Raw genomic sequence first — 144,179 nt, 5'->3', positions numbered from 1 at the left:
GGAATCACTATGACACTCATAGGGTAGCCAATGCCTCGTCACCAGCATAATCACATCAGCAACTTCAAGAAACCCCTGGCAAAAGTTACAATGACTCTTAAGATACACAACTAGTGGCGTAGCTATCAGGCAGACTGGAAAGAGTATCTAAAAAGTGTGTATTTGGGTGAAGAACTGGCAGGAATCTCTATGACCCTCTTGAGGTAGCCAATGCTTCGTCACCAGCAGAATCAAATCAGCAACTTCTAGAAACCCATTTCAAAAGTAACGATGTTTCTCTTTAGATACACAACTAGTGGCGTATTGCTTCAGGCACACTGGAAACTGTATCTAAAAAATGTGTATTTGGGTGAGCAACTGGCACGAAACACTGTGACTCTCTTAGGGTAGCCAATATCTCGTCACCAGTATAATCACATCTTCAAAGTCAAGAAACCGCTGGCAAGAGTAACGATGTTTCTCTTAAGATACACAACTAGTGGCGTATCGCTTCAGGTAGACTGGCCGCAGTATCTCAAAATGTGTATTTCGGTGAGCAACTGGCAGGAAGCACTATGACTCTCTTAAGGTAGCCAATGCCTCGTCACCAACATAATCCCATCACCAACTTCAAGAAACCGCTTGCAAAGGTAACGAAGCTTTTCATAATATACACAGCTAGTGGGGTGTCACTTGAGGCAGACTGGCCAAAGTATCAAAAAAATGTGTATTTGGGTGAGCAACTAGCAGGAATCACTATGACACTCATAGGGTAGCCTATGCCTCGTCACCAGCATAATCACGTCAGCAACTTCAAGAAACCCCTGGCAAAAGTTACAATGACTCTTAAGATACACAACTAGTGGCGTAGCTATCAGGCAGACTGGAAAGAGTATCTAAAAAATGTGTATTTGGATGAGCAACTGGCAGGAAACACTGTGACTCTCTTAGGGTAGCCAATATCTCGTCACCAGTATAATCCCATCTTCAAAGTCAAGAAACCGCTGGCAAGAGTAACGATGTTTCTCTTAAGATACACAACTAGCGGCGTATCGCTTCAGGCACACTGGAAACAGTATCTAAAAAATGTGTATTTGGGTGAGCAACTGGCACGAAACACTGTGACTCTCTTAGGGTAACCAATATCTCGTCACCAGTATAATCACATCTTCAAAGTCAAGAAACCGCTGGCAAGAGTAACGATGTTTCTCTTAAGATACACAACTAGTGGCGTATCGCTTCAGGTAGACTGGCCACAGTATCTCAAAATGTGTATTTGGGTGAGCAACTGGCAGAAAGCACTATGACTCTCTTAAGGTAGCCAATGCCTCGTCACCAACATAATCACATCAAAAACTTCAAGAAACTGCTTGCAAAGGTAACGAAGCTTCTCATAAGATACACAGCTAGTGGGGTGTCACTTGAGGCAGACTGGCCAAAGTATCAAAAAATGTGTATTTGGGTGAGCAACTAGCAGGAATCACTATGACACTCATATGGTAGCCAATGCCTCGTCACCAGCATAATCACATCAGCAACTTCAAGAAACCCCTGGCAAAAGTTACAATGACTCTTAAGATACACAACTAGTGGCGTAGCTATCAGGCAGACTGGAAAGAGTATCTAAAAAATGTGTATTTGGATGAGCAACTGGCAGGAAACACTGTGACTCTCTTAGGGTAGCCAATATCTCGTCACCAGTATAATCACATCTTCAAAGTCAAGAAACCGCTGGCAAAGGTAACGATGTTTCTCTTAAGATACACAACTAGCGGCGTATCGCTTCAGGCACAATGGCCACAGTATCTCAAAATGTGTATTTGGGTGAGCAACTGGCAGGAAGCACTATGACTCTCTTAAGGTAGCCAATGCCTCGTCACCAACATAATCCAATCACCAACTTCAAGAAACCGCTTGCAAATGTAACGAAGCTTCTCATAAGATACACAGCTAGTGGGGTGTCACTTGAGGCAGACTGGCCAAAGTATCAAAAAAATGTGTATTTGGGTGAGCAACTAGCAGGAATCACTATGACACTCATAGGGTAGCCAATGCCTCGTCACCAGCATAATCACATCAGCAACTTCAAGAAACCCCTGGCAAAAGTTACAATGACTCTTAAGATACACAACTAGTGGCGTAGCTATCAGGCAGACTGGAAAGAGTATCTATAAAGTGTGTATTTGGGTGAAGAACTGGCAGGAATCTCTATGACCCTCTTGAGGTAGCCAATGCTTCGTCACCAGCAGAATCAAATCAGCAACTTCTAGAAACCCCTTTCAAAAGTAACGATGTTTCTCTTAAGATACACAACTAGTGGCGTATTGCTTCAGGCACACTGGAAACTGTATCTAAAAAATGTGTATTTGGGTGAGCAACTGGCACGAAACACTAGGACTCTCTTAGGGTAGCCAATATCTCGTCACCAGTATAATCACATCTTCAAAGTCAAGAAACCGCTGGCAAGAGTAACGATGTTTCTCTTAAGATACACAACTAGTGGCGTATCGCTTCAGGTAGACTGGCCACAGTATCTCAAAATGTGTATTTCGGTGAGCAACTGGCAGGAAGCACTATGACTCTCTTAAGGTAGCCAATGCCTCGTCACCAACATAATCCCATCACCAACTTCAAGAAACCGCTTGCAAAGGTAACGAAGCTTTTCATAATATACACAGCTAGTGGGGTGTCACTTGAGGCAGACTGGCCAAAGTATCAAAAAAATGTGTATTTGGGTGAGCAACTAGCAGGAATCACTATGACACTCATAGGGTAGCCTATGCCTCGTCACCAGCATAATCACATCAGCAATTTCAAGAAACCCCTGGCAAAAGTTACAATGATTCTTAAGATACACAACTAGTGGCGCAGCTATCAGGCAGACTGGAAAGAGTATCTAAAAAATGTGTATTTGGATGAGCAACTGGCAGGAAACACTGTGACTCTCTTAGGGTAGCCAATATCTCGTCACCAGTATAATCCCATCTTCAAAGTCAAGAAACCGCTGGCACGAGTAACGATGTTTCTCTTAAGATACACAACTAGCGGCGTATCGCTTCAGGCACACTGGAAACAGTATCTAAAAAATGCGTATTTGGGTGAGCAACTGGCACGAAACACTGTGACTCTCTTAGGGTAACCAATATCTCGTCACCAGAATAATCACATCTTCAAAGTCAAGAAACCGCTGGCAAGAGTAACGATGTTTCTCTTAAGATACACAACTAGTGGCGTATCGCTTCAGGCAGACGCCACAGTTTCTCAAAATGTGTATTTGGGTGAGCAACTGGCAGGAAGCACTATGACTCTCTTAAGGTAGCCAATGCCTCGTCACCAACATAATCCAATCACCAACTTCAAGAAACCGCTTGCAAATGTAACGAAGCTTCTCATAAGATACACAGCTAGTGGGGTGTCACTTGAGGCAGACTGGCCAAAGTATCAAAAAAATGTGTATTTGGGTGAGCAACTAGCAGGAATCACTATGACACTCATAGGGTAGCCAATGCCTCGTCACCAGCATAATCACATCAGCAACTTCAAGAAACCCCTGGCAAAAGTTACAATTACTCTTAAGATACACAACTAGTGGCGTAGCTATCAGGCAGACTGGAAAGAGTATCTAAAAAGTGTGTATTTGGGTGAAGAACTGGCAGGAATCTCTATGACCCTCTTTAGGTAGCCAATGCTTCGTCACCAGCAGAATCAAATCAGCAATTTCTAGAAACCCCTTTCAAGAGTAACGATGTTTCTCTTAAGATACACAAGTAGTGGCGTATTGCTTCAGGCACACTGGAAACTGTATCTAAAAAATGTGTATTTGGGTGAGCAACTGGCACGAAACACTGTGACTCTCTTAGGGTAGCCAATATCTCGTCACCTGTATAATCACATCTTCAAAGTCAAGAAACCGCTGGCAAGAGTAACGATGTTTCTCTTAAGATACACAACTAGTGGCGTATCGCTTCAGGTAGACTGGCCACAGTATCTCAAAATGTGTATTTGTGTGAGCAACTGGCAGGAAGCACCATGACTCTCTTAAGGTAGCCAATGCCTCGTCACCAACATAATCCCATCACCAACTTCAAGAAACCGCTTGCAAAGGTAACGAAGCTTCTCATAAGATACACAGCTAGTGGGGTGTCACTTGAGGCAGACTGGCCAAAGTATCAAAAAAATTTGTATTTGGGTGAGCAACTAGCAGGAATCACTATGACACTCATAGGGTAGCCAATGCCTCGTCACCAGCATAATCACATCAGCAACTTCAAGAAACCCCTGGCAAAAGTTACAATGACTCTTAAGATACACAACTAGTGGCGTAGCTATCAGGCAGACTGGAAAGAGTATCTAAAAAATGTGTATTTGTGTGAAGAACTGGCAGGAATCTCTATGACTCTCTTGAGGTAGCCAATGCCTCGTCACCAGCAGAATCAAATCAGCAACTTCTAGAAACCCCTGGCAAAAGTAACGATGTTTCTCCTAAGATACACAACTAGTGGCGTATCGCTTCAGGCACACTGGAAACAGTATCTAAAAAATGTGTATTTGGGTGAGCAACTGGCACGAAACACTGTGACTCTCTTAGGGTAACCAATATCTCGTCACCAGTATAATCACATCTTCAAAGTCAAGAAACCGCTGGCAAGAGTAACGATGTTTCTCTTGAGATACACAACTAGTGGCGAATCGCTTCAGGCAGACTGGCCACAGTATCTCAAAATGTGTATTTGGGTGAGCAACTGGCAGAAAGCACTATGACTCTCTTAAGGTAGCCAATGCCTCATCACCAACGTAATCATATCACCAACTTCAAGAAACCGCTTGCAAAGGTAACGAAGCTTCTCATAAGATACACAGCTAGTGTGGTGTCACTTGAGGCTGACTGGCCAAAGTATCAAAAAAATGTGTATTTGGGTGAGCAACTAGCAGGAATCACTATGACACTCATAGGGTTTCCAATGCCTCGTCACCAGCATAATCACATCAGCAACTTCAAGAAACCCCTGGCAAAAGTTACAATGACTCTTAAGATACACAACTAGTGGCGTAGCTATCAGGCAGACTGGAAAGAGTATCTAAAAAATGTGTATTTGGATGAGCAACTGGCAGGAAACACTGTGACTCTCTTAGGGTAGCCAATATCTCGTCACCAGTATAATCCCATCTTCAAAGTCAAGAAACCGCTGGCAAGAGTAACGATGTTTCTCTTAAGATACACAACTAGCGGCGTATCGCTTCAGGCACACTGGAAACAGTATCTAAAAAATGTGTATTTGGGTGAGCAACTGGCACGAAACACTGTGACTCTCTTAGGGTAACCAATATCTCGTCACCAGAATAATCACATGTTCAAAGTCAAGAAACCGCTGCAAGAGTAACGATGTTTCTCTTAAGATACACAACTAGTGGCGTATCGCTTCAGGCAGACTGGCCACAGTATCTCAAAATGTGTATTTGGTTGAGCAACTGGCAGGAAGCACTATGACTCTCTTAAGGTAGGCAATGCCTCGTCACCAACATAATCCAATCACCAACTTCAAGAAACCGCTTGCAAATGTAACGAAGCTTCTCATAAGATACACAGCTAGTGGGGTGTCACTTGAGGCAGACTGGCCAAAGTATCAAAAAAATGTGTATTTGGGTGAGCAACTAGCAGGAATCGCTATGACACTCATAGGGTAGCCAATGCCTCGTCACCAGCATAATCACATCAGCAACTTCAAGAAACCCCTGGCAAAAGTTACAATGACTCTTAAGATACAAAACTAGTGGCGTAGCTATCAGGCAGACTGGAATGAGTATCTAAAAAGTGTGTATTTGGGTGAAGAACTGGCAGGAATCTCTATGACCCTCTTGAGGTAGCCAATGCTTCGTCACCAGCAGAATCAAATCAGCAACTTCTAGAAACCCCTTTCAAAAGTAACGATGTTTCTCTTAAGATACACAACTAGTGGCGTATTGCTTCAGGCACACTGGAAACTGTATCTAAAAAATGTGTATTTGGGTGAGCAACTGGCACGAAACACTGTGACTCTCTTAGGGTAGCCAATATCTCGTCACCAGTATAATCACATCTTCAAAGTCAAGAAACCGCTGGCAAGAGTAACGATGTTTCTCTTAAGATACACAACTAGTGGCGTATCGCTTCAGGTAGACTGGCCACAGTATCACAAAATGTGTATTTCGGTGAGCAACTGGCAGGAAGCACTATGACTCTCTTAAGGTTGCCAATGCCGCGTCACCAACATAATCCCATCACCAACTTCAAGAAACCGCTTGCAAAGGTAACGAAGCTTCTCATAATATACACAGCTAGTGGATTGTCACTTGAGGCAGACTGGCCAAAGTATCAAAAAAATGTGTATTTGGGTGAGCAACTAGCAGGAATCACTATGACACTCATAGGGTAGCCAATGCCTCGTCACCAGCATAATCACATCAGCAACTTCAAGAAACCCCTGGCAAAAGTTACAATGACTCTTAAGATACGCAACTAGTGGCGTAGCTATCAGGCAGACTGGAAAGAGTGATGTGTCGGCAGCTGGGCCAACACCTTGTAGAATGAAGTGGCTGAAAGTGCACGCTAAACTAACGCAGACGGGCGTGAAGTACTGGAACATGAGACTTATTAATGAATAAGAAGAAAAGTACGTAGCTGGAATAATATACTTAACTTTATTCTCTTGTTGGAATACATCTCTTGAATAGTAGTAAGCTATAAGCACCGATACAAATGGCGCCTTGCTAGGTAGTAGCTATGGCATAAGCTGAAGGCTATTCTATCAGTCTCTCGGCAATTGAGAGGAAGACTTGGTAGGTCTGGTCGCAAGCTATGTCGTCCGTACAACTGGGGCGAGGTCTAGTCCGTGTCTTGTGACCTGCCATGTGGTGGCGCTAGGTTTGCGATTACACAGTGGCGACACGCGGGTTCGACATGTACTACAGGACCGCGGCCGATTTAAGTTACCACCTAGCAAGTGTGGTGTCTAGCGGTGACACCACATTCCTCCCCCGCAAATCGGCGAACGGTCGTGAGATAAGGCTTCCGCCCGCCGTGGGGAGGACCCCATGTTGACGTATGCGATGAGGTGGGGAGCCTAACAACAGGCGAGGCTGTGCCACCCGCACCCGGCCATTCGGTCCGAGGGGAGCTAGGAAACGCCTGCAAACCTAGTCCAGGGTGCACGTCAACATGAGGTGTATGCGCACGTAATGAGACAGAAGGGTCGACCTCCATGTGGTCGGAGCACCCGACGGGCGAAGACGACATCTGGTCCGGAGCGGGCAAGAGGTCCATGGCGGAGGACGGCTGGTCACGGGAAGCGAGCGGCGGCGCGTGACCCAGGGAGGCGCCAGGCGGTTGCAGCGACGCGTCCACTGCGGGCGGCGCCGGCGGCGGCTGCGGCGGCGGCGCGACGCCATGGGGCAAAATGGAAGGCAGCGTCGGCAACACCTGGGGATGAGGCGAGCCAGTAGATGGGTCCCCAAGGCGCTGACCTGACGGCTCCGTCGCTGAAAGCAGACGGGGAGCGGCAGAACCCAGGCGACGACTGAGGCGCAGCTGATTGAGATGCCGACGCACCTCACCAGAGGCCCCCAAAACCAAATACATCGCGCGGCCGAGGCAGCGAAGAATGCGCCCTGCAAGCCAACGCCGTGAACCGCGATAATTGCGATAATAGACAACGTCGCCAAGAGCAAAAGCAGGAGCCTGCCGCTGCACAGGAACCTGATGCGGCGGATGTAGCAAAGACATCAGGGTGCGATGAGATCGACCATGGAGCAATTCAGCCGGCGAGCGACCATCGCGGGGCTGAGAGCGATACGAAGACAAAAAGAGCAACAAAGCGTCCTCCCGAGAATGCGATTCTTTCAATTTCAACATCTGTGACTTGAAAGTCCGGACCAATCGTTCAGCGGCACCGTTTGACTGAGGCGAAAACGGCGCGGACGTCAGATGTTGAATACCATTGGCCTTGCAGAATGACTGAAATTCCGCGGACAGGAATTGTGGGCCATTGTCGGAAACAATAGTCTGCGGAAGACCTTCAATGCAAAAGATAGCAGACAAGGCTTGGATCGTGGCAGAAGACGTCGTGGAATACATCCGGACTACAAAAGGAAAATTACTGAAAGCTTCGACCACAACCAACCATCGAGCATTCCAGAATGGACCAGCAAAATCGATGTGCAAACGTTGCCAAGGGGAAGTGGCTTTCGGCCATGCAAAGAATTTCCGCGGCGGTGCGGATTATTGTTCTGCACACGCCACGCAAGAGGAGCACATATTCGTAATCGCAGCATCGATTCCGAACCAAGTACAGTGCTGACGAGCAAGCTGTTTCGTTCGCACTATACCCCAATGTCCTTGGTGAAGAAGCTTTAAGACAGAGGACTGCAACGAACGTGGGACCACGACTCGGGATTGATCATTATCAGAACGCAACAACAAAACACCACGTCGTACAAAAAGTCTCTCCTTGAGAGCAAAAAAACGGCGAACCAAAGGATCCTCGATCCGTGACTTTGACAAGGGCCATTGCGTAGCAACAAAACGCAAAACAGTAGCAAGGACAGGGTCAGCAGCTGTGGCTGTAGCTACACGACGAAAATCAATCGGAAACGATGCGACCACGTCATCGGCTTCCGAATCAATGAACATGCAAGCAAGTTCGGAAGAATCGAATGCTTTATCCTCAGCAACAGGCAAACGGGACAACGCATCAGCGTTTCCGTGCTTAGCAGTGGACCGATACAAAATATCGTAGCGGTACTGCGAGAGAAAAAGTGACCAGCGAATGAATTTCTGCGCTGTACGTGGAGGTACAGGCTTGTGCGGATGAAAAAGCGATGTCAACGGTTTGTGGTCTGTGATGATGGTAAAGTGACGACCATACAAGAAGTCATGGAACTTGGTAACACCAAACACGAGAGCTAAAGCTTCTTTCTCTATCTGTGAATAATTTCTTTGCGCAGATGAGAGCAATTTGGACGCAAAGGCAATAGGGCGATCATGCGAGCCATCTTTGTGCGCAAGCACAGCACCGATCCCGAAATCCGATGCATCAACCATCAACAAAAGGGGTTTTCGGGGATCGAATGGCGTAAGGCAAGTATTTGAAAGTAACGCCGATTTCAACTGGCGAAAGGCGCGTTCGCATTCCGTCGTCCAGACGAACGGAACACCTTTACGGCGTAAGCGATGAAGCGGAGCTGAAATGGAAGAAGCATTGCGCACAAACTTTGAATAATAAGTAATTTTACCCAGCACACTCTGTAGCTGTTTTAAGTTCTGCGGAGCAGGTAAGTCCTGTATGGCACGGAGGTGCTCTGGACTCGGATGTATACCTTGGGCATTTATGACATGCCCCAGGTAGGGTAAGTCCCGAGCAAAAAACACACATTTGTCCTTTCTCAAGCGAAGACCATTCTGACGCAATACCTGAAATAATGTTCGGAGATTTTGCAAATGTTCGGCTTCTGTCTGTCCGGAGATCACAATATCGTCCAGATAGTTCGCAGCAGTAGGGACCGACGCACAAATAGTTTGTAAATATTGCTGAAACAATGCAGGGGCGGATGCACACCCGAATGGCAGTCTTTTGAAGCGATACAAGCCAAGATGCGTGTTTACCACCAAGACGCGCTGGGAGTCTTCGTCCACAGGTATCTGCAAGTACGCATCTGCTAGGTCCAATTTTGAAAAATATTTTCCCGGGCACAGTTTGTCAAAAAGATCTTCCGGGCGGGGCAAAGGAAAAGTTGCAGTCACAAGTTGTGGATTCACAGTTGCCTTGAAGTCCACACAAAGTCTCAGTTTACCGGAAGGTTTTGGCAAAATGACTAAGGGTGAGGCCCAGAGAGAAGCCTGACACGTTCAAGTACACCTTGAGATTCTAAATCGTGCAATGTTCTTGCGACCTCATCACGCAATGCGTGGGGAACATTGCGCGCTCTGAAAAATTTCGGTTGCGCGTTGTCTTTCAATTCCAAATGTGCTTCATAGTTCTTAGCGCAACCAAGGCCCGGTGCAAAAATGTCTGCAAATTCTTCACAAAGACTAGAAACACTGGCGGAAGGCACAGTCTGATTCACTGATAGGACCTGATTTACTATAGACAAATTAAACAATTGAAACAAATCTAAACCAAACAAGTTCACTGCACTAGAAGAACGAAGAACGTAAAATGACACAAGTTTCGTTTGTCCCTTGTATGCGGCAAGAAGGCTGCACTGTCCTAACACAGGGATCTGTTGTCCTGAGTAACTAGTTAACATTTGCGGCACGCAACGGCGGGGCGCCCAGTTGTTTGTACGTGTCGTGATTGAGCAATGAAACTGCAGCTCCGGTATCGAGCTGGAAGGGTATCACTTTGCCTTCAAAGTCTAAGTCCACAAAAAGTTTATTGTCCTGTTGACGACAAGAGCGACTGTCACGTGCAATTGGAACTGATACAGGTACAGAAGCACTTGCGACTTTACGTGATTTTCGGCGACGTCGACGCACATTTGTGGTGGGACGAACACAGTCACTGTTAGCTAAAGTGTCACTGGACGGGTGGGAATGAACTACATTAATGTCCATGGGTGAAGGTCCACGAGCCAGATTGTCCTGGGTTCGATTCCGGCGCGAAGCAAAAGGCCTGGAATTTTTGTGATTGTCTGATCTAAGCTTTTTCTGGCAAACACTTTGAACATGTCCTTTCTTTCGACAGTAAAAGCAAATAGCTTGGCGTGACGGGCAATTTTCACGCGAATGTCGAGTTGCACACCGCGGGCATGATTTCACTGCAGTTGCTTGCTTACGCGGCGCACGTGTTTGCAAGGTAGGCTGCCGCTGCTGTGCGGACGGGCGCGAGGCCCGTTTAGCGTCCCGTGCAGCGGGCCCGGCGGGCCGATTAATGTGACACACGGCTGGCGAAGTTTCAAAAGAGGCCTGAGCAAAGTCAAGTGTGTCTTGCCTATCCAATATGTCTATCACTTGTTGAAGGGAGGGATTTACGAGTTTCAAAATCTGTTCCCGTATTCGAACATCAGACACGTTCTGTGCTATTGCATCACGCACCATAGTATCTGAATAAGGGAGGCCACAGTCACATTCAAAGGCACACTCCCTAGTAAGTCCTTGCAAAGTTGCAACCCACTCCCTATTAGTCTGACCGGCCGTACGTTTTGTGCGAAAGAACGTATACCGTTTTGCAACTACATTTACTGTTTCTTTGAAATAGGCATCTAAAGCAGACAAAATTTCTTCGTAGGACAGAGTTGCTACGTCGCGTCGGGGAAACAATTTCACTATCACACGCTAGGTAGACACACCTACACAAGAAAGCAAAAACGGCTGCCGCTCATTACCTTGAATTCTGTATGCTGCTACGTGAAAGTCGAACTGGCGAGACCACTCTTGCCAGGTCTCGTCGGCCGCCACGTATGGCCGAAAGGGAGGTGCAACAGCGTTTTGTGGCAGCGGTAGCGAAGAAACGGCGGCTGCCGCATCGTTTTGCAGCGCACGTTGACCCTGGACGAGCTGTCCAAGGGCTTCCAATAACGCCTGCGTCTGCTGATTCTGCAAGCGAATAAATTCGGACAGTACATCTGGAGATTGTGGCGAAGCCATGACACAAGCAAATCAGAGCAAAGTACAATCAATGTATGCAACGTGGGCGCGGCACCACTCCTCGGCGCCAATTTATGTTGTGTCTAGCTCCTACAGCATAGACACAATGAGGTAGCTAGGTGCACGCAAAACTAACGCAGACGGGCTTGAAGTTCGGGAACATGAGACTTATTAATGAATAAGAAGAAAAGTACGTAGATGTTACTTAACTTTTATTCTCTTGTTGGAATACATCTCTTGAATAGTAGTAAGCTATAAGCACTGATACAAATGGCGCCTTGCTAGGTAGTAGCTATGGACTAAGCTGAAGGCTATTCTATCTGTCTCTCGGCAATTGAGAGGAAAGCTTCGTACGTCTGGTCGCAAGCTATGTCGTCCGTACAACTGGGGTGAGGTCTAGTCCGTGTCTTGTGACCTGCCATGTGGTGGCGCTAGGTTTGCGATTACACTGTGGCGACACGCGGGTCCGACATGTACTACAGGACCGCGGCCGATTTAAGTTACCACCTAGCAAGTGTGGTGTCTAGCGGTGACACCACAGAAACAGTATCTCAAAACGTGTATTTGGGTGAGCAACTGGCAGGAAGCACTATGACTCTCTTAAGGTAGCCAATGCCTCGTCACCAACATAATCCCATCACCAACTTCAAGAAACCGCTTGCAAAGGTAACGAAGCTTCTCATAAGATACACATCTAGTGGGGTGTCACTTGAGGCAGACTGGCCAAAGTATCAAAAAATGTGTATTTGGGTGAGCAACTAGCAGGAATCACTATGACACTCATAGGGTAGCCAATGCCTCGTCACCAGCATAATCACATCAGCAACTTCAAGAAACCCCTGGCAAAAGTTACAATGACTTTTAAGATACACAACTAGTGGCGTAGCTATCAGGCAGACTGGAAAGAGTATCTAAAAAATGTGTATTTGGGTGAAGAACTGGCAGGAATCTCTATGACTCTCTTGAGGTAGCCAATGCCTCGTCACCAGCAGAATCAAATCAGCAACTTCTAGAAACCCCTTTCAAAAGTAACGATGTTTCTCTTAAGATACACAACTAGTTGCGTATCGCTTCAGGCACACTGGAAACAGTATCTAAAAAATGTGTATTTGGGTGAGCAACTGGCACGAAACACTGTGACTCTCTTAGGGTAACCAATATCTCGTCATCAGTATAATCACATCTTCTAAGTCAAGAAACCGCTGGCAAGAGTAACGATGTTTCTCTTAAGATACACAACTAGTGAGGTATCGCTTCAGGCAGACTGGCCACAGTATCTCAAAATGTGTATTTGGGTGAGCAACTGGCAGGAAGCACTATGACTCTCTTAAGGTAGCCAATGCCTCGTCACCAACATAATCCCATCACCAACTTCAAGAAACCGCTTGCAAATGTAACGAAGCTTCTCATAAGATACACAGCTAGTGGGGTGTCACTTGAGGCAGACTGGCCAAAGTATCAAAAAAATTTGTATTTGGGTGAGCAACTAGCAGGAATCACTATGACACTCATAGGGTAGCCAATGCCTCGTCACCAGCATAATCACATCAGCAACTTCAAGAAACCCCTGGCAAAAGTTACAATGACTCTTAAGATACACAACTAGTGGCGTAGCTATCAGGCAGACTGGAAAGAGTATCTAAAAAATGTGTATTTGGGTGAAGAACTGGCAGGAATCTCTATGACTCTCTTGAGGTAGCCAATGCTTCGTCACCAGCAGAATCAAATCAGCAACTTCTAGAAACCCCTTTCAAAAGTAACGATGTTTCTCTTAAGATACACAACTAGTGGCGTATCGCTTCAGGCACACTGGAAACAGTATCTAAAAAATGTGTATTTGGGTGAGCAACTGGCACGAAACACTGTGACTCTCTTAGGGTAGCCAATATCTCGTCACCAGTATAATCACAGCTTCAAAGTCAAGAAACCGCTGGCAAGAGTAACGATGTTTCTCTTAAGATACACAACTAGTGGCGTAGCTATCAGGCAGACTGGAAAGAGTATCTAAAAAATGTGTATTTGGATGAGCAACTGGCAGGAAACACTGTGACTCTCTTAGGGTAGCCAATATCTCGTCACCAGTATAACCACATCTTCAAAGTCAAGAAACCGCTGGCAAGGGTAACGATGTTTCTCTTAAGATACACAACTAGTGGCGTATCGCTTCGGGCACACTGGAAACAGTATCTAAAAAATGTGTATTTGGGTGAGCAACTGGCACGAAACACTGTGACTCTCTTAGGGTAACCAATATCTCGTCACCAGTATAATCACATCTTCAAAGTCAAGAAACCGCTGGCAAGAGTAACGATGTTTCTCTTAAGATACACAACTAGTGGCGTATCGCTTCAGGCAGACGCCACAGTATCTCAAAATGTGTATTTGGGTGAGCAACTGGCAGGAAGCACTATGACTCTCTTAAGGTAGCCAATGCCTCGTCACCAACATAATCCCATCACCAACTTCAAGAAACCGCTCGCAAAGGTAACGAAGCTTCTCATAAGATACGCAGCTAGTGGGGTGTCACTTGTGGCAGACTGGCCAAAGTATCAAAAAAATGTGTATTTGGGTGAGCAACTAGCAGGAATCACTATGGCACTCATAGGGTAGGGTAGCCAATGCCTCGTCACCAGCATAATCACATCAGCAACTTCAAGAAACCCCTGGCAAAAGTTACAATGACTCTTAAGATACACAACTAGTGGCGTAGCTATCAGGCAGACTGGAAAGAGTATCTAAAAAATGTGTATTTGGGTGAAGAACTGGCAGGAATCTCTATGACTCTCTTGAGGTAGCCAATGCCTCGTCACCAGCAGAATCAAATCAGCAACTTCTAGATACCCCTGGCAAAAGTAACGATGTTTCTCTTAAGATACACAACTAGTAGCGTATCGCTTCAGGCACACTGGAAACAGTATCTAAAAAATGTGTATTTGGGTGAGCAACTGGCACGAAACACTGTGACTCTCTTAGGGTAACCAATATCTCGTCACCAGAATAATCACATCTTCAAAGTCAAGAAACCGCTGGCAAGAGTAACGATGTTTCTCTTAAGATACACAACTAGTGGCGTATCGCTTCAGGCAGACTGGCCACAGTATCTCAAAATGTGTATTTGGGTGAGCAACTAGCAGGAAGCACTATGACTCTCTTAAGGTAGGCAATGCCTCGTCACCAACATAATCCAATCACCAACTTCAAGAAACCGCTTGCAAATGTAACGAAGCTTCTCATAAGATACACAGCTAGTGGGGTGTCACTTGAGGCAGACTGGCCAAAGTATCAAAAAAATGTGTATTTGGGTGAGCAACTAGCAGGAATCACTATGACACTCATAGGGTAGCCAATGCCTCGTCACCAGCATAATCACATCAGCAACTTCAAGAAACCCCTGGCAAAAGTTACAATGACTCTTAAGATACACAACTAGTGGCGTAGCTATCAGGCAGACTGGAAAGAGTATCTAAAAAATGTGTATTTGGATGAGCAACTGGCAGGAAACACTGTGACTCTCTTAGGGTAGCCAATATCTCGTCCCCAGTACAATCCCATCTTCAAAGTCAAGAAACCGCTGGCAAGAGTAACGATGTTTATCTTAAGATACACAACTAGCGGCGTATCGCTTCAGGCACACTGGAAACAGTATCTAAAAAATGTGTATTTGGGTGAGCAACTGGCACGAAACACTGTGACTCTCTTAGGGTAACCAATATCTCGTCACCAGAATAATCACATCCTCAAAGTCAAGAAACCGCTGGCAAGAGTAACGATGTTTCTCTTAAGATACACAACTAGTGGCGTATCGCTTCAGGCAGACTGGCCACAGTATCTCAAAATGTGTATTTGGGTGAGCAACTAGCAGCAAGCACTATGACTCTCTTAAGGTAGGCAATGCCTCGTCACCAACATAATCCAATCACCAACTTCAAGAAACCGCTTGCAAATGTAACGAAGCTTCTCATAAGATACACAGCTAGTGGGGTGTCACTTGAGGCAGACTGGCCAAAGTATCAAAAAAATGTGTATTTGGGTGAGCAACTAGCAGGAATCACTATGACACTCATAGGGTAGCCAATGCCTCGTCACCAGCATAATCACATCAGCAACTTCAAGAAACCCCTGGCAAAAGTTACAATAACTCTTAAGATACACAACTAGTGGCGTAGCTATCAGGCAGACTGGAAAGAGTATCTAAAAAGTGTGTATTTGGGTGAAGAACTGGCAGGAATCTCTATGACCCTCTTGAGGTAGCCAATGCTTCGTCACCAGCAGAATCACATCAGCAACTTCAAGAAACCCCTGGCAAAAGTTACCATGACTCTTAAGATACACAACTAGTGGCGTAGCTATCAGGCAGACTGGAAAGAGTATCTAAAAAATGTGTATTTGGGTGAGCAACTAGCAGGAATCACTATGACACTCATAGGGTAGGGTAGCCAATGCCTCGTCACCAGCAGAATCAAATCAGCAACTTCTAGAAACCCCTTTCAAAAGTAACGATGTTTCTCTTAAGATACACAACTAGTGGCGTATCGCTTCAGGCACACTGGAAACAGTATCTAAAAAATGTGTATTTGGGTGAGCAACTGGCACGAAACGCTGTGACTCTCTTAGGGTAACCAATATCTCGTCACCAGTATAATCACATCTTCAAAGTCAAGAAACCGCTGGCAAGAGTAACGATGTTTCTCTTGAGATACACAACTAGTGGCGTATCGCTTCAGGCAGACTGGCCACAGTATCTCAAAATGTGTATTTGGGTGAGCAACTGGCAGGAAGCACTATGACTCTCTTCAGGTAGCCAATGCCTCGTCACCAACATAATCCCATCACCAACTTCAAGAAACCGCTTGCAAATGTAACGAAGCTTCTCATAAGACAGCTAGTGGGGTGTCACTTGAGGCAGACTGGCCAAAGTATCAAAAAAATGTGTATTTGGGTGAGCAACTAGCAGGAATCACTATGACACTCATAGGGTAGCCAATGCCTCGTCACCAGCATAATCACATTAGCAACTTCAAGAAACCCCTGGCAAAAGTTACAATGACTCTTAAGATACACAACCAGTGGCGTAGCTATCAGGCAGACTGGAAAGAGTATCTAAAAAATGTGTATTTGGATGAGCAACTGGCAGGAAACACTGTGACTCTCTTAGGGTAGCTAATATCTCGTCACCAGTATAATCCCATCTTCAAAGTCAAGAAACCGCTGGCAAGAGTAACGATGTTTCTCTTAAGATACACAACTAGTGGCGTATCGCTTCAGGCAGACTGGCCACAGTATCTCAAAATGTGTATTTGGGTGGGCAACTGGCAGGAAACACTATGACTCTCTTAAGGTAGACAATGCCTCGTCACCAACATAATCCCATTACCAACTTCAGGAAACCGCTTGCAAAGGTAACGAAGCTTCTCATAAGATACACAGCTAGTGGGGTGTCACTTGAGGCAGACTGGCCAAAGTATCAAAAAATGTGTATTTGGGTGAGCAACTAGCAGGAATCACTATGACACTCATAGGGTAGGGTAGCCAATGCCTCGTCACCAGCATAATCACATCAGCAACTTCAAGAAACCCCTGGCAAAAGTTACAATGACTCTTAAGATACACAACTAGTGGCGTAGCTATCAGGCAGACTGGAAAGAGTATCTAAAAAATGTGTATTTGGGTGAAGAACTGGCAGGAATCTCTATGACTCTCTTGAGGTAGCCAGTGCTTCGTCACCAGCAGAATCAAATCAGCAACTTCTAGAAACCCCTTTCAAAAGTAACGATGTTTCTCTTAAGATACACAACTAGTTGCGTATCGCTTCAGGCACACTGGAAACAGTATCTAAAAAATGTGTATTTGGGTGAGCAACTGGCACGAAACACTGTGACTCTCTTAGGGTAACCAATATCTCGTCACCAGTATAATCACATCTTCAAAGTCAAGAAACCGCTGGCAAGAGTAACGATGTTTCTCTTAAGATACACAACTAGTGGCGTATCGCTTCAGGCAGACTGGCCACAGTATCTCAAAATGTGTATTTGGGTGAGCAACTGGCAGGAAGCACTATGACTCTCTTAAGGTAGCCAATGCCTCATCACCAACATAATCCCATCACCAACTTCAGGAAACCGCTTGCAAAGGTAACGAAGCTTCTCATAAGATACACAGCTAGTGGGGTGTCACTTGAGGCAGACTGGCCAAAGTATCAAAAAAATGTGTATTTGGGTGAGCAACTAGCAGGAATCACTTTGACACTGATAGGGTAGCCAATGCCTCGTCACCAGCATAATCACATCAGCAACTTCAAGAAACCCCTGGCAAAAGTTACAATGACTCTTAAGATACACAACTAGTGGCGTAGCTATCAGGCAGACTGGAAAATGTATCTAAAAAATGTGTATTTGAATGAGCAACTGGCAGGAAACACTGTGACTCTCTTAGGGTAGCCAATATCTCGTCACCAGTATAATCCCATCTTCAAAGTCAAGAAACCGCTGGCAAGAGTAACGATGTTTCTCTTAAGTTACACAACTAGTGGCGTATCGCTTCAGGCACACTGGAAACAGTATCTAAAAAATGAGTATTTGGGTGAGCAACTGGCACGAAACACTGTGACTCTCTTAGGGTAACCAATATCTCGTCACCAGTATAATCACATCTTCAAAGTCAAGAAACCGCTGGCAAGAGTAACGATGTTTCTCTTAAGATACACAACTAGTGGCGTATCGCTTCAGGCAGACTGGCCACAGTATCTCAAAATGTGTATTTGGGTGAGCAACTGGCAGGAAGCACTATGACTCTCTTAAGGTAGCCAATGCCTTGTCACCAACATAATCCAATCACCAACTTCAAGAAACCGCTTGCAAATGTAACGAAGCTTCTCATAAGATACACAGCTAGTGGGGTGTCACTTGAGGCAGACTGGCCAAAGTATCAAAAAAATGTGTATTTGGGTGAGCAACTAGCAGGAATCACTATGACACTGATAGGGTAGCCAATGCCTCGTCACCAGCATAATCACATCAGCAACTTCAAGAAACCCCTGGCAAAAGTTACAATGACTCTTAAGATACACAACTAGTGGCGTAGCTATCAGGCAGACTGGAAAGAGTATCTAAAAAATGTGTATTTGGGTGAAGAACTGGCAGGAATCTCTATGCCCCTCTTGAGGTAGCCAATGCTTCGTCACCAGCAGAATCAAATCAGCAACTTCTAGAAACCCCTTTCAAAAGTAACGTTGTTTCTCTTAAGATACACAACTAGTGGCGTATCGCTTCAGGCACACTGAAAACAGTATCTAAAAAATGTGTATTTGTGTGAGCAACTGGCACGAAACACTGTGACTCTCTTAGGGTAGGCAATATCTCGTCACCAGTATAATCACAGCTTCAAAGTCAAGAATCCGCTGGCAAGAGTAACGATGTTTCTCTTAAGATACACAACTAGTGGCATATCGCTTCAGGCAGACTGGCCACAGTATCTCAAAGTGTGTATTTGGGTGAGCAACTGGCAGGAAGCACTATGACTCTCTTAAGGTAGCCAATGCCTCGTCACCAACATAATCCCATCACCAACTACAAGAAACCGCTTGCAAAGGTAACGAAGCTTCTCATAAGATACACAGCTAGTGGGGTGTCACTTGAGGCAGACTGGCAAAAGTATCAAAAAAATGTGTATTTGGGTGAGCAACTAGCAGGAATCACTTTGACACTGATAGGGTAGCCAATGCCTCGTCACCAGCATAATCACATCAGCAACTTCAAGAAACCCCTGGCAAAAGTTACAATGACTCTTAAGATACACAACTAGTGGCGTAGCTATCAGGCAGACTGGAAAGAGTATCTAAAAAATGTGTATTTGGGTGAGCAACTTGCAGGAAACACTGTGACTCTCTTAGGGTAGCCAATATCTCGTCACCAGTATAATCCCATCTTCAAAGTCAAGAAACCGCTGGCAAGAGTAACGATGTTTCTCTTAAGATACACAACTAGTGGCGTATCGCTTCAGGCACACTGGAAACAGTATCTAAAAAATGAGTATTTGGGTGAGCAACTGGCACGAAACACTGTGACTCTCTTAGGGTAACCAATATCTCGTCACAAGTATAATCACATCTTCAAAGTCAAGAAACCGCTGGCAAGAGTAACGATGTTTCTCTTAAGATACACAACTAGTGGCGTATCGCTTCAGGCAGACTGGCCACAGTATCTCAAAATGTGTATTTGGGTGAGCAACTGGCAGGAAGCACTATGACTCTCTTAAGGTAGCCAATGCCTCGTCACCAACATAATCCCATTACCAACTTCAGGAAACCGCTTGCAAAGGTAACGAAGCTTCTCATAAGATACACAGCTAGTGGGGTGTCACTTGAGGCAGACTGGCCAAAGTATCAAAAAAATGTGTATTTGGGTGAGCAACTAGCAGGAATCACTATGACACTCATAGGGTAGCCAATGCCTCGTCACCAGCATAATCACATCAGCAACTTCAAGAAACCCCGGGCAAAAGTTACAATGACTCTTAAGATACACAACTAGTGGCGTAGCTATCAGGCAGACTGGGAAGAGTATCTAAACAATGTGTATTTGGGTGAAGAACTGGCAGGGATCTCTATGACTCTTTTGAGGTAGCCAATGCTTCGTCACCAGCAGAATCAAATCAGCAACTTCTAGAAACCCCTTTCAAAAGTAACGATGTTTCTCTTAAGATACACAACTAGTGGCGTATCGCTTCAGGCACACTGGAAACAGTATCTAAAAAATGTGTATTTGGGTGAGCAACTGGCACGAAACACTGTGACTCTCTTAGGGTAACCAATATCTCGTCACCAGTATAATCACATCTTCAAAGTCAAGAAACCGCTGGCAAGAGTAACGATGTTTCTCTTAAGGTACACAACTAGTGGCGTATCGCTTCAGGCAGACTGGCCACAGTATCTCAAAATGTGTATTTGGGTGAGCAACTGGCAGAAAGCACTATGACTGTCTTAAGGTAGCCAATGCCTCGTCACCAACATAATCACATCACCAACTTCAAGAAACCCGTTGCAAAGGTAACGAAGCTTCTCATAAGATACATAGCTAGTGGGGTGTCACTTAAGGCAGACTGGCCAAAGTATCAAAAAAATGTGTATTTGGGTGAGCAACTAGCAGGAATCCTTTTGACACTCATAGGGTAGCCAATGCCTCGTCACCAGCATAATCACATCAGCAACTTCAAGAAACCCCTGGCAAAAGTTACAATGACTCTTAAGATACACAACTAGTGGCGTAGCTATCAGGCAGACTGGAAAGAGTATCTAAAAAATGTGTATTTGGATGAGCAACTGGCAGGAAACACTGTGACTCTCTTAGGGTAGCCAATATCTCGTCACCAGTATAATCCCATTTTCAAAGTCAAGAAACCGCTGGCAAGAGTAACGATGTTTCTCTTAAGATACACAACTAGTGGCGTATCGCTTCAGGCACACTGGAAACAGTATCTAAAAAATGTGTATTTGGGTGAGCAACTGGCACGAAACACTGTGACTCTCTTAGGGTAACCAATATCTCGTCACCAGTATAATCACATCTTCAAAGTCAAGAAACCGCTTTCAAGAGTAACGATGTTTCTCTTAAGATACACATCTAGTGGCGTATCGTTTCAGGCAGACGCCACAGTATCTGAAAATGTGTATTTGGGTGAGCAACTGGCAGGAAGCACTATGACTCTCTTAAGGTAGCCAATGCCTCGTCACCAACATAATCCCATCACCAACTTCAAGAAACCGCTTGCAAAGGTAACGAATCTTCTCATAAGATACACAGCTAGTGGGGTGTCACTTGAGGCAGACTGGCCAAAGTATCAAAAAAATGTGTATTTGGGTGAGCAACTAGCAGGAATCACTATGACACTCATAGGGTAGCCAATGCTTCGTCACCAGCATAATCACATCAGCAACTTCAAGAAACCCCTGGCAAAAGTTACAATGACTCTTAAGATACACAACTAGTGGCGTAGCTATCAGGCAGACTGGAAAGAGTATCTAAAAAATGTGTATTTGGGTGAAGAACTGGCAGGAATCTCTATGACTCTCTTGAGGTAGCCAATTCCTCGTCACCAGCAGAATCAAATCAGCAACTTCTAGAAACCCCTTTCAAAGGTAACGGTGTTTCTCTTAAGATACACAACTAGTGGCGTATCGCTTCAGGCACACTGGAAACAGTATCTAAAAAATGTGTATTTGGTGAGCAACTTGCAGGAAACACTGTGACTCTCTTAGGGTAGCCAATATCTCGTCACCAGTATAATCCCATCTTCAAAGTCAAGAAACCGCTGGCAAGAGTAACGATGTTTCTCTTAAGATACACAACTAGTGGCGTATCGCTTCAGGCACACTGGAAACAGTATCTAAAAAATGAGTATTTGGGTGAGCAACTGGCACGAAACACTGTGACTCTCTTCGGGTAACCAATATCTCGTCACAAGTATAATCACATCTTCAAAGTCAAGAAACCGCTGGCAAGAGTAACGATGTTTCTCTTAAGATACACAACTAGTGGCGTATCGCTTCAGGCAGACTGGCCACAGTATCTCAAAATGTGTATTTGGGTGAGCAACTGGCAGGAAGCACTATGACTCTCTTAAGGTAGCCAATGCCTCGTCACCAACATAAACCCATTACCAACTTCAGGAAACCGCTTGCAAAGGTAACGAAGCTTCTCATAAGATACACAGCTAGTGGGGTGTCACTTGAGGCAGACTGGCCAAAGTATCAAAAAAATGTGTATTTGGGTGAGCAACTAGCAGGAATCACTATGACACTCATAGGGTAGCCAATGCCTCGTCACCAGCATAATCACATCAGCAACTTCAAGAAACCCCGGGCAAAAGTTACAATGACTCTTAAGATACACAACTAGTGGCGTAGCTATCAGGCAGACTGGGAAGCGTATCTAAAAAATGTGTATTTGGGTGAAGAACTGGCAGGGATCTCTATGACCCTTTTGAGGTAGCCAATGCTTCGTCACCAGCAGAATAAAATCAGCAACTTCTAGAAACCCCTTTCAAAAGTAACGATGTTTCTCTTAAGATACACAACTAGTGGCGTATCGCTTCAGGCACACTGGAAACAGTATCTAAAAAATGTGTATTTGGGTGAGCAACTGGCACGAAACACTGTGACTCTCTTAGGGTAACCAATATCTCGTCACCAGTATAATCACATCTTCAAAGTCAAGAAACCGCTTTCAAGAGTAACGATGTTTCTCTTAAGATACACAACTAGTGGCGTATCGTTTCAGGCAGACTGGCCACAGTATCTGAAAATGTGTATTTGGGTGAGCAACTGGCAGGAAGCACTATGACTCTCTTAAGGTAGCCAATGCCTCGTCACCAACATAATCCCATCACCAACTTCAAGAAACCGCTTGCAAAGGTAACGAATCTTCTCATAAGATACACAGCTAGTGGGGTGTCACTTGAGGCAGACTGGCCAAAGTATCAAAAAAATGTGTATTTGGGTGAGCAACTAGCAGGAATCACTATGACACTCATAGGGTAGCCAATGCCTCGTCACCAGCATAATCACATCAGCAACTTCAAGAAACCCCTGGCAAAAGTTACAATGACTCTTAAGATACACAACTAGTGGCGTAGCTATCAGGCAGACTGGAAAGAGTATCTAAAAAATGTGTATTTGGGTGAAGAACTGGCAGGAATCTCTATGACTCTCTTGAGGTAGCCAATTCCTCGTCACCAGCAGAATCAAATCAGCAACTTCTAGAAACCCCTTTCAAAAGTAACGGTGTTTCTCTTAAGATACACAACTAGTGGCGTATCGCTTCAGGCACACTGGAAACAATATCTAAAAAATGTGTATTTGGGTGAGCAACTGGCACGAAACACTGTGACTCTCTTAGGGTAACCAATATCTCGTCACCAGTATAATCACATCTTCAAAGTCAAGAAACCGCTGGCAAGAGTAACGATGTTTCTCTTAAGATACACAACTAGTGGCGTATCGCTTCAGGCAGACTGGCCACAGTATCTCAAAGTGTGTATTTGGGTGAGCAACTGGCAGGAAGCACTATGACTCTCTTAAGGTAGCCAATGCCTCGTCACCAACATAATCCCATCACCAACTACAAGAAACCGCTTGCAAAGGTAACGAAGCTTCTCATAAGATACACAGCTAGTGGGGTGTCACTTGAGGCAGACTGGCAAAAGTATCAAAAAAATGTGTATTTGGGTGAGCAACTAGCAGGAATCACTTTGACACTGATAGGGTAGCCAATGCCTCGTCACCAGCATAATCACATCAGCAACTTCAAGAAACCCCTGGCAAAAGTTACAATGACTCTTAAGATACACAACTAGTGGCGTAGCTATCAGGCAGACTGGAAAGAGTATCTAAAAAATGTGTATTTGGGTGAGCAACTTGCAGGAAACACTGTGACTCTCTTAGGGTAGCCAATATCTCGTCACTAGTATAATCCCATCTTCAAAGTCAAGAAACCGCTGGCAAGAGTAACGATGTTTCTCTTAAGATACACAACTAGTGGCGTATCGCTTCAGGCACACTGGAAACAGTATCTAAAAAATGTGTATTTGGGTGAGCAACTGGCACGAAACACTGTGACTCTCTTAGGGTAACCAATATCTCGTCACAAGTATAATCACATCTTCAAAGTCAAGAAACCGCTGGCAAGAGTAACGATGTTTCTCTTAAGATACACAACTAGTGGCGTATCGCTTCAGGCAGACTGGCCACAGTATCTCAAAATGTGTATTTGGGTGAGCAACTGGCAGGAAGCACTATGACACTCTTAAGGTAGCCAATGCCTCGTCACCAACATAATCCCATTACCAACTTCAGGAAACCGCTTGCAAAGGTAACGAAGCTTCTCATAAGATACACAGCTAGTGGGGTGTCACTTGAGGCAGACTGGCCAAAGTATCAAAAAAATGTGTATTTGGGTGAGCAACTAGCAGGAATCACTATGACACTCATAGGGTAGCCAATGCCTCGTCACCAGCATAATCACATCAGCAACTTCAAGAAACCCCTGGCAAAAGTTACAATGACTCTTAAGATACACAACTAGTGGCGTAGCTATCAGGTAGACTGGGAAGAGTATCTAAAAAATGTGTATTTGGGTGAAGAACTGGCAGGGATCTCTATGACTCTTTTGAGGTAGCCAATGCTTCGTCACCAGCAGAATCAAATCAGCAACTTCTAGAAACCCCTTTCAAAAGTAACGATGTTTCTCTTAAGATACACAACTAGTGGCGTATCGCTTCAGGCACACTGGAAACAGTAACTAAAAAATGTGTATTTGGGTGAGCAACTGGCAGAAAGCACTATGACTGTCTTAAGGTAGCCAATGCCTCGTCACCAACATAATCACATCACCAACTTCAAGAAACCGCTTGCAAAGGTAACGAAGCTTCTCATAAGATACATAGCTAGTGGGGTGTCACTTGAGGCAGACTGGCCAAAGTATCAAAAAAATGTGTATTTGGGTGAGCAACTAGCAGGAATCACTTTGACACTCATAGGGTAGCTAATGCCTCGTCACCAGCATAATCACATCAGCAACTTCAAGAAACCCCTGGCAAAAGTTACAATGACTCTTAAGATACACAACTAGTGGCGTAGCTATCAGGCAGACTGGAAAGAGTATCTAAAAAATGTGTATTTGGATGAGCAACTGGCAGGAAACACTGTGACTCTCTTAGGGTAGCCAATATCTCGTCACCAGTATAATCCCATTTTCAAAGTCAAGAAACCGCTGGCAAGAGTAACGATGTTTCTCTTAAGATACACAACTAGTGGCGTATCGCTTCAGGCACACTGGAAACAGTATCTAAAAAATGTGTATTTGGGTGAGCAACTGGCACGAAACACTGTGACTCTCTTAGGGTAACCAATATCTCGTCACCAGTATAATCACATCTTCAAAGTCAAGAAACCGCTTTCAAGAGTAACGATGTTTCTCTTAAGATACACAACTAGTGGCGTATCGCTTCAGGCAGACTGGCCACAGTATCTGAAAATGTGTATTTAAGTGAGCAACTGGCAGGAAGCACTATGACTCTCTTAAGGTAGCCAATGCCTCGTCACCAACATAATCCCATCACCAACTTCAAGAAACCGCTTGCAAAGGTAACGAATCTTCTCATAAGATACACAGCTAGTGGGGTGTCACTTGAGGCAGACTGGCCAAAGTATCAAAAAAATGTGTATTTGGGTGAGCAACTAGCAGGAATCACTATGACACTCATAGGGTAGCCAATGCCTCGTCACCAGCATAATCACATCAGCAACTTCAAGAAACCCCTGGCAAAAGTTACAATGACTCTTAAGATACACAACTAGTGGCGTAGCTATCAGGCAGACTGGAAAGAGTATCTAAAAAATGTGTATTTGGGTGAAGAACTGGCAGGAATCTCTATGACTCTCTTGAGGTAGCCAATTCCTCGTCACCAGCAGAATCAAATCAGCAACTTCTAGAAACCCCTTTCAAAAGTAACGGTGTTTCTCTTAAGATACACAACTAGTGGCGTATCGCTTCAGGCACACTGGAAACAGTATCTAAAAAATGTGTATTTGGGTGAGCAACTGGCACGAAACACTGTGACTCTCTTAGGGTAACCAATATCTCGTCACCAGTATAATCACATCTTCAAAGTCAAGAAACCGCTGGCAAGAGTAACGCTGTTTCTCTTAAGATACACAACTAGTGGCGTATCGCTTCAGGCAGACTGGCCACAGTATCTCAAAGTGTGTATTTGGGTGAGCAACTGGCAGGAAGCACTATGACTCTCTTAAGGTAGCCAATGCCTCGTCACCAACATAATCCCATCACCAACTACAAGAAACCGCTTGCAAAGGTAACGAAGCTTCTCATAAGATACACAGCTAGTGGGGTGTCACTTGAGGCAGACTGGCAAAAGTATCAAAAAAATGTGTATTTGGGTGAGCAACTAGCAGGAATCACTTTGACACTGATAGGGTAGCCAATGCCTCGTCACCAGCATAATCACATCAGCAACTTCAAGAAAACCCTGGCAAAAGTTACAATGACTCTTAAGATACACAACTAGTGGCGTAGCTATCAGGCAGACTGGAAAGAGTATCTAAAAAATGTGTATTTGGGTGAGCAACTTGCAGGAAACACTGTGACTCTCTTAGGGTAGCCAATATCTCGTCACCAGTATAATCCCATTTTCAAAGTCAAGAAACCGGTGGCAAGAGTAACGATGTTTCTCTTAAGATACACAACTAGTGGCGTATCGCTTCAGGCACACTGGAAACAGTATCTAAAAAATGTGTATTTGGGTGAGCAACTGGCACGAAACACTGTGACTCTCTTAGGGTAACCAATATCTCGTCACCAGTATAATCACATCTTCAAAGTCAAGAAACCGCTTTCAAGAGTAACGATGTTTCTCTTAAGATACACAACTAGTGGCGTATCGTTTCAGGCAGACTGGCCACAGTATCTGAAAATGTGTATTTGGGTGAGCAACTGGCAGGAAGCACTATGACTCTCTTAAGGTAGCCAATGCCTCGTCACCAACATAATCCCATCACCAACTTCAAGAAACCGCTTGCAAAGGTAACGAATCTTCTCATAAGATACACAGCTAGTGGGGTGTCACTTGAGGCAGACTGGCCAAAGTATCAAAAAAATGTGTATTTGGGTGAGCAACTAGCAGGAATCACTATGACACTCATAGGGTAGCCAATGCCTCGTCACCAGCATAATCACATCAGCAACTTCAAGAAACCCCTGGCAAAAGTTACAATGACTCTTAAGATACACAACTAGTGGCGTAGCTATCAGGCAGACTGGAAAGAGTATCTAAAAAATGTGTATTTGGGTGAAGAACTGGCAGGAATCTCTATGACTCTCTTGAGGTAGCCAATTCCTCGTCACCAGCAGAATCAAATCAGCAACTTCTAGAAACCCCTTTCAAAAGTAACGGTGTTTCTCTTAAGATACACAACTAGTGGCGTATCGCTTCAGGCACACTGGAAACAGTATCTAAAAAATGTGTATTTGGGTGAGCAACTGGCACGAAACACTGTGACTCTCTTAGGGTAACCAATATCTCGTCACCAGTATAATCACATCTTCAAAGTCAAGAAACCGCTGGCAAGAGTAACGATGTTTCTCTTAAGATACACAACTAGTGGCGTATCGCTTCAGGCAGACTGGCCACAGTATCTCAAAGTGTGTATTTGGGTGAGCAACTGGCAGGAAGCGCTATGACTCTCTTAAGGTAGCCAATGCCTCGTCACCAACATAATCCCATCACCAACTACAAGAAACCGCTTGCAAAGGTAACGAAGCTTCTCATAAGATACACAGCTAGTGGGGTGTCACTTGAGGCAGACTGGCAAAAGTATCAAAAAAATGTGTATTTGGGTGAGCAACTAGCAGGAATCACTTTGACACTGATAGGGTAGCCAATGCCTCGTCACCAGCATAATCACATCAGCAACTTCAAGAAACCCCTGGCAAAAGTTACAATGACTCTTAAGATACACAACTAGTGGCGTAGCTATCAGGCAGACTGGAAAGAGTATCTAAAAAATGTGTATTTGGGTGAGCAACTTGCAGGAAACACTGTGACTCTCTTAGGGTAGCCAATATCTCGTCACCAGTATAATCCCATCTTCAAAGTCAAGAAACCGCTGGCAAGAGTAACGATGTTTCTCTTAAGATACACAACTAGTGGCGTATCGCTTCAGGCACACTGGAAACAGTATCTAAAAAATGAGTATTTGGGTGAGCAACTGGCACGAAACACTGTGACTCTCTTAGGGTAACCAATATCTCGTCACAAGTATAATCACATCTTCAAAGTCAAGAAACCGCTGGCAAGAGTAACGATGTTTCTCTTAAGATACACAACTAGTGGCGTATCGCTTCAGGCAGACTGGCCACAGTATCTCAAAATGTGTATTTGGGTGAGCAACTGGCAGGAAGCACTATGACACTCTTAAGGTAGCCAATGCCTCGTCACCAACATAATCCCATTACCAACTTCAGGAAACCGCTTGCAAAGGTAACGAAGCTTCTCATAAGATACACAGCTAGTGGGGTGTCACTTGAGGCAGACTGGCCAAAGTATCAAAAAAATGTGTATTTGGGTGAGCAACTAGCAGGAATCACTATGACACTCATAGGGTAGCCAATGCCTCGTCACCAGCATAATCACATCAGCAACTTCAAGAAACCCCTGGCAAAAGTTACAATGACTCTTAAGATACACAACTAGTGGCGTAGCTATCAGGCAGACTGGGAAGAGTATCTAAAAAATGTGTATTTGGGTGAAGAACTGGCAGGGATCTCTATGACTCTTTTGAGGTAGCCAATGCTTCGTCACCAGCAGAATCAAATCAGCAACTTCTAGAAACCCCTTTCAAAAGTAACGATGTTTCTCTTAAGATACACAACTAGTGGCGTATCGCTTCAGGCACACTGGAAACAGTAACTAAAAAATGTGTATTTGGGTGAGCAACTGGCACGAAACACTGTGACTCTCTTAGGGTAACCAATATCTCGTCACCAGTATAATCACATCTTCAAAGTCAAGAAACCGCTGGCAAGAGTAACGATGTTTCTCTTAAGATACACAACTAGTGGCGTATCGCTTCAGGCAGACTGGCCACAGTATCTCAAAATGTGTATTTGGGTGAGCAACTGGCAGAAAGCACTATGACTGTCTTAAGGTAGCCAATGCCTCGTCACCAACATAATCACATCACCAACTTCAAGAAACCGCTTGCAAAGGTAACGAAGCTTCTCATAAGATACATAGCTAGTGGGGTGTCACTTGAGGCAGACTGGCCAAAGTATCAAAAAAATGTGTATTTGGGTGAGCAACTAGCAGGAATCACTTTGACACTCATAGGGTAGCCAATGCCTCGTCACCAGCATAATCACATCAGCAACTTCAAGAAACCCCTGGCAAAAGTTACAATGACTCTTAAGATACACAACTAGTGGCGTAGCTATCAGGCAGACTGGAAAGAGTATCTAAAAAATGTGTATTTGGATGAGCAACTGGCAGGAAACACTGTGACTCTCTTAGGGTAGCCAATATCTCGTCACCAGTATAATCCCATTTTCAAAGTCAAGAAACCGCTGGCAAGAGTAACGATGTTTCTCTTAAGATACACAACTAGTGGCGTATCGCTTCAGGCACACTGGAAACAGTATCTAAAAAATGTGTATTTGGGTGAGCAACTGGCACGAAACACTGTGACTCTCTTAGGGTAACCAATATCTCGTCACCAGTATAATCACATCTTCAAAGTCAAGAAACCGCTTTCAAGAGTAACGATGTTTCTCTTAAGATACACAACTAGTGGCGTATCGCTTCAGGCAGACTGGCAACAGTATCTGAAAATGTGTATTTAAGTGAGCAACTGGCAGGAAGCACTATGACTCTCTTAAGGTAGCCAATGCCTCGTCACCAACATAATCCCATCACCAACTTCAAGAAACCACTTGCAAAGGTAACGAAGCTTCTCATAAGATACACAGCTAGTGGGGTGTCACTTGAGGCAGACTGGCCAAAGTATCAAAAAAATGTGTATTTGGGCGAGCAACTAGCAGGAATCACTATGACACTCATAGGGTAGCCAATGCCTCGTCACCAGCATAATCACATCAGCAACTTCAAGAAACCCCTGGCAAAAGTTACAATGACTCTTAAGATACACAACTAGTGGCGTAGCTATCAGGCAGACTGGGAAGAGTATCTAAAAAATGTGTATTTGGGTGAAGAACTGGCAGGGATCTCTATGACTCTTTTGAGGTAGCCAATGCTTCGTCACCAGCAGAATCAAATCAGCAACTTCTAGAAACCCCTTTCAAAAGTAACGATGTTTCTCTTAAGATACACAACTAGTGGCGTATCGCTTCAGGCACACTGGAAACAGTATCTAAAAAATGTGTATTTGGGTGAGCAACTGGCACGAAACACTGTGACTCTCTTAGGGTAACCAATATCTCGTCACCAGTATAATCACATCTTCAAAGTCAAGAAACCGCTGGCAAGAGTAACGATGTTTCTCTTAAGATACACAACTAGTGGCGTATCGCTTCAGGCAGACTGGCCACAGTATCTCAAAATGTGTATTTGGGTGAGCAACTGGCAGAAAGCACTATGACTGTCTTAAGGTAGCCAATGCCTCGTCACCAACATAATCACATCACCAACTTCAAGAAACCGCTTGCAAAGGTAACGAAGCTTCTCATAAGATACATAGCTAGTGGGGTGTCACTTGAGGCAGACTGGCCAAAGTATCAAAAAAATGTGTATTTGGGTGAGCAACTAGCAGGAATCACTTTGACACTCATAGGGTAGCCAATGCCTCGTCACCAGCATAATCACATCAGCAACTTCAAGAAACCCCTGGCAAAAGTTACAATGACTCTTAAGATACACAACTAGTGGCGTAGCTATCAGGCAGACTGGAAAGAGTATCTAAAAAATGTGTATTTGGATGAGCAACTGGCAGGAAACACTGTGACTCTCTTAGGGTAGCCAATATCTCGTCACCAGTATAATCCCATTTTCAAAGTCAAGAAACCGCTGGCAAGAGTAACGATGTTTCTCTTAAGATACACAACTAGTGGCGTATCGCTTCAGGCACACTGGAAACAGTATCTAAAAAATGTGTATTTGGGTGAGCAACTGGCACGAAACACTGTGACTCTCTTAGGGTAACCAATATCTCGTCACCAGTATAATCACATCTTCAAAGTCAAGAAACCGCTGGCAAGAGTAACGATGTTTCTCTTAAGATACACAACTAGTGGCGTATCGCTTCAGGCACACTGAAAAACAGTATCTAAAAAATGTGTATTTGGGTGAGTAACTGGCAGGAAGCACTGTGACTCTCTTAGGGTAGGCAATATCTCGTCACCAGTATAATCACAGCTTCAAAGTCAAGAAACCGCTGGCAAGAGTAACGATGTTTCTCTTAAGATACACAACTAGTGGCATATCGCTTCAGGCAGACTGGCCACAGTATCTCAAAATGTGTATTTGGGTGAGCAACTGGCAGGAAGCACTATGACTCTCTTAAGGTAGCCAATGCCTCGTTACCAACATAATCCCATCACCAACTTCAAGAAACCGCTTGCAAAGGTAACGAAGCTTCTCATAAGATACACAGCTAGTGGGGTGTCACTTGAGGCAGACTGGCCAAAGTATCAAAAAAATGTGTATTTGGGTGAGCAACTAGCAGGAATCACTATGACACTCATAGGGTAGCCAATGCCTCGTCACAAGCATAATCACATCAGCAACTTCAAGAAACCCCTGGCAAAAGTTACAATGACTCTTAAGATACACAACTAGTGGCGTAGCTATCAGGCAGACTGGAAAGAGTATCTAAAAAATGTGTATTTGGTTGAAGAACTGGCAGGAATCTCTATGACTCTCTTGAGGTAGCCAATTCCTCGTCACCAGCAGAATCAAATCAGCAACCTCTAGAAACCCCTTTCAAAAGTAACGGTGTTTCTCTTAAGATACACAACTAGTGGCGTATCGCTTCTGGCACACTGGAAACAGTATCTAAAAAATGTGTATTTGGGTGAGCAACTGGCACGAAACACTGTGACTCTCTTAGGGTAACCAATATCTCGTCACCAGTATAATCACATCTTCAAAGTCAAGAAACCGCTGGCAAGAGTAACGATGTTTCTCTTAAGATACACAACTAGTGGCGTATCGCTTCAGGCACACTGAAAACAGTATCTCAAAATGTGTATTTGGGTGAGCAACTGGCAGAAAGCACTATGACTGTCTTAAGGTAGCCAATGCCTCGTCACCAACATAATCACATCACCAACTTCAAGAAACCGCTTGCAAAGGTAACGAAGCTTCTCATAAGATACACAGCTAGTGGGGTGTCACTTGAGGCAGACTGGCCAAAGTATCAAAAAAATGTGTATTTGGGTGAGCAACTAGCAGGAATCACTTTGACACTCATAGGGTAGCCAATGCCTCGTCACCAGCATAATCACATCAGCAACTTCAAGAAACCCCTGGCAAAAGTTACAATGACTCTTAAGATACACAACTAGTGGCGTAGCTATCAGGCAGACTGGAAAGAGTATCTAAAAAATGTGTATTTGGATGAGCAACTGGCAGGAAACACTATGACTCTCTTAGGGTAGCCAATATCTCGTCACCAGTATAATCCCATTTTCAAAGTCAAGAAACCGCTGGCAAGAGTAACGATGTTTCTCTTAAGATACACAACTAGTGGCGTATCGCCTCAGGCACACTAGAAACAGTATCTAAAAAATGTGCATTTTGGGTGAGCAACTGGCACGAAACACTGTGACTCTCTTAGGGTAACCAATATCTCGTCACCAGTATAATCACATCTTCAAAGTCAAGAAACCGCTGGCAAGAGTAACGATGTTTCTCTTAAGATACACAACTAGTGGCGTATCGCTTCAGGCACACTGAAAACAGTATCTAAAAAATGTGTATTTGGGTGAGTAACTGGCAGGAAGCACTGTGACTCTCTTAGGGTAGGCAATATCTCGTCACCAGTATAATCACAGCTTCAAAGTCAAGAAACCGCTGGCAAGAGTAACGATGTTTCTCTTAAGATACACAACTAGTGGCGTATCGCTTCAGGCAGACTAGCCACAGTATCTCAAAATGTGTATTTGGGTGAGCAACTGGCAGAAAGCACTATGACTGTCTTAAGGTAGCCAATGCCTCGTCACCAACATAATCACATCACCAACTTCAAGAAACCGCTTGCAAAGGTAACGAAGCTTCTCATAAGATACATAGCTAGTGGGGTGTCACTTGAGGCAGACTGGCCAAAGTATCAAAAAAATGTGTATTTGGGTGAGCAACTAGCAGGAATCACTATGACACTCATAGGGTAGCCAATGCCTCGTCACCAGCATAATCACATCAGCAACTTCAAGAAACCCCTGGCAAAAGTTACAATGACTCTTAAGATACACAACTAGTGGCGTAGCTATCAGGCAGACTGGGAAGAGTATCTAAAAAATGTGTATTTGGGTGAAGAACTGGCAGGGATCTCTATGACTCTTTTGAGGTAGCCAATGCTTCGTCACCAGCAGAATCAAATCAGCAACTTCTAGAAACCCCTTTCAAAAGTAACGATGTTTCTCTTAAGATACACAACTAGTGGCGTATCGCTTCAGGCACACTGGAAACAGTATCTAAAAAATGTGTATTTGGGTGAGCAACTGGCACGAAACACTGTGACTCTCTTAGGGTAACCAATATCTCGTCACCAGTATAATCACATCTTCAAAGTCAAGAAACCGCTGGCAAGAGTAACGATGTTTCTCTTAAGATACACAACTAGTGGCGTATCGCTTCAGGCAGACTGGCCACAGTATCTCAAAATGTGTATTTGGGTGAGCAACTGGCAGAAAGCACTATGACTGTCTTAAGGTAGCCAATGCCTCGTCACCAACATAATCACATCACCAACTTCAAGAAACCCGTTGCAAAGGTAACGAAGCTTCTCATAAGATACATAGCTAGTGGGGTGTCACTTGAGGCAGACTGGCCAAAGTATCAAAAAAATGTGTATTTGGGTGAGCAACTAGCAGGAATCACTTTGACACTCATAGGGTAGCCAATGCCTCGTCACCAGCATAATCACATCAGCAACTTCAAGATACCCCTGGCAAAAGTTACAATGACTCTTAAGATACACAACTAGTGGCGTAGCTATCAGGCAGACTGGAAAGAGTATCTAAAAAATGTGTATTTGGATGAGCAACTGGCAGGAAACACTGTGACTCTCTTAGGGTAGCCAATATCTCGTCACCAGTATAATCCCATTTTCAAAGTCAAGAAACCGCTGGCAAGAGTAACGATGTTTCTCTTAAGATACACAACTAGTGGCGTATCGCTTCAGGCACACTGGAAACAGTATCTAAAAAATGTGTATTTGGGTGAGCAACTGGCACGAAACACTGTGACTCTCTTAGGGTAACCAATATCTCGTCACCAGTATAATCACATCTTCAAAGTCAAGAAACCGCTTTCAAGAGTAACGATGTTTCTCTTAAGATACACAACTAGTGGCGTATCGTTTCAGGCAGACTGGCCACAGTATCTGAAAATGTGTATTTGGGTGAGCAACTGGCAGGAAGCACTATGACTCTCTTAAGGTAGCCAATGCCTCGTCACCAACATAATCCCATCACCAACTTCAAGAAACCGCTTGCAAAGGTAACGAATCTTCTCATAAGATACACAGCTAGTGGGGTGTCACTTGAGGCAGACTGGCCAAAGTATCAAAAAAATGTGTATTTGGGTGAGCAACTAGCAGGAATCACTATGACACTCATAGGGTAGCCAATGCCTCGTCACCAGCATAATCACATCAGCAACTTCAAGAAACCCCTGGCAAAAGTTACAATGACTCTTAAGATACACAACTAGTGGCGTAGCTATCAGGCAGACTGGGAAGAGTATCTAAAAAATGTGTATTTGGGTGAAGAACTGGCAGGGATCTCTATGACTCTTTTGAGGTAGCCAATGCTTCGTCACCAGCAGAATCAAATCAGCAACTTCTAGAAACCCCTTTCAAAAGTAACGATGTTTCTCTTAAGATACACAACTAGTGGCGTATCGCTTCAGGCACACTGGAAACAGTATCTAAAAAATGTGTATTTGGGTGAGCAACTGGCACGAAACACTGTGACTCTCTTAGGGTAACCAATATCTCGTCACCAGTATAATCACATCTTCAAAGTCAAGAAACCGCTGGCAAGAGTAACGATGTTTCTCTTAAGATACACAACTAGTGGCGTATCGCTTCAGGCACACTGAAAACAGTATCTCAAAATGTGTATTTGGGTGAGCAACTGGCAGAAAGCACTATGACTGTCTTAAGGTAGCCAATGCCTCGTCACCAACATAATCACATCACCAACTTCAAGAAACCGCTTGCAAAGGTAACGAAGCTTCTCATAAGATACACAGCTAGTGGGGTGTCACTTGAGGCAGACTGGCCAAAGTATCAAATAAATGTGTATTTGGGTGAGCAACTAGCAGGAATCACTTTGACACTCATAGGGTAGCCAATGCCTCGTCACCAGCATAATCACATCAGCAACTTCAAGAAACCCCTGGCAAAAGTTACAATGACTCTTAAGATACACAAATAGTGGCGTAGCTATCAGGCAGACTGGAAAGAGTATCTAAAAAATGTGTATTTGGATGAGCAACTGGCAGGAAACACTATGACTCTCTGAGGGTAGCCAATATCTCGTCACCAGTATAATCCCATTTTCAAAGTCAAGAAACCGCTGGCAAGAGTAACGATGTTTCTCTTAAGATACACAACTAGTGGCGTATCGCTTCAGGCACACTGGAAACAGTATCTAAAAAATGTGCATTTTGGGTGAGCAACTGGCACGAAACACTGTGACTCTCTTAGGGTAACCAATATCTCGTCACCAGTATAATCACATCTTCAAAGTCAAGAAACCGCTGGCAAGAGTAACGATGTTTCTCTTAAGATACACAACTAGTGGCGTATCGCTTCAGGCACACTGAAAACAGTATCTAAAAAATGTGTATTTGGGTGAGTAACTGGCAGGAAGCACTGTGACTCTCTTAGGGTAGGCAATATCTCGTCACCCGTATAATCACAGCTTCAAAGTCAAGAAACCGCTGGCAAGAGTAACGATGTTTCTCTTAAGATACACAACTAGTGGCATATCGCTTCAGGCAGACTGGCCACAGTATCTCAAAATGTGTATTTGGGTGAGCAACTGGCAGGAAGCACTATGACTCTCTTAAGGTAGCCAATGCCTCGTTACCAACATAATCCCATCACCAACTTCAAGAAACCGCTTGCAAAGGTAACGAAGCTTCTCATAAGATACACAGCTAGTGGGGTGTCACTTGAGGCAGACTGGCCAAAGTATCAAAAAAATGTGTATTTGGGTGAGCAACTAGCAGGAATCACTATGACACTCATAGGGTAGCCAATGCCTCGTCACAAGCATAATCACATCAGCAACTTCAAGAAACCCCTGGCAAAAGTTACAATGACTCTTAAGATACACAACTAGTGGCGTAGCTATCAGGCAGACTGGAAAGAGTATCTAAAAAATGTGTATTTGGTTGAAGAACTGGCAGGAATCTCTATGACTCTCTTGAGGTAGCCAATTCCTCGTCACCAGCAGAATCAAATCAGCAACCTCTAGAAACCCCTTTCAAAAGTAACGGTGTTTCTCTTAAGATACACAACTAGTGGCGTATCGCTTCTGGCACACTGGAAACAGTATCTAAAAAATGTGTATTTGGGTGAGCAACTGGCACGAAACACTGTGACTCTCTTAGGGTAACCAATATCTCGTCACCAGTATAATCACATCTTCAAAGTCAAGAAACCGCTGGCAAGAGTAACGATGTTTCTCTTAAGATACACAACTAGTGGCGTATCGCTTCAGGCACACTGAAAACAGTATCTCAAAATGTGTATTTGGGTGAGCAACTGGCAGAAAGCACTATGACTGTCTTAAGGTAGCCAATGCCTCGTCACCAACATAATCACATCACCAACTTCAAGAAACCGCTTGCAAAGGTAACGAAGCTTCTCATAAGATACACAGCTAGTGGGGTGTCACTTGAGGCAGACTGGCCAAAGTATCAAAAAAATGTGTATTTGGGTGAGCAACTAGCAGGAATCACTTTGACACTCATAGGGTAGCCAATGCCTCGTCACCAGCATAATCACATCAGCAACTTCAAGAAACCCCTGGCAAAAGTTACAATGACTCTTAAGATACACAACTAGTGGCGTAGCTATCAGGCAGACTGGAAAGAGTATCTAAAAAATGTGTATTTGGATGAGCAACTGGCAGGAAACACTATGACTCTCTTAGGGTAGCCAATATCTCGTCACCAGTATAATCCCATTTTCAAAGTCAAGAAACCGCTGGCAAGAGTAACGATGTTTCTCTTAAGATACACAACTAGTGGCGTATCGCCTCAGGCACACTAGAAACAGTATCTAAAAAATGTGCATTTTGGGTGAGCAACTGGCACGAAACACTGTGACTCTCTTAGGGTAACCAATATCTCGTCACCAGTATAATCACATCTTCAAAGTCAAGAAACCGCTGGCAAGAGTAACGATGTTTCTCTTAAGATACACAACTAGTGGCGTATCGCTTCAGGCACACTGAAAACAGTATCTAAAAAATGTGTATTCGGGTGAGTAACTGGCAGGAAGCACTGTGACTCTCTTAGGGTAGGCAATATCTCGTCACCAGTATAATCACAGCTTCAAAGTCAAGAAACCGCTGGCAAGAGTAACGATGTTTCTCTTAAGATACACAACTAGTGGCATATCGCTTCAGGCAGACTGGCCGCAGTATCTCAAAATGTGTATTTGGGTGAGCAACTGGCAGGAAGCACTATGACTCTCTTAAGGTAGCCAATGCCTCGTTACCAACATAATCCCATCACCAACTTCAAGAAACCGCTTGCAAAGGTAACGAAGCTTCTCATAAGATACACAGCTAGTGGGGTGTCACTTGAGGCAGACTGGCCAAAGTATCAAAAAAATGTGTATTTGGGTGAGCAACTAGCAGGAATCACTATGACACTCATAGGGTAGCCAATGCCTCGTCACCAGCATAATCACATCAGCAACTTCAAGAAACCCCTGGCAAAAGTTACAATGACTCTTAAGATACACAACTAGTGGCGTAGCTATCAGGCAGACTGGGAAGAGTATCTAAAAAATGTGTATTTGGGTGAAGAACTGGCAGGGATCTCTATGACTCTTTTGAGGTAGCCAATGCTTCGTCACCAGCAGAATCAAATCAGCAACTTCTAGAAACCCCTTTCAAAAGTAACGATGTTTCTCTTAAGATACACAACTAGTGGCGTATCGCTTCAGGCACACTGGAAACAGTATCTAAAAAATGTGTATTTGGGTGAGCAACTGGCACGAAACACTGTGACTCTCTTAGGGTAACCAATATCTCGTCACCAGTATAATCACATCTTCAAAGTCAAGAAACCGCTGGCAAGAGTAACGATGTTTCTCTTAAGATACACAACTAGTGGCGTATCGCTTCAGGCAGACTGGCCACAGTATCTCAAAATGTGTATTTGGGTGAGCAACTGGCAGAAAGCACTATGACTGTCTTAAGGTAGCCAATGCCTCGTCACCAACATAATCACATCACCAACTTCAAGAAACCCGTTGCAAAGGTAACGAAGCTTCTCATAAGATACATAGCTAGTGGGGTGTCACTTGAGGCAGACTGGCCAAAGTATCAAAAAAATGTGTATTTGGGTGAGCAACTAGCAGGAATCACTTTGACACTCATAGGGTAGCCAATGCCTCGTCACCAGCATAATCACATCAGCAACTTCAAGATACCCCTGGCAAAAGTTACAATGACTCTTAAGATACACAACTAGTGGCGTAGCTATCAGGCAGACTGGAAAGAGTATCTAAAAAATGTGTATTTGGATGAGCAACTGGCAGGAAACACTGTGACTCTCTTAGGGTAGCCAATATCTCGTCACCAGTATAATCCCATTTTCAAAGTCAAGAAACCGCTGGCAAGAGTAACGATGTTTCTCTTAAGATACACAACTAGTGGCGTATCGCTTCAGGCACACTGGAAACAGTATCTAAAAAATGTGTATTTGGGTGAGCAACTGGCACGAAACACTGTGACTCTCTTAGGGTAACCAATATCTCGTCACCAGTATAATCACATCTTCAAAGTCAAGAAACCGCTTTCAAGAGTAACGATGTTTCTCTTAAGATACACAACTAGTGGCGTATCGTTTCAGGCAGACTGGCCACAGTATCTGAAAATGTGTATTTGGGTGAGCAACTGGCAGGAAGCACTATGACTCTCTTAAGGTAGCCAATGCCTCGTCACCAACATAATCCCATCACCAACTTCAAGAAACCGCTTGCAAAGGTAACGAATCTTCTCATAAGATACACAGCTAGTGGGGTGTCACTTGAGGCAGACTGGCCAAAGTATCAAAAAAATGTGTATTTGGGTGAGCAACTAGCAGGAATCACTTTGACACTCATAGGGTAGCCAATGCCTCGTCACCAGCATAATCACATCAGCAACTTCAAGAAACCCCTGGCAAAAGTTACAATGACTCTTAAGATACACAACTAGTGGCGTAGCTATCAGGCAGACTGGAAAGAGTATCTAAAAAATGTGTATTTGGATGAGCAACTGGCAGGAAACACTATGACTCTCTTAGGGTAGCCAATATCTCGTCACCAGTATAATCCCATTTTCAAAGTCAAGAAACCGCTGGCAAGAGTAACGATGTTTCTCTTAAGATACACAACTAGTGGCGTATCGCCTCAGGCACACTAGAAACAGTATCTAAAAAATGTGCATTTTGGGTGAGCAACTGGCACGAAACACTGTGACTCTCTTAGGGTAACCAATATCTCGTCACCAGTATAATCACATCTTCAAAGTCAAGAAACCGCTGGCAAGAGTAACGATGTTTCTCTTAAGATACACAACTAGTGGCGTATCGCTTCAGGCACACTGAAAACAGTATCTAAAAAATGTGTATTCGGGTGAGTAACTGGCAGGAAGCACTGTGACTCTCTTAGGGTAGGCAATATCTCGTCACCAGTATAATCACAGCTTCAAAGTCAAGAAACCGCTGGCAAGAGTAACGATGTTTCTCTTAAGATACACAACTAGTGGCATATCGCTTCAGGCAGACTGGCCGCAGTATCTCAAAATGTGTATTTGGGTGAGCAACTGGCAGGAAGCACTATGACTCTCTTAAGGTAGCCAATGCCTCGTTACCAACATAATCCCATCACCAACTTCAAGAAACCGCTTGCAAAGGTAACGAAGCTTCTCATAAGATACACAGCTAGTGGGGTGTCACTTGAGGCAGACTGGCCAAAGTATCAAAAAAATGTGTATTTGGGTGAGCAACTAGCAGGAATCACTATGACACTCATAGGGTAGCCAATGCCTCGTCACCAGCATAATCACATCAGCAACTTCAAGAAACCCCTGGCAAAAGTTACAATGACTCTTAAGATACACAACTAGTGGCGTAGCTATCAGGCAGACTGGGAAGAGTATCTAAAAAATGTGTATTTGGGTGAAGAACTGGCAGGGATCTCTATGACTCTTTTGAGGTAGCCAATGCTTCGTCACCAGCAGAATCAAATCAGCAACTTCTAGAAACCCCTTTCAAAAGTAACGATGTTTCTCTTAAGATACACAACTAGTGGCGTATCGCTTCAGGCACACTGGAAACAGTATCTAAAAAATGTGTATTTGGGTGAGCAACTGGCACGAAACACTGTGACTCTCTTAGGGTAACCAATATCTCGTCACCAGTATAATCACATCTTCAAAGTCAAGAAACCGCTGGCAAGAGTAACGATGTTTCTCTTAAGATACACAACTAGTGGCGTATCGCTTCAGGCAGACTGGCCACAGTATCTCAAAATGTGTATTTGGGTGAGCAACTGGCAGAAAGCACTATGACTGTCTTAAGGTAGCCAATGCCTCGTCACCAACATAATCACATCACCAACTTCAAGAAACCCGTTGCAAAGGTAACGAAGCTTCTCATAAGATACATAGCTAGTGGGGTGTCACTTGAGGCAGACTGGCCAAAGTATCAAAAAAATGTGTATTTGGGTGAGCAACTAGCAGGAATCACTTTGACACTCATAGGGTAGCCAATGCCTCGTCACCAGCATAATCACATCAGCAACTTCAAGATACCCCTGGCAAAAGTTACAATGACTCTTAAGATACACAACTAGTGGCGTAGCTATCAGGCAGACTGGAAAGAGTATCTAAAAAATGTGTATTTGGATGAGCAACTGGCAGGAAACACTGTGACTCTCTTAGGGTAGCCAATATCTCGTCACCAGTATAATCCCATTTTCAAAGTCAAGAAACCGCTGGCAAGAGTAACGATGTTTCTCTTAAGATACACAACTAGTGGCGTATCGCTTCAGGCACACTGGAAACAGTATCTAAAAAATGTGTATTTGGGTGAGCAACTGGCACGAAACACTGTGACTCTCTTAGGGTAACCAATATCTCGTCACCAGTATAATCACATCTTCAAAGTCAAGAAACCGCTTTCAAGAGTAACGATGTTTCTCTTAAGATACACAACTAGTGGCGTATCGTTTCAGGCAGACTGGCCACAGTATCTGAAAATGTGTATTTGGGTGAGCAACTGGCAGGAAGCACTATGACTCTCTTAAGGTAGCCAATGCCTCGTCACCAACATAATCCCATCACCAACTTCAAGAAACCGCTTGCAAAGGTAACGAATCTTCTCATAAGATACACAGCTAGTGGGGTGTCACTTGAGGCAGACTGGCCAAAGTATCAAAAAAATGTGTATTTGGGTGAGCAACTAGCAGGAATCACTATGACACTCATAGGGTAGCCAATGCCTCGTCACCAGCATAATCACATCAGCAACTTCAAGAAACCCCTGGCAAAAGTTACAATGACTCTTAAGATACACAACTAGTGGCGTAGCTATCAGGCAGACTGGGAAGAGTATCTAAAAAATGTGTATTTGGGTGAAGAACTGGCAGGGATCTCTATGACTCTTTTGAGGTAGCCAATGCTTCGTCACCAGCAGAATCAAATCAGCAACTTCTAGAAACCCCTTTCAAAAGTAACGATGTTTCTCTTAAGATACACAACTAGTGGCGTATCGCTTCAGGCACACTGGAAACAGTATCTAAAAAATGTGTATTTGGGTGAGCAACTGGCACGAAACACTGTGACTCTCTTAGGGTAACCAATATCTCGTCACCAGTATAATCACATCTTCAAAGTCAAGAAACCGCTGGCAAGAGTAACGATGTTTCTCTTAAGATACACAACTAGTGGCGTATCGCTTCAGGCAGACTGGCCACAGTATCTCAAAGTGTGTATTTGGGTGAGCAACTGGCAGGAAGCACTATGACTCTCTTAAGGTAGCCAATGCCTCGTCACCAACATAATCCCATCACCAACTACAAGAAACCGCTTGCAAAGGTAACGAAGCTTCTCATAAGATACACAGCTAGTGGGGTGTCACTTGAGGCAGACTGGCAAAAGTATCAAAAAAATGTGTATTTGGGTGAGCAACTAGCAGGAATCACTTTGACACTGATAGGGTAGCCAATGCCTCGTCACCAGCATAATCACATCAGCAACTTCAAGAAACCCCTGGCAAAAGTTACAATGACTCTTAAGATACACAACTAGTGGCGTAGCTATCAGGCAGACTGGAAAGAGTATCTAAAAAATGTGTATTTGTGTGAGCAACTTGCAGGAAACACTGTGACTCTCTTAGGGTAGCCAATATCTCGTCACCAGTATAATCCCATCTTGAAAGTCAAGAAACCGCTGGCAAGAGTAACGATGTTTCTCTTAAGATACACAACTAGTGGCGTATCGCTTCAGGCACACTGGAAACAGTATCTAAAAAATGAGTATTTGGGTGAGCAACTGGCACGAAACACTGTGACTCTCTTAGGGTAACCAATATCTCGTCACAAGTATAATCACATCTTCAAAGTCAAGAAACCGCTGGCAAGAGTAACGATGTTTCTCTTAAGATACACAACTAGTGGCGTATCGCTTCAGGCAGACTGGCCACAGTATCTCAAAATGTGTATTTGGGTGAGCAACTGGCAGGAAGCACTATGACTCTCTTAAGGTAGCCAATGCCTCGTCACCAACATAATCCCATTACCAACTTCAGGAAACCGCTTGCAAAGGTAACGAAGCTTCTCATAAGATACACAGCTAGTGGGGTGTCACTTGAGGCAGACTGGCCAAAGTATCAAAAAAATGTGTATTTGGGTGAGCAACTAGCAGGAATCACTATGACACTCATAGGGTAGCCAATGCCTCGTCACCAGCATAATCACATCAGCAACTTCAAGAAACCCCTGGCAAAAGTTACAATGACTCTTAAGATACACAACTAGTGGCGTAGCTATCAGGCAGACTGGGAAGAGTATCTAAAAAATGTGTATTTGGGTGAAGAACTGGCAGGGATCTCTATGACTCTTTTGAGGTAGCCAATGCTTCGTCACCAGCAGAATCAAATCAGCAACTTCTAGAAACCCCTTTCAAAAGTAACGATGTTTCTCTTAAGATACACAACTAGTGGCGTATCGCTTCAGGCACACTGGAAACAGTATCTAAAAAATGTGTATTTGGGTGAGCAACTGGCACGAAACACTGTGACTCTCTTAGGGTAACCAATATCTCGTCACCAGTATAATCACATCTTCAAAGTCAAGAAACCGCTGGCAAGAGTAACGATGTTTCTCTTAAGATACACAACTAGTGGCGTATCGCTTCAGGCAGACTGGCCACAGTTTCTCAAAATGTGTATTTGGGTGAGCAACTGGCAGAAAGCACTATGACTGTCTTAAGGTAGCCAATGCCTCGTCACCAACATAATCACATCACCAACTTCAAGAAACCGCTTGCAAAGGTAACGAAGCTTCTCATAAGATACATAGCTAGTGGGGTGTCACTTGAGGCAGACTGGCCAAAGTATCAAAAAAATGTGTATTTGGGTGAGCAACTAGCAGGAATCACTTTGACACTCATAGGGTAGCCAATGCCTCGTCACCAGCATAATCACATCAGCAACTTCAAGAAACCCCTGGCAAAAGTTACAATGACTCTTAAGATACACAACTAGTGGCGTAGCTATCAGGCAGACTGGAAAGAGTATCTAAAAAATGTGTATTTGGATGAGCAACTGGCAGGAAACACTGTGACTCTCTTAGGGTAGCCAATATCTCGTCACCAGTATAATCACATCTTCAAAGTCAAGAAACCGCTTTCAAGAGTAACGATGTTTCTCTTAAGATACACAACTAGTGGCGTATCGCTTCAGGCAGACTGGCCACAGTATCTGAAAATGTGTATTTGGGTGAGCAACTGGCAGGAAGCACTATGACTCTCTTAAGGTAGCCAATGCCTCGTCACCATCATAATCCCATCACCAACTTCAAGAAACCGCTTGCAAAGGTAACGAATCTTCTCATAAGATACACAGCTAGTGGGGTGTCACTTGAGGCAGACTGTCCAAAGTATCAAAAAAATGTGTATTTGGGTGAGCAACTAGCAGGAATCACTATGACACTCATAGGGTAGCCAATGCCTCGTCACCAGCATAATCACATCAGCAACTTCAAGAAACCCCTGGCAAAAGTTACAATGACTCTTAAGATACACAACTAGTGGCGTAGCTATCAGGCAGACTGGAAAGAGTATCTAAAAAATGTGTATTTGGGTGAAGAACTGGCAGGAATCTCTATGACTCTCTTGAGGTAGCCAATTCCTCGTCACCAGCAGAATCAAATCAGCAACTTCTAGAAACCCCTTTCAAAAGTAACGGTGTTTCTCTTAAGATACACAACTAGTGGCGTATCGCTTCAGGCACACTGGAAACAGTATCTAAAAAATGTGTATTTCGGTGAGCAACTGGCACGAAACACTGTGACTCTCTTAGGGTAACCAATATCTCGTCACCAGTATAATCACATCTTCAAAGTCAAGAAACCGCTGGCAAGAGTAACGATGTTTCTCTTAAGATACACAACTAGTGGCGTATCGCTTCAGGCAGACTGGCCACAGTATCCCAAATTGTGTATTTGGGTGAGCAACTGGCAGGAAGCACTATGACTCTCTTAAGGTAGCCAATGCCTCGTCACCAACATAATCCCATCACCAACTTCAAGAAACCGCTCGCAAAGGTAACGAAGCTTCTCATAAGATACACAGCTAGTGGGGTGTCACTTGAGGCAGACTGGCCAAAGTATCAAAAAAATGTGTATTTGGGCGAGCAACTAGCAGGAATCACTATGACACTCATAGGGTAGCCAATGCCTCGTCACCAGCATAATCACATCAGCAACTTCATGAAACCCCTGGCAAAAGTTACAATGACTCTTAAGATACACAACTAGTGAAGTAGCTATCAGGCAGACTGGAAAGAGTATCTAAAAAATGTGTATTTGGTTGAAGAACTGGCAGGAATCTCTATGACTCTCTTGAGGTAGCCAATTCCTCGTCACCAGCAGAATCAAATCAGCAACTTCTAGAAACCCCTTTCAAAAGTAACGGTGCTTCTCTTAAGATACACAACTAGTGGCGTATCGCTTCAGGCACACTGGAAACAGTATCTAAAAAATGTGTATTTGGGTGAGCAACTGGCACGAAACACTGTGACTCTCTTAGGGTAACATATATCTCGTCACCAGTATAATCACATCTTCAAAGTCAAGAAACCGCTGGCAAGAGTAACGATGTTTCTCTTAAGATACACAACTAGTGGCGTATCGCTTCAGGCAGACTGGCCACAGTATCTCAAAATGTGTATTTGGGTGAGCAACTGGCAGGAAGCACTATGACTCTCTTAAGGTAGCCAATGCCTCGTCACCAACATAATCCCATCACCAACTTCAGGAAACCGCTTGCAAAGGTAACGAAGCTTCTCATAAGATACACAGCTAGTGGGGTGTCACTTGAGGCAGACTGGCCAAAGTATCAAAAAAATGTGTATTTGGGTGAGCAACTAGCAGGAATCACTATGACACTCATAGGGTAGCGTATGCCTCGTCACCAGCATAATCACATCAGCAACTTCAAGAACCCCTGGCAAAAGTTACAATGACTCTTAAGATACACAACTAGTGGCGTAGCTATCAGGCAGACTGGAAAGAGTATCTAAAAATGTGTATTTGGATGAGCAACTGGCAGGAAACACTGTGACTCTCTTAGGGTAGCCAATATCTCGTCACCAGTATAATCACATCTTCAAAGTCAAGAAACCGCTGGCAAGAGTAACGATGTTTCTCTTAAGATACACAACTAGTGGCGTATCGCTTCAGGCACACTGGAAACAGTATCTAAAAAATGTGTATTTGGGTGAGCAACTGGCACGAAACACTGTGACTCTCTTAGGGTAACCAATATCTCGTCACCAGTATAATCACATCTTCAAAGTCAAGAAACCGCTGGCAAGAGTAACGATGTTTCTCTTAAGATACACAACTAGTGGCGTATCGCTTCAGGCAGACTGGCCACAGTATCTCAAAATGTGTATTTGGGTGAGCAACTGGCAGGAAGCACTATGACTCTCTTAAGGTAGCCAATGCCTCGTCACCAACATAATCCCATCACCAACTTCAGGAAACGGCTTGCAAAGGTAACGAAGCTTCTCATAAGATACACAGCTAGTGGGGTGTCACTTGAGGCAGACTGGCCAAAGTATCAAAAAAAATGTGTATTTGGGTGAGCAACTAGCAGGAATCACTATGACACTCATAGGGTAGCCAATGCCTCGTCACCAGCATAATCACATCAGCAACTTCAAGAAACCCCTGGCAAAAGTTACAATGACTCTTAAGATACACAACTAGTGGCGTAGCTATCAGGCAGACTGGAAAGAGTATCTAAAAATGTGTATTTGTATGAGCAACTGGCAGGAAACACTGTGACTCTCTTAGGGTAGCCAATATCTCGTCACCAGTATAATCACATCTTCAAAGTCAAGAAACCGCTGGCAAGAGTAACGATGTTTCTCTTAAGATACACAACTAGTGGCGTATCGCTTCAGGCACACTGGAAACAGTATCTAAAAAATGTGTATTTGGGTGAGCAACTGGCACGAAACACTGTGACTCTCTTAGGGTAACCAATATCTCGTCACCAGTATAATCACATCTTCAAAGTCAAGAAACCGCTGGCAAGAGTAACGATGTTTCTCTTAAGATACACAACTAGTGGCGTATCGCTTCAGGCAGACTGGCCACAGTATCTCAAAATGTGTATTTGGGTGAGCAACTGGCAGGAAGCACTATGACTCTCTTAAGGTAGCCAATGCCTCGTCACCAACATAATCCCATCACCAACTTCAGGAAACCGCTTGCAAAGGTAACGAAGCTTCTCATAAGATACACAGCTAGTGGGGTGTCACTTGAGGCAGACTGGCCAAAGTATCAAAAAAATGTGTATTTGGGTGAGCAACTAGCAGCAATCACTATGACACTCATAGGGTAGCCAATGCCTCGTCACCAGCATAATCACATCAGCAACTTCAAGAAACCCCTGGCAAAAGTTACAATGACTCTTAAGATACACAACTAGTGGCGTAGCTATCAGGCAGACTGGAAAGAGTATCTAAAAAATGTGTATTTAGGTGAAGAACTGGCAGGAATCTCTATGACTCTCTTGAGGTAGCCGATGCCTCGTCACCAGCAGAATCAAATCAGCAACTTCTAGAAACCCCTGGCAAAAGTAACGATGTTTCTCTTAAGATACACAACTAGTGGCGTATCGCTTCAGGCACACTGGAAACAGTATCTAAAAAATGTGTATTTGGGTGAGCAACTGGCACGAAACACTGTGACTCTCTTAGGGTAACCAATATCTCGTCACCAGTATAATCACATCTTCAAAGTCAAGAAACCGCTGGCAAGAGTAACGATGTTTCTCTTAAGATACACAACTAGTGGCGTATCGCTTCAGGCAGACTGGCCACAGTATCTCAAAATGTGTATTTGGGTGAGCAACTGGCAGAAAGCACTATGACTGTCTTAAGGTAGCCAATGCCTCGTCACCAACATAATCACATCACCAACTTCAAGAAACCGCTTGCAAAGGTAACGAAGCTTCTCATAAGATACACAGCTAGTGGGGTGTCACTTGAGGCAGACTGACCAAAGTATCAAATAAATGTGTATTTGGGTGAGCATCTAGCAGGAATCACTTTGACACTCATAGGGTAGCCAATGCCTCGTCACCAGCATAATCACATCAGCAACTTCAAGAAACCCCTGGCAAAAGTTACAATGACTCTTAAGATACACAACTAGTGGCGTAGCTATCAGGCAGACTGGAAAGAGTATCTAAAAAATGTGCATATTGGGTGAGCAACTGGCACGAAACACTGTGACTCTCTTAGGGTAGCCAATATCTCGTCACCAGTATAATCACATCTTCAAAGTCAAGAAACCGCTGGCAAGAGTAACGATGTTTCTCTTAAGATACACAACTAGTGGCGTATCGCTTCAGGCAGACTGGCCACAGTATCTCAAAATGTGTATTTGGGTGAGCAACTGGCAGGAAGCACTATGACTCTCTTAAGGTAGCCAATGCCTCGTTACCAACATAATCCCATCACCAACTTCAAGAAACCGCTTGCAAAGGTAACGAAGCTTCTCATAAGATACACAGCTAGTGGGGTGTCACTTGAGGCAGACTGGCCAAAGTATCAAAAAAATGTGTATTTGGGTGAGCAACTAGCAGGAATCACTATGACACTCATAGGGTAGCCAATGCCTCGTCACCAGCATAATCACATCAGCAACTTCAAGAAACCCCTGGCAAAAGTTACAATGACTCTTAAGATACACAACTAGTGGCGTAGCTATCAGGCAGACTGGAAAGAGTATCTAAAAAATGTGTATTTGGTTGAAGAACTGGCAGGAATCTCTATGACTCTCTTGAGGTAGCCAATTCCTCGTCACCAGCAGAATCAAATCAGCAACTTCTAGAAACCCCTTTCAAAAGTAACGGTGTTTCTCTTAAGATACACAACTAGTGGCGTATCGCTTCTGGCACACTGGAAACAGTATCTAAAAAAATGTGTATTTGGGTGAGCAACTGGCACGAAACACTGTGACTCTCTTAGGGTAACCAATATCTCGTCACCAGTATAATCACATCTTCAAAGTCAAGAAACCGCTGGCAAGAGTAACGATGTTTCTCTTAAGATACACAACTAGTGGCGTATCGCTTCAGGCACACTGAAAACAGTATCTCAAAATGTGTATTTGGGTGAGCAACTGGCAGAAAGCACTATGACTGTCTTAAGGTAGCCAATGCCTCGTCACCAACATAATCACATCACCAACTTCAAGAAACCGCTTGCAAAGGTAACGAAGCTTCTCATAAGATACACAGCTAGTGGGGTGTCACTTGAGGCAGACTGGCCAAAGTATCAAAAAAATGTGTATTTGTGTGAGCAACTAGCAGGAATCACTTTGACACTCATAGGGTAGCCAATGCCTCGTCACCAGCATAATCACATCAGCAACTTCAAGAAACCCCTGGCAAAAGTTACAATGACTCTTAAGATACACAACTACTGGCGTAGCTATCAGGAGACTGGAAAGAGTATCTAAAAAATGTGTATTTGGATGAGCAACTGGCAGGAAACACTATGACTCTCTTAGGGTAGCCAATATCTCGTCACCAGTATAATCCCATTTTCAAAGTCAAGAAACCGCTGGCAAGAGTAACGATGTTTCTCTTAAGATACACAACTAGTGGCGTATCGCTTCAGGCACACTGGAAACAGTATCTAAAAAATGTGCATTTTGGGTGAGCAACTGGCACGAAACACTGTGACTCTCTTAGGGTAACCAATATCTCGTCACCAGTATAATCACATCTTCAAAGTCAAGAAACCGCTGGCAAGAGTAACGATGTTTCTCTTAAGATACACAACTAGTGGCGTATCGCTTCAGGCACACTGAAAACAGTATCTAAAAAATGTGTATTTGGGTGAGTAACTGGCAGGAAGCACTGTGACTCTCTTAGGGTAGGCAATATCTCGTCACCAGTATAATCACAGCTTCAAAGTCAAGAAACCGCTGGCAAGAGTAACGATGTTTCTCTTAAGATACACAACTAGTGGCATATCGCTTCAGGCAGACTGGCCGCAGTATCTCAAAATGTGTATTTGGGTGAGCAACTGGCAGGAAGCACTATGACTCTCTTAAGGTAGCCAATGCCTCGTTACCAACATAATCCCATCACCAACTTCAAGAAACCGCTTGCAAAGGTAACGAAGCTTCTCATAAGATACACAGCTAGTGGGGTGTCACTTGAGGCAGACTGGCCAAAGTATCAAAAAAATGTGTATTTGGGTGAGCAACTAGCAGGAATCACTATGACACTCATAGGGTAGCCAATGCCTCGTCACCAGCATAATCACATCAGCAACTTCAAGAAACCCCTGGCAAAAGTTACAATGACTCTTAAGATACACAACTAGTGGCGTAGCTATCAGGCAGACTGGAAAGAGTATCTAAAAAATGTGTATTTGGTTGAAGAACTGGCAGGAATCTCTATGACTCTCTTGAGGTAGCCAATTCCTCGTCACCAGCAGAATCAAATCAGCAACTTCTAGAAACCCCTTTCAAAAGTAACGGTGTTTCTCTTAAGATACACAACTAGTGGCGTATCGCTTCTGGCACACTGGAAACAGTATCTAAAAAATGTGTATTTGGGTGAGCAACTGGCACGAAACACTGTGACTCTCTTAGGGTAACCAATATCTCGTCACCAGTATAATCACATCTTCAAAGTCAAGAAACCGCTGGCAAGAGTAACGATGTTTCTCTTAAGATACACAACTAGTGGCGTATCGCTTCAGGCAGACTGGCCACAGTATCTCAAAATGTGTATTTGGGTGAGCAACTGGCAGGAAGCACTATGACTCTCTTAAGGTAGCCAATGCCTCGTCACCAACATAATCCCATTACCAACTTCAGGAAACCGCTTGCAAAGGTAACGAAGCTTCTCATAAGATACACAGCTAGTGGGGTGTCACTTGAGGCAGACTGGCCAAAGTATCAAAAAAATGTGTATTTGGGTGAGCAACTAGCAGCAATCACTATGACACTCATAGGGTAGCCAATGCCTCGTCACCAGCATAATCACATCAGCAACTTCAAGAAACCCCTGGCAAAAGTTACAATGACTCTTAAGATACACAACTAGTGGCGTAGCTATCAGGCAGACTGGAAACAGTATCTAAAAACTGTGTATTTAGGTGAAGAACTGGCAGGAATCTCTATGACTCTCTTGAGGTAGCCGATGCCCCGTCACCAGCAGAATCAAATCAGCAACTTCTAGAAACCCCTGGCAAAAGTAACGATGTTTCTCTTAAGATACACAACTAGTGGCGTATCGCTTCAGGCACACTGGAAACAGTATCTAAAAAATGTGTATTTGGGTGAGCAACTGGCACGAAACACTGTGACTCTCTTAGGGTAACCAATATCTCGTCACCAGTATAATCACATCTTCAAAGTCAAGAAACCGCTGGCAAGAGTAACGATGTTTCTCTTAAGATACACAACTAGTGGCGTATCGCTTCAGGCAGACTGGCCGCAGTATCTCAAAATGTGAATTTGGGTGAGCAACTGGCAGAAAGCACTATGACTGTCTTAAGGTAGCCAATGCCTCGTCACCAACATAATCACATCACCAACTTCAAGAAACCGCTTGCAAAGGTAACGAAGCTTCTCATAAGATACACAGCTAGTGGGGTGTCACTTGAGGCAGACTGGCCAAAGTATCAAAAAAATGTGTATTTGGGTGAGCAACTAGCAGGAATCACTTTGACACTCATAGGGTAGCCAATGCCTCGTCACCAGCATAATCACATCAGCAACTTCAAGAAACCCCTGGCAAAAGTTACAATGACTCTTAAGATACACAACTAGTGGCGTAGCTATCAGGCAGACTGGAAAGAGTATCTAAAAAATGTGTATTTGGATGAGCAACTGGCAGGAAACACTGTGACTCTCTTAGGGTAGCCAATATCTCGTCACCAGTATAATCCCATTTTCAAAGTCAAGAAACCGCTGGCAAGAGTAACGATGTTTCTCTTAAGATACACAACTAGTGGCGTATCGCTTCAGGCACACTGGAAACAGTATCTAAAAAATGTGTATTTGGGTGAGCAACTGGCACGAAACACTGTGACTCTCTTAGGGTAACCAATATCTCGTCACCAGTATAATCACATCTTCAAAGTCAAGAAACCGCTGGCAAGAGTAACGATGTTTCTCTTAAGATACACAACTAGTGGCGTATCGCTTCAGGCAGACTGGCCACAGTATCTCAAAATGTGAATTTGGGTGAGCAACTGGCAGAAAGCACTATGACTGTCTTAAGGTAGCCAATGCCTCGTCACCAACATAATCACATCACCAACTTCAAGAAACCGCTTGCAAAGGTAACGAAGCTTCTCATAAGATACACAGCTAGTGGGGTGTCACTTGAGGCAGACTGGCCAAAGTATCAAAAAAATGTGTATTTGGGTGAGCAACTAGCAGGAATCACTTTGACACTCATAGGGTAGCCAATGCCTCGTCACCAGCATAATCACATCAGCAACTTCAAGAAACCCCTGGCAAAAGTTACAATGACTCTTAAGATACACAACTAGTGGCGTAGCTATCAGGCAGACTGGAAAGAGTATCTAAAAAATGTGTATTTGGATGAGCAACTGGCAGGAAACACTGTGACTCTCTTAGGGTAGCCAATATCTCGTCACCAGTATAATCCCATTTTCAAAGTCAAGAAACCGCTGGCAAGAGTAACGATGTTTCTCTTAAGATACACAACTAGTGGCGTATCGCTTCAGGCACACTGGAAACAGTATCTAAAAAATGTGTATTTGGGTGAGCAACTGGCACGAAACACTGTGACTCTCTTAGGGTAACCAATATCTCGTCACCAGTATAATCACATCTTCAAAGTCAAGAAACCGCTGGCAAGAGTAACGATGTTTCTCTTAAATTACACAACTAGTGGCGTATCGCTTCAGGCAGACTGGCCACAGTATCTCAAAATGTGTATTTGGGTGAGCAACTGGCAGGAAGCACTATGACTCTCTTAAGGTAGCCAATGCCTCGTCACCAACATAATCCCATTACCAACTTCAGGAAACCGCTTGCAAAGGTAACGAAGCTTCTCATAAGATACACAGCTAGTGGGGTGTCACTTGAGGCAGACTGGCCAAAGTATCAAAAAAATGTGTATTTGGGTGAGCAACTAGCAGCAATCACTATGACACTCATAGGGTAGCCAATGCCTCGTCACCAGCATAATCACATCAGCAACTTCAAGAAACCCCTGGCAAAAGTTACAATGACTCTTAAGATACACAACTAGTGGCGTAGCTATCAGGCAGACTGGAAAGAGTATCTAAAAAATGTGTATTTGGATGAGCAACTGGCAGGAAACACTGTGACTCTCTTAGGGTAGCCAATATCTCGTCACCAGTATAATCCCATTTTCAAAGTCAAGAAACCGCTGGCAAGAGTAACGATGTTTCGCTTAAGATACACAACTAGTGGCGTATCGCTTCAGGCACACTGGAAACAGTATCTAAAAAATGTGTATTAGGGTGAGCAACTGGCACGAAACACTGTGACTCTCTTAGGGTAACCAATATCTCGTCACCAGTATAATCACATCTTCAAAGTCAAGAAACCGCTGGCAAGAGTAACGATGTTTCTCTTAAGATACACAACTAGTGGCGTATCGCTTCAGGCAGACTGGCCACAGTATCTCAAAGTGTGTATTTGGGTGAGCAACTGGCAGGAAGCACTATGACTCTCTTAAGGTAGCCAATGCCTCGTCACCAACATAATCCCATTACCAACTTCAGGAAACCGCTTGCAAAGGTAACGAAGCTTCTCATAAGATACACAGCTAGTGGGGTGTCACTTGAGGCAGACTGGCCAAAGTATCAAAAAAATGTGTATTTGGGTGAGCAACTAGCAGCAATCACTATGACACTCATAGGGTAGCCAATGCCTCGTCACCAGCATAATCACATCAGCAACTTCAAGAAACCCCTGGCAAAAGTTACAATGACTCTTAAGATACACAACTAGTGGCGTAGCTATCAGGCAGACTGGAAAGAGTATCTAAAAACTGTGTATTTAGGTGAAGAACTGGCAGGAATCTCTATGACTCTCTTGAGGTAGCCGATGCCTCGTCACCAGCAGAATCAAATCAGCAACTTCTAGAAACCCCTGGCAAAAGTAACGATGTTTCTCTTAAGATACACAACTAGTGGCGTATCGCTTCAGGCACACTGGAAACAGTATCTAAAAAATGTGTATTTGGGTGAGCAACTGGCACGAAACACTGTGACTCTCTTAGGGTAACCAATATCTCGTCACCAGTATAATCACATCTTCAAAGTCAAGAAACCGCTGGCAAGAGTAACGATGTTTCTCTTAAGATACACAACTAGTGGCGTATCGCTTCAGGCACACTGAAAACAGTATCTAAAAAATGTGTATTTGGGTGAGTAACTGGCAGGAAGCACTGTGACTCTCTTAGGGTAGGCAATATCTCGTCACCAGTATAATCACAGCTTCAAAGTCAAGAAACCGCTGGCAAGAGTAACGATGTTTCTCTTAAGATACACAACTAGTGGCATATCGCTTCAGGCAGACTGGCCACAGTATCTGAAAATGTGTATTTGGGTGAGCAACTGGCAGGAAGCACTATGACTCTCTTAAGGTAGCCAATGCCTCGTCACCAACATAATCCCATCACCAACTTCAAGAAACCGCTTGCAAAGGTAACGAAGCTTCTCATAAGATACACAGCTAGTGGGGTGTCACTTGAGGCAGACTGGCCAAAGTATCAAAAAAATGTGTATTTGGGTGAGCAACTAGCAGGAATCACTATGACACTCATAGGGTAGCCAATGCCTCGTCACCAGCATAATCACATCAGCAACTTCAAGAAACCCCTGGCAAAAGTTACAATGACTCTTAAGATACACAACTAGTGGCGTAGCTATCAGGCAGACTGGAAAGAGTATCTAAAAAATGTGTATTTGGTTGAAGAACTGGCAGGAATCTCTATGACTCTCTTGAGGTAGCCAATTCCTCGTCACCAGCAGAATCAAATCAGCAACTTCTAGAAACCCCTTTCAAAAGTAACGGTGTTTCTCTTAAGATACACAACTAGTGGCGTATCGCTTCTGGCACACTGGAAACAGTATCTAAAAAATGTGTATTTGGGTGAGCAACTGGCACGAAACACTGTGACTCTCTTAGGGTAACCAATATCTCGTCACCAGTATAATCACATCTTCAAAGTCAAGAAACCGCTGGCAAGAGTAACGATGTTTCTCTTAAGATACACAACTAGTGGCGTATCGCTTCAGGCACACTGAAAACAGTATCTAAAAAATGTGTATTTGGGTGAGTAACTGGCAGGAAGCACTGTGACTCTCTTAGGGTAGGCAATATCTCGTCACCAGTATAATCACAGCTTCAAAGTCAAGAAACCGCTGGCAAGAGTAACGATGTTTCTCTTAAGATACACAACTAGTGGCATATCGCTTCAGGCAGACTGGCCGCAGTATCTCAAAATGTGTATTTGGGTGAGCAACTGGCAGGAAGCACTATGACTCTCTTAAGGTAGCCAATGCCTCGTTACCAACATAATCCCATCACCAACTTCAAGAAACCGCTTGCAAATGTAACGAAGCTTCTCATAAGATACACAGCTAGTGGGGTGTCACTTGAGGCAGACTGGCCAAAGTATCAAAAAAATGTGTATTTGGGTGAGCAACTAGCAGGAATCACTATGACACTCATAGGGTAGCCAATGCCTCGTCACCAGCATAATCACATCAGCAACTTCAAGAAACCCCTGGCAAAAGTTACAATGACTCTTAAGATACACAACTAGTGGCGTAGCTATCAGGCAGACTGGAAAGAGTATCTAAAAAATGTGTATTTGGTTGAAGAACTGGCAGGAATCTCTATGACTCTCTTGAGGTAGCCAATTCCTCGTCACCAGCAGAATCAAATCAGCAACTTCTAGAAACCCCTTTCAAAAGTTACGGTGTTTCTCTTAAGATACACAACTAGTGGCGTATCGCTTCTGGCACACTGGAAACAGTATCTAAAAAATGTGTATTTGGGTGAGCAACTGGCACGAAACACTGTGACTCTCTTAGGGTAACCAATATCTCGTCACCAGTATAATCACATCTTCAAAGTCAAGAAACCGCTGGCAAGAGTAACGATGTTTCTCTTAAGATACACAACTAGTGGCGTATCGCTTCAGGCAGACTGGCCACAGTATCTCAAAATGTGTATTTGGGTGAGCAACTGGCAGGAAGCACTATGACTCTCTTAAGGTAGCCAATGCCTCGTCACCAACATAATCCCATTACCAACTTCAGGAAACCGCTTGCAAAGGTAACGAAGCTTCTCATAAGATACACAGCTAGTGGGGTGTCACTTGAGGCAGACTGGCCAAAGTATCAAAAAAATGTGTATTTGGGTGAGCAACTAGCAGCAATCACTATGACACTCATAGGGTAGCCAATGCCTCGTCACCAGCATAATCACATCAGCAACTTCAAGAAACCCCTGGCAAAAGTTACAATGACTCTTAAGATACACAACTAGTGGCGTAGCTATCAGGCAGACTGGAAACAGTATCTAAAAACTGTGTATTTAGGTGAAGAACTGGCAGGAATCTCTATGACTCTCTTGAGGTAGCCGATGCCCCGTCACCAGCAGAATCAAATCAGCAACTTCTAGAAACCCCTGGCAAAAGTAACGATGTTTCTCTTAAGATACACAACTAGTGGCGTATCGCTTCAGGCACACTGGAAACAGTATCTAAAAAATGTGTATTTGGGTGAGCAACTGGCACGAAACACTGTGACTCTCTTAGGGTAACCAATATCTCGTCACCAGTATAATCACATCTTCAAAGTCAAGAAACCGCTGGCAAGAGTAACGATGTTTCTCTTAAGATACACAACTAGTGGCGTATCGCTTCAGGCAGACTGGCCGCAGTATCTCAAAATGTGAATTTGGGTGAGCAACTGGCAGAAAGCACTATGACTGTCTTAAGGTAGCCAATGCCTCGTCACCAACATAATCACATCACCAACTTCAAGAAACCGCTTGCAAAGGTAACGAAGCTTCTCATAAGATACACAGCTAGTGGGGTGTCACTTGAGGCAGACTGGCCAAAGTATCAAAAAAATGTGTATTTGGGTGAGCAACTAGCAGGAATCACTTTGACACTCATAGGGTAGCCAATGCCTCGTCACCAGCATAATCACATCAGCAACTTCAAGAAACCCCTGGCAAAAGTTACAATGACTCTTAAGATACACAACTAGTGGCGTAGCTATCAGGCAGACTGGAAAGAGTATCTAAAAAATGTGTATTTGGATGAGCAACTGGCAGGAAACACTGTGACTCTCTTAGGGTAGCCAATATCTCGTCACCAGTATAATCCCATTTTCAAAGTCAAGAAACCGCTGGCAAGAGTAACGATGTTTCTCTTAAGATACACAACTAGTGGCGTATCGCTTCAGGCACACTGGAAACAGTATCTAAAAAATGTGTATTTGGGTGAGCAACTGGCACGAAACACTGTGACTCTCTTAGGGTAACCAATATCTCGTCACCAGTATAATCACATCTTCAAAGTCAAGAAACCGCTGGCAAGAGTAACGATGTTTCTCTTAAGATACACAACTAGTGGCGTATCGCTTCAGGCAGACTGGCCACAGTATCTCAAAATGTGAATTTGGGTGAGCAACTGGCAGAAAGCACTATGACTGTCTTAAGGTAGCCAATGCCTCGTCACCAACATAATCACATCACCAACTTCAAGAAACCGCTTGCAAAGGTAACGAAGCTTCTCATAAGATACACAGCTAGTGGGGTGTCACTTGAGGCAGACTGGCCAAAGTATCAAAAAAATGTGTATTTGGGTGAGCAACTAGCAGGAATCACTTTGACACTCATAGGGTAGCCAATGCCTCGTCACCAGCATAATCACATCAGCAACTTCAAGAAACCCCTGGCAAAAGTTACAATGACTCTTAAGATACACAACTAGTGGCGTAGCTATCAGGCAGACTGGAAAGAGTATCTAAAAAATGTGTATTTGGATGAGCAACTGGCAGGAAACACTGTGACTCTCTTAGGGTAGCCAATATCTCGTCACCAGTATAATCCCATTTTCAAAGTCAAGAAACCGCTGGCAAGAGTAACGATGTTTCTCTTAAGATACACAACTAGTGGCGTATCGCTTCAGGCACACTGGAAACAGTATCTAAAAAATGTGTATTTGGGTGAGCAACTGGCACGAAACACTGTGACTCTCTTAGGGTAACCAATATCTCGTCACCAGTATAATCACATCTTCAAAGTCAAGAAACCGCTGGCAAGAGTAACGATGTTTCTCTTAAATTACACAACTAGTGGCGTATCGCTTCAGGCAGACTGGCCACAGTATCTCAAAATGTGTATTTGGGTGAGCAACTGGCAGGAAGCACTATGACTCTCTTAAGGTAGCCAATGCCTCGTCACCAACATAATCCCATTACCAACTTCAGGAAACCGCTTGCAAAGGTAACGAAGCTTCTCATAAGATACACAGCTAGTGGGGTGTCACTTGAGGCAGACTGGCCAAAGTATCAAAAAAATGTGTATTTGGGTGAGCAACTAGCAGCAATCACTATGACACTCATAGGGTAGCCAATGCCTCGTCACCAGCATAATCACATCAGCAACTTCAAGAAACCCCTGGCAAAAGTTACAATGACTCTTAAGATACACAACTAGTGGCGTAGCTATCAGGCAGACTGGAAAGAGTATCTAAAAAATGTGTATTTGGATGAGCAACTGGCAGGAAACACTGTGACTCTCTTAGGGTAGCCAATATCTCGTCACCAGTATAATCCCATTTTCAAAGTCAAGAAACCGCTGGCAAGAGTAACGATGTTTCGCTTAAGATACACAACTAGTGGCGTATCGCTTCAGGCACACTGGAAACAGTATCTAAAAAATGTGTATTAGGGTGAGCAACTGGCACGAAACACTGTGACTCTCTTAGGGTAACCAATATCTCGTCACCAGTATAATCACATCTTCAAAGTCAAGAAACCGCTGGCAAGAGTAACGATGTTTCTCTTAAGATACACAACTAGTGGCGTATCGCTTCAGGCAGACTGGCCACAGTATCTCAAAATGTGTATTTGGGTGAGCAACTGGCAGGAAGCACTATGACTCTCTTAAGGTAGCCAATTCCTCGTCACCAACATAATCCCATTACCAACTTCAGGAAACCGCTTGCAAAGGTAACGAAGCTTCTCATAAGATACACAGCTAGTGGGGTGTCACTTGAGGCAGACTGGCCAAAGTATCAAAAAAATGTGTATTTGGGTGAGCAACTAGCAGCAATCACTATGACACTCATAGGGTAGCCAATGCCTCGTCACCAGCATAATCACATCAGCAACTTCAAGAAACCCCTGGCAAAAGTTACAATGACTCTTAAGATACACAACTAGTGGCGTAGCTATCAGGCAGACTGGAAAGAGTATCTAAAAACTGTGTATTTAGGTGAAGAACTGGCAGGAATCTCTATGACTCTCTTGAGGTAGCCGATGCCTCGTCACCAGCAGAATCAAATCAGCAACTTCTAGAAACCCCTGGCAAAAGTAACGATGTTTCTCTTAAGATACACAACTAGTGGCGTATCGCTTCAGGCACACTGGAAACAGTATCTAAAAAATGTGTATTTGGGTGAGCAACTGGCACGAAACACTGTGACTCTCTTAGGGTAACCAATATCTCGTCACCAGTATAATCACATCTTCAAAGTCAAGAAACCGCTGGCAAGAGTAACGATGTTTCTCTTAAGATACACAACTAGTGGCGTATCGCTTCAGGCACACTGAAAACAGTATCTAAAAAATGTGTATTTGGGTGAGTAACTGGCAGGAAGCACTGTGACTCTCTTAGGGTAGGCAATATCTCGTCACCAGTATAATCACAGCTTCAAAGTCAAGAAACCGCTGGCAAGAGTAACGATGTTTCTCTTAAGATACACAACTAGTGGCATATCGCTTCAGGCAGACTGGCCACAGTATCTGAAAATGTGTATTTGGGTGAGCAACTGGCAGGAAGCACTATGACTCTCTTAAGGTAGCCAATGCCTCGTCACCAACATAATCCCATCACCAACTTCAAGAAACCGCTTGCAAAGGTAACGAAGCTTCTCATAAGATACACAGCTAGTGGGGTGTCACTTGAGGCAGACTGGCCAAAGTATCAAAAAAATGTGTATTTGGGTGAGCAACTAGCAGGAATCACTATGACACTCATAGGGTAGCCAATGCCTCGTCACCAGCATAATCACATCAGCAACTTCAAGAAACCCCTGGCAAAAGTTACAATGACTCTTAAGATACACAACTAGTGGCGTAGCTATCAGGCAGACTGGAAAGAGTATCTAAAAAATGTGTATTTGGTTGAAGAACTGGCAGGAATCTCTATGACTCTCTTGAGGTAGCCAATTCCTCGTCACCAGCAGAATCAAATCAGCAACTTCTAGAAACCCCTTTCAAAAGTAACGGTGTTTCTCTTAAGATACACAACTAGTGGCGTATCGCTTCTGGCACACTGGAAACAGTATCTAAAAAATGTGTATTTGGGTGAGCAACTGGCACGAAACACTGTGACTCTCTTAGGGTAACCAATATCTCGTCACCAGTATAATCACATCTTCAAAGTCAAGAAACCGCTGGCAAGAGTAACGATGTTTCTCTTAAGATACACAACTAGTGGCGTATCGCTTCAGGCAGACTGGCCACAGTATCTCAAAATGTGTATTTGGGTGAGCAACTGGCAGGAAGCACTATGACTCTCTTAAGGTAGCCAATGCCTCGTCACCAACATAATCCCATTACCAACTTCAGGAAACCGCTTGCAAAGGTAACGAAGCTTCTCATAAGATACACAGCTAGTAGGGTGTCACTTGAGGCAGACTGGCCAAAGTATCAAAAAAATGTGTATTTGGGTGAGCAACTAGCAGGAATCACTATGACACTCATAGGGTAGCCAATGCCTCGTCACCAGCGTAATCACATCAGCAACTTCAAGAACCCCTGGCAAAAGTTACAATGACTCTTAAGATACACAACTAGTGGCGTAGCTATCAGGCAGACTGGAAAGAGTATCTAAAAATGTGTATTTGGATGAGCAACTGGCAGGAAACACTGTGACTCTCTTAGGGTAGCCAATATCTCGTCACCAGAATAATCACATCTTCAAAGTCAAGAAACCGCTGGCAAGAGTAACGATGTTTCCTTTAAGATACACAACTAGTGGCGTATCGCTTCAGGCACACTGAAGACAGTATCTAAAAAATGTGTATTTGGGTGAGCAACTGGCACGAAACACTGTGACTTTCTTATGGTAACCAATATCTCGTCACCAGTATAATCACATCAGCAACTTCAAGAAACCGCTTGCAAAGGTAACGAAGCTTCTCATTAGATACACAGCTAGTGGGGTGTCACTTGAGGCAGACTGGCCAAAGTATCAAAAAAATGTGTATTTGGGTGAGCAACTAGCGGGAATCACTATGACACTAATAGGGTAGCCAATGCCTCGTCACCAGCATAATCACATCAGCAACTTCAAGAAACCCCTGGCAAAAGTTACAATGACTCTTAAGATACACAACTAGTGGCGTAGCTATCAGGCAGACTGGAAAGAGTATCTAAAAAATGTGTATTTGGGTGAAGAACTGGCAGGAATCTCTATGACTCTCTTGAGGTAGCCAATGCATCGTCACCAGCAGAATCAAATCAGCATCTTCTAGAAACCCCTTTCAAAAGTAACGATGTTTCTCTTAAGATACACAACTAGTGGCGTATCGCTTCAGGCGCACTGGAAACAGTATCTAAAAAATGTGTATTTGGGTGAGCAACTGGCACGAAACACTGTGACTCTCTTAGGGTAACCAATATCTCGTCACCAGTATAATCACATCTTCAAAGTCAAGAAACCGCTGGCAAGAGTGACGATGTTTCTCTTAAGATACACAACTAGTGGCGTATCGCTTCAGGCATACTGGAAACAGTATCTAAAAAATGTGTATTTGGGTGAGCAACAGGCACGAAACACTGTGACTCTCTTAGGGTAACCAATATCTCGTCACCAGTATAATCACATCACCAACTTCAAGAAACCGCTTGCAAAGGTAACGAAGCTTCTCATAAGATACACAGCTAGTGGGGTGTCACTTGAGGCAGACTGGCCAAAGTATCAAAAAAATGTGTATTTGGGTGAGCAACTAGCAGGAATCACTATGACACTCATAGGGTAGCCAATGCCTCGTCACCAACATAATCACATCACCAACTTCAAGAAACCACTGGCAAAAGTTACAATGACTCTTAAGATACACAACTAGTGGCGTAGCTATCAGGCAGACTGGAAAGAGTATCTAAAAAATGTGTATTTGGATGAGCAACTGGCAGGAAACACTGTGACTCTCTTAGGGTAGCCAATATCTCGTCACCAGTATAATCCCATCTTCAAAGTCAAGAAACCGCTGGCAAGAGTAACGATGTTTCTCTTAAGATACACAACTAGCGGCGTATCGCTTCAGGCACACTGGAAACAGTATCTAAAAAATGTGTATTTGGGTGAGCAACTGGCACGAAACACTGTGACTCTCTTAGGGTAACTAATATCTCGTCACCAGTATAATCACATCTTCAAAGTCAAGAAACCGCTGGCAAGAGTAACGATGTTTCTCTTAAGATACACAACTAGTGGCGTATCGCTTCAGGCAGACTGGCCACAGTATCTCAAAATGTGTATTTGGGTGAGCAACTGGCAGGAAGCACTATGACTCTCTTAAGGTATCCAATGCCTCGTCACCAACATAATCCCATCACCAACTTCAAGAAACCGCTTGCAAAGGTAACGAAGCTTCTCATAAGATACACAGCTAGTGGGGTGTCACTTGAGGCAGACTGGCCAAAGTTTCAAAAAAATGTGTATTTGGGTGAGCAACTAGCAGGAATCACTATGACACACATAGGGTAGCCAATGCCTCGTCACCAGCATAATCACATCAGCAACTTCAAGAAACCCCTGGCAAAAGTTACAATGACTCTTAAGATACACAACTAGTGGCGTAGCTATCAGGCAGACTGGAAAGAGTATCTAAAAATGTGTATTTGGATGAGCAACTGGCAGGAAACACTGTGACTCTCTTAGAATAGCCAATATCTCGTCACCAGTATAATCACATCTTCAAAGTCAAGAAACCGCTGGCAAGAATAACGATGTTTCTCTTAAGATACACAACTAGTGGCGTATCGCTTCAGGCACACTGGAAACAGTATCTAAAAAATGTGTATTTGGGTGAGCAACTGGCACGAAACACTGTGACTCTCTTAGGGTAACCAATATCTCGTCACCAGTATAATCACATCTTCAAAGTCAAGAAACCGCTGGCAAGAGTAACGATGTTTCTCATAAGATACACAACTAGTGGCCTATCGCTTCAGGCATTCTGGAAACAGTATCTAAAAAATGTGTATTTGGGTGAGCAACTGGCACGAAACACTGTGACTCTCTTAGGGTAACCAATATCTCGTCACCAGTATAATCACATCACCAACTTCAAGAAACCGCTTGCAAAGGTAACGAAGCTTCTCATAAGATACACAGCTAGTGGGGTGTCACTTGAGGCAGACTGGCCAAAGTATCAAAAAAATGTGTATTTGGGTGAGCAACTAGCGGGAATCACTATGACACTCATAGGGTAGCCAATGCCTCGTCACCAGCATAATCACATCAGCAACTTCAAGAAACCTCTGGCAAAAGTTACAATGACTCTTAAGATACACAACTAGTGGCGTAGCTATCAGGCAGACTGGAAAGAGTATCTAAAAAATGTGTATGTGGGTGAAGAACTGGCAGGAATCTCTATGACTCTCTTGAGGTAGCCAATGCCTCGTCACCAGCAGAATCAAATCAGCAACTTCTAGAAACCCCTGGCAAAAGTAACGATGTTTCTCTTAAGATACACAACTAGTGGCCTATCGCTTCAGGCACACTGGAAATAGTATCTAAAAAATGTTTATTTGGGTGAGCAACCGGCACGAAACACTGTGACTCTCTTAGGGTAACCAATATCTCGTCACCAGTATAATCACATCAGCAACTTCAAGAAACCGCTTGCAAAGGTAACGAAGCTTCTCATAAGATACACAGCTAGTGGGGTGTCACTTGAGGCAGACTGGCCAAAGTATCAAAAAAATGTGTATTTGGGTGAGCAACTAGCGGGAATCACTATGACACTCATAGGGTAGCCAATGCCTTGTCACCAGCATAATCACATCAGCAACTTCAAGAAACCCCTGGCAAAAGTTACAATGACTCTTAAGATACACAACTAGTGGCGTAGCTATCAGGCAGACTGGAAAGAGTATCTAAAAAATGTGTATTTGGGTGAAGAACTGGCAGGAATCTCTATGACTCTCTTGAGGTAGCCAATGCTTCGTCACCAGCAGAATCAAATCAGCATCTTCTAGAAACCCCTTTCAAAAGTAACGATGTTTCTCTTAAGATACACAACTAGTGGCGTATCGCTTCAGGCACACTGGAAACAGTATCTAAAAAATGTGTATTTGGGTGAGCAACTGGCACGAAACACTGTGACTCTCTTAGGGTAACCAATATCTCGTCACCAGTATTATCACATCTTCAAAGTCAAGAAACCGCTAGCAAGAGTAACGATGTTTCTCTTAAGATACACAACTAGTGGCGTATCGCTTCAGGCATACTGGAAACAGTATCTAAAAAATGTGTATTTGGGTGAGCAACTGGCACGAAACACTGTGACTCTCTTAGGGTAACCAATATCTCGCCACCAGTATAATCACATCACCAACTTCAAGAAACCGCTTGCAAAGGTAACGAAGCTTCTCATAAGATACACAGCTAGTGGGGTGTCACTTGAGGCAGACTGGCCAAAGTATCAAAAAAATGTGTATTTGGGTGAGCAACTAGCAGGAATCACTATGACACTCATAGGGTAGCCAATGCCTCGTCACCAGCATAATCACATAAGCAACTTCAAGAAACCCCTGGCAAAAGTTACAATGACTCTTAAGATACACAACTAGTGGCGTAGCTATCAGGCAGACTGGAAAGAGTATCTAAAAAATGTGTATTTGGATGAGCAACTGGCAGGAAACACTGTGACTCTCTTAGGGTAGCCAATATCTCGTCACCAGTATAATCCTATCTTCAAAGTCAAGAAACCGCTGGCAAGAGTAACGATGTTTCTCTTAAGATACACAACTAGTGGCGTATCGCTTCAGGCATACTGGAAACAGTATCTAAAAAATGTGTATTTCGGTGAGCAACTGGCACGAAACACTGTGACTCTCTTAGGGTAACCAATATCTCGTCACCAGTATAATCACATCACCAACTTCAAGAAACCGCTTGCAAAGGTAACGAAGCTTCTCATAAGATACACAGCTAGTGGGGTGTCACTTGAGGCAGACTGGCCAAAGTATCAAAAAAATATGTATTTGGGTGAGCAACTAGCAGGAATCACTTTGACACTCATAGGGTAGCCAATGCCTCGTCACCAGCATAATCACATCAGCAACTTCAAGAAACCCCTGGCAAAAGTTACAATGACTCTTAAGATACACAACTAGTGGCGTAGCTATCAGGCAGACTGGAAAGAGTATCTAAAAAATGTGTATTTGGATGAGCAACTGGCAGGAAACACTGTGACTCTCTTAGGGTAGCCAATATCTCGTCACCAGTATAATTCCAGTTTCAAAGTCAAGAAACCGCTGGCAAGAGTAACGATGTTTCTCTTAAGATACACAACTAGTGGCGTATCGCTTCAGGCACACTGGAAACAGTATCTAAAAAATGTGTATTTGGGTGAGCAACTGGCACGAAACACTGTGACTCTCTTAGGGTAACCAATATCTCGTCACCAGTATAATCACATCTTCAACGTCAAGAAACCGCTTTCAAGAGTAACGATGTTTCTCTTAAGATACACAACTAGTGGCGTATCGCTTCAGGCAGACTGGCCACAGTATCTGAAAATGTGTATTTGGGTGAGCAACTGGCAGGAAGCACTATGACTCTCTTAAGGTAGCCAATGCCTCGTCACCAACATAATCCCATCACCAACTTCAAGAAACCGCTTGCAAAGGTAACGAATCTTCTCATAAGATACACAGCTAGTGGGGTGTCACTTGAGGCAGACTGGCCAAAGTATCAAAAAAATGTGTATTTGGGTGAGCAACTAGCAGCAATCACTATGACTCTCATAGGGTAGCCAATGCCTCGTCACCAGCATAATCACATCAGCAACTTCAAGAAACCCCTGGCAAAAGTTACAATGACTCTTAAGATACACAACTAGTGGCGTAGCTATCAGGCAGACTGGAAAGAGTATCTAAAAATGTGTATTTGGATGAGCAACTGGCAGGAAACACTGTGACTCGCTTAGGGTAGCCAATATCTCGTCACCAGTATATTCACATCTTCAAAGTCAAGAAACCGCTGGCAAGAGTAACGATGTTTCTCTTAAGATACACAACTAGTGGCGTATCGCTTCAGGCACACTGGAAACAGTATCTAAAAAATGTGTATTTGGGTGAGCAACTAGCACGAAACACTGTGACTCTCTTAGGGTAACCAATATCTCGTCACCAGTATAATCACATCTTCAAAGTCAAGAAACCGCTGGCAAGAGTAACGATGTTTCTCATAAGATACACAACTAGTGGCGTATCGCTTCAGGCATTCTGGAAACAGTATCTAAAAAATGTGTATTTGGGTGAGCAACTGGCACGAAACACTGTGACTCTCTTAGGGTAACCAATATCTCGTCACCAGTATAATCACATCAACAACTTCAAGAAACCGCTTGCAAAAGTAACGAAGCTTCTCATAAGATACACAGCTAGTGGGGTGTCACTTGAGGCAGACTGGCCAAAGTATCAAAAAAATGTGTATTTGGGTGAGCAACTAGCGGGAATCACTATGACACTCATAGGGTAGCCAATGCCTCGTCACCAGCATAATCACATCAGCAATTTCAAGAAACCCCTGGCAAAAGTTACAATGACTCTTAAGATACACAAGTAGTGGCGTAGCTATCAGGCAGACTGGAAAGTGTATCTAAAAAATGTGTATGTGGGTGAAGAACTGGCAGGAATCTCTATGACTCTCTTGAGGTAGCCAATGCTTCGTCACCAGCAGAATCAAATCAGCATCTTCTAGAAACCCCTTTCAAAAGTAACGATGTTTCTCTTAAGATACACAACTAGTGGCGGATCGCTTCAGGCACATTGGAAACATTATCTAAAAAATGTGTGTTTGGGTGAGCAACTGGCACGAAACACTGTGACTCTCTTAGGGTAACCAATATCTCGTCACCAGTATTATCACATCTTCAAAGTCAAGAAACCGCTAGCAAGAGTAACGATGTTTCTCTTAAGATACACAACTAGTGGCGTATCGCTTCAGGCATACTGGAAACAGTATCTAAACCGCTGGCAAGAGTAACGATGTTTCTCTTAAGATACACAACTAGTGGCGTATCGCTTCAGGCACACTGGAAACAGTATCTAAAAAATGTGTATTTGGGTGAGCAACTGGCACGAAACACTGTGACTCTCTTAGGGTAACCAATATCTCGTCACCAGTATAATCACATCTTCAAAGTCAAGAAACCGCTGGCAAGAGTAACGATGTTTCTCTTAAGATACACAACTAGTGGCGTATCGCTTCAGGCAGACTGGCCACAGTATCTCAAAATGTGTATTTGGGTGAGCAAATGGCAGGAAGCACTATGACTCTCTTAAGGTAGCCAATGCCTCGTCACCAACATAATCCCATCACCAACTTCAGGAAACCGCTTGCAAAGGTAACGAAGCTTCTCATAAGATACACAGCTAGTGGGGTGTCACTTGAGGCAGACTGGCCAAAGTATCAAAAAAATGTGTATTTGGGTGAGCAACTGGCAGGAAGCACTATGACTCTCTTAAGGTAGCCAATGCCTCGTCACCAGCATAATCACATCAGCAACTTCAAGAACCCCTGGCAAAAGTTACAATGACTCTTAAGATACACAACTAGTGGCGTAGCTATCAGGCAGACTGGAAAGAGTATCTAAAAATGTGTATTTGGATGAGCAACTGGCAGGAAACACTGTGACTCTATTAGGGTAGCCAATATCTCGTCACCAGTATAATCACATCTTCAAAGTCAAGAAACCGCTGGCAAGAGTAACGATGTGTCTCTTAAGATACACAACTAGTGGCGTATCGCTTCAGGCATTCTGGAAACAGTATCTAAAAAATGTGTATTTGGGTGAGCAACTGGCACGAAACACTGTGACTCTCTTAGGGTAACCAATATCTCGTCACCAGTATAATCACACCAGTACCTTCAAGAAACCGCTTGCAAAGGTAACGAAGCTTCTCATAAGATACACAGCTAGTGGGGTGTCACTTGAGGCAGACTGGCCAAAGTATCAAAAAAATGTGTATTTGGGTGAGCAACTAGCGGGAATCACTATGACACTCATAGGGTAGCCAATGCCTCGTCACCAGCATAATCACATCAGCAACTTCAAGAAACCCCTGGCAAAAGTTACAATAACTCTTAAGATACACAACTAGTGGCGTAGCTATCAGGCAGACTGGAAAGAGTATCTAAAAAATGTGTATTTGGGTGAAGAACTGGCAGGAATCTCTATGACTCTCTTGAGGTAGCCAATGCTTCGTCACCAGCAGAATCAAATCAGCATCTTCTAGAAACCCCTTTCATAAGTAACGATGTTTCTCTTAAGATACACAACTAGTGGCGTATCGCTTCAGGCACACTGGAAACAGTATCTAAAAAATGTGTATTTGGGTGAGCAACTGGCACGAAACACTGTGACTCTCTTAGGGTAACCAATATCTCGTCACCAGTATTATCACATCTTCAAAGTCAAGAAACCGCTAGCAAGAGTAACGATGTTTCTCTTAAGATACACAACTAGTGGCGTATCGCTTCAGGCATACTGGAAACAGTATCTAAAAAATGTGTATTTGGGTGAGCAACTGGCACGAAACACTGAGACTCTCTTACTGTAACCAATATCTCGTCACCAGTATAATCACATCACCAACTTCAAGAAACCGCTTGCAAATGTAACGAAGCTTCTCATAAGATACACAGCTAGTTGGGTGTCACTTGAGGCAGACTGGCCAAAGTATCAAAAAAATGTGTATTTGGGTGAGCAACTAGCAGGAATCACTATGACACTCATAGGGTAGCCAATGCCTCGTCACCAGCATAATCACATAAGCAACTTCAAGAAACCCCTGGCAAAAGTTACAATGACTCTTAAGATACACAACTAGTGGCGTAGCTATCAGGCAGACTGGAAAGAGTATCTAAAAATGTGTATTTGGGTGAGCAACTGGCACGAAACACTGTGACTCTCTTAGGGTAACTAATATCTCGTCACCAGTATAATCACATCTTCAAAGTCAAGAAACCGCTGGCAAGAGTAACGATGTTTCTCTTAAGATACACAACTAGTGGCGTATCGCTTCAGGCAGACTGGCCACAGTATCTCAAAATGTGTATTTGGGTGAGCAACTGGCAGGAAGCACTATGACTCTCTTAAGGTAGCCAATGCCTCGTCACCAACCTAATCCCATCACCAACTTCAAGAAACCGCTTGCAAAGGTAACGCAGCTTCTCATAAGATACACAGCTAGTGGGGTGTCACTTGAGGCAGACTGGCGAAAGTTTCAAAAAAATGTGTATTTGGGTGAGCAACTGGCAGGAATCACTATGACACACATAGGGTAGCCAATGCCTCGTCACCAGCATAATCACATCAGCAACTTCAAGAAACCCCTGGCAAAAGTTACAATGACTTAAGATACACAACTAGTGGCGTAGCTATCAGGCAGACTGGAAAGAGTATCTAAAAAATGTGTATTTGGGTGAAGAACTGGCAGGAATCTCTATGACTCTCTTGAGGTAGCCAATTCCTCGTCACCAGCAGAATCAAATCAGCAACTTCTAGAAACCCCTTTCAAAAGTAACGATGTTTCTCTTAAGATACACAACTAGTGGCGTATCGCTTCAGGCACACTGGAAACAGTATCTAAAAAATGTGTATTTGGGTGAGCAACTGGCACGAAACACTGTGACTCTCTTAGGGTAACCAATATCTCGTCACCAGTATAATCACATCTTCAAAGTCAAGAAACCGCTGGCAAGAGTAACGATGTTTCTCTTAAGATACACAACTAGTGGCGTATCGCTTCAGGCAGACGCCACAGTATCTCAAAATGTGTATTTGGGTGAGCAACTGGCAGGAAGCACTATGACTCTCTTAAGGTAGCCAATGCCTCGTCACCAACATAATCCCATCACCAACTTCAGGAAACCGCTTGCAAAGGTAACGAAGCTTCTCATAAGATACACAGCTAGTGGGGTGTCACTTGAGGCAGACTGGCCAAAGTATCAAAAAAATGTGTATTTGGGTGAGCAACTAGCAGGAATCACTATGACACTCATAGGGTAGCCAATGCCTCGTCACCAGCATAATCACATCAGCAACTTCAAGAACCCCTGGCAAAAGTTACAATGACTCTTAAGATACACAACTAGTGGCGTAGCTATCAGGCAGACTGGAAAGAGTATCTAAAAATGTGTATTTGGATGAGCAACTGGCAGGAAACACTGTGACTCTCTTAGGGTAGCCAATATCTCGTCACCAGTATAATCACATCTTCAAAGTCAAGAAACCGCTGGCAAGAGTAACGATGTTCCTCTTAAGATACACAACTAGTGGCGTATCGCTTCAGGCACACTGGAGACAGTATCTAAAAAATGTGTATTTGGGTGAGCAACAGGCACGAAACACTGTGACTCTCTTAGGGTAACCAATATCTCGTCACCAGTATAATCACATCTTCAACGTCAAGAAACCGCTGGCAAGAGTAACGATGTTTCTCATAAGATACACAACTAGTGGCGTATCGCTTCAGGCATTCTGGAAACAGTATCTAAAAAATGTGTATTTGGGTGAGCAACTGGCACGAAACACTGTGACTCTCTTAGGGTAACCAATATCTCGTCACCAGTATAATCACATCAGCAACTTCAAGAAACCGCTTGCAAAGGTAACGAAGCTTCTCATAAGATACACAGCTAGTGGGGTGTCACTTGAGGCAGACTGGCCAATGTATCAAAAAAATGTGTATTTGGGTGAGCAACTAGCGGGAATCACTATGACACTCATAGGGTAGCCAAGGCCTCGTCACCAGCATAATCACATCAGCAACTTCAAGAAACCCCTGGCAAAAGTTACAATGACTCTTAAGATACACAACTTGTGGCGTAGCTATCAGGCAGACTGGAAAGAGTATCTAAAAAATGTGTATTTGGGTGAAGAACTGGCAGGAATCTCTATGACTCTCTTGAGGTAGCCAATGCTTCGTCACCAGCAGAATCAAATCAGCATCTTCTAGAAACCCCTTTCAAAAGTAACGATGTTTCTCTTAAGATACACAACTAGTGGCGTATCGCTTCAGGCACACTGCAAACAGTATCTACAAAATGTGTATTTGGGTGAGCAACTGGCACGAAACACTGTGACTCTCTTAGGGTAACCAATATCTCGTCACCAGTATTATCACATCTTCAAAGTCAAGAAACCGCTAGCAAGAGTAACGATGTTTCTCTTAAGATACACAACTAGTGGCGTATCGCTTCAGGCATACTGGAAACAGTATCTAAAAAATGTTTATTTGGGTGAGCAACTGGCACGAAACACTGTGACTCTCTTAGGGTAACCAATATCTCGTCACCAGTATAATCACATCACCAACTTCAAGAAACCGCTTGCAAAGGTAACGAAGCTTCTCATAAGATACACAGCTAGTGGGGTGTCACTTGAGGCAGACTGGCCAAGGTATCAAAAAAATGTGTATTTGGGTGAGCAACTAGCAGGAATCACTATGACACTCATAGGGTAGCCAATGCCTCGTCACCAGCATAATCACATAAGCAACTCCAAGAAACCCCTGGCAAAAGTTACAATGACTCTTAAGATACACAACTAGTGGCGTAGCTATCAGGCAGACTGGAAAGAGTATCTAAAAAATGTGTATTTGGATGAGCAACTGGCAGGAAACACTGTGACTCTCTTAGGGTAGCCAATATCTCGTCACCAGTATAATCCCATCTTCAAAGTCAAGAATCCGCTGGCAAGAGTAACGATGTTTCTCTTAAGATACACAACTAGCGGCGTATCGCTTCAGGCACACTGGAAACAGTATCTAAAAAATGTGTATTTGGGTGAGCAACTGGCACGAAACACTGTGACTCTCTTAGGGTAACTAATATCTCGTCACCAGTATAATCACATCTTCAAAGTCAAGAAACCGCTGGCAAGAGTAACGATGTTTCTCTTAAGATACACAACTAGTGGCGTATCGCTTCAGGCAGACTGGCCACAGTAACTCAAAATGTGTATTTGAGTGAGCAACTGGCAGGAAGCACTATGACTCTCTTAAGGTATCCAATGCCTCGTCACCAACATAATCCCATCACCAACTTCAAGAAACCGCTTGCAAAGGTAACGAAGCTTCTCATAAGATACACAGCTAGTGGGGTGTCACTTGAGGCAGACTGGCCAAAGTTTCAAAAAAATGTGTATTTGGGTGAGCAACTAGCAGGAATCACTATGACACACATAGGGTAGCCAATGCCTCGTCACCAGCATAATCACATCAGCAACTTCAAGAAACCCCTGGCAAAAGTTACAATGACTCTTAAGATACACAACTAGTGGCGTAGCTATCAGGCAGACTGGAAAGAGTATCTAAAAAATGTGTATTTGGATGAAGAACTGGCAGGAATCTCTATGACTCTCTTGAGGTAGCCAATTCCTCGTCACCAGCAGAATCAAATCAGCAACTTCTAGAAACCCCTTTCAAGAGTAACGGTGTTTCTCTTAAGATACACAACTAGTGGCGTATCGCTTCAGGCACACTGGCCAAAGTATCAAAAAAATGTGTATTTGGGTGAGCAACTAGCAGGAATCACTATGACACTCATAGGGTAGTCAATGCCTCGTCACCAGCATAATCACATCAGCAACTTCAAGAAACCCCTGGCAAAAGTTACAATGACTCTTAAGATACACAACTAGTGGCGTAGCTATCAGGCAGACTGGAAAGAGTATCTAAAAATGTGTATTTGGATGAGCAACTGGCAGGAAACACTGTGACTCTCTTAGGGTAGCCAATATCTCGTCACCAGTATAATCACATCTTCAAAGTCAAGAAACCGCTGGCAAGAGTAACGATGTTTCTCATAAGATACACATCTTGTGGCGTATCGCTTCAGGCATTCTGGAAACAGTATCTAAAAAATGTGTATTTGGGTGAGCAACTGGCACGAAACACTGTGACTCTCTTAGGGTAACCAATATCTCGTCACCAGTATAATCACATCTTCAAAGTCAAGAAACCGCTGGCAAGAGTAACGATGTTTCTCTTAAGATACACAACTAGTGGCGTATCGCTTCAGGCAGACTGGCCACAGTATCTCAAAATGTGTATTTGGGTGAGCAACTGGCAGGAAGCACTATGACTCTCTTAAGGTAGCCAATGCCTCGTCACCAACATAATCCCATCACCAACTTCAAGAAACCGCTTGCAAAGGTAACGAAGCTTCTCATAAGATACACAGCTAGTGGGGTGTCACTTGAGGCAGACTGGCCAAAGTATCAAAAAAATGTGTATTTGGGTGAGCAACTAGCAGGAATCACTATGACACTCATAGGGTAGCCAATGCCTCGTCACCAGCATAATCACATCAGCAACTTCAAGAACCCCTGGCAAAAGTTACAATGACTGTTAAGATACACAACTAGTGGCGTAGCTATCAGGCAGACTGGAAAGAGTATCTAAAAATGTGTATTTGGATGAGCAACTGGCAGGAAACACTGTGACTCTCTTAGGGTAGCCAATATCTCGTCACCAGTATAATCACATCTTCAAAGGCAAGAAACCGCTGGCAAGAGTAACGATGTTTCTCTTAAGATACACAACTAGTGGCGTATCGCTTCAGGCACACTGGAAACAGTATCTAAAAAATGTGTATTTGGGTGAGCAACTGGCATGAAACACTGTGACTCTCTTAGGGTAGCCAATATCTCGTCACCAGTATAATCACAGCTTCAAAGTCAAGAAACCGCTGGCAAGAGTAACGATGTTTCTCTTAAGATACACAACTAGTGGCGTATCGCTTCAGGCAGACTGGCCACAATATCTCAAAATGTGTATTTGGGTGAGCAACTGGCAGGAAGCACTATGACTCTCTTAAGGTAGCCAATGCCTCGTCACCAACATAATCCCATCACCAACATCAAGAAACCGCTTGCAAAGGTAACGAAGCTTCTCATAAGATACACAGCTAGTGGGGTGTCACTTGAGGCAGACTGGCCAAAGTATCAAAAAAATGTGTATTTGGGTGAGCAACTAGCAGGAATCACTATGACACTCATAGGGTAGCCAATGCCTCGTCACCAGCATAATCACATCAGCAACTTCAAGAAACCCCTGGCAAAAGTTACAATGACTCTTAAGATACACAACTAGTGGCGTAGCTATCAGGCAGACTGGAAAGAGTATCTAAAAATGTGTATTTGGATGAGCAACTGGCAGGAAACACTGTGACTCTCTTAGGGTAGCCAATATCTCGTCACCAGTATAATCACATCTTCAAAGTCAAGAAACCGCTGGCAAGAGTAACGATGTTTCTCTTAAGATACACAACTAGTGGCGTATCGCTTCAGGCACACTGGAAACAGTATCTAAAAAAATGTGTATTTGGGTGAGCAACTGGCACGAAACACTGTGACTCTCTTAGGGTAACCAATATCTCGTCACCAGTATAATCACATCTTCAAAGTCAAGAAACCGCTGGCAAGAGTAACGATGTTTCTCATAAGATACACATCTTGTGGCGTATCGCTTCAGGCATTCTGGAAACAGTATCTAAAAAATGTGTATTTGGGTGAGCAACTGGCACGAAACACTGTGACTCTCTTAGGGTAACCAATATCTCGTCACCAGTATAATCACATCTTCAAAGTCAAGAAACCGCTGGCAAGAGTAACGATGTTTCTCTTAAGATACACAACTAGTGGCGTATCGCTTCAGGCAGACTGGCCACAGTATCTCAAAATGTGTATTTGGGTGAAGAACTGGCAGGAATCTCTATGACTCTCTTGGGGTAGCCAATGCTTCGTCAAAAGCAGAATCAAATCAGCAACTTCTAGAAACCCCTTTCATAAGTAACGATGTTTCTCTTAAGATACACAACTAGTGGCGTATCGCTTCAGGCACACTGGAAACAGTATCTCAAAATGTGTATTTGGTGAGCAACTGGCAGGAAGCACTATGACTCTCTTAAGGTAGCCAATGCCTCGTCACCAACATAATCCCATCACCAACTTCAAGAAACCGCTTGCAAAGGTAACGAAGCTTCTCATAAGATACACAGCTAGTGGGGTGTCACTTGAGGCAGACTGGCCAAAGTATCAAAAAAATGTGTATTTGGGTGAGCAACTAGCAGGAATCACTATGACACTCATAGGGTAGCCAATGCCTCGTCACCAGCATAATCACATCAGCAACTTCAAGAAACCCCTGGCAAAAGTCACAATGACTCTTAAGATACACAACTAGTGGCGTAGCTATCAGGCAGACTGGAAAGAGTATCTAAAAAATGTGTATTTGGTTGAAGAACTGGCAGGAATCTCTATGACTCTCTTGAGGTAGCCAATGCCTCGTCACCAGCAGAATCAAATCAGAAACTTCTAGAAACCCCTGGCACAAGTAACGATGTTTCTCTTAAGATACACAACTAGTGGCGTATCGCTTCAGGCACACGGGAAACAGTATCTAAAAAATGTGTATTTGGGTGAGCAACAGGCACGAAACACTGTGACTCTCTTAGGGTAACCAATATCTCGTCACCAGTATAATCACATCTTCAAAGTCAAGAAACCGCTGGCAAGAGTAACGATGTTTCTCTTAAGATACACAACTAGTGGCGTATCGCTTCAGGCAGACGCCACAGTATCTCAAAATGTGTATTTGGGTGAGCAACTGGCAGGAAGCACTATGACTCTCTTAAGGTAGCCAATGCCTCATCACCAACATAATCCCATCACCAACTTCAGGAAACCGCTTGCAAAGATAACGAAGTTTCTCATAAGATACACAGCTAGTGGGGTGTCGCTTGAGGCAGACTGGCCAAAGTATCAAAAAAATGTGTATTTGGGTGAGCAACTAGCAGGAATCACTATGACACTCATAGGGTAGCCAATGCCTCGTCACCAGCATGATCACATCAGCAACTTCAAAAACCCCTGGGTAAAGTTACAATGACTCTTAAGATACACAACTAGTGGCGTAGCTATCAGGCAGACTGGAAAGAGTATCTAAAAATGTGTATTTGGATGAGCAACTGGCAGGAAACACTGTGACTCTCTTAGGGTAGCCAATATCTCGTCACCAGTACAATCACATCTTCAAAGTCAAGAAACCGCTGGCAAGAGTAACGATGTTTCTCTGAAGATACACAACTAGTGGCGTATCGCTTCAGGCACACTGGAAACAGTATCTAAAAAATGTGTATTTGGGTGAGCAACTGGCACGAAACACTGTGACTCTCTTAGGGTAACCAATATCTCGTCACCAGTATAATCACATCTTCAAAGTCAAGAAACCGCTGGCAAGAGTAACGATGTTTCTCATAAGATACACAACTAGTGGCGTATCGCTTCAGGCATACTGGAAACAGTATCTAAAAAATGTGTATTTGGGTGAAGAACTGGAAGGAATCTCTATGACTCTCTTGAGGTAGCCAATGCCTCGTCACCAGCAGAATCAAATCAGCAACTTCTAGAAACCCCTGGCAAAAGTAACGATGTTTCTCTTAAGATACACAACTAGTGGCGTTTCGCTTCAGGCACCCTGGAAACAGTATCTAAAAAATGTGTATTTGGGTGAGCAACTGGCACGAAACACTGTGACTCTCTTAGGGTAACCAATATCTCGTCACCAGTATAATCACATCTTCAAAGTCGAGAAACCGCTGGCAAGAGTAACGATGTTTCTCTTAAGATACACAACTAGTGGCGTATCGCTTCAGGCAGACTGGCCACAGTATCTCAAAATGTGTATTTGGGTGAGCAACTGGCAGAAAGCACTACGACTGTGTTAAGGTAGCCAATGCCTCGTCACCAACATAATCACATCACCAACTTCAAGAAAACGCTTGTAAAGGTAACGAAGCTTCTCATAAGATACACAGCTAGTGGGGTGTCACTTGAGGCAGACTGGCCAAAGTATCAAAAAAATGTGTATTTGGGTGAGCAACTAGCAGGAATCACTTTGACACTCATAGGGTAGCCAATGCCTCGTCACCAGCATAATCACATCAGCAACTTCAAGAAACCCCTGGCAAAAGTTACAATGACTCTTAAGATACACAACTAGTGGCGTAGCTATCAGGCAGACTGGAAAGAGTATCTAAAAAATGTGTATTTGGATGAGCAACTAGCAGGAAACACTGTGACTCTCTTAGGGTAGCCAATATCTCGTCACCAGTATAATCCCATCTTCAAAGTCAAGAAACCGCTGGCAAGAGTAACGATGTTTCTCTTAAGATACACAACTAGTGGCGTATCGCTTCAGGCACACTGGCCACAGTATCTCAAAATGTGTATTTGGGTGAGCAACTGGCAGGAAGCACTATGACTCTCTTAAGGTAGCCAATGCCTCGTCACCAACATAATCCCATCACCAACTTCAAGAAACCGCTTGCAAAGGTAACGAAGCTTCTCATAAGATACACAGCTAGTGGGGTGTCACTTGAGGCAGACTGGCCAAAGTATCAAAAAAATGTGTATTTGGGTGAGCAACTAGCAGGAATCACTATGACACTCATAGGGTAGCCAATGCATCGTCACCAGCATAATCACATCAGCAACTTCAAGAAACCCCTGGCAAAAGTTACAATGACTCTTAAGATACACAACTAGTGGCGTAGCTATCAGGCAGACTGGAAAGAGTATCTAAAAAATGTGTATTTGGTTGAAGAACTGGCAGGAATCTCTATGACTCTCTTGAGGTAGCCAATTCCTCGTCACCAGCAGAATCAAATCAGCAACTTCTAGAAACCCCTGGCAAAAGTAACGATGTTTCTCTTAAGATACACAACTAGTGGCGTATCGCTTCAGGCACACTGGAAACAGTATCTAAAATATGTGTATTTGGGTGAGCAACTGGCACGAAACACTGTGACTCTCTTAGGGTAACCAATATCTCGTCACCAGTATAAACACATCTTCAAAGTCAAGAAACCGCTGGCAAGAGTAACGATGTTTCTCATAAGATACACAACTAGTGGCGTATCGCTTCAGGCATACTCGAAACAGTATCTAAAAAATGTGTATTTGGGTGAGCAACTGGCACGAAACACTGTGACTCTCTTAGGGTAACCAATATCTCGTCACCAGTATAATCACATCACCAACTTCAAGAAACCGCTTGCAAAGGTAACGAAGCTTCTCATAAGATACACAGCTAGTGGGGTGTCACTTGAGGCAGACTGGCCAAAGTTTCAAAAAAATGTGTATTTGGGTGAGCAACTAGCAGGAATCACTATGATACACATAGGGTAGCCAATGCCTCGTCACCAGCATAATCACATCAGCAACTTCAAGAAACCCCTGGCAAAAGTTACAATGACTCTTAAGATACACAACTAGTGGCGTAGCTATCAGGCAGACTGTTAAGAGTATCTAAAAAATGTGTATTTGGATGAGCAACTGGCAGGAAACACTGTGACTCTCTTAGGGTAGCCAATATCTCGTCACCAGTATAATCCCATCTTCAAAGTCAAGAAACCGCTGGCAAGAGTAACGATGTTTCCCTTAAGATACACAACTAGCAGCGTATCGCTTCAGGCACACTGGAAACAGTATCTAAAAAATGTGTATTTGGGTGAGCAACTGGCACGAAACACTGTGACTCTCTTAGGGTAACTAATAACTCGTCACCAGTATAATCACATCTTCAAAGTCAAGAAACCGCTGGCAAGAGTAACGATGTTTCTCTTAAGATACACAACTAGTGGCGTATCGCTTCAGGCAGACTGGCCACAGTATCTCAAAATGTGTATTTGGGTGAGCAACTGCCAGGAAGGACTATGACTCTCTTAAGGTAGCCAATGCCTCGTCACCAACATAATCACATCACCAACTTCAAGAAACCGCTTGCAAAGGTAACGAAGCTTCTAATCAGATACACAGCTAGTGGGGTGTCACTTGAGGCAGACTGGCCAAAGTTTCAAAAAAATGTGTATTTGGGTGAGCAACTAGCAGGAATCACTATGATACACATAGGGTAGCCAATGCCTCGTCACCAGCATAATCACATCAGCAACTTCAAGAAACCCCTGGCAAAAGTTACAATGACTCTTAAGATACACAACTAGTGGCGTAGCTATCAGGCAGACTGGAAAGAGTATCTAAAAAATGTGTATTTGGGTGAAGAACTGGCAGGAATCTCTATGACTCTCTTGAGGTAGCCAATGCCTCGTCACCAGCAGAATCAAATCAGCAACTTCTAGAAACCCCTGGCAAAAGTAACGATGTTTCTCTTAAGATACACAACTAGTGGCGTATCGCTTCAGGCACACTGGAAACAGTATCTAAAAAATGTGTATTTGGGTGAGCAACTGGCACGAAACACTGTGACTCTCTTAGGGTAACCAATATCTCGTCACCAGTATAATCACATCTTCAAAGTCAAGAAACCGCTGGCAAGAGTAACGATGTTTCTCTTAAGATACACCACTAGTTGTGTATCGCTTCAGGCAGACTGGCCACAGTATCTCAAAATGTGTATTTGGGTGAGGAACTGGCAGGAAGCACTATGACTCTCTTAAGGTAGCCAATGCCTCGTCACCAACATAATCCCATCACCAACTTCAAGAAACCGCTTGCAAATGTAACGAAGCTTCTCATAAGATACACAGCTAGTGGGGTGTCACTTGAGGCATACTGGCCAAAGTATCAGAAAAATGCGTATTTGGGTGAGGAACTAGCAGGAATCTCTATGACACTCATAGGGTAGCCAATGCCTCGTCACCAGCATAATCACATCAGCAACGTCAAGAAACCCCTGGAAAAGTTACAATGACTTTTAAGATACACAACTAGTGGCGTAGCTATCAGGCAGACTGGAAAGAGTATCTAAAAAATGTGTATTTGGGTGAAGAACTGGCAGGAATCTCTATGACTCTCTTGAGGTAGCCAATGCCTCGTCACCAGCAGAATCAAATCAGCAACTTCTAGAAACCCCAGGCAAAAGTAACGATGTTTCTCTTAAGATACACAACTAGTGGCGTATCGCTTCAGGCACACTGGAAACAGTATCTAAAAAATGTGTATTTGGGTGAGCAACTGGCACGAAACACTGTGACTCTCTTAGGGTAACCAATATCTCGTCACCAGTATAATCACATCTTCAAAGTCAAGAAACCGCTGGCAAGAGTAACGATGTTTCTCTTAAGATACACAACTAGTTGTGTATCGCTTCAGGCAGACTGGCCACAGTATCTCAAAATGTGTATTTGGGTGAGCAACTGGCAGGAAGCACTATGACTCTCTTAAGGTTGCCAATGCCTCGTCACCAACATAATCCCATCACCAACTTCAAGAAACCGCTTGCAAATGTAACGAAGCTTCTCATAAGATACACAGCTAGTGGGGTGTCACTTGAGGCAGACTGGCCAAAGTATCAAAAAAATGCGTATTTGGGTGAGCAACTAGCAGGAATCACTATGACACTCATAGGGTAGCCAATGCCTCGTCACCAGCATAATCACATCAGCAACTTCAAGAAACCCCTGGCAAAAGTCACAATGACTCTTAAGATACACAACTAGTGGCGTAGCTATCAGGCAGACTGGAAAGAGTATCTAAAAAATGTGTATTTGGTTGAAGAACTGGCAGGAATCTCTATGACTCTCTTGAGGTAGCCAATGCCTCGTCACCAGCAGAATCAAATCAGAAACTTCTAGAAACCCCTGGCACAAGTAACGATGTTTCTCTTAAGATACACAACTAGTGGCGTATCGCTTCAGGCACACGGGAAACAGTATCTAAAAAATGTGTATTTGGGTGAGCAACAGGCACGAAACACTGTGACTCTCTTAGGGTAACCAATATCTCGTCACCAGTATAATCACATCTTCAAAGTCAAGAAACCGCTGGCAAGAGTAACGATGTTTCTCTTAAGATACACAACTAGTGGCGTATCGCTTCAGGCAGACGCCACAGTATCTCAAAATGTGTATTTGGGTGAGCAACTGGCAGGAAGCACTATGACTCTCTTAAGGTAGCCAATGCCTCATCACCAACATAATCCCATCACCAACTTCAGGAAACCGCTTGCAAAGATAACGAAGTTTCTCATAAGATACACAGCTAGTGGGGTGTCGCTTGAGGCAGACTGGCCAAAGTATCAAAAAAATGTGTATTTGGGTGAGCAACTAGCAGGAATCACTATGACACTCATAGGGTAGCCAATGCCTCGTCACCAGCATGATCACATCAGCAACTTCAAGAACCCCTGGCAAAAGTTACAATGACTCTTAAGATACACAACTAGTGGCGTAGCTATCAGGCAGACTGGAAAGAGTATCTAAAAATGTGTATTTGGATGAGCAACTGGCAGGAAACACTGTGACTCTCTTAGGGTAGCCAGTATCTCGTCACCAGTACAATCACATCTTCAAAGTCAAGAAACCGCTGGCAAGAGTAACGATGTTTCTCTTAAGATACACAACTAGTGGCGTATCGCTTCAGGCACACTGGAAACAGTATCTAAAAAATGTGTATTTGGGTGAGCAACTGGCACGAAACACTGTGACTCTCTTAGGGTAACCAATATCTCGTCACCAGTATAATCACATCTTCAAAGTCGAGAAACCGCTGGCAAGAGTAACGATGTTTCTCTTAAGATACACAACTAGTGGCGTATCGCTTCAGGCAGACTGGCCACAGTATCTCAAAATGTGTATTTGGGTGAGCAACTGGCAGAAAGCACTACGACTGTGTTAAGGTAGCCAATGCCTCGTCACCAACATAATCACATCACCAACTTCAAGAAAACGCTTGTAAAGGTAACGAAGCTTCTCATAAGATACACAGCTAGTGGGGTGTCACTTGAGGCAGACTGGCCAAAGTATCAAAAAAATGTGTATTTGGGTGAGCAACTAGCAGGAATCACTTTGACACTCATAGGGTAGCCAATGCCTCGTCACTAGCATAATCACATCAGCAACTTCAAGAAACCCCTGGCAAAAGTTACAATGACTCTTAAGATACACAACTAGTGGCGTAGCTATCAGGCAGACTGGAAAGAGTATCTAAAAAATGTGTATTTGGATGAGCAACTAGCAGGAAACACTGTGACTCTCTTAGGGTAGCCAATATCTCGTCACCAGTATAATCCCATCTTCAAAGTCAAGAAACCGCTGGCAAGAGTAACGATGTTTCTCTTAAGATACACAACTAGTGGCGTATCGCTTCAGGCACACTGGAAACCGTATCTAAAAAAATGTGTATTTGGGTGAGCAACTGGCACGAAACACTGTGACTCTCTTAGGGTAACCAATATCTCGTCACCAGTATAATCACATCTTCAAAGTCAAGAAACCGCTGGCAAGAGTAACGATGTTTCTCTTAAGATACACAACTAGTGGCGTATCGCTTCAGGCAGACTGGCCACAGTATCTCAAAATGTGTATTTGGGTGAGCAACTGGCCGGAAGCACTATGACTCTCTTAAGGTAGCCAATGCCTCGTCACCAACATAATCCCATCACCAACTTCAAGAAACCGCTTGCAAAGGTAACGAAGCTTCTCATAAGATACACAGCTAGTGGGGTGTCACTTGAGGCAGACTGGCCAAAGTATCAAAAAAATGTGTATTTGGGTGAGCAACTAGCAGGAATCACTATGACACTCATAGGGTAGCCAATGCATCGTCACCAGCATAATCACATCAGCAACTTCAAGAAACCCCTGGCAAAAGTTACAATGACTCTTAAGATACACAACTAGTGGCGTAGCTATCAGGCAGACTGGAAAGAGTATCTAAAAAATGTGTATTTGGTTGAAGAACTGGCAGGAATCTCTATGACTCTCTTGAGGTAGCCAATTCCTCGTCACCAGCAGAATCAAATCAGCAACTTCTAGAAACCCCTGGCAAAAGTAACGATGTTTCTCTTAAGATACACAACTAGTGGCGTATCGCTTCAGGCACACTGGAAACAGTATCTAAAATATGTGTATTTGGGTGAGCAACTGGCACGAAACACTGTGACTCTCTTAGGGTAACCAATATCTCGTCACCAGTATAAACACATCTTCAAAGTCAAGAAACCGCTGGCAAGAGTAACGATGTTTCTCATAAGATACACAACTAGTGGCGTATCGCTTCAGGCATACTCGAAACAGTATCTAAAAAATGTGTATTTGGGTGAGCAACTGGCACGAAACACTGTGACTCTCTTAGGGTAACCAATATCTCGTCACCAGTATAATCACATCACCAACTTCAAGAAACCGCTTGCAAAGGTAACGAAGCTTCTCATAAGATACACAGCTAGTGGGGTGTCACTTGAGGCAGACTGGCCAAAGTTTCAAAAAAATGTGTATTTGGGTGAGCAACTAGCGGGAATCACTATGACACTCATAGGGTAGCCAATGCCTCGTCACCAGCATAATCACATCAGCAACTTCAAGAAACCCCTGGCAAAAGTTAAAATGACTCTTAAGATACACAACTAGTGGCGTAGCTATCAGGCAGACTGGAAAGAGTATCTAAAAAATGTGTATTTGGGTGAAGAACTGGGAGGAATCTCTATGACTCTCTTGAGGTAGCCAATGATTCGTCACCAGCAGAATCAAATCAGCATCTTCTAGAAACCCCTTTCAAAAGTAACGATGTTTCTCTTAAGATACACAACTAGTGACGTATCGTTTCAGGCACACTGGAAACAGTATCTAAAAAATGTGTATTTGGGTGAGCAACTGGCACGAAACACTGTGACTCTCTTAGGGTAACCAATATCTCGTCACCAGTATAATCACATCTTCAAAGTCAAGAAACCGCTGGCAAGAGTAACGATGTTTCTCTTAAGATACACAACTAGTGGCGTATCGCTTCAGGCATACTGGAAACAGTATCTAAAAAATGTGTATTTGGGTGAGCAACTGGCACGAAACACTGTGACTCTCTTAGGGTAACCAATATCTCGTCACCAGTATAATCACATTACCAACTTCAAGAAACCGCTTGCAAAGGTAACGAAGCTTCTCATAAGATACACAACTAGTGGGGTGTCACTTGAGGCTCACTGGCCAAAGTATCAAAAAAATGTGTATTTGGGTGAGCAACTAGCAGGAATCACTATGACACTCATAGGGTATCTAATGCCTCGTCACCAGCATAATCACATCAGCAACTTCAAGAAACCCCTGGCAAAAGTTACAATGACTCTTAAGATACACAACTAGTGGCGTAGCTATCAGGCAGACTGTTAAGGGTATCTAAAAAATGTGTATTTGGATGAGCAACTGGCAGGAAACACTGTGACTCTCTTAGGGTAGCCAATATCTCGTCACCAGTATAATCCCATCTTCAAAGTCAAGAAACCGCTGGCAAGAGTAACGATGTTTCCCTTAAGATACACAACTAGCAGCGTATCGCTTCAGGCACACTGGAAACAGTATCTAAAAAATGTGTATTTGGGTGAGCTACTGGCACGAAACACTGTGACTCTCTTAGGGTAACCAATATCTCGTCACCAGTATAATCACATCTTCAAAGTCAAGAAACCGCTGGCGAGAGTAACGATGTTTCTCTTAAGATACACAACTAGTTGTGTATCGCTTCAGGCAGACTGGCCACAGTATCTCAAAATGTGTATTTGGGTGAGGAACTGGCAGGAAGCACTATGACTCTCTTAAGGTAGCCAATGCCTCGTCACCAACATAATCCCATCACCAACTTCAAGAAACCGCTTGCAAATGTAACGAAGCTTCTCATAAGATACACAGCTAGTGGGGTGTCACTTGAGGCATACTGGCCAAAGTATCAAAAAAATGCGTATTTGGGTGAGGAACTAGCAGGAATCTCTATGACACTCATAGGGTAGCCAATGCCTCGTCACCAGCATAATCACATCAGCAACGTCAAGAAACCCCTGGAAAAGTTACAATGACTTTTAAGATACACAACTAGTGGCGTAGCTATCAGGCAGACTGGAAAGAGTATCTAAAAAATGTGTATTTGGGTGAAGAACTGGCAGGAATCTCTATGACTCTCTTGAGGTAGCCAATGCCTCGTCACCAGCAGAATCAAATCAGCAACTTCTAGAAACCCCAGGCAAAAGTAACGATGTTTCTCTTAAGATACACAACTAGTGGCGTATCGCTTCAGGCACACTGGAAACAGTATCTAAAAAATGTGTATTTGGGTGAGCAACTGGCACGAAACACTGTGACTCTCTTAGGGTAACCAATATCTCGTCACCAGTATAATCACATCTTCAAAGTCAAGAAACCGCTGGCAAGAGTAACGATGTTTCTCTTAAGATACACAACTAGTTGTGTATCGCTTCAGGCAGACTGGCCACAGTATCTCAAAATGTGTATTTGGGTGAGCAACTGGCAGGAAGCACTATGACTCTCTTAAGGTTGCCAATGCCTCGTCACCAACATAATCCCATCACCAACTTCAAGAAACCGCTTGCAAATGTAACGAAGCTTCTCATAAGATACACAGCTAGTGGGGTGTCACTTGAGGCAGACTGGCCAAAGTATCAAAAAAATGCGTATTTGGGTGAGCAACTAGCAGGAATCTCTATGACACTCATAGGGTAGCCAATGCCTCGTCACCAGCATAATCACATCAGCAACTTCAAGAAACCCCTGGCAAAAGTTACAATGACTCTTAAGATACACAACTAGTGGCGTAGCTATCAGGCAGACTGGAAAGAGTATCTAAAAAATGTGTATTTGGGTGAAGAACTGGCAGGAATCTCTATGACTCTCTTGAGGTAGCCAATGATTCGTCACCAGCAGAATCAAATCAGCATCTTCTAGAAACCCCTTTCAAAAGTAACGATGTTTCTCTTAAGATACACAACTAGTGGCGTATCGCTTCAGGCACACTGCAAACAGTATCTAAAAAATGTGTATTTGGGTGAGCAACTGGCACGAAACACTGTGACTCTCTTAGGGTAACCAATATCTCGTCACCAGTATAATCACATCTTCAAAGTCAAGAAACCTCTGGCAAGAGTAACGATGTTTCTCTTAAGATACACAACTAGTGGCGTATCGCTTCAGGCCCACTAGCCACAGTATCTCAAAATGTGTATTTGGGTGAGTTACTGGCAGAAAGCACTATGACTCTCTTAAGGTAGCCAATGCCTTGTCACCAACATAATCACATCACCAACTTCAAGAAACCGCTTGCAAAGGTAACGAAGCTTCTCATAAGATACACAGCTAGTGGGGTGTCACTTGAGGCAGACTGGCCAATGTATCAAAAAAATGTATATTTGGGTGAGCAACTAGCAGGAATCACTATGACACTCATAGGGTAGCCAATGCCTCGTCACCAGCACAATCACATCAGTAACTTCAAGAACCCTGGCAAAAGTTACAATGACTCTTAAGATACACAACTAGTGGCGTAGCTATCAGGCAGACTGGAAAGAGTATCTAAAAATGTGTATTTTGGTGAAGAACTGGCAGGAATCTCTATGACTCTCTTGAGGTAGCCAATGCCTCGTCACCAGCAGAATCAAATCAGCAACTTCTAGAAACCCCTGGCAAAAGTAACGATGTTTCTCTTAAGATACACAACTAGTGGCGTATCGCTTCAGGCACACTGGAAACAGTTCCTAAAAAATGTGTATTTGGGTGAGCAACTGGCACGAAACACTGTGACTCTCTTAGGGTAACCAATATCTCGTCACCAGTATAATCACATCTTCAAAGTCAAGAAACCGCTGGCAAGAGTAACGATGTTTCTCTTAAGATACACAACTAGTTGTGTATCGCTTCAGGCAGACTGGCCACAGTATCTCAAAATGTGTATTTGGGTGAGGAACTGGCAGAAAGCACTATGACTCTCTTAAGGTAGCCAATGCCTCGTCACCAACATAATCCCATCACCAACTTCAAGAAACCGCTTGCAAATGTAACGAAGCTTCTCATAAGATACACAGCTAGTGGGGTGTCACTTGAGGCATACTGGCCAAAGTATCAAAAAAATGCGTATTTGGGTGAGGAACTAGCAGGAATCTCTATGACACTCATAGGGTAGCCAATGCCTCGTCACCAGCATAATCACATCAGCAACGTCAAGAAACCCCTGGCAAAAGTTACAATGACTCTTAAGATACACAACTAGTGGCGTAGCTATCAGGCAGACTGGAAAGAGTATCTAAAAAATGTGTATTTGGGTGAAGAACTGGCAGGAATCTCTATGACTCTCTTGAGGTAGCCAATGCCTCGTCACCAGCAGAATCAAATCAGCAACTTCTAGAAACCCCAGGCAAAAGTAACGATGTTTCTCTTAAGATACACAACTAGTGGCGTATCGCTTCAGGCACACTGGAAACAGTATCTAAAAAATGTGTATTTGGGTGAGCAACTGGCACGAAACACGGTGACTCTCTTAGGGTAACCAATATCTCGTCACCAGTATAATCACATCTTCAAAGTCAAGAAACCGCTGGCAAGAGTAACGATGTTTCTCTTAAGATACACAACTAGTTGTGTATCGCTTCAGGCAGACTGGCCACAGTATCTCAAAATGTGTATTTGGGTGAGCAACTGGCAGGAAGCACTATGACTCTCTTAAGGTTGCCAATGCCTCGTCACCAACATAATCCCATCACCAACTTCAAGAAACCGCTTGCAAATGTAACGAAGCTTCTCATAAGATACACAGCTAGTGGGGTGTCACTTGAGGCAGACTGGCCAAAGTATCAAAAAAATGCGTATTTGGGTGAGCAACTAGCAGGAATCTCTATGACACTCATAGGGTAGCCAATGCCTCGTCACCAGCATAATCACATCAGCAACTTCAAGAAACCCCTGGCAAATGTTACAATGACTCTTAAGATACACAACTAGTGGCGTAGCTATCAGGCAGACTGGAAAGAGTATCTAAAAAATGTGTATTTGTGTGAAGAACTGGCAGGAATCTCTATGACTCTCTTGAGGTAGCCAATGATTCGTCACCAGCAGAATCAAATCAGCATCTTCTAGAAACCCCTTTCAAAAGTAACGATGTTTCTCTTAAGATACACAACTAGTGGCGTATCGCTTCAGGCACACTGGAAACAGTATCTAAAAAATGTGTATTTGGGTGAGCAACTGGCACGAAACACTGTGACTCTCTTAGGGTAACCAATATCTCGTCACCAGTATAATCACATCTTCAAAGTCAAGAAACCTCTGGCAAGAGTAACGATGTTTCTCTTAAGATACACAACTAGTGGCGTATCGCTTCAGGCACACTAGCCACAGTATCTCAAAATGTGTATTTGGGTGAGCAACTGGCAGAAAGCACTATGACTCTCTTAAGGTAGCCAATGCCTTGTCACCAACATAATCACATCACCAACTTCAAGAAACCGCTTGCAAAGGTAACGAAGCTTCTCATAAGATACACAGCTAGTGGGGTGTCACTTGAGGCAGACTAGCCAATGTATCAAAAAAATGTATATTTGGGTGAGCAACTAGCAGGAATCACTATGACACTCATAGGGTAGCCAATGCCTCGTCACCAGCACAATCACATCAGCAACTTCAAGAACCCTGGCAAAAGTTACAATGACTCTTAAGATACACAACTAGTGGCGTAGCTATCAGGCAGACTGGAAAGAGTATCTAAAAATGTGTGTTTGGATGAGCAACTGGCAGGAAACACTGCGACTCTCTTAGGGTAGCCAGTATCTCGTCACCAGTATAATCACATCTTCAAAGTCAAGAAACCGCTGGCAAGAGTAACGATGTTTCTCTTAAGATACACAACTAGTGGCGTATCGCTTCAGGCACACTGGAAACAGTATCTAAAAAATGTGTATTTGGGTGAGCAACTGGCACGAAACACTGTGACTCCCTTAGGGTAACCAATATCTCGTCACCAGTATAATCACATCTTCAAAGTCAAGAAACCGCTAGCAAGAGTAACGATCTTTCTCTTAAGATACACAACTAGTGGCGTATCACTTCAGGCATACTGGAAACAGTATCTAAAAAATGTGTATTTGTGTGAGCAACTGGCACGAAACACTGTGACGCTCTTAGGGTAACCAATATCTCGTCACCAGTATAATCACATCACCAACTTCAAGAAACCGCTTGCAAAGGTAACGAAGCTTCTCATAAGATACACAGCTAGTGGGGTGTCACTTGAGGCAGACTGGCCAAAGTATCAAAAAAATGTGTATTTGCGTGAGCAACTAGCAGGAATCACTATGACACTCATAGGGTAGCCAATGCCTCGTCACCAGCATAATCACATCAGCAACTTCAAGAAACCCCTGGCAAAAGTTACAATGTCTGTTAAGATACACAACTAGTGGCGTAGCTATCAGGCAGACTGGAAAGTGTATCTAAAAAATGTGTATTTGGGTGAAGAACTGGCAGGAATCTCTATGACTCTCTTGAGGTAGCCGATGCTTCGTCACCAGCAGAATCAAATCAGCAACTTCTAGAAACCCCTTTCAAAAGTAACGATGTTTCTCTTAAGATACACAACTAGTGGCGTATCGCTTCAGGCACAGTGGAAACAGTATCTAAAAAATGTGTATTTGGGTGAGCAACTGGCACGAAACACTGTGACTCTCTTAGGGTAGCCAATATCTCGTCACCAGTATAATCACAGCTTCAAAGTCAAGAAACCGCTGGCAAGAGTAACGATGTTTCTCTTAAGATACACAACTAGTGGCGTATCGCTTCAGGCACACTGGAAACAGTATCTAAAAAATGTGTATTTGGGTGAGCAACTGGCACGAAACACTGTGACTCTCTTAGGGTAGCCAATATCTCGTCACCAGTATAATCACAGCTTCGAAGTCAAGAAACCGCTGGCAAGAGTAACGATGTTTCTCTTAAGATACACAACTAGTGGCGTATCGCTTCAGGCAGACTGGCCACAGTATCTCAAAATGTGTATTTGGGTGAGCAACTGCCAGGAAGGACTATGACTCTCTTAAGGTAGCCAATGCCTCGTCACCAACATAATCACATCACCAACTTCAAGAAACCGCTTGCAAAGGTAACGAAGCTTCTCATCAGATACACAGCTAGTGGGGTGTCACTTGAGGCAGACTGGCCAAAGTTTCAAAAAAATGTGTATTTGGGTGAGCAACTAGCAGGAATCACTATGATACACATAGGGTAGCCAATGCCTCGTCACCAGCATAATCACATCAGCAACTTCAAGAAACCCCTGGCAAGAGTTACAATGACTCTTAAGATACACAACTAGTGGCGTAGCTATCAGGCAGACTGGAAAGAGTATCTAAAAAATGTGTATTTGGGTGAAGAACTGGCAGGAATCTCTATGACTCTCTTGAGGTAGCCAATGCCTCGTCACCAGCAGAATCAAATCAGCAACTTCTAGAAACCCCTGGCAAAAGTAACGATGTTTCTCTTAAGATACACAACTAGTGGCGTATCGCTTCAGGCACACTGGAAACAGTATCTAAAAAATGTGTATTTGGGTGAGCAACTGGCACGAAACACTGTGACTCTCTTAGGGTAACCAATATCTCGTCACCAGTATAATCACATCTTCAAAGTCAAGAAACCGCTGGCAAGAGTAACGATGTTTCTCTTAAGATACACAACTAGTTGTGTATCGCTTCAGGCAGACTGGCCATAGTATCTCAAAATGTGTATTTGGGTGAGGAACTGGCAGGAAGCACTATGACTCTCTTAAGGTAGCCAATGCCTCGTCACCAACATAATCCCATCACCAACTTCAAGAAACCGCTTGCAAATGTAACGAAGCTTCTCATAAGATACACAGCTAGTGGGGTGTCACTTGAGGCATACTGGCCAAAGTATCAAAAAAATGCGTATTTGGGTGAGGAACTAGCAGGAATCTCTATGACACTCATAGGGTAGCCAATGCCTCGTCACCAGCATAATCACATCAGCAACGTCAAGAAACCCCTGGAAAAGTTACAATGACTTTTAAGATACACAACTAGTGGCGTAGCTATCAGGCAGACTGGAAAGAGTATCTAAAAAATGTGTATTTGGGTGAAGAACTGGCAGGAATCTCTATGACTCTCTTGAGGTAGCCAATGCCTCGTCACCAGCAGAATCAAATCAGCAACTTCTAGAAACCCCAGGCAAAAGTAACGATGTTTCTCTTAAGATACACAACTAGTGGCGTATCGCTTCAGGCACACTGGAAACAGTATCTAAAAAATGTGTATTTGGGTGAGCAACTGGCACGAAACACTGTGACTCTCTTAGGGTAACCAATATCTCGTCACCAGTATAATCACATCTTCAAAGTCAAGAAACCGCTGGCAAGAGTAACGATGTTTCTCTTAAGATACACAACTAGTTGTGTATCGCTTCAGGCAGACTGGCCACAGTATCTCAAAATGTGTATTTGGGTGAGCAACTGGCAGGAAGTACTATGACTCTCTTAAGGTTGCCAATGCCTCGTCACCAACATAATCCCATCACCAACTTCAAGAAACCGCTTGCAAATGTAACGAAGCTTCTCATAAGATACACAGCTAGTGGGGTGTCACTTGAGGCAGACTGGCCAAAGTATCAAAAAAATGCGTATTTGGGTGAGCAACTAGCAGGAATCTCTATGACACTCATAGGGTAGCCAATGCCTCGTCACCAGCATAATCACATCAGCAACTTCAAGAAACCCCTGGCAAAAGTTACAATGACTCTTAAGATACACAACTAGTGGCGTAGCTATCAGGCAGACTGGAAAGAGTATCTAAAAAATGTGTATTTGGGTGAAGAACTGGCAGGAATCTCTATGACTCTCTTGAGGTAGCCAATGATTCGTCACCAGCAGAATCAAATCAGCATCTTCTAGAAACCCCTTTCAAAAGTAACGATGTTTCTCTTAAGATACACAACTAGTGGCGTATCGCTTCAGGCACACTGGAAACAGTATCTAAAAAATGTGTATTTGGGTGAGCAACTGGCACGAAACACTGTGACTCTCTTAGGGTAACCAATATCTCGTCACCAGTATAATCACATCTTCAAAGTCAAGAAACCTCTGGCAAGAGTAACGATGTTTCTCTTAAGATACACAACTAGTGGCGTATCGCTTCAGGCCCACTAGCCACAGTATCTCAAAATGTGTATTTGGGTGAGTTACTGGCAGAAAGCACTATGACTCTCTTAAGGTAGCCAATGCCTTGTCACCAACATAATCACATCACCAACTTCAAGAAACCGCTTGCAAACGTAACGAAGCTTCTCATAAGATACACAGCTAGTGCGGTGTCACTTGAGGCAGACTGGCCAATGTATCAAAAAAATGTATATTTGGGTGAGCAACTAGCAGGAATCACTATGACACTCATAGGGTAGCCAATGCCTCGTCACCAGCACAATCACATCAGTAACTTCAAGAACCCTGGCAAAAGTTACAATGACTCTTAAGATACACAACTAGTGGCGTAGCTATCAGGCAGACTGGAAAGAGTATCTAAAAATGTGTATTTTGGTGAAGAACTGGCAGGAATCTCTATGACTCTCTTGAGGTAGCCAATGCCTCGTCACCAGCAGAATCAAATCAGCAACTTCTAGAAACCCCTGGCAAAAGTAACGATGTTTCTCTTAAGATACACAACTAGTGGCGTATCGCTTCAGGCACACTGGAAACAGTTCCTAAAAAATGTGTATTTGGGTGAGCAACTGGCACGAAACACTGTGACTCTCTTAGGGTAACCAATATCTCGTCACCAGTATAATCACATCTTCAAAGTCAAGAAACCGCTGGCAAGAGTAACGATGTTTCTCTTAAGATACACAACTAGTTGTGTATCGCTTCAGGCAGACTGGCCACAGTATCTCAAAATGTGTATTTGGGTGAGGAACTGGCAGGAAGCACTATGACTCTCTTAAGGTAGCCAATGCCTCGTCACCAACATAATCCCATCACCAACTTCAAGAAACCGCTTGCAAATGTAACGAAGCTTCTCATAAGATACACAGCTAGTGGGGTGTCACTTGAGGCATACTGGCCAAAGTATCAAAAAAATGCGTATTTGGGTGAGGAACTAGCAGGAATCTCTATGACACTCATAGGGTAGCCAATGCCTCGTCACCAGCATAATCACATCAGCAACGTCAAGAAACCCCTGGCAAAAGTTACAATGACTCTTAAGATACACAACTAGTGGCGTAGCTATCAGGCAGACTGGAAAGAGTATCTAAAAAATGTGTATTTGGGTGAAGAACTGGCAGGAATCTCTATGACTCTCTTGAGGTAGCCAATGCCTCGTCACCAGCAGAATCAAATCAGCAACTTCTAGAAACCCCAGGCAAAAGTAACGATGTTTCTCTTAAGATACACAACTAGTGGCGTATCGCTTCAGGCACACTGGAAACAGTATCTAAAAAATGTGTATTTGGGTGAGCAACTGGCACGAAACACGGTGACTCTCTTAGGGTAACCAATATCTCGTCACCAGTATAATCACATCTTCAAAGTCAAGAAACCGCTGGCAAGAGTAACGATGTTTCTCTTAAGATACACAACTAGTTGTGTATCGCTTCAGGCAGACTGGCCACAGTATCTCAAAATGTGTATTTGGGTGAGCAACTGGCAGGAAGCACTATGACTCTCTTAAGGTTGCCAATGCCTCGTCACCAACATAATCCCATCACCAACTTCAAGAAACCGCTTGCAAATGTAACGAAGCTTCTCATAAGATACACAGCTAGTGGGGTGTCACTTGAGGCAGACTGGCCAAAGTATCAAAAAAATGCGTATTTGGGTGAGCAACTAGCAGGAATCTCTATGACACTCATAGGGTAGCCAATGTCTCGTCACCAGCATAATCACATCAGCAACTTCAAGAAACCCCTGGCAAAAGTTACAATGACTCTTAAGATACACAACTAGTGGCGTAGCTATCAGGCAAACTGGAAAGAGTATCTAAAAAATGTGTATTTGGGTGAAGAACTGGCAGGAATCTCTATGACTCTCTTGAGGTAGCCAATGATTCGTCACCAGCAGAATCAAATCAGCATCTTCTAGAAACCCCTTTCAAAAGTAACGATGTTTCTCTTAAGATACACAACTAGTGGCGTATCGCTTCAGGCACACTGGAAACAGTATCTAAAAAATGTGTATTTGGGTGAGCAACTGGCACGAAACACTGTGACTCTCTTAGGGTAACCAATATCTCGTCACCAGTATAATCACATCTTCAAAGTCAAGAAACCTCTGGCAAGAGTAACGATGTTTCTCTTAAGATACACAACTAGTGGCGTATCGCTTCAGGCCCACTAGCCACAGTATCTCAAAATGTGTATTTGGGTGAGTTACTGGCAGAAAGCACTATGACTCTCTTAAGGTAGCCAATGCCTTGTCACCAACATAATCACATCACCAACTTCAAGAAACCGCTTGCAAACGTAACGAAGCTTCTCATAAGATACACAGCTAGTGCGGTGTCACTTGAGGCAGACTGGCCAATGTATCAAAAAAATGTATATTTGGGTGAGCAACTAGCAGGAATCACTATGACACTCATAGGGTAGCCAATGCCTCGTCACCAGCACAATCACATCAGTAACTTCAAGAACCCTGGCAAAAGTTACAATGACTCTTAAGATACACAACTAGTGGCGTAGCTATCAGGCAGACTGGAAAGAGTATCTAAAAATGTGTATTTTGGTGAAGAACTGGCAGGAATCTCTATGACTCTCTTGAGGTAGCCAATGCCTCGTCACCAGCAGAATCAAATCAGCAACTTCTAGAAACCCCTGGCAAAAGTAACGATGTTTCTCTTAAGATACACAACTAGTGGCGTATCGCTTCAGGCACACTGGAAACAGTTCCTAAAAAATGTGTATTTGGGTGAGCAACTGGCACGAAACACTGTGACTCTCTTAGGGTAACCAATATCTCGTCACCAGTATAATCACATCTTCAAAGTCAAGAAACCGCTGGCAAGAGTAACGATGTTTCTCTTAAGATACACAACTAGTTGTGTATCGCTTCAGGCAGACTGGCCACAGTATCTCAAAATGTGTATTTGGGTGAGGAACTGGCAGGAAGCACTATGACTCTCTTAAGGTAGCCAATGCCTCGTCACCAACATAATCCCATCACCAACTTCAAGAAACCGCTTGCAAATGTAACGAAGCTTCTCATAAGATACACAGCTAGTGGGGTGTCACTTGAGGCATACTGGCCAAAGTATCAAAAAAATGCGTATTTGGGTGAGGAACTAGCAGGAATCTCTATGACACTCATAGGGTAGCCAATGCCTCGTCACCAGCATAATCACATCAGCAACGTCAAGAAACCCCTGGCAAAAGTTACAATGACTCTTAAGATACACAACTAGTGGCGTAGCTATCAGGCAGACTGGAAAGAGTATCTAAAAAATGTGTATTTGGGTGAAGAACTGGCAGGAATCTCTATGACTCTCTTGAGGTAGCCAATGCCTCGTCACCAGCAGAATCAAATCAGCAACTTCTAGAAACCCCAGGCAAAAGTAACGATGTTTCTCTTAAGATACACAACTAGTGGCGTATCGCTTCAGGCACACTGGAAACAGTATCTAAAAAATGTGTATTTGGGTGAGCAACTGGCACGAAACACGGTGACTCTCTTAGGGTAACCAATATCTCGTCACCAGTATAATCACATCTTCAAAGTCAAGAAACCGCTGGCAAGAGTAACGATGTTTCTCTTAAGATACACAACTAGTTGTGTATCGCTTCAGGCAGACTGGCCACAGTATCTCAAAATGTGTATTTGGGTGAGCAACTGGCAGGAAGCACTATGACTCTCTTAAGGTTGCCAATGCCTCGTCACCAACATAATCCCATCACCAACTTCAAGAAACCGCTTGCAAATGTAACGAAGCTTCTCATAAGATACACAGCTAGTGGGGTGTCACTTGAGGCAGACTGGCCAAAGTATCAAAAAAATGCGTATTTGGGTGAGCAACTAGCAGGAATCTCTATGACACTCATAGGGTAGCCAATGCCTCGTCACCAGCATAATCACATCAGCAACTTCAAGAAACCCCTGGCAAAAGTTACAATGACTCTTAAGATACACAACTAGTGGCGTAGCTATCAGGCAAACTGGAAAGAATATCTAAAAAATGTGTATTTGGGTGAAGAACTGGCAGGAATCTCTATGACTCTCTTGAGGTAGCCAATGATTCGTCACCAGCAGAATCAAATCAGCATCTTCTAGAAACCCCTTTCAAAAGTAACGATGTTTCTCTTAAGATACACAACTAGTGGCGTATCGCTTCAGGCACACTGGAAAGAGTATCTAAAAAATGTGTATTTGGGTGAGCAACTGGCACGAAACACTGTGACTCTCTTAGGGTAACCAATATCTCGTCACCAGTATAATCACATCTTCAAAGTCAAGAAACCTCTGGCAAGAGTAACGATGTTTCTCTTAAGATACACAACTAGTGGCGTAACGCTTCAGGCACACTAGCCACAGTATCTCAAAATGTGTATTTGGGTGAGCAACTGGCAGAAAGCACTATGACTCTCTTAAGGTAGCCAATGCCTTGTCACCAACATAATCACATCACCAACTTCAAGAAACCGCTTGCAAAGGTAACGAAGCTTCTCATAAGATACACAGCTAGTGGGGTGTCACTTGAGGCAGACTGGCCAATGTATCAAAAAAATGTATATTTGGGTGAGCAACTAGCAGGAATCACTATGACACTCATAGGGTAGCCAATGCCTCGTCACCAGCACAATCACATCAGCAACTTCAAGAACCCTGGCAAAAGTTACAATGACTCTTAAGATACACAACTAGTGGCGTAGCTATCAGGCAGACTGGAAAGAGTATCTAAAAATGTGTGTTTGGATGAGCAACTGGCAGGAAACACTGCGACTCTCTTAGGGTAGCCAATATCTCGTCACCAGTATAATCACATCTTCAAAGTCAAGAAACCGCTGGCAAGAGTAACGATGTTTCTCTTAAGATACACAACTAGTGGCGTATCGCTTCAGGCACACTGGAAACAGTATCTAAAAAATGTGTATTTGGGTGAGCAACTGGCACGAAACACTGTGACTCCCTTAGGGTAACCAATATCTCGTCACCAGTATAATCACATCTTCAAAGTCAAGAAACCGCTAGCAAGAGTAACGATCTTTCTCTTAAGATACACAACTAGTGGCGTATCACTTCAGGCATACTGGAAACAGTATCTAAAAAATGTGTATTTGTGTGAGCAACTGGCACGAAACACCGTGACGCTCTTAGGGTAACCAATATCTCGTCACCAGTATAATCACATCACCAACTTCAAGAAACCGCTTGCAAAGGTAACGAAGCTTCTCATAAGATACACAGCTAGTGGGGTGTCACTTGAGGCAGACTGGCCAAAGTATCAAAAAAATGTGTATTTGCGTGAGCAACTAGCAGGAATCACTATGACACTCATAGGGTAGCCAATGCCTCGTCACCAGCATAATCACATCAGCAACTTCAAGAAACCCCTGGCAAAAGTTACAATGTCTGTTAAGATACACAACTAGTGGCGTAGCTATCAGGCAGACTGGAAAGTGTATCTAAAAAATGTGTATTTGGGTGAAGAACTGGCAGGAATCTCTATGACTCTCTTGAGGTAGCCGATGCTTCGTCACCAGCAGAATCAAATCAGCAACTTCTAGAAACCCCTTTCAAAAGTAACGATGTTTCTCTTAAGATACACAACTAGTGGCGTATCGCTTCAGGCACAGTGGAAACAGTATCTAAAAAATGTGTATTTGGGTGAGCAACTGGCACGAAACACTGTGACTCTCTTAGGGTAGCCAATATCTCGTCACCAGTATAATCACAGCTTCAAAGTCAAGAAACCGCTGGCAAGAGTAACGATGTTTCTCTTAAGATACACAACTAGTGGCGTATCGCTTCAGGCACACTGGAAACAGTATTTAAAAAATGTGTATTTGGGTGAGCAACTGGCACGAAACACTGTGACTCTCTTAGGGTAGCCAATATCTCGTCACCAGTATAATCACAGCTTCGAAGTCAAGAAACCGCTGGCAAGAGTAACGATGTTTCTCTTAAGATACACAACTAGTGGCGTATCGCTTCAGGCAGACTGGCCACAATATCTCAAAATGTATATTTGGGTGAGCAACTGGCAGGAAGCACTCTGACTCTCTTAAGGTTGCCAATGCCTCGTCACCAACACAATCCCATCACCAACTTCAAGAAACCGCTTGCAAAGGTAACGAAGCTTCTCATAAGATACACAGCTAGTGGGGTGTCACTTGAGGCAGACTGGCCAAAGTATCAAAAAAATGTGTATTTGGGTGAGCAACTAGCAGGAATCACTATGACACTCATAGGGTAGCCAATGCGTCGTCACCAGCATAATCACATCAGCAACTACAAGAAACCCCTGGCAAAAGTTACAATGACTCTTAAGATACACAACTAGTGGCGTAGCTATCAGGCAGACTGGAAAGAGTATCTAAAAAATGTGTATTTGGGTGAAGAACTGGCAGGAATCTCTATGACTCTCTTGAGGTAGCCAATGCCTCGTCACCAGCAGAATCAAATCAGCAACTTCTAGAAACCCCTGGCAAAAGTAACGATGTTTCTCTTAAGATACACAACTAGTGGCGTATCGCTTCAGGCACACTGGAAACAGTATCTAAAAAATTTGTATTTGGGTGAGCAACTGGCACGAAACACTGTGACTCTCTTAGGGTAACCAATATCTCGACACCAGTATAATCACATCTTCAAAGTCAAGAAACCGCTGGCAAGAGTAACGATGTTTCTCTTAAGATACACAACTAGTTGCGTATCGCTTCAGGCAGACTGGCCACAGTATCTCAAAATGTGTATTTGGGTGAGCAACTGGCAGGAAGCACTATGACTCACTTAAGGTAGCCAATGCCTCGTCACCAACATAATCCCATCACCAACTTCAAGAAACCGCTTGCAAATGTAACGAAGCTTCTCATAAGATACACAGGTAGTGGGGTGTCACTTGAGGCAGACTGGCCAAAGTATCAAAAAAATGTGTATTTGGGTGAGCAACTAGCAGGAATCTCTATGACACTCATAGGGTAGCCAATGCCTCGTCACCAGCATAATCACATCAGCAACTTCAAGAAACCCCTGGCAAAAGTTAAAATGACTCTTAAGATACACAACTAGTGGCATAGCTATCAGGCAGACTGGAAAGAGTATCTAAAAAATGTGTATTTTGGTGAAGAACTGGCAGGCATCTCTATGACTCTCTTGAGGTAGCCAATGCCTCGTCACCAGCATAATCACATCAGCAACTTCAAGAAACCCCTGGCAAAAGTTACAATGACTCTTAAGATACACAACTAGTGGCATAGCTATCAGGCAGACTGGAAAGAGTATCTAAAAAATGTGTATTTGGGTGAAGAACTGGCAGGAATCTCTATGACTCTCTTGAGGTAGCCAATGCCTCGTCACCAGCAGAATCAAATCAGCAACTTCTAGAAACCCCTGGCAAAAGTAACGATGTTTCTCTTAAGATACACAAATAGTGGCCTATCGCTTCAGGCACACTGGAAACAGTATCTAAAAAATGTGTATTTGGGTGAGCAACTGGCACGAAACACTGTGACTCTCTTAGGGTAGCCAATATCTCGTCACCAGTATAATCACAGCTTCAAAGTCAAGAAACCGCTGGCAAGAGTAACGATGTTTCTCTTAAGATACACAACTAGTGGCGTATCGCTTCAGGCAGACTGGTCACAGTATCTCAAAATGTGTATTTGGGTGAGCAACTAGCAGGAATCACTATGACACTCATAGGGTAGCCAATGCCTCATTACCAGCATAATCACATCAGCAACTTCAAGAAACCCCTGGCAAAAATTACAATGACTCTTAAGATACACAACTAGTGGCGTAGCTATCAGGCAGACTGGAAAGAGTATCTAAAAAATTTGTATTTGGGTGAAGAACTGGCAGGAACCCTTATGACTCTCTAGAGGTAGCCAATGCCTCGTCACCAGCAGAATCAAATCAGCAACTTCTAGAAACCCGTGGCAAAAGTAACGATGTTTCTCTTAAGATACACAACTAGTGGCGTATCGCTTCAGGCACACTGGCCACAGTATCTCAAAATGTGTATTTGGGTGAGCAACTGGCAGAAAGCACTATGACTCTCTTAAGGTAGCCAATGCCTTGTCACCAACATAATAACATCACCAACTTCAAGAAACCGCTTGCAAAGGTAACGAAGCTTCTCATAAGATACACAGCTAGTGGGGTGTCACTTGAGGCAGACTGGCCAAAGTATCAAAAAAATGTGTATTTGGGTGAGCAACTAGCAGGAATAACTATGACACTCATAGGGTAGCCAATGCCTCGTCACCAGCATAATCACATCAGCAACTTCAAGAACCCCTGGCAAAAGTTACAATGACTCTTAAGATACACAACTAGTGGCGTAGCTATCAGGAAGACTGGAAAGAGTATCTAAAAATGTGTATTTGGATGAGCAACTGGCAGGAAACACTGTGACTCTCTTAGGGTAGCCAATATCTCGTCACCAGTATTATCACATCTTCAAAGTCAAGAAACCGCTGGCAAGAGTAACGATGTTTCTCTTAAGATACACAACTAGTGGTGTATCGCTTCAGGCACACTGGAAACAGTATCTAAAAAATGTGTATTTGGGTGAGCAACTGGCACGAAACACTGTGACTCTCTTAGGGTAACCAATATCTCGTCACCAATATAATCACATCACCAACTTCAAGAAACCGCTTGCAAAGGTAACGAAACTTCTCATAAGATACACAGCTAGTGGGGTGTCACTTGAGGCAGACTGGCCAAAGTATCAAAAAAATGTGTATTTTGGTGAGCAACTAGCAGGAATCTCTATGACACTCATAGGGTAGCCAATGCCTCGTTACCAGCATAATCACATCAGCAACTTCAAGAAACCCCTGGCAAAAGTTACAATGACTCTTAAGATACACAACTAGTGGCGTAGCTATCAGGCAGACTGGAAAGAGTATCTAAAAAATGTGTATTTGGGTGAAGAACTGGCAGGAACCCTTATGACTCTCTAGAGGTAGCCAATGCCTCGTCACCAGCAGAATCAAATCAGCAACTTCTAGATCCCCTGGCAAAAGTAACGTTGATTCTCTTAAGATACACCAATAGTGGCGTATCGCTTCAGGCACACTGGAAACAGTATCTAAAAAATGTGTATTTGGGTGAGCAACTGGCACGAAACACTGTGACTCTCTTAGGGTAACCAATATCTCGTCACCAGTATAATCACATCTTCAAAGTCAAGAAACCGCTGGCAAGAGTAACGATGTTTCTCTTAAGATACACAACTAGTGGCGTATCGCTTCAGGCAGACTGGCCACAGTATCTCAAAATGTGTATTTGGGTGAGCAACTGGCAGGAAGCACTATGACTCTCTTAAGGTAGCCAATGCCTCGTTACCAACATAATCACATCACCAACTTCAAGAATCCGCTTGCAAAGGTAACGAAGCTTCTCATAAGATACACAGCTAGTGGGGTGGCACTTGAGGCAGACTGGCCAAAGTATCAAAAAAATGTGTATTTGGGTGAGCAACTAGCAGGAATCACTATGACACTCATAGGGTAGCCAATGCCTCGTCACCAGCATAATCACATCAGCAACTTCAAGAAACCCCTGGCAAAAGTTACAATGACTCTTAAGATACACAACTAGTGGCATAGCTATCAGGCAGACTGGAAAGAGTAACTAAAAAATGTGTATTTGGGTGAAGAACTGGCAGGAATCTCTATGACTCTCTTGAGGTAGCCAATGCCTCGTCACCAGCAGAATCAAATCAGCAACTTCTAGAAACCCCTGGCAAAAGTAACGATGTTTCTCTTAAGATACACAACTAGTGGCGTATCGCTTCAGGCACACTGGAAACAGTATCTAAAAAATGTGTATTTGGGTGAGCAACTGGCACGAAACACTGTGACTCTCTTAGGGTAACCAATATCTCGTCACCAGTATAATCACATTTTCAAAGTCAAGAAACCGCTAGCAAGAGTAACGATGTTTCTCTTAAGATACACAACTAGTGGCGTATCGCTTCAGGCAGACTAGCCACAGTATCTCAAAATGTGTATTTGGGTGAGCAACTAGCAGGAATCACTATGACACTCATAGGGTAGCCAATGCCTCATTACCAGCATAATCACATCAGCAACTTCAAGAAACCCCTGGCAAAAATTACAATGACTCTTAAGATACACAACTAGTGGCGTAGCTATCAGGCAGACTGGAAAGAGTATCTAAAAAATGTGTATTTGGGTGAAGAACTGGCAGGAACACTTATGACTCTATAGAGGTAGCCAATGCCTCGTCACCAGCAGAATCAAATCAGCAACTTCTAGAAACCCCTGGCAAAAGTAACGATGTTTCTCTTAAGATACACAACTAGTGGCGTATCGCTTCAGGCACACTGGCCACAGTATCTCAAAATGTGTATTTGGGTGAGCAACTGGCAGAAAGCACTATGACTCTCTTAAGGTAGCCAATGCCTTGTCACCAACATAATAACATCACCAACTTCAAGAAACCGCTTGCAAAGGTAACGAAGCTTCTCATAAGATACACAGCTAGTGGGGTGTCACTTGAGGCAGACTGGCCAAAGTATCAAAAAAATGTGTATTTGGGTGAGCAACTAGCAGGAATCACTATGACACTCATAGGGTAGCCAATGCCTCGTCACCAGCATAATCACATCAGCAACTTCAAGAACCCCTGGCAAAAGTTACAATGACTCTTAAGATACACAACTAGTGGCGTAGCTATCAGGCAGACTGGAAAGAGTATCTAAAAATGTGTATTTGGATGAGCAACTGGCAGGATACACTGTGACTCTCTTAGGGTAGCCAATATCTCGTCACCAGTATAATCACATCTTCAAAGTCAAGAAACCGCTGGCAAGAGTAACGATGTTTCTCTGAAGATACACAACTAGTGGTGTATCGCTTCAGGCACACTGGAAACAGTATCTAAAAAATGTGTATTTGGGTGAGCAACTGGCACGAAACACTGTGACTCTCTTAGGGTAACCAATATCTCGTCACCAGTATAATCACATCTTCAAAGTCAAGAAACCGCTAGCAAGAGTAACGATGTTTCTCTTAAGATACACAACTAGTGGCGTATCGCTTCAGGCATACTGGAAACAGTATCTAAAAAATGTGTATTTGGGTGAGCAACTGGCACGAAACACTGTGACTCTCTTAGGGTAACCAATATCTCGTCACCAATATAATCACATCACCAACTTCAAGAAACCGCTTGCAAAGGTAACGAAACTTCTCATAAGATACACAGCTAGTGGGGTGTCACTTGAGGCAGACTGGCCAAAGTATCAAAAAAATGTGTATTTGGGTGAGCAACTAGCAGGAATCACTATGACACTCATAGGGTAGCCAATGCCTCGTTACCAGCATAATCACATCAGCAACTTCAAGAAACCCCTGGCAAAAGTTACAATGACTCTTAAGATACACAACTAGTGGCGTAGCTATCAGGCAGACTGGAAAGAGTATCTAAAAAATGTGTATTTGGGTGAAGAACTGGCAGGAACCCTTATGACTCTCTAGAGGTAGCCAATGCCTCGTCACCAGCAGAATCAAATCAGCAACTTCTAGAAACCCCTGGCAAAAGTAACGTTGTTTCTCTTAAGATACACAACTAGTGGCGTATCGCTTCAGGCACACTGGAAACAGTATCTAAAAAATGTGTATTTGGGTGAGCAACTGGCACGAAACACTGTGACTCTCTTAGGGTAACCAATATCTCGTCACCAGTATAATCACATCTTCAAAGTCAAGAAACCGCTGGCAAGAGTAACGATGTTTCTCTTAAGATACACAACTAGTGGCGTATCGCTTCAGGCAGACTGGCCACAGTATCTCAAAATGTGTATTTGGGTGAGCAACTGGCAGGAAGCACTATGACTCTCTTAAGGTAGCCAATGCCTCGTCACCAACATAATCCCATCACCAACTTCAAGAAACCGCTTGCAAAGGTAACGAAGCTTCTCATAAGATACACAGCTAGTGGGGTGTCACTTGAGGCAGACTGGCCAAAGTATCAAAAAAATGTGTATTTGGGTGAGCAACTAGCAGGAATCACTATGACACTCATAGGGTAGCCAATGCCTCGTCACCAGCATAATCACATAAGCAACTTCAAGAAACCCCTGGCAAAAGTTACAATGACTCTTAAGATACACAACTAGTGGCGTAGCTATCAGGCAGACTGGAAAGAGTATCTAAAAAATGTGTATTTGGGTGAAGAACTGGCAGGAATCTCTATGACTCTCTTGAGGTAGCCAATGCCTCGTCACCAGCAGAATCAAATCAGCAACTTCTAGAAACCCCTGACAAAAGTAACGATGTTTCTCTTAAGATACACAACTAGTGGGGTATCGCTTCAGGCACACTGGAAACAGTATCTAAAAAATGTGTATTTGGGTGAGCAACTGGCACGAAACACTGTTACTCTCTTAGGGTAGCCAATATCTCGTCACCAGTATAATCACAGCTTCAAAGTCAAGAAACCGCTGGCAAGAGTAACGATGTTTCTCTTAAGATACACAACTAGTGGCGTATCGCTTCAGGCAGACTGGCCACAGTATCTCAAAATGTGTATTTGGGTGAGCAACTGGCAGGCAGCACTATGACTCTCTTAAGGTAGCCAATGCCTCGTCACCAGCATAATCACATCAGCAACTTCAAGAAACCCCTGGCAAAAATTACAATGACTCTTAAGATACACAACTAGTGGCGTAGCTATCAGGCAGACTGGAAAGAGTATCTAAAAAATGTGTATTTGGGTGAAGAACTGGCAGGAACCCTTATGACTCTATAGAGGTAGCCAATGCCTCGTCACCAGCAGAATCAAATCAGCAACTTCTAGAAACCCCTGGCAAAAGTAACGATGTTTCTCTTAAGATACACAACTAGTGGCGTATCGCATCAGGCAAACTGGCCACAGTATCTCAAAATGTGTATTTGGGTGAGCAACTGGCAGAAAGCACTATGACTCTCTTAAGGTAGCCAATGCCTTGTCACTAACATAATAACATCACCAACTTCAAGAAACCGCTTGCAAAGGTAACGAAGCTTCTCATAAGATACACAGCTAGTGGGGTGTCACTTGAGGCAGACTGGCCAAAGTATCAAAAAAATGTGTATTTGGGTGAGCAACTAGCAGGAATCACTATGACACTCATAGGGTAGCCAATGCCTCGTCACCAGCATAAACACATCAGCAACTTCAAGAACCCCTGGCAAAAGTTACAATGACTCTTAAGATACACAACTAGTGGCGTAGCTATCAGGCAGACTGGAAAGAGTATCTAAAAATGTGTATTTGGATGAGCAACTGGCAGGAAACACTGTGACTCTCTTAGGGTAGCCAATATCTCGTCACCAGTATAATCACATCTTCAAAGTCAAGAAACCGCTGGCAAGAGTAACGATGTTTCTCTTAAGATACACAACTAGTGGTGTATCGCTTCAGGCACACTGGAAACAGTATCTAAAAAATGTGTATTTGGGTGAGCAACTGGCACGAAACACTGTGACTCTCTTAGGGTAACCAATATCTCGTCACCAATATAATCACATCACCAACTTCAAGAAACCGCTTGCAAAGGTAACGAAACTTCTCATAAGATACACAGCTAGTGGGGTGTCACTTGAGGCAGACTGGCCAAAGTATCAAAAAAATGTGTATTTGGGTGAGCAACTAGCAGGAATCACTATGACACTCATAGGGTAGCCAATGCCTCGTTACCAGCATAATCACATCAGCAACTTCAAGAAACCCCTGGCAAAAGTTACAATGACTCTTAAGATACACAACTAGTGGCGTAGCTATCAGGCAGACTGGAAAGAGTATCTAAAAAATGTGTATTTGGGTGAAGAACTGGCAGGAACCCTTATGACTCTCTAGAGGTAGCCAATGCCTCGTCACCAGCAGAATCAAATCAGCAACTTCTAGAAACCCCTGGCAAAAGTAACGTTGTTTCTCTTAAGATACACAACTAGTGGCGTATCGCTTCAGGCACACTGGAAACAGTATCTAAAAAATGTGTATTTGGGTGAGCAACTGGCACGAAACACTGTGACTCTCTTAGGGTAACCAATATCTCGTCACCAGTATAATCACATCTTCAAAGTCAAGAAACCGCTGGCAAGAGTAACGATGTTTCTCTTAAGATACACAACTAGTGGCGTATCGCTTCAGGCAGACTGGCCACAGTATCTCAAAATGTGTATTTGGGTGAGCAACTGGCAGGAAGCACTATGACTCTCTTAAGGTAGCCAATGCCTCGTCACCAACATAATCCCATCACCAACTTCAAGAAACCGCTTGCAAAGGTAACGAAGCTTCTCATAAGATACACAGCTAGTGGGGTGTCACTTGAGGCAGACTGGCCAAAGTATCAAAAAAATGTGTATTTGGGTGAGCAACTAGCAGGAATCACTATGACACTCATAGGGTAGCCAATGCCTCGTCACCAGCATAATCACATCAGCAACTTCAAGAAACCCCTGGCAAAAGTTACAATGACTCTTAAGATACACAACTAGTGGCGTAGCTATCAGGCAGACTGGAAAGAGTATCTAAAAAATGTGTATTTGGGTGAAGAACTGGCAGGAATCTCTATGACTCTCTTGAGGTAGCCAATGCCTCGTCACCAGCAGAATCGAATCAGCAACTTCTAGAAACCCCTGACAAAAGTAACGATGTTTCTCTTAAGATACACAACTAGTGGGGTATCGCTTCAGGCACACTGGAAACAGTATCTAAAAAATGTGTATTTGGGTGAGCAACTGGCACGAAACACTGTTACTCTCTTAGGGTAGCCAATATCTCGTCACCAGTATAATCACAGCTTCAAAGTCAAGAAACCGCTGGCAAGAGTAACGATGTTTCTCTTAAGATACACAACTAGTGGCGTATCGCTTCAGGCAGACTGGCCACAGTATCTCAAAATGTGTATTTGGGTGAGCAACTGGCAGGAAGCACTATGACTCTCTTAAGGTAGCCAATGCCTCGTCACCAACATAATCACATCACCAACTTCAAGAAACCGCTTGCAAAGGTAAAGAAGCTTCTCATAAGATACACAGCTAGTGGGGTGGCACTTGAGGCAGACTGGCCAAAGTATCAAAAAAATGTGTATATGGGTGAGCAACTAGCAGGAATCACTATGACACTCATAGGGTAGCCAATGCCTCGTCACCAGCATAATCACATCAGCAACTTCAAGAAACCCCTGGCAAAAGTTACAATGACTCTTAAGATACACAACTAGTGGCATAGCTATCAGGCAGACTGGAAAGAGTATCTAAAAAATGTGTATTTGGGTGAAGAACTGGCAGGAATCTCTATGACTCTCTTGAGGTAGCCAATGCCTCGTCACCAGCAGAATCAAATCAGCAACTTCTAGAAACCCCTGGCAAAAGTAACGATGTTTCTCTTAAGATACACAAATAGTGGCCTATCGCTTCAGGCACACTGGAAACAGTATCTAAAAAATGTGTATTTGGGTGAGCAACTGGCACGAAACACTGTGACTCTCTTAGGGTAGCCAATATCTCGTCACCAGTATAATCACAGCTTCAAAGTCAAGAAACCGCTGGCAAGAGTAACGATGTTTCTCTTAAGATACACAACTAGTGGCGTATCGCTTCAGGCAGACTGGTCACAGTATCTCAAAATGTGTATTTGGGTGAGCAACTAGCAGGAATCACTATGACACTCATAGGGTAGCCAATGCCTCGTTACCAGCATAATCACATCAGCAACTTCAAGAAACCCCTGGCAAAAATTACAATGACTCTTAAGATACACAACTAGTGGCGTAACTATCAGGCAGACTGGAAAGAGTATCTAAAAAATGTGTATTTGGGTGAAGAACTGGCAGGAACCCTTATGACTATCTAGAGGTAGCCAATGCCTCGTCACCAGCAGAATCAAATCAGCAAATTCTAGAAACCCCTGGCAAAAGTAACGATGTTTCTCTTAAGATACACAACTAGTGGCGTAGCTATCAGGCAGACTGGAAAGAGTATCTAAAAATGTGTATTTGGATGAGCAACTGGCAGGAAACACTGTGACTCTCTTAGGGTAGCCAATATCTCGTCACCAGTATAATCACATCTTCAAAGTCAAGAAACCGCTGGCAAGAGTAACGATGTTTCTCTTAAGATACACAACTAGTGGCGTATCGCTTCAGGCACAACGGAAACAGTATCTAAAAAATGTGTATTTGGGTGAGCAACTGGCACGAAACACTGTGACTCTCTTAGGGTAACCAATATCTCGTCACCAGTATAATCACATCTTCAAAGTCAAGAAACCGCTAGCAAGAGTAACGATGTTTCTCTTAAGATACACAACTAGTGGCGTATCGCTTCAGGCATACTGGAAACAGTATCTAAAAAATGTGTATTTGGGTGAGCAACTGGCACGAAACACTGTGACTCTCTTAGGGTAACCAATATCTCGTCACCAATATAATCACATCACCAACTTCAAGAAACCGCTTGCAAAGGTAACGAAACTTCTCATAAGATACACAGCTAGTGGGGTGTCACTTGAGGCAGACTGGTCAAAGTATCAAAAAAATGTGTATTTGGGTGAGCAACTAGCAGGAATCACTATGACACTCATAGGGTAGCCAATGCCTCGTCACCAGCATAATCACATCAGCAACTTCAAGAAACCCCTGGCAAAAGTTACAATGACTCTTAAGATACACAACTAGTGGCGTAGCTATCAGGCAGACTGGAAAGAGTATCTAAAAAATGTGTATTTGGATGAGCAACTGGCAGGAAACACTGTGACTCTCTTAGGGTAGCCAATATCTCGTCACCAGTATAATCCCATCTTCAAAGTCAAGAAACCGCTGGCAAGAGTAACGATGTTTCTCTTAAGATACACAACTAGCGGCGTATCGCTTCAGGCACACTGGAAACAGTATCTAAAAAATGTGTATTTGGGTGAGCAACTGGCACGAAACACTGTGACTCTCTTAGGGTAACTAATATATCGTCACCAGTATAATCACATCTTCAAAGTCAAGAAACCGCTAGCAAGAGTAACGATGTTTCTCTTAAGATACACAAGTAGTGGCGTATCGCTTCAGGCAGACTGGTCACAGTATCTCAAAATGTGTATTTGGGTGAGCAACTAGCAGGAATCACTATGACACTCATAGGGTAGCCAGTGCCTCGTTACCAGCATAATCACATCAGCAACTTCAAGAAACCCCTGGCAAAAATTACAATGACTCTTAAGATACACAACTAGTGGCGTAGCTATCAGGCAGACTGGAAAGAGTATCTAAAAATGTGTATTTGGATGAGCAACTGGCAGGAAACACTGTGACTCTCTTAGGGTAGCCAATATCTCGTCACCAGTATAATCCCATCTTCAAAGTCAAGAAACCGCTAGCAAGAGTAACGATGTTTCTCTTAAGATACACAACTATTGGCGTATCGCTTCAGGCAGACTGGCCACAGTATCTCAAAATGTGTATTTGGGTGAGCAACTGGCACGAAACACTGTTACTCTCTTAGGGTAGCCAATATCTCGTCACCAGTATAATCACAGCTTCAAAGTCAAGAAACCGCTGGCAAGAGTAACGATGTTTCTCTTAAGATACACAACTAGTGGCGTATCGCTTCAGGCAGACTGGCCACAGTATCTCAAAATGTGTATTTGGGTGAGCAACTGGCAGGAAGCACTATGACTCTCTTAAGGTAGCCAATGCCTCGTCACCAACATAATCACATCACCAACTTCAAGAAACCGCTTGCAAAGGTAAAGAAGCTTCTCATAAGATACACAGCTAGTGGGGTGGCACTTGAGGCAGACTGGCCAAAGTATCAAAAAAATGTGTATATGGGTGAGCAACTAGCAGGAATCACTATGACACTCATAGGGTAGCCAATGCCTCGTCACCAGCATAATCACATCAGCAACTTCAAGAAACCCCTGGCAAAAGTTACAATGACTCTTAAGATACACAACTAGTGGCATAGCTATCAGGCAGACTGGAAAGAGTATCTAAAAAATGTGTATTTGGGTGAAGAACTGGCAGGAATCTCTATGACTCTCTTGAGGTAGCCAATGCCTCGTCACCAGCAGAATCAAATCAGCAACTTCTAGAAACCCCTGGCAAAAGTAACGATGTTTCTCTTAAGATACACAAATAGTGGCCTATCGCTTCAGGCACACTGGAAACAGTATCTAAAAAATGTGTATTTGGGTGAGCAACTGGCACGAAACACTGTGACTCTCTTAGGGTAGCCAATATCTCGTCACCAGTATAATCACAGCTTCAAAGTCAAGAAACCGCTGGCAAGAGTAACGATGTTTCTCTTAAGATACACAACTAGTGGCGTATCGCTTCAGGCAGACTGGTCACAGTATCTCAAAATGTGTATTTGGGTGAGCAACTAGCAGGAATCACTATGACACTCATAGGGTAGCCAATGCCTCGTTACCAGCATAATCACATCAGCAACTTCAAGAAACCCCTGGCAAAAATTACAATGACTCTTAAGATACACAACTAGTGGCGTAACTATCAGGCAGACTGGAAAGAGTATCTAAAAAATGTGTATTTGGGTGAAGAACTGGCAGGAACCCTTATGACTATCTAGAGGTAGCCAATGCCTCGTCACCAGCAGAATCAAATCAGCAAATTCTAGAAACCCCTGGCAAAAGTAACGATGTTTCTCTTAAGATACACAACTAGTGGCGTAGCTATCAGGCAGACTGGAAAGAGTATCTAAAAATGTGTATTTGGATGAGCAACTGGCAGGAAACACTGTGACTCTCTTAGGGTAGCCAATATCTCGTCACCAGTATAATCACATCTTCAAAGTCAAGAAACCGCTGGCAAGAGTAACGATGTTTCTCTTAAGATACACAACTAGTGGCGTATCGCTTCAGGCACAACGGAAACAGTATCTAAAAAATGTGTATTTGGGTGAGCAACTGGCACGAAACACTGTGACTCTCTTAGGGTAACCAATATCTCGTCACCAGTATAATCACATCTTCAAAGTCAAGAAACCGCTAGCAAGAGTAACGATGTTTCTCTTAAGATACACAACTAGTGGCGTATCGCTTCAGGCATACTGGAAACAGTATCTAAAAAATGTGTATTTGGGTGAGCAACTGGCACGAAACACTGTGACTCTCTTAGGGTAACCAATATCTCGTCACCAATATAATCACATCACCAACTTCAAGAAACCGCTTGCAAAGGTAACGAAACTTCTCATAAGATACACAGCTAGTGGGGTGTCACTTGAGGCAGACTGGTCAAAGTATCAAAAAAATGTGTATTTGGGTGAGCAACTAGCAGGAATCACTATGACACTCATAGGGTAGCCAATGCCTCGTCACCAGCATAATCACATCAGCAACTTCAAGAAACCCCTGGCAAAAGTTACAATGACTCTTAAGATACACAACTAGTGGCGTAGCTATCAGGCAGACTGGAAAGAGTATCTAAAAAATGTGTATTTGGATGAGCAACTGGCAGGAAACACTGTGACTCTCTTAGGGTAGCCAATATCTCGTCACCAGTATAATCCCATCTTCAAAGTCAAGAAACCGCTGGCAAGAGTAACGATGTTTCTCTTAAGATACACAACTAGCGGCGTATCGCTTCAGGCACACTGGAAACAGTATCTAAAAAATGTGTATTTGGGTGAGCAACTGGCACGAAACACTGTGACTCTCTTAGGGTAACTAATATATCGTCACCAGTATAATCACATCTTCAAAGTCAAGAAACCGCTAGCAAGAGTAACGATGTTTCTCTTAAGATACACAAGTAGTGGCGTATCGCTTCAGGCAGACTGGTCACAGTATCTCAAAATGTGTATTTGGGTGAGCAACTAGCAGGAATCACTATGACACTCATAGGGTAGCCAGTGCCTCGTTACCAGCATAATCACATCAGCAACTTCAAGAAACCCCTGGCAAAAATTACAATGACTCTTAAGATACACAACTAGTGGCGTAGCTATCAGGCAGACTGGAAAGAGTATCTAAAAATGTGTATTTGGATGAGCAACTGGCAGGAAACACTGTGACTCTCTTAGGGTAGCCAATATCTCGTCACCAGTATAATCCCATCTTCAAAGTCAAGAAACCGCTAGCAAGAGTAACGATGTTTCTCTTAAGATACACAACTAGTGGCGTATCGCTTCAGGCAGACTGGCCACAGTATCTCAAAATGTGTATTTGGGTGAGCAACTGGCAGGAAGCACTATGACTCTCTTAAGGTAGCCAATGCCTCGTCACCAACATACTCCCATCACCAACTTCAAGAAACCGCTTGCAAAGGTAACGAAGCTTCTCATAAGATACACAGCTAGTGGGGTGTCACTTGAGGCAGACTGGCCAAAGTATCAAAAAAATGTGTATTTGGGTGAGCAACTAGCAGGAATCACTATGACACTCATAGGGTAGCCAATGCCTCGTTACCAGCATAATCACATCAGCAACTTCAAGAAACCCCTGGCAAAAATTACAATGACTCTTAAGATACACAACTAGTGGCGTAGCTATCAGGCAGACTGGAAAGAGTATCTAAAAAATGTGTATTTGGGTGAGCAACTGGCACGAAACACTGTTACTCTCTTAGGGTAACCAATATCTCGACACCAATATAATCACATCACCAACTTCAAGAAACCGCTTGCAAAGGTAACGAAACTTCTCATAAGATACACAGCTAGTGGGGTGTCACTTGAGGCAGACTGGCCAAAGTATCAAAAAAATGTGTATTTGGGTGAGCAACTAGCAGGAATCACTATGACACTCATAGGGTAGCCAATGCCTCGTTACCAGCATAATCACATCAGCAACTTCAAGAAACCCCTGGCAAAAGTTACAATGACTCTTAAGATACACATCTAGTGGCGTAGCTATCAGGCAGACTGGAAAGAGTATCTAAAAAATGTGTATTTGGGTGAAGAACTGGCAGGAATCTCTATGACTCTCTTGAGGTAGCCAATGCCTCGTCACCAGCAGAATTAAATCAGCAACTTCTAGAAACCCCTGGCAAAAGTAACGATGTTTCTCATAAGATACACAACTAGTGGCGTATCGCTTCAGGCACACTGGAAACACTATCTAAAAAATGTGTATTTGGGTGAGCAATTGGCAGAAAGCACTATGACTCTCTTAAGGTAGCCAATGCCTTGTCACCAACATAATAACATCACCAACTTCAAGAAACCGCTTGCAAAGGTAACGAAGCTTCTCATAAGATACACAGCTAGTGGGGTGTCACTTGAGGCAGACTGGCCAAAGTTTCAAAAAAATGTGTATTTGGGTGAGCAACTAGCAGGAATCACTATGACACACATAGGGTAGCCAATGCCTCGTCACCAGCATAATCACATCAGCAACTTCAAGAAACCCCTGGCAAAAGTTACAATGAATCTTAAGACACACAACTAGTGGCGTAGCTATCAGGCAGACTGGAAACAGTATCTAAAAAATGTGTATTTGGGTGAAGAACTGGCAGGAATCTTTATGACTCTCTTGAGGTAGCCAATGCCTCGTCACCAGCAGAATTAAATCAGCAACTTCTAGAAACCCCTGGCAAAAGTAACGATGTTTCTCTTAAGATACACAACTAGTGGCGTATCGCTTCAGGCACACTGGAAACAGTATCTAAAAAATTTGTATTTGGGTGAGCAACTGGCACGAAACACTGTGACTCTCTTAGGGTAACCAATATCTCGTCACCAGTATAATCACATCTTCAAAGTCAAGAAACCGCTGGCAAGAGTAACGATGTTTCTCTTAAGATACACAACTAGTTGCGTATCGCTTCAGGCAGACTGGCCACAGTATCTCAAAATGTGTATTTGGGTGAGCAACTGGCAGGAAGCACTATGACTCTCTTAAGGTAGCCAATGCCTCGTCACCAACATAATCCCATCACCAACTTCAAGAAACCGCTTGCAAATGTAACGAAGCTTCTCATAAGATACACAGCTACTGGGGTGTCACTTGAGGCAGACTGGCCAAAGTATCAAGAAAATGTGTATTTGGTTGAGCAACTAGCAGGAATCTCTATGACACTCATAGGGTAGCCAATGCCTCGTCACCAGCATAATCACATCAGCAACTTCAAGAAACCCCTGGCAATAGTTACAATGACTCTTAAGACACACAACTAGTGGCGTAGCTATCAGGCAGACTGGAAAGAGTATCCAAAAAATTTGTATTTGTGTGAAGAACTGGCAGGAATCTCTATGACTCTCTTGAGGTAGGCAATGCTTCGTCACCAGCAGAATCAAATCAGCAACTTCTAGAAACCCCTGGCAAAAGTAACGATGTTTCTCTTGAGATACACAACTAGTGGCGTATCGCTTCAGGCACACTGGAAACAGTATCTAAAAAATGTGTATTTGGGTGAGCAACTGGCACGAAACACTGTGACTCTCTTAGGGTAACCAATATCTCGTCACCAATATAATCACATCACCAACTTCAAGAAACCGCTTGCAAAGGTAACGAAACTTCTCATAAGATACACAGCTAGTGGGGTGTCACTTGAGGCAGACTGGCCAAAGTATCAAAAAAATGTGTATTTGGGTGAGCAACTAGCAGGAATCACTATGACACTCATAGGGTAGCCAATGCCTCGTTACCAGCATAATCACATCAGCAACTTCAAGAAACCCCTGGCAAAAGTTACAATGACTCTTAAGATACACAACTAGTGGCGTAGCTATCAGGCAGACTGGAAAGAGTATCTAAAAAATGTGTATTTGGGTGAAGAACTGGCAGGAACCCTTATGACTCTCTAGAGGTAGCCAATGCCTCGTCACCAGCAGAATCAAATCAGCAACTTCTAGAAACCCCTGGCAAAAGTAACGTTGTTTCTCTTAAGATACACAACTAGTGGCGTATCGCTTCAGGCACACTGGAAACAGTATCTAAAAAATGTGTATTTGGGTGAGCAAATGGCACGAAACACTGTGACTCTCTTAGGGTAACCAATATCTCGTCACCAGTATAATCACATCTTCAAAGTCAAGAAACCGCTGGCAAGAGTAACGATGTTTCTCTTAAGATACACAACTAGTGGCGTATCGCTTCAGGCAGACTGGCCACAGTATCTCAAAATGTGTATTTGGGTGAGCAACTGGCAGGAAGCACTATGACTCTCTTAAGGTAGCCAATGCCTCGTCACCAACATAATCCCATCACCAACTTCAAGAAACCGCTTGCAAAGGTAACGAAGCTTCTCATAAGATACACAGCTAGTGGGGTGTCACTTGAGGCAGACTGGCCAAAGTATCAAAAAAATGTGTATTTGGGTGAGCAACTAGCAGGAATCACTATGACACTCATAGGGTAGCCAATGCCTCGTCACCAGCATAATCACATCAGCAACTTCAAGAAACCCCTGGCAAAAGTTACAATGACTCTTAAGATACACAACTAGTGGCGTAGCTATCAGGCAGACTGGAAAGAGTATCTAAAAATGTGTATTTGGGTGAAGAACTGGCAGGAATCTCTATGACTCTCTTGAGGTAGCCAATGCCTCGTCACCAGCAGAATCGAATCAGCAACTTCTAGAAACCCCTGACAAAAGTAACGATGTTTCTCTTAAGATACACAACTAGTGGGGTATCGCTTCAGGCACACTGGAAACAGTATCTAAAAAATGTGTATTTGGGTGAGCAACTGGCACGAAACACTGTTACTCTCTTAGGGTAGCCAATATCTCGTCACCAGTATAATCACAGCTTCAAAGTCAAGAAACCGCTGGCCAGAGTAACGATGTTTCTCTTAAGATACACAACTAGTGGCGTATCGCTTCAGGCAGACTGGCCACAGTATCTCAAAATGTGTATTTGGGTGAGCAACTGGCAGGAAGCACTATGACTCTCTTAAGGTAGCCAATGCCTCGTCACCAACATAATCACATCACCAACTTCAAGAAACCGCTTGCAAAGGTAAAGAAGCTTCTCATAAGATACACAGCTAGTGGGGTGGCACTTGAGGCAGACTGGCCAAAGTATCAAAAAAATGTGTATATGGGTGAGCAACTAGCAGGAATCACTATGACACTCATAGGGTAGCCAATGCCTCGTCACCAGCATAATCACATCAGCAACTTCAAGAAACCCCTGGCAAAAGTTACAATGACTCTTAAGATACACAACTAGTGGCATAGCTATCAGGCAGACTGGAAAGAGTATCTAAAAAATGTGTATTTGGGTGAAGAACTGGCAGGAATCTCTATGACTCTCTTGAGGTAGCCAATGCCTCGTCACCAGCAGAATCAAATCAGCAACTTCTAGAAACCCCTGGCAAAAGTAACGATGTTTCTCTTAAGATACACAAATAGTGGCCTATCGCTTCAGGCACACTGGAAACAGTATCTAAAAAATGTGTATTTGGGTGAGCAACTGGCACGAAACACTGTGACTCTCTTAGGGTAGCCAATATCTCGTCACCAGTATAATCACAGCTTCAAAGTCAAGAAACCGCTGGCAAGAGTAACGATGTTTCTCTTAAGATACACAACTGGTGGCGTATCGCTTCAGGCAGACTGGTCACAGTATCTCAAAATGTGTATTTGGGTGAGCAACTAGCAGGAATCACTATGACACTCATAGGGTAGCCAATGCCTCGTTAGCAGCATAATCACATCAGCAACTTCAAGAAACCCCTGGCAAAAATTACAATGACTCTTAAGATACACAACTAGTGGCGTAACTATCAGGCAGACTGGAAAGAGTATCTAAAAAATGTGTATTTGGGTGAAGAACTGGCAGGAACCCTTATGACTATCTAGAGGTAGCCAATGCCTCGTCACCAGCAGAATCAAATCAGCAAATTCTAGAAACCCCTGGCAAAAGTAACGATGTTTCTCTTAAGATACACAACTAGTGGCGTAGCTATCAGGCAGACTGGAAAGAGTATCTAAAAATGTGTATTTGGATGAGCAACTGGCAGGAAACACTGTGACTCTCTTAGGGTAGCCAATATCTCGTCACCAGTATAATCACATCTTCAAAGTCAAGAAACCGCTGGCAAGAGTAACGATGTTTCTCTTAAGATACACAACTAGTGGCGTATCGCTTCAGGCACAACGGAAACAGTATCTAAAAAATGTGTATTTGGGTGAGCAACTGGCACGAAACACTGTGACTCTCTTAGGGTAACCAATATCTCGTCACCAGTATAATCACATCTTCAAAGTCAAGAAACCGCTAGCAAGAGTAACGATGTTTCTCTTAAGATACACAACTAGTGGCGTATCGCTTCAGGCATACTGGAAACAGTATCTAAAAAATGCGTATTTGGGTGAGCAACTGGCACGAAACACTGTGACTCTCTTAGGGTAACCAATATCTCGTCACCAATATAATCACATCACCAACTTCAAGAAACCGCTTGCAAAGGTAACGAAACTTCTCATAAGATACACAGCTAGTGGGGTGTCACTTGAGGCAGACTGGTCAAAGTATCAAAAAAATGTGTATTTGGGTGAGCAACTAGCAGGAATCACTATGACACTCATAGGGTAGCCAATGCCTCGTCACCAGCATAATCACATCAGCAACTTCAAGAAACCCCTGGCAAAAGTTACAATGACTCTTAAGATACACAACTAGTGGCGTAGCTATCAGGCAGACTGGAAAGAGTATCTAAAAAATGTGTATTTGGATGAGCAACTGGCAGGAAACACTGTGACTCTCTTAGGGTAGCCAATATCTCGTCACCAGTATAATCCCATCTTCAAAGTCAAGAAACCGCTGGCAAGAGTAACGATGTTTCTCTTAAGATACACAACTAGCGGCGTATCGCTTCAGGCACACTGGAAACAGTATCTAAAAAATGTGTATTTGGGTGAGCAACTGGCACGAAACACTGTGACTCTCTTAGGGTAACTAATATATCGTCACCAGTATAATCACATCTTCAAAGTCAAGAAACCGCTAGCAAGAGTAACGATGTTTCTCTTAAGATACACAAGTAGTGGCGTATCGCTTCAGGCAGACTGGTCACAGTATCTCAAAATGTGTATTTGGGTGAGCAACTAGCAGGAATCACTATGACACTCATAGGGTAGCCAGTGCCTCGTTACCAGCATAATCACATCAGCAACTTCAAGAAACCCCTGGCAAAAATTACAATGACTCTTAAGATACACAACTAGTGGCGTAGCTATCAGGCAGACTGGAAAGAGTATCTAAAAAATGTGTATTTGGATGAGCAACTGGCAGGAAACACTGTGACTCTCTTAGGGTAGCCAATATCTCGTCACCAGTATAATCCCATCTTCAAAGTCAAGAAACCGCTAGCAAGAGTAACGATGTTTCTCTTAAGATACACAACTAGTGGCGTATCGCTTCAGGCAGACTGGCCACAGTATCTCAAAATGTGTATTTGGGTGAGCAACTGGCAGGAAGCACTATGACTCTCTTAAGGTAGCCAATGCCTCGTCACCAACATACTCCCATCACCAACTTCAAGAAACCGCTTGCAAAGGTAACGAAGCTTCTCATAAGATACACAGCTAGTGGGGTGTCACTTGAGGCAGACTGGCCAAAGTATCAAAAAAATGTGTATTTGGGTGAGCAACTAGCAGGAATCACTATGACACTCATAGGGTAGCCAATGCCTCGTTACCAGCATAATCACATCAGCAACTTCAAGAAACCCCTGGCAAAAATTACAATGACTCTTAAGATACACAACTAGTGGCGTAGCTATCAGGCAGACTGGAAAGAGTATCTAAAAAATGTGTATTTGGGTGAGCAACTGGCACGAAACACTGTTACTCTCTTAGGGTAACCAATATCTCGACACCAATATAATCACATCACCAACTTCAAGAAACCGCTTGCAAAGGTAACGAAGCTTCTCATAAGATACACAGCTAGTGGGGTGTCACTTGAGGCAGACTGGCCAAAGTTTCAAAAAAATGTGTATTTGGGTGAGCAACTAGCAGGAATCACTATGACACACATAGGGTAGCCAATGCCTCGTCACCAGCATAAACACATCAGCAACTTCAAGAAACCCCTGGCAAAAGTTACAATGAATCTTAAGACACACAACTAGTGGCGTAGCTATCAGGCAGACTGGAAAGAGTATCTAAAAAATGTGTATTTGGGTGAAGAACTGGCAGGAATCTTTATGACTCTCTTGAGGTAGCCAATGCCTCGTCACCAGCAGAATTAAATCAGCAACTTCTAGAAACCCCTGGCAAAAGTAACGATGTTTCTCTTAAGATACACAACTAGTGGCGTATCGCTTCAGGCACACTGGAAACAGTATCTAAAAAATTTGTATTTGGGTGAGCAACTGGCACGAAACACTGTGACTCTCTTAGGGTAACCAATATCTCGTCACCAGTATAATCACATCTTCAAAGTCAAGAAACCGCTGGCAAGAGTAACGATGTTTCTCTTAAGATACACAACTAGTTGCGTATCGCTTCAGGCAGACTGGCCACAGTATCTCAAAATGTGTATTTGGGTGAGCAACTGGCAGGAAGCACTATGACTCTCTTAAGGTAGCCAATGCCTCGTCACCAACATAATCCCATCACCAACTTCAAGAAACCGCTTGCAAATGTAACGAAGCTTCTCATAAGATACACAGCTACTGGGGTGTCACTTGAGGCAGACTGGCCAAAGTATCAAGAAAATGTGTATTTGGTTGAGCAACTAGCAGGAATCTCTATGACACTCATAGGGTAGCCAATGCCTCGTCACCAGCATAATCACATCAGCAACTTCAAGAAACCCCTGGCAATAGTTACAATGACTCTTAAGACACACAACTAGTGGCGTAGCTATCAGGCAGACTGGAAAGAGTATCCAAAAAATTTGTATTTGTGTGAAGAACTGGCAGGAATCTCTATGACTCTCTTGAGGTAGGCAATGCTTCGTCACCAGCAGAATCAAATCAGCAACTTCTAGAAACCCCTGGCAAAAGTAACGATGTTTCTCTTGAGATACACAACTAGTGGCGTATCGCTTCAGGCACACTGGAAACAGTATCTAAAAAATGTGTATTTGGGTGAGCAACTGGCACGAAACACTGTGACTCTCTTAGGGTAGCCAATATCTCGTCACCAGTATAATCACAGCTTCAAAGTCAAGAAACCGCTGGCAAGAGTAACGATGTTTCTCTTAAGATACACAACTAGTGGCGTATCGCTTCAGGCAGACTGGAAACAGTATCTCAAAAAGTGTATTTGGGTGAGCAACTGGCAGGAAGCACTATGACTCTCTTAAGGTAGCCAATGCCTCGTCACCAACATAATCCCATCACCAACTTCAAGAAACCGCTTGCAAAGGTAACGAAGCTTCTCATAAGATACACAGCTAGTGGGGTGTCACTTGAGGCAGACAGGCCAAAGTATCAAAAAAATGTGTATTTGGGTGAGCAACTAGCAGGAATCACTATGACACTCATAGGGTAGCCAATGCCTCGTCACCAGCATAATCACATCAGCAACTTCACGAAACCCCTGGCAAAAGTTACAATAACTCTTAAGATACACAACTAGTGGCGTAGCTATCAGGCAGACTGGGAAGAGTATCTAAAAAATCTGTATTTGGGTGAAGAACTGGCAGGAATCTCTATGACTCTCTTGAGGTAGCCAATGCTTCGTCACCAGCAGAATCAAATCAGCAACTTCTAGAAACCCCTGGCAAAAGTAACGATGTTTCTCTTAAGATACACAACTAGTGGCGTATCGCTTCAGGCACACTGGAAACAGTATCTAAAAAATGTGTATTTGGGTGAGCAACTGGCACGAAACACGGTGACTCTCTTAGGGTAGCCAATATCTCGTCACCAGTATAATCACAGCTTCAAAGTCAAGAAACCGCTGGCAAGAGTAACGATGTTTCTCTTAAGATACACAACTAGTGGCGTATCGCTTCAGGCAGACTGGCCACAGTATCTCAAAATGTGTATTTGGGTGAGCAACTGGCAGGAAGCACTATGACTCTCTTAAGGTAGTCAATGCCTCGTCACCAACATAATCCCATCACCAACTTCAAGAAACCGCTTGCAAAGGTAACGAAGCTTCTCATAAGATACACAGCTAGTGGGGTGTCACTTGAGGCAGACTGGCCAAAGTATCAAAAAAATGTGCATTTGCGTGAGCAACTAGCAGGAATCACTATGACACTCATAGGGTAGCCAATGCCTCGTCACCAGCATAATCACATCAGCAACTTCAAGAAACCCCTGGCAAAAGTTACAATGACTCTTAAGATACACAACTAGTGGCGTAGCTATCAGGCAGACTGGAAAGAGTATCTAAAAAATGTGTATTTTGGTGAAGAACTGGCAGGAATCTCTATGACTCTCTTGAGGTATTCAATGCCTCGTCACCAGCAGAATCAAATCAGCAACTTCTAGAAACCCCTTTCAAAAGTAACGATGTTTCTCTTAAGATACACAACTAGTGGCGTATCGCTTCAGGCACACTGGAAACAGTATCTAAAAAATGTGTATTTGGGTGAGCAACTGGCACGAAACACTGTGACTCTGTTAGGGTAGCCAATATCTCGTCACCAGTATAATCACAGCTTCAAAGTCAAGAAACCGCTGGCAAGAGTAACGATGTTTCTCTTAAGATACACAACTAGTGGCATATCGCTTCAGGCAGACTGGCCACAGTATCTCAAAATGTGTATTTGGGTGAGCAACTGGCAGGAAGCACTATGACTCTCTTAAGGTAGCCAATGCCTCGTCACCAACATAATCCCATCACCAACTTCAAGAAACCGCTTGCAAAGGTAACGAAGCTTCTCATAAGATACACAGCTAGTGGGGTGTCACTTGAGGCAGACTGGCCAAAGTATCAAAAAAATGTGTATTTGGGTGAGCAACTAGCAGGAATCACTATGACACTCATAGGGTAGCCAATGCCTCGTCACCAGCATAATCACATCAGCAACTTCAAGAAACCCGTGGCAAAAGTTACAATGACTCTTAAGATACACAACTAGTGGCGTAGCTATCAGGCAGACTGGAAAGAGTATCTAAAAATGTGTGTTTGGATGAGCAACTGGCAGGAAACACTGCGACTCTCTTAGGGTAGCCAATATCTCGTCACCAGTATAATCACATCTTCAAAGTCAAGAAACCGCTGGCAAGAGTAACGATGTTTCTCTTAAGATACACAACTAGTGGCGTATCGCTTCAGGCACACTGGAAACAGTATCTAAAAAATGTGTATTTGTGTGAGCAACTGGCACGAAACACTGTGACTCTCTTAGGGTAGCCAATATCTCGTCACCAGTATAATCACAGCTTCAAAGTCAAGAAACCGCTGGCAAGAGTAACGATGTTTCTCTTAAGATACACAACTAGTGGCGTATCGCTTCAGGCAGACGCCACAGTATCTCAAAATGTGTATTTGGGTGAGCAACTAGCAGGAATCACTATGACACTCATAGGGTAGCCAATGCCTCGTTACCAGCATAATCACATCAGCAACTTCAAGAAACCCCTGGCAAAAGTTACAATGACTCTTAAGATACACAACTAGTGGCGTAGCTATCAGGCAGACTGGAAAGAGTATCTAAAAAATGTGTATTTGGGTGAAGAACTGGCAGGAATCTCTATGACTCTCTTGAGGTAGGCAATGCCTCGTCACCAGCAGAATCAAATCAGCAACTTCTAGAAACCCCTGGCAAAAGTAACGATGTTTCTCTTAAGATACACAACTAGTGGCGAATCGCTTCAGGCACACTGGAAACAGTATCTAAAAAATGTGTATTTGGATGAGCAACTGGCACGAAACACTGTGACTCTCTTAGGGTAGCCAATATCTCGTCACCAGTATAATCACAGCTTCAAAGTCAAGAAACCGCTGGCAAGAGTAACGATGTTTCTCTTAAGATACACAACTAGTGGCGTATCGCTTCAGGCAGACTGGCCACAGTATCTCAAAATGTGTATTTGGGTGAGCAACTGGCAGGAAGCACTATGACTCTCTTAAGGTAGCCAATGCCTCGTCACCAACATAATCCCATCACCAACTTCAAGAAACCGCTTGCAAAGGTAACGAAGCTTCTCATAAGATACACAGCTAGTGGGGTGTCACTTGAGGCAGACTGGCCAAAGTATCAAAAAAATGTGTATTTGGGTGAGCAACTAGCAGGAATCACTATGACACTCATAGGGTAGCCAATGCCTCGTCACCAGCATAATCACATCAGCAACTTCAAGAAACCCCTGGCAAAATTTACAATGACTCTTAAGATACACAACTAGTGGCGTAGCTATCAGGCAGACTGGAAAGAGTATCTAAAAAATGTGTATTTGGGTGAAGAACTGGCAGGAATCTCTATGACTCTCTTGAGGAAGCCAATGCTTCGTCACCAACAGAATCAAATCAGCAACTTCTAGAAACCCCTTTCAAAAGTAACGATGTTTCTCTTAAGATACACAACTAGTGGCGTATCGCTTCAGGCACACTGGAAACAGTATCTAAAAAATGTGTATTTGGGTGAGCAACTGGCACGAAACACTGTGACTCTCTTAGGGTAGCCAATATCTCGTCACCAGTATAATCACAGCTTCAAAGTCAAGAAACCGCTGGCAAGAGTAACGATGTTTCTCTTAAGATACACAACTAGTGGCGTATCGCTTCAGGTAGACTGGCCACAGTATCTCAAAATGTGTATTTGGGTGAGCAACTGGCAGGAAGCACTATGACTCTCTTATGGTAGCCAATGCCTCGTCACCAACACAATCCCATCACCAACTTCAAGAAACCGCTTGCAAAGGTAACGAAGTTTCTCATAAGATACACAGCTAGTGGGGTGTCACTTGAGGCAGACTGGCCAAAGTATCAAAAAAAAGTGTATTTGCGTGAGCAACTAGCAGGAATCCCTATGACACTCATAGGGTAGCCAATGCCTCGTCACCAGCATAATCACATCAGCAACTTCAAGAAACCCCTGGCAAAAGTTACAATGACTCTTAAGATACACAACTAGTGGCGTAGCTATCAGGCAGACAGGAAAGAGTATCTAAAAAATGTGTATTTGGGTGAAGAACTGGCAGGAATCTCTATGACTCTCTTGAGGTAGCCAAAGCCTCGTCACCAGCAGAATAAAATCAGCAACTTCTAGAAACCCCTGGCAAAAGTAACGATGTTTCTCTTAAGATACACAACTAGTGGCGTATCGCTTCAGGCACACTGGAAACAGTATCTAAAAAAATTGTATTTGGGTGAGCAACTGGCACGAAACACTGTGACTCTCTTAGGGTAACCAATATCTCGTCACCAGTATAATCACATCTTCAAAGTCAAGAAACCGCTGGCAAGAGTAACGATGTTTCTCTTAAGATACACAACTAGTTGCGTATCGCTTCAGGCAGACTGGCCACAGTATCTCAAAATGTGTATTTGGGTGAGCAACTGGCAGGAAGCACTATGACTCACTTAAGATAGCCAATGCCTCGTCACCAACATAATCCCATCACCAACTTCAAGAAACCGCTTGCAAATGTAACGAAGCTTCTCATAAGATACACAGCTAGGGGGGGGGTTCACTTGAGGCAGACTGGCCAAAGTATCAAAAAAATGTGTATTTGGGTGAGCAACTAGCAGGAATCACTATGACACTCATAGGGTAGCCAATGCCTCGTCACCAGCATAATCACATCAGCAACTTCAAGAAACCCCTGGCAACAGTTACAATGACTCTTAAGATACACAACTAGTGGCATAGCTATCAGGCAGACTGGAAAGAGTATCTAAAAAATGTGTATTTGGTTGAAGAAGTGGCAGGAATCTCTATGACTCTCTTGAGGTAGCCAATGCTTCGTCACCAGCAGAATCAAATCAGCAACTTCTAGAAACCCCTTTCAAAAGTAACGATGTTTCTCTTAAGATACACAACTAGTGGCGTATCGCTTCAGGCACACTGGAAACAGTATCTAAAAAATGTGTATTTGGGTGAGCAACTGGCAGGAAGCACTATGACTCTCTTAAGGTAGCCAATGCCTCGTCACCAACATAATCCCATCACCAACTTCAAGAAACCGCTTGCAAAGGTAACGAAGCTTCTCATAAGATACACAGCTAGTGGGGTGTCACTTGAGGCAGACTGGCCAAAGTATCAAAAAAATGTGTATTTGGGTGAGCAACTAGCAGGAATCACTATGACACTCATAGGGTATCCAATGCCTCGTCACCAGCTTAATCACATCAGCAACTTCAAGAAACCCCTGGCAAAAGTTACAATGACTCTTAAGATACACAACTAGTGGCGTAGCTATCAGGCAGACTGGAAAGAGTATCTAAAAAATGTGTATTTGGGTGAAGAACTGGCAGGAACCCTTATGACTCTCTAGAGGTAGCCAATGCCTCGTCATCAGCAGAATCAAATCAGCAACTTCTAGAAACCCCTGGCAAAGTAACGTTGTTTCTCTTAAGATACACAACTAGTGGCGTATCGCTTCAGGCACACTGGAAACAGTATCTAAAAAATGTGTATTTGGGTGAGCAACTGGCACGAAACACTGTGACTCTCTTAGGGTAACCAATATCTCGTCACCAGTATAATCACATCTTCAAAGTCAAGAAACCGCTGGCAAGAGTAACGATGTTTCTCTTAAGATACACAACTAGTGGCGTATCGCTTCAGGCAGACTGGCCACAGTATCTCAAAATGTGTATTTGGGTGAGCAACTGGCAGGAAGCACTATGACTCTCTTAAAGTAGCCAATGCCTCGTCACCAACATAATCCCATCACCAACTTCAAGAAACCGCTTGCAATGGTAACGAAGCTTCTCATAAGATACACAGCTAGTGGGGTGTCTCTTGAGGCAGACTGGCCAAAGTATCAAATAAATGTGTATTTGGGTGAACAACTAGCAGGAATCACTATGACACTCATAGGGTAGCCAATGCGTCGTCACCAGCATAATCACATCAGCAACTTCAAGAAACCCCTGGCAAAAGTGACAATGACTCTTAAGATACACAACTAGTGGCGTAGCTATCAGGCAGACTGGAAAGAGTATCTAAAAAATGTGTATTTGGGTGAAGAACTGGCAGGAATCTCTATGACTCTCTTGAGGTAGCCAATGCCTCGTCACCAGCAGAATCAAATCAGCAACTTCTAGAAACCCCTGGCAAAAGTAACGATGTTTCTCTTAAGATACACAACTAGTGGCGTATCGCTTCAGGCACACTGGAAACAGTATCTAAAAAATGTGTATTTGGGTGAGCAACTGGCACGAAACACTGTTACTCTCTTAGGGTAGCCAATATCTCGTCACCAGTACAATCACAGCTTCAAAGTCAAGAAACCGCTGGCAAGAGTAACGATGTTTCTCTTAAGATACACAACTAGTGGCGTATCGCTTCAGGCAGACTGGCCACAGTATCTCAAAATGTGTATTTGGGTGAGCAGCTGGCAGGAAGCACTATGACTCTCTTAAGGTAGCCAATGCCTCGTCACCAACATAATCCCATCACCAACTTCAAGAAACCGCTTGCAAAGGTAACGAAGCTTCTCATAAGATACACAGCTAGTGGGGTGGCACTTGAGGCAGACTGGCCAAAGTATCAAAAAAATGTGTATTTGGGTGAGCAACTAGCAGGAATCACTATGACACTCATAGGGTAGCCAATGCCTCGTTACCAGCATAATCACATCAGCAACTTCAAGAAACCCCTGGCAAAAATTACAGTGACTCTTAAGATACACAACTAGTGGCGTAGCTATCAGGCAGACTGGAAAGAGTATCTAAAAAATGTGTATTTGGGTGAAGAACTGGCAGGAACCCTTATGACTGTCTAGAGGTAGCCAATGCCTCGTCACCAGCAGAATCAAATCAGCAACTTCTAGAAACCCCTGGCAAAAGTAACGATGTTTCTCTTAAGATACACAACTAGTGGCGTATCGCTTCAGGCACACTGGAAACAGTATCTAAAAAATGTGTATTTGGGTGAGCAACTGGCACGAAACACTGTGACTCTCTTAGGGTAGCCAAAATCTCGTCACCAGTATAATCACAGCTTCAAAGTCAAGAAACCGCTGGCAAGAGTAACGATGTTTCTCTTAAGATACACAACTAGTGGCGTATCGCTTCAGGCAGACTGGCCACAGTATCTCAAAATGTGTATTTGGGTGAGCAACTGGCAGGAAGCACTATGACACTCTTAATGTAGCCAATGCCTCGTCACCAACATAATCCCATCACCAACTTCAAGAAACTGCTTGCAAAGGTAACGAAGCTTCTCATAAGATACACAGCTAGTGGGGTGTCACTTGAGGCAGACTGGCCAAAATATCAAAAAAATGTGTATTTGGGTGAGCAACTAGCAGGAATCACTATGACACTCATAGGGTAGCCAATGCCTCGTCACCAGCATAATCACATCAGCAACTTCAAGAAATCCCTGGCAAAAGTTACAATGACTCTTAAGATACACAACTAGTGGCTTAGCAATCAGGCAGACCGGAAACAGTATCTAAAAAATGTGTATTTGGGTGAAGAACTGGCAGGAACCCTTTTGACTCTCTAGAGGTAGCCAATGCCACGTCACCAGCAGAATCAAATCAGCAACTTCTAGAAACCCCTGGCAAAAGTAACGATGTTTCTCTTAAGATACACAACTAGTGGCGTATCGCTTCAGGCACACTGGAAACAGTATCTAAAAAATGTGTATTTGGGTGAGCAACTGGCACGAAACACTGTGACTCTCTTAGGGTAACCAATATCTCGTCACCAGTATAATCACATCTTCAAAGTCAAGAAACCGCTGGCAAGAGTAACGAGGTTTCTCTTAAGATACACAACTAGTGTCGTATCGCTTCAGGCAGACTGGCCACAGTATCTCAAAATGTGTATTTGGGTGAGCAACTGGCAGGAAGCACTATGACTCTCTTAAGGTAGCCAGTGCCTCGTCACCAACATAATCCCATCACCAACTTCAAGAAACCGCTTGCAAAGGTAACGAAGCTTCTCATAAGATACACAGCTAGTGGGGTGTCACTTGAGGCAGACTGGCCAAAGTATCAAAACAATGTGTATTTGGGTGAGCAACTAGCAGGAATCACTATGACACTCATAGGGTAGCCAATGCCTCGTCACCAGCATAATCACATCAGCAACTTCAAGAAACCCCTGGCAAAAGTCACAATGACTCTTAAGATACACAACTAGTGGCGTAGCTATCAGGCAGACTGGAAAGAGTATCTAAAAAATGTGTATTTGGGTGAAGAACAGGCAGGAATCTCTATGACTCTCTTGAGGTAGCCGATGCTTCGTCACCAGCATAATCAAGTCAGCAACTTCTAGAAACCCCTTTCAAAAGAGCGATGTTTCTCTTAAGATACACAACTAGTGGCCTATCGCTTCAGGCACACTGGAAACAGTATCTAAACAATGTGTATTTGGGTGAGCAACTGGCACGAAACACGGTGACTCTCTTAGGGTAACCAATATCTCGTCACCAGTATAATCACAGCTTCAAAGTCAAGAAACCGCTGGCAAGAGTAACGATGTTTCTCTTAAGATACACAACTAGTGGCGTATCGCTTCAGGCAGACGCCACAGTATCTCAAAATGTGTATTTGGGTGAGCAACTGGCAGGAAGCACTATGACTCTCTTAAGGTAGCCAATGCCTCGTCACCAACATAATCCCATCACCAACTTCAAGAAACCGCTTGCAAAGGTAATGAAGCTTCTCATAAGATACACAGCTAGTGGGGTGTCACTTGAGGCAGACTGGCCAAAGTATCAATAAAATGTGTATTTGGGTGAGCAACTAGCAGGAATCACTATGACACTCATAGGGTAGGCAATGCCTCGTCACCAGCATAATCACATCAGCAACTTCAAGAAACCCCTGGCAAAAGTCACAATGACTCTTAAGATACACAACTAGTGGCGTAGCTATCAGGCAGACTGGAAAGAGTATCTAAAAAATGTGTATTTGGGTGAAGAACTTGCAGGAATCTCTATGACTCTCTTGAGGTAGCCAATGCTTCGTCACCAGCAGAATCAAATCAGCAACTTCTAGAAACCCCTTTCAAAAGTAACGATGTTTCTCATAAGATACACAACTAGTGGCGTATCGCTTCAGGCACACTGGAAACAGTATCTAAAAAATGTGTATTTGGGTGAGCAACTGGCACGAAACACTGTGACTCTCTTAGGGTAGCCAATATCTCGTCACCAGTATAATCACAGCTTCAAAGTCAAGAAACCGCTGGCAAGAGTAACGATGTTTCTCTTAAGATACACAGCTAGTGGCGTATCGCTTCAGGCAGACTGGCCACAGTATCTCAAAATGTGTATTTGGGTGAGCAACTGGCAGGAAGCACTATGACTCTCTTAAGGTAGCCAATGCCGCGTCACCAACATAATCCCATCACCAACTTCAAGAAACCGCTTGCAAAGGTAACGAAGCTTCTCATAAGATACACAGCTAGTGGGGTGTCACTTGAGGCAGACTGGCCAAAGTATCAAAAAAATGTGTATTTGGGTGAGCAACTAGCAGGAATCACTATGACACTCATAGGGTAGCCAATGCCTCGTCACCAGCATAATCACATCAGCAACTTCAAGAAACCCCTGGCAAAAGTCACAATGACTCTTAAGATACACAACTAGTGGCGTAGCTATCAGGCAGACTGGAAAGAGTATCTAAAAAATGTGTATTTGGGTGAAGAACTTGCAGGAATCTCTATGACTCTCTTGAGGTAGCCAATGCTTCGTCACCAGCAGAATCAAATCAGCAACTTCTAGAAACCCCTTTCAAAAGTAACGATGTTTCTCATAAGATACACAACTAGTGGCGTATCGCTTCAGGCACACTGGAAACAGTATCTAAAAAATGTGTATTTGGGTGAGCAACTGGCACGAAACACTGTGACTCTCTTAGGGTAGCCAATATCTCGTCACCAGTATAATCACAGCTTCAAAGTCAAGAAACCGCTGGCAAGAGTAACGATGTTTCTCTTAAGATACACAGCTAGTGGCGTATCGCTTCAGGCAGACTGGCCACAGTATCTCAAAATGTGTATTTGGGCGAGCAACTGGCAGGAAGCACTATGACTCTCTTAAGGTAGCCAATGCCGCGTCACCAACATAATCCCATCACCAACTTCAAGAAACCGCTTGCAAAGGTAACGAAGCTTCTCATAAGATACACAGCTAGTGGGGTGTCACTTGAGGCAGACTGGCCAAAGTATCAAAAAAATGTGTATTTGGGTGAGCAACTAGCAGGAATCACTATGACACTCATAGGGTAGCCAATGCCTCGTCACCAGCATAATCACATCAGCAACTTCAAGAAACCCCTGGCAAAAGTTACAATGACTCTTAAGATACACAACTAGTGGCGTAGCTATCAGGCAGACTAGAAAGAGTATCTAAAAAATGTGTATTTGGGTGAAGAACTGGCAGGAATCTCAATGACTCTCTTGAGGTAGCCAATGCCTCGTCACCAGCAGAATCAAATCAGCAACTTCTAGAAACCCCTTTCAAAAGTAACGATGTTTCTCTTAAGATACACAACTAGTGGCGTATCGCCTCAGGCACACTGGAAACAGTATCTAAAAAATGTGTATTTGGGTGAGCAACTGGCACGAAACACTGTGACTCTCTTAGGGTAGCCAAAATCTCGTCACCAGTATAATCACAGCTTCAAAGTCAAGAAACCGCTGGCAAGAGTAACGATGTTTCTCTTAAGATACACAACTAGTGGCGTATCGCTTCAGGCAGACGCCACAGTATCTCAAAATGTGTATTTGGGTGAGCAACTGGCAGGAAGCACTATGACACTCTTACGGTAGCCAATGCCTCGTCACCAACATAATCCCATCTTCAACTTCAAGAAACCGCTTGCAAAGGTAACGAAGCTTCTCATAAGATACACAGCTAGTGGGGTGTCACTTGAGGCAGACTGGCCAAAGTATCAAAAAAATGTGTATTTGGGTGAGCAACTAGCAGGAATCACTATGACACTCATAGGGTAGCCAATGTCTCGTCACCAGCATAATCACATCAGCAACTTCAAGAAACCCCTGGCAAAAGTTACAATGACTCTTAAGATACACAACTAGTGGCGTAGCTATCAGGCAGACTGGAAAGAGTATCTAAAAAATGTGTATTTGGGTGAAGAACTGGCAGGAATCTCTATGAATCTCTTGAGGTAGCCAATGCCTCGTCACCAGCAGAATCAAATCAGCAACTTCTAGAAACCCCTTTCAAAAGTAACGATGTTTCTCTTAAGATACACAACTAGTGGCGTATCGCTTCAGGTACACTGGAAACAGTATCTAAAAAATGTGTATTTGGGTGAGCAACTGGCACGAAACACTGTGACTCTCATAGGGTAGCCAACATCTCGTCACCAGTATAATCACAGCTTCAAAGTCAAGAAACCGCTGGCAAGAGTAACGATGTTTCTCTTAAGATACACAACTAGTGGCGTAGCTATCAGGCAGACTGGAAAGAGTATCTAAAAAATGTGTATTTAGATGAGCAACTGGCAGGAAACACTGTGACTCTCTTAGGGTAGCCAATATCTCGTCACCAGTATAATCACATCTTCAAAGTCAAGAAACCGCTGGCAAGAGTAACGATGTTTCTCTTAAGATACACAACTAGTGGCGTATCGCTTCAGGCAGACTGGCCACAGTATCTCAAAATGTGTATTTGGGTGAGCAACTGGCAGAAAGCTGTATGACTCTCTTAAGGTAGGCAATGCCAGGTCACCAAAATAATCACATCACCAACTTCAAGAAACCGCTTGCAAAGGTAACGAAGCTTCTCATAAGATACACAGCTAGTGGGGTGTCACTTGAGGCAGACTGGCCAAAGTATCAAAAAAATGTGTATTTGGGTGAGCAACTAGCAGGAATAACTATGACACTCATAGGGTAGCCAATGCCTCGTTACCAGCATAATCACATCAGCAACTTCAAGAAACCCCTGGCAAAAATTACAGTGACTCTTAAGATACACAACTAGTGGCGTAGCTATCAGGCAGACTGGAAAGAGTATCTAAAAAATGTGTATTTGGGTGAAGAACTGGCAGGAACCCTTATGACTGTCTAGAGGTAGCCAATGCCTCGTCACCAGCAGAATCAAATCAGCAACTTCTAGAAACCCCTGGCAAAAGTAACGATGTTTCTCTTAAGATACACAACTAGTGGCGTATCGCTTCAGGCACACTGGAAACAGTATCTAAAAAATGTGTATTTGGGTGAGCAACTGGCACGAAACACTGTGACTCTCTTAGGGTAGCCAAAATCTCGTCACCAGTATAATCACAGCTTCAAAGTCAAGAAACCGCTGGCAAGAGTAACGATGTTTCTCTTAAGATACACAACTAGTGGCGTATCGCTTCAGGCAGACTGGCCACAGTATCTCAAAATGTGTATTTGGGTGAGCAACTGGCAGGAAGCACTATGACACTCTTAATGTAGCCAATGCCTCGTCACCAACATAATCCCATCACCAACTTCAAGAAACTGCTTGCAAAGGTAACGAAGCTTCTCATAAGATACACAGCTAGTGGGGTGTCACTTGAGGCAGACTGGCCAAAATATCAAAAAAATGTGTATTTGGGTGAGCAACTAGCAGGAATCACTATGACACTCATAGGGTAGCCAATGCCTCGTCACCAGCATAATCACATCAGCAACTTCAAGAAATCCCTGGCAAAAGTTACAATGACTCTTAAGATACACAACTAGTGGCTTAGCAATCAGGCAGACTGGAAACAGTATCTAAAAAATGTGTATTTGGGTGAAGAACTGGCAGGAACCCTTTTGACTCTCTAGAGGTAGCCAATGCCACGTCACCAGCAGAATCAAATCAGCAACTTCTAGAAACCCCTGGCAAAAGTAACGATGTTTCTCTTAAGATACACAACTAGTGGCGTATCGCTTCAGGCACACTGGAAACAGTATCTAAAAAATGTGTATTTGGGTGAGCAACTGGCACGAAACACTGTGACTCTCTTAGGGTAACCAATATCTCGTCACCAGTATAATCACATCTTCAAAGTCAAGAAACCGCTGGCAAGAGTAACGAGGTTTCTCTTAAGATACACAACTAGTGTCGTATCGCTTCAGGCAGACTGGCCACAGTATCTCAAAATGTGTATTTGGGTGAGCAACTGGCAGGAAGCACTATGACTCTCTTAAGGTAGCCAGTGCCTCGTCACCAACATAATCCCATCACCAACTTCAAGAAACCGCTTGCAAAGGTAACGAAGCTTCTCATAAGATACACAGCTAGTGGGGTGTCACTTGAGGCAGACTGGCCAAAGTATCAAAAGAATGTGTATTTGGGTGAGCAACTAGCAGGAATCACTATGACACTCATAGGGTAGCCAATGCCTCGTCACCAGCATAATCACATCAGCAACTTCAAGAAACCCCTGGCAAAAGTCACAATGACTCTTAAGATACACAACTAGTGGCGTAGCTATCAGGCAGACTGGAAAGAGTATCTAAAAAATGTGTATTTGGGTGAAGAACTTGCAGGAATCTCTATGACTCTCTTGAGGTAGCCAATGCTTCGTCACCAGCAGAATCAAATCAGCAACTTCTAGAAACCCCTTTCAAAAGTAACGATGTTTCTCATAAGATACACAACTAGTGGCGTATCGCTTCAGGCACACTGGAAACAGTATCTAAAAAATGTGTATTTGGGTGAGCAACTGGCACGAAACACTGTGACTCTCTTAGGGTAGCCAATATCTCGTCACCAGTATAATCACAGCTTCAAAGTCAAGAAACCGCTGGCAAGAGTAACGATGTTTCTCTTAAGATACACAGCTAGTGGCGTATCGCTTCAGGCAGACTGGCCACAGTATCTCAAAATGTGTATTTGGGCGAGCAACTGGCAGGAAGCACTATGACTCTCTTAAGGTAGCCAATGCCGCGTCACCAACATAATCCCATCACCAACTTCAAGAAACCGCTTGCAAAGGTAACGAAGCTTCTCATAAGATACACAGCTAGTGGGGTGTCACTTGAGGCAGACTGGCCAAAGTATCAAAAAAATGTGTATTTGGGTGAGCAACTAGCAGGAATCACTATGACACTCATAGGGTAGCCAATGCCTCGTCACCAGCATAATCACATCAGCAACTTCAAGAAACCCCTGGCAAAAGTTACAATGACTCTTAAGATACACAACTAGTGGCGTAGCTATCAGGCAGACTAGAAAGAGTATCTAAAAAATGTGTATTTGGGTGAAGAACTGGCAGGAATCTCTATGACTCTCTTGAGGTAGCCAATGCCTCGTCACCAGCAGAATCAAATCAGCAACTTCTAGAAACCCCTTTCAAAAGTAACGATGTTTCTCTTAAGATACACAACTAGTGGCGTATCGCCTCAGGCACACTGGAAACAGTATCTAAAAAATGTGTATTTGGGTGAGCAACTGGCACGAAACACTGTGACTCTCTTAGGGTAGCCAAAATCTCGTCACCAGTATAATCACAGCTTCAAAGTCAAGAAACCGCTGGCAAGAGTAACGATGTTTCTCTTAAGATACACAACTAGTGGCGTATCGCTTCAGGCAGACGCCACAGTATCTCAAAATGTGTATTTGGGTGAGCAACTGGCAGGAAGCACTATGACACTCTTACGGTAGCCAATGCCTCGTCACCAACATAATCCCATCTTCAACTTCAAGAAACCGCTTGCAAAGGTAACGAAGCTTCTCATAAGATACACAGCTAGTGGGGTGTCACTTGAGGCAGACTGGCCAAAGTATCAAAAAAATGTGTATTTGGGTGAGCAACTAGCAGGAATCACTATGACACTCATAGGGTAGCCAATGCCTCGTCACCAGCATAATCACATCAGCAACTTCAAGAAACCCCTGGCAAAAGTTACAATGACTCTTAAGATACACAACTAGTGGCGTAGCTATCAGGCAGACTAGAAAGAGTATCTAAAAAATGTGTATTTGGGTGAAGAACTGGCAGGAATCTCTATGACTCTCTTGAGGTAGCCAATGCCTCGTCACCAGCAGAATCAAATCAGCAACTTCTAGAAACCCCTTTCAAAAGTAACGATGTTTCTCTTAAGATACACAACTAGTGGCGTATCGCCTCAGGCACACTGGAAACAGTATCTAAAAAATGTGTATTTGGGTGAGCAACTGGCACGAAACACTGTGACTCTCTTAGGGTAGCCAAAATCTCGTCACCAGTATAATCACAGCTTCAAAGTCAAGAAACCGCTGGCAAGAGTAACGATGTTTCTCTTAAGATACACAACTAGTGGCGTATCGCTTCAGGCAGACGCCACAGTATCTCAAAATGTGTATTTGGGTGAGCAACTGGCAGGAAGCACTATGACACTCTTACGGTAGCCAATGCCTCGTCACCAACATAATCCCATCTTCAACTTCAAGAAACCGCTTGCAAAGGTAACGAAGCTTCTCATAAGATACACAGCTAGTGGGGTGTCACTTGAGGCAGACTGGCCAAAGTATCAAAAAAATGTGTATTTGGGTGAGCAACTAGCAGGAATCACTATGACACTCATAGGGTAGCCAATGTCTCGTCACCAGCATAATCACATCAGCAACTTCAAGAAACCCCTGGCAAAAGTTACAATGACTCTTAAGATACACAACTAGTGGCGTAGCTATCAGGCAGACTGGAAAGAGTATCTAAAAAATGTGTATTTGGGTGAAGAACTGGCAGGAATCTCTATGATTCTCTTGAGGTAGCCAATGCCTCGTCACCAGCAGAATCAAATCAGCAACTTCTAGAAACCCCTTTCAAAAGTAACGATGTTTCTCTTAAGATACACAACTAGTGGCGTATCGCTTCAGGTACACTGGAAACAGTATCTAAAAAATGTGTATTTGGGTGAGCAACTGGCACGAAACACTGTGACTCTCATAGGGTAGCCAACATCTCGTCACCAGTATAATCACAGCTTCAAAGTCAAGAAACCGCTGGCAAGAGTAACGATGTTTCTCTTAAGATACACAACTAGTGGCGTAGCTATCAGGCAGACTGGAAAGAGTATCTAAAAAATGTGTATTTAGATGAGCAACTGGCAGGAAACACTGTGACTCTCTTAGGGTAGCCAATATCTCGTCACCAGTATAATCACATCTTCAAAGTCAAGAAACCGCTGGCAAGAGTAACGATGTTTCTCTTAAGATACACAACTAGTGGCGTATCGCTTCAGGCAGACTGGCCACAGTATCTCAAAATGTGTATTTGGGTGAGCAACTGGCAGAAAGCTGTATGACTCTCTTAAGGTAGGCAATGCCAGGTCACCAAAATAATCACATCACCAACTTCAAGAAACCGCTTGCAAAGGTAACGAAGCTTCTCATAAGATACACAGCTAGTGGGGTGTCACTTGAGGCAGACTGGCCAAAGTATCAAAAAAATGTGTATTTGGGTGAGCAACTAGCAGGAATAACTATGACACTCATAGGGTAGCCAATGCCTCGTTACCAGCATAATCACATCAGCAACTTCAAGAAACCCCTGGCAAAAATTACAGTGACTCTTAAGATACACAACTAGTGGCGTAGCTATCAGGCAGACTGGAAAGAGTATCTAAAAAATGTGTATTTGGGTGAAGAACTGGCAGGAACCCTTATGACTGTCTAGAGGTAGCCAATGCCTCGTCACCAGCAGAATCAAATCAGCAACTTCTAGAAACCCCTGGCAAAAGTAACGATGTTTCTCTTAAGATACACAACTAGTGGCGTATCGCTTCAGGCACACTGGAAACAGTATCTAAAAAATGTGTATTTGGGTGAGCAACTGGCACGAAACACTGTGACTCTCTTAGGGTAGCCAAAATCTCGTCACCAGTATAATCACAGCTTCAAAGTCAAGAAACCGCTGGCAAGAGTAACGATGTTTCTCTTAAGATACACAACTAGTGGCGTATCGCTTCAGGCAGACTGGCCACAGTATCTCAAAATGTGTATTTGGGTGAGCAACTGGCAGGAAGCACTATGACACTCTTAATGTAGCCAATGCCTCGTCACCAACATAATCCCATCACCAACTTCAAGAAACTGCTTGCAAAGGTAACGAAGCTTCTCATAAGATACACAGCTAGTGGGGTGTCACTTGAGGCAGACTGGCCAAAATATCAAAAAAATGTGTATTTGGGTGAGCAACTAGCAGGAATCACTATGACACTCATAGGGTAGCCAATGCCTCGTCACCAGCATAATCACATCAGCAACTTCAAGAAATCCCTGGCAAAAGTTACAATGACTCTTAAGATACACAACTAGTGGCTTAGCAATCAGGCAGACTGGAAACAGTATCTAAAAAATGTGTATTTGGGTGAAGAACTGGCAGGAACCCTTTTGACTCTCTAGAGGTAGCCAATGCCACGTCACCAGCAGAATCAAATCAGCAACTTCTAGAAACCCCTGGCAAAAGTAACGATGTTTCTCTTAAGATACACAACTAGTGGCGTATCGCTTCAGGCACACTGGAAACAGTATCTAAAAAATGTGTATTTGGGTGAGCAACTGGCACGAAACACTGTGACTCTCTTAGGGTAACCAATATCTCGTCACCAGTATAATCACATCTTCAAAGTCAAGAAACCGCTGGCAAGAGTAACGAGGTTTCTCTTAAGATACACAACTAGTGTCGTATCGCTTCAGGCAGACTGGCCACAGTATCTCAAAATGTGTATTTGGGTGAGCAACTGGCAGGAAGCACTATGACTCTCTTAAGGTAGCCAATGCCTCGTCACCAACATAATCCCATCACCAACTTCAAGAAACCGCTTGCAAAGGTAACGAAGCTTCTCATAAGATACACAGCTAGTGGGGTGTCACTTGAGGCAGACTGGCCAAAGTATCAAAACAATGTGTATTTGGGTGAGCAACTAGCAGGAATCACTATGACACTCATAGGGTAGCCAATGCCTCGTCACCAGCATAATCACATCAGCAACTTCAAGAAACCCCTGGCAAAAGTCACAATGACTCTTAAGATACACAACTAGTGGCGTAGCTATCAGGCAGACTGGAAAGAGTATCTAAAAAATGTGTATTTGGGTGAAGAACAGGCAGGAATCTCTATGACTCTCTTGAGGTAGCCGATGCTTCGTCACCAGCATAATCAAGTCAGCAACTTCTAGAAACCCCTTTCAAAAGAGCGATGTTTCTCTTAAGATACACAACTAGTGGCGTATCGCTTCAGGCACACTGGAAACAGTATCTAAACAATGTGTATTTGGGTGAGCAACTGGCACGAAACACGGTGACTCTCTTAGGGTAACCAATATCTCGTCACCAGTATAATCACAGCTTCAAAGTCAAGAAACCGCTGGCAAGAGTAACGATGTTTCTCTTAAGATACACAACTAGTGGCGTATCGCTTCAGGCAGACGCCACAGTATCTCAAAATGTGTATTTGGGTGAGCAACTGGCAGGAAGCACTATGACTCTCTTAAGGTAGCCAATGCCTCGTCACCAACATAATCCCATCACCAACTTCAAGAAACCGCTTGCAAAGGTAATGAAGCTTCTCATAAGATACACAGCTAGTGGGGTGTCACTTGAGGCAGACTGGCCAAAGTATCAATAAAATGTGTATTTGGGTGAGCAACTAGCAGGAATCACTATGACACTCATAGGGTAGGCAATGCCTCGTCACCAGCATAATCACATCAGCAACTTCAAGAAACCCCTGGCAAAAGTCACAATGACTCTTAAGATACACAACTAGGGGCGTAGCTATCAGGCAGACTGGAAAGAGTATCTAAAAAATGTGTATTTGGGTGAAGAACTTGCAGGAATCTCTATGACTCTCTTGAGGTAGCCAATGCTTCGTCACCAGCAGAATCAAATCAGCAACTTCTAGAAACCCCTTTCAAAAGTAACGATGTTTCTCATAAGATACACAACTAGTGGCGTATCGCTTCAGGCACACTGGAAACAGTATCTAAAAAATGTGTATTTGGGTGAGCAACTGGCACGAAACACTGTGACTCTCTTAGGGTAGCCAATATCTCGTCACCAGTATAATCACAGCTTCAAAGTCAAGAAACCGCTGGCAAGAGTAACGATGTTTCTCTTAAGATACACAGCTAGTGGCGTATCGCTTCAGGCAGACTGGCCACAGTATCTCAAAATGTGTATTTGGGTGAGCAACTGGCAGGAAGCACTATGACTCTCTTAAGGTAGCCAATGCCGCGTCACCAACATACTCCCATCACCAACTACAAGAAACCGCTTGCAAAGGTAACGAAGCTTCTCATAAGATACACAGCTAGTGGGGTGTCACTTGAGGCAGACTGGCCAAAGTATCAAAAAAATGTGTATTTGGGTGAGCAACTAGCAGGAATCACTATGACACTCATAGGGTAGCCAATGCCTCGTCACCAGCATAATCACATCAGCAACTTCAAGAAACCCCTGGCAAAAGTCACAATGACTCTTAAGATACACAACTAGTGGCGTAGCTATCAGGCAGACTGGAAAGAGTATCTAAAAAATGTGTATTTGGGTGAAGAACTTGCAGGAATCTCTATGACTCTCTTGAGGTAGCCAATGCTTCGTCACCAGCAGAATCAAATCAGCAACTTCTAGAAACCCCTTTCAAAAGTAACGATGTTTCTCATAAGATACACAACTAGTGGCGTATCGCTTCAGGCACACTGGAAACAGTATCTAAAAAATGTGTATTTGGGTGAGCAACTGGCACGAAACACTGTGACTCTCTTAGGGTAGCCAATATCTCGTCACCAGTATAATCACAGCTTCAAAGTCAAGAAACCGCTGGCAAGAGTAACGATGTTTCTCTTAAGATACACAGCTAGTGGCGTATCGCTTCAGGCAGACTGGCCACAGTATCTCAAAATGTGTATTTGGGCGAGCAACTGGCAGGAAGCACTATGACTCTCTTAAGGTAGCCAATGCCGCGTCACCAACATAATCCCATCACCAACTTCAAGAAACCGCTTGCAAAGGTAACGAAGCTTCTCATAAGATACACAGCTAGTGGGGTGTCACTTGAGGCAGACTGGCCAAAGTATCAAAAAAATGTGTATTTGGGTGAGCAACTAGCAGGAATCACTATGACACTCATAGGGTAGCCAATGCCTCGTCACCAGCATAATCACATCAGCAACTTCAAGAAACCCCTGGCAAAAGTTACAATGACTCTTAAGATACACAACTAGTGGCGTAGCTATCAGGCAGACTAGAAAGAGTATCTAAAAAATGTGTATTTGGGTGAAGAACTGGCAGGAATCTCTATGACTCTCTTGAGGTAGCCAATGCCTCGTCACCAGCAGAATCAAATCAGCAACTTCTAGAAACCCCTTTCAAAAGTAACGATGTTTCTCTTAAGATACACAACTAGTGGCGTATCGCCTCAGGCACACTGGAAACAGTATCTAAAAAATGTGTATTTGGGTGAGCAACTGGCACGAAACACTGTGACTCTCTTAGGGTAGCCAAAACTCGTCACCAGTATAATCACAGCTTCAAAGTCAAGAAACCGCTGGCAAGAGTAACGATGTTTCTCTTAAGATACACAACTAGTCGCGTATCGCTTCAGGCAGACGCCACAGTATCTCAAAATGTGTATTTGGGTGAGCAACTGGCAGGAAGCACTATGACACTCTTACGGTAGCCAATGCCTCGTCACCAACATAATCCCATCTTCAACTTCAAGAAACCGCTTGCAAAGGTAACGAAGCTTCTCATAAGATACACAGCTAGTGGGGTGTCACTTGAGGCAGACTGGCCAAAGTATCAAAAAAATGTGTATTTGGGTGAGCAACTAGCAGGAATCACTATGACACTCATAGGGTAGCCAATGTCTCGTCACCAGCATAATCACATCAGCAACTTCAAGAAACCCCTGGCAAAAGTTACAATGACTCTTAAGATACACAACTAGTGGCGTAGCTATCAGGCAGACTGGAAAGAGTATCTAAAAAATGTGTATTTGGGTGAAGAACTGGCAGGAATCTCTATGATTCTCTTGAGGTAGCCAATGCCTCGTCACCAGCAGAATCAAATCAGCAACTTCTAGAAACCCCTTTCAAAAGTAACGATGTTTCTCTTAAGATACACAACTAGTGGCGTATCGCTTCAGGTACACTGGAAACAGTATCTAAAAAATGTGTATTTGGGTGAGCAACTGGCACGAAACACTGTGACTCTCATAGGGTAGCCAACATCTCGTCACCAGTATAATCACAGCTTCAAAGTCAAGAAACCGCTGGCAAGAGTAACGATGTTTCTCTTAAGATACACAACTAGTGGCGTAGCTATCAGGCAGACTGGAAAGAGTATCTAAAAAATGTGTATTTAGATGAGCAACTGGCAGGAAACACTGTGACTCTCTTAGGGTAGCCAATATCTCGTCACCAGTATAATCACATCTTCAAAGTCAAGAAACCGCTGGCAAGAGTAACGATGTTTCTCTTAAGATACACAACTAGTGGCGTATCGCTTCAGGCAGACTGGCCACAGTATCTCAAAATGTGTATTTGGGTGAGCAACTGGCAGAAAGCTGTATGACTCTCTTAAGGTAGGCAATGCCAGGTCACCAAAATAATCACATCACCAACTTCAAGAAACCGCTTGCAAAGGTAACGAAGCTTCTCATAAGATACACAGCTAGTGGGGTGTCACTTGAGGCAGACTGGCCAAAGTATCAAAAAAATGTGTATTTGGGTGAGCAACTAGCAGGAATAACTATGACACTCATAGGGTAGCCAATACCTCGTCACCAGCATAATCACATCAGCAACTTCAAGAAACCCCTGGCAAAAGTTACAATGACTCTTAAGATACACAACTAGTGGCGTAGCTATCAGGCAGACTGGAAAGAGTATCTAAAAAATGTGTATTTGGGTGAAGAACTGGCAGGAATCTCTATGACTCTCTTGAGGTAGCCAATGCTTCGTCACCAGCAGAATCAAATCAGCAAATTCTAGAAACCCCTTTCAAAAGTAACGATGTTTCTCTTAAGATACACAACTAGTGGCGTATCGCTTCAGGCACACTGGAAACAGTATCTAAAAAATGTGTATTTGGGTGAGCAACTGGCACGAAACACTATGATTCTCTTAGGGTAGCCAATATCTCGTCACCAGTATAATCACAGCTTCAAAGTCAAGAAACCGCTGGCAAGAGTAAAGATGTTTCTCTTAAGATACACAACTAGTGGCGTAGCTATCAGGCAGACTGGAAAGAGTATCTAAAAAATGTGTATTTGGATGAGCAACTGGCAGGAAACACTGTGACTCTCTTAGGGTAGCCAATATCTCGTCACCAGTATAATCACATCTTCAAAGTCAAGAAACCGCTGGCAAGAGTAACGATGTTTCTCTTAAGATACACAACTAGTGGCGTATCGCTCCAGGCAGACTGGCCACAGTATCTCAAAATGTGTATTTGGGTGAGCTACTGGCAGGAAGCACTATGAGTCTCTTAAGGTAGCCAATGCCTCGTCACCAACATAATCCCATCACCAACTTCAAGAAACCGCTTGCAAAGGTAACGAAGCTTCTCATAAGATACACAGCTAGTGGGGTGCCACTTGAGGCAGACTGGCCAAAGTTTCAAAAAAATGTGTATTTGGGTGAGCAACTAGCAGGAATCACTATGACACTCATAGGGTAGCCAATGCCTCGTCACCAGCATAATCACATCAGCAACTTCAAGAAACCCCTGGCAAAAGTTACAATGACTGTTAAGATACACAACTAGTGGCGTAGCTATCAGGCAGACTGGAAAGAGTATCTAAAAAATGTGTATTTGGGTGAAGAACTGGCAGGAATCTCTATGACTCTCTTGAGGTAGCCAATGCCTCGTCACCAGCAGAATCAAATCAGTAACTTCTAGAAACCCCTGGCAAAAGTAACGATGTTTCTCTTAAGATACACAACTAGTGGCGTATCGCTTCAGGCACACTGGAAACAGTATCTAAAAAATGTGTATTTGGGTGAGCAACTGGCACTAAACACTGTGACTCTCTTAGGGTAGCCAATATCTCGTCACCAGTATAATGACAGCTTCAAAGTCAAGAAACCGCTGGCAAGAGTAACGATGTTTCTCTTAAGATACACAACTAGTGGCGTATCGCTTCAGGCAGACTGGAAACAGTATCTAAAAAATGTGTATTTGGGTGAGCAACTGGCACGAAACACTGTGACTCTCTTAGGGTAACCAATATCTCGTCACCAGTATAATCACATCTTCAAAGTCAAGAAACCGCTGGCAAGAGTAACGATGTTTCTCTTAAGATACACAACTAGTGGCGTAGCTATCAGGCAGACTGGAAAGAGTATCTAAAAATGTGTATTTGGATGAGCAACTGGCAGGAAACACTGTGACTCTCTTAGG

Source organism: Schistocerca nitens, chromosome 3 (genome assembly GCF_023898315.1).
Source record: "Schistocerca nitens isolate TAMUIC-IGC-003100 chromosome 3, iqSchNite1.1, whole genome shotgun sequence".
Taxonomy (NCBI): Eukaryota; Metazoa; Arthropoda; class Insecta; order Orthoptera; family Acrididae; genus Schistocerca; species Schistocerca nitens.
This window is presented reverse-complemented; position numbering follows the sequence as displayed.